The sequence below is a fragment of the Notolabrus celidotus genome, chromosome 15 (assembly GCF_009762535.1).
Source record: "Notolabrus celidotus isolate fNotCel1 chromosome 15, fNotCel1.pri, whole genome shotgun sequence".
Lineage (NCBI taxonomy): Eukaryota > Metazoa > Chordata > Actinopteri > Labriformes > Labridae > Notolabrus > Notolabrus celidotus.
This window is the reverse complement of record NC_048286.1, coordinates 15,271,108-15,399,504: the sequence shown is the minus strand read 5'-3', so window position 1 is coordinate 15,399,504 and position 128,397 is coordinate 15,271,108. Positions and strand designations below refer to the sequence as shown.

Genomic DNA, 128,397 nt, shown 5'->3' with positions numbered 1-128,397 from the left:
TTTATATAGGTTGGCAGATTTTATTTCAGTACGCCATCCAATTGAGATCTTCATTGAAAGCAGGTTCCAGCAATGGGATGGTGCTTTTTAATTAAACTAAATAAATTATGACATAATATATATAATATACATTTTGCTCCAGCAGCACCAGGGTCAAGGTAAAAGCCATACTCCAGGATGATAGCAGTTTATGGACAACTTTAAAGTGAGTGGATCCAGCTAGTTGAGCCAGCACCAAATTCTTTCTATAGAAGCCAATACATAAACCATAGATGGATGATTTCGTCACAAGTGGAAAAATATTGAGAGCAGAGTTTTAGTTGACAGTGACAAAAAAGTTGCCTCTTGCTTATTCTCAGGCCTAAACCTTGATTAAGGAAGTTGTGAGCTTATGAAAGTGATTTAATGTCAAATATAAATAAAAAAAAACACAATCCAGAAGTCCTTTGATGCACTGCATATATTTTTTATTCTGGAATATCTTCTAATCGTATCTTTTAAAAGCTAAAAAAAAAAAAAAATTTCTTTTGTCAACAGCCTTACTTCATTTTATGTGAAATTGTTTTTGGTTTCTGTATAATTGTGGTATTTTGTTTCTTCTTTTGAATTTGGTGTTTGTCTGTTTGTTACCTGTTTTGAAAACAATAAAAAGTGAATTCTAAATAAATTAAAGAAAATAAAAAAGCAGAGTGGCACAGTCCAGCTGAGAATTAAAATTCATCCACCTATCCATCCATTATCTCTACCACTTATCCCTTTTGGGGTCATGGGGGGCTGGAGGCTATCCCAGCTGACATTGGGCAGAGGCAGGTGCATCCTGGACAGGTCGCCAACCTATCACAGGGCAAACATGGAAAGGCAGACAACCATTCACGCACAGACTGTTTGGACTTTGGGAGGAAGCTGGAGTACTTGGAGAGAACCCATGCATGCACAGGGAGAACACGCAAACTCCACACAGAAAGGCACCTGCACGACAGGGGACTCGAACCAGGAACCTTCATGATATGGGGCAACAGCGCACCCCCGTGCAGCCCTGAAATTCATCAGAAATCAATATGAAATCATAAAACTATCTCAGGATGAACGTGGCTCAGGAAGTAGAGGGGTTCGTCAGCTCATCTGAAGATCAGTTGTTTGATCTCCGGCTCCTCCAGTCCACATAATAGAGTATCATTGAGCAACAAAATTAAGCTTCCAAAAGGGTGTATAAGTATGCGTGAATACGTTCAAAAATATATACGCAATTTTGCACTTTGTAAGGAGCCTCCATCTTTATAAAAAAATTAAAGAAAAAAATAATTCTACTGTATTGATCTGCAGTGGCATGCTTGGTGAGGTTGCCAGGGGCAGCATGGGCCCCACTTGAAATCTGATTGGCCACCTAAGGTGCCACTCCAAAATCCTGAATTATGATGAGGTGTTTTTTTTTTGTAAGAGGGCTGTGCTGCAAATAGCTGGTGCTTTAAAGTTTGTCTTCTTCTCTAAATCCTTAAATTATTTAGAGATTCAACTGTTGCCACTCATTTGTGTTGCATTTTGAAGTTAAAAGATATTCACTGTAACATAACATCAGTCTGATACAATCTAAGTAGTTAAAGTAGATATGATTATTGAATATAGACAGAGCAAATTATTGTAATGTGTTCATGTAAGTGTTATGGGTACCAGGAATGGCACCATAATAACAAAGTTAATCCTGTAAAACACAAGTTATGGTTAGGACAATAGACACAGAGCACCTGGTTTGTCATCCAGGCAGCATCTCTTATTAACAATCAATAATTTACAGTGTGTATTGATGTACATCAAATTGCACAGCTACTAACTTTGTAAAAGTACATAGCACGTGCCCACTGGCGATACAGAGATGTAACTTCATGGTTTTACTACACACATTTAGTGCTAACAGCTAATCTATCTTCAAAGCTGTTCTAAATGATGAAAACAGTGATTATGCATGTGACATGTTCCTCAGTTCTCCCTGTCTGCTACAGGCTAGGAATGTCCCCCAACTTCACAGAGAGATAATCAATGGATAATTCTGAAGGAATGACAGCTCTGAAAATGCAATTCATGCAAGGTGTTCAGTTATGGTCCTGCTTTTCTGCTATAACTCAGTTTTCTCTTGGTGCTTTTAATTCATATTTTTTATAGTGTGTCAGGTTTCTTATTTTCTTACTTTAAGCCTACAGAAATGAGTCAGTGAGATGTTTATTAGTATGATGTCATGAAAATCCTCTCAACAAGGATATGGAAGGGACTCTTCCAAATCTGCAAAAATGTCCTACAGCTGAATGAGAAAGTCTCACCTCACAGGGCTGACTGTGACCAAAAATCAATGGTGCAAACAAGTGAAAGCAGGCCAGAGGAGCACTTGTGGAATTACTGTACAATTGATTTAGTCTTAAACAACTAAGTGTGATGCTCAACACACATTTTTCTATTTTAGTTTGTATCATACAAACAGGAAATACATAAATAACCACACATTTAATTTGGAAAACCACAACATGACTGTGAGGTTTGAAAGTAATGTGCCACACATACTGTATGTAGTTCCAGTGGTTCTCTGCAGGTGTCTTTGTTAATCACTCAAAATCTAAGCTGGAAATGTGATGATGGTGAGGGTCATTGTTTCCCAAAGGGGGGGGTAGGACCCCTGGGAGGTCATGAGCCTCTGATGAGGTAACAGGGTGCCTTTCATAATAGAACAAAAAATGTAATTTAATGCTTGTCTTCATAGTGACTCTTTAGAAAGTCCTAGTTATTTTTTCAGATCTGCCCATGGCCCTTGTGTAAGCACATGGCAGAAAATGTGAGAGACGTACTTTATGCAGCAGAAAATTCATTTCATTTACAATTCACCATAAACTGTGACTTGTCACATAAACTGTGACTCTGGGGCAGAGAGCAGAGGTTGAAACAGGCCTGGGCAGGAAGATAACTGTGCAGTAGCCCCACTCAGGGTAAAATGAATAAATGAAGTATGTGAAATATAGCAACAAGCATAATACGTTTTTGTAACTGTTGTGTGTACTCAAGAGGAAAAATATAAGCCTTCCACAATAGTATTCCTATCCTGCTAAGTTACATGTTGGCAAATAAGTAAATGCCCTAACCCTAACCCTAACCCTAAGGATTAATAAACATGTTTACAGCCTGGTTAAAAAAAATGGGTTAGGTCTAAGTAACTAGTTTCTCTATCGGCACACACTGTGGGAGGGGGGGGATTTTTTCCAACGCGACAGTTCAGAAGATATTTAGATTATGAGTTCTTGCCCATTTAATGACATGACTGACGGGGAACACGGGAACACTGTAGCTGTTGGCAAGGAGGCTCAAAGCCCACCTCTTTACCTCACACTCGCTCAACAGAAGTTAGGTTGAGTTCAACATAAACAATATGGCTCCCGCCGACGATTGGCTTCAAAACAGCGCGCAGGGACAGATGGGAGACGTCACGGATATTACGTCTGTGGTTTGGAAGAATATCTTTTCACTTTTAGGCTGATTTAGGTTGGCTGCTTTCAGGCTGTTATGAAAATATATTTTGAATTCCTAAAAAAGTTGTGATTACCAAAAAATAAGTAATAAAATGACTACCTTTCATAAATGTATAAGAAATGAAGAAATGAAAAGATGTTCTGGGGGGCAAACATTGGTATTGATGACTTCAAATTTGTGATAAGTTCCTTGGACAATTTAAAACCCTTTATGAAGCCACTGTATGTATGTTAATACACTTCGGTGAACAATAAGTGCTGTAAAACAGTTCTGATTAGTATTCTAGCTGATCCTCTACAGCTGTGGCTTTCCTTTGTGAGTGAAATTGTGTGCTATATGCTTATTATGTATTCCCATCAGACCACTTTGATGTTCGTGCTGTGTTTTATCTTATCCGGAACATTCATTTCTTTCTTCCCTCAAAGGCCCTAACAATTAATTCCACAACATCACCATTACACCTCAAATTCAGCTTTCATCTCAGGCTTTGACTTAATCTGTTCTACTCTCTATCTGTGCATGGCTGGTGATGAACTCACACACAGAAGAAAGAGAAAGAGCAAGTGACGAGCAAGGCAATATTTTTACTGTGTGTAATTCTTTTGAAGATAATTCAGGCCTGCTTTCCAGGTGTGACAAGCTGAATTGTTTCCTTTTTGCATTTTCTGAGACGGATTCAGAATTAGTTTTCAAGGGCCGCCATATATACCTTTGACTCACTTTTATTGACTTTATATGGTTATGTGAGAGATATTCAACACCAAGCTGTAAAAAATCAATGTTTACAAGGCTGGAAGTGACCCCTTATCCCATAACTCGCCCTGCAGCTGAAACAATGCATTTGCTAATTTTATTTCAACCCCTTGGAAGCTTTGTCTAGTCCATTCTAAGAAAGTCATGTGTGTGAAATGGGATAACAAACAAAAGAAAATAATTTTAAAATTCAGTACTGGAAGGTCTTCAGAGATTAAAGCTTTCAGAGTTTCATGCTGGTTTGGAGAAAAAAAAAGTGCAAAAAATGGAGCCTGAACATTGGAGGAAATATCTGAAGCTATAGGCATGTTGCAATCAGGAAAGGCACCAGGCCCTGATGGACTCAGTGCTGAATTCTTCAAAAGATTTAGACCTTTGTTAGTAAAACCACTCCTGAACATGTTTAATCATTCTTTGAAGACAGGCTATTTTCCAAGAACACTCAAGGAAGCAAACATTTGCCTGATTCTGAAGAATGGTAGACCAGAGGAGGAATGTTCTTCCTATCAACCTATCAACCTGTTAAATGTAGATGTCAAGCTTTTATCTAAAATATTGGTTGGAGAAAATCCTCCCACATATTATTAGCTATGATCAAACAGGATTGATTGCTGGGAGGAATTCCTGTAATAATGTTAGAAGGCTGCTCAACATTATTCACTTGTGTCAGAATAACAATCTTAAGGGTCTAGTGGTTTCATTGGATGCTGAGAAAGCATTTGACCGCAAAGAGTGGAATTGTTTGTTTTTCACACTTAAAGAATTTGCTTAAGGCAAACATTTTATTGACTGGATATAACTGCCACAGTCCATTAGGCTCTGTTACTACGAACAATAAATGCTCTCCGTATTTTTCTCTGGGAAGAGGCACAAGGCAAGGCTGCCCCCTTTCGCCTTTGCTGTTCGCGATTGCGATACAGCCGCTAGCCGAGGCTATCCAGAACCCACCCGGATATTCATGGCATATGTATTAACCACAAACAACAGAAGATCTCATTGTATGCAGACGATATATTGTTATTTTTTACCCAGCCAGAAGTATCTATCACTTCAACCTTGAGTATCATTAAACAATTTAGTGATTTTTCTGGATATAAAATAAATTTCAGTAAGTCAGATGTAATGCCGTTGGGGCAAGTGCATTACACTCTCTCTCCTGGAGTATCCCCGTTCCAAAGGGCAACACAAGGTTTTGTTTATCTTGGTATATTTATCAACCCGATATTTCAAAAAATGTATAAAGCCAATTTTCAACCTCTCCTAAAAGGCATTCATGATGACCTAGAAAGATGGGTATCTCTTCCACTGTCAATGCTGGGTAGGATAGCTCTGATCAAGATGAATATCTTGACCAGGCTGCTCTACCAATTCCAAATGATTCCAATCCTGTTAAACAGTAACACTACTAAGACAATAAATAGTTGGTTTAGGACTTTCATTTGGAACCATAAGAAACCACAACTTAAGTTTACCAAGCTCCAATTGCCAGTAGACCGGGGAGGGATGGCAGTCCCGAACATCAAACTATATCAACTTTCCTCTCAATTTCGCTATCTGGTCGATTGGATACAAAACGATACAGAATCTGTTTGGCTAGATATTGAAGCTTTTAATATGGGAAAACCAGTGACACTAGCCAGTCTCCCATTTGTCCTGAATAAAAAACCATTAGAGGTTATAGACAACAATGTTATTGTTAAATCTACACTTAAAGTGTGGGACTTAATTAGAAAATGGGAAAACAGAGTAGGCATTTTGTCAGCAATAACTCCAATAACGAAGAATATAAACTTTCCACCAGGAATGTCAGACGACGGCTTTTCTTTATGGGAAAATGCAGGAATAAGGATTTATTTGACAGGGACAAAATCACGTCTTTTGATCAATTAAGACTGAAATATGGACCGCCTCAAACACATTTTTTTAGGTTCCTGCAAGTAAGAAGCTTTTTGCACGACCATACTGGGTCTAAATTCAGGCTAGAAATGTCGCCAATTGAGGAATTACTGTTTAAAATGTGCAGCAATAGGTTTATAACAGGACGTTGCTATAAGGCCCTTTATGAATCCAGTAAAGTAAATGATGTAGTTCTGCAAACATGGGCTCAGGATCTTGGGGTTGAAATTGATGAGGCCACTGGGATAGGTATATGGGAGCATGCTAATAATATATGAATATGTAACAGAGCAAAATAATTACAATTCATGCTGCTACATCGCCTTCAGATATCGCCTCAACTTAGAAATAGAATGGACCCTCAGAAGACAGCTATGTGTACTAAGTGAAGCACAGAGATCGGTAGCTTTATACATACTGTGTGGTCGTGTGTGCAGAAACAGGATTTTTAGGGGGAAATTGTTTCAAAGCTGAATGTGGTTTTTAACAAGGATTTGAGAATGGACCCAGTATACCTTCTGTTAGGGATGCCACATCCACGAATCAAGGACACTCATAATCAAAAAACGCTGAATGTGTTAACCTATGCTGCACGGAAAAATGTATTACTTAAGTGGATTTCACAAAAACCACCAACCCTCTCAGACTGGCACAAGGTTATATTTAAACTGCTTCCCATGGAGTATTTGACATATTGGTCCAAAGGGAAAATTTGAATATTTCATCATAGATGGACTCCTGATTATATGGGGCGAAGATTATGTAATGTATTCTGGAGGGTGCTTTCTAGACCAAGGAGTGATAGTTGAAAGATAAGGAGAGGCTCTTATGTCTGTATTGATTTACTCACTGTGTATATCTATGTTTACTGTGTGTTTGATTTGCCATGGTGATAAGTCATCTATAGTAAGTGATTTAAGACTGTGCTGTGCCTTGTATACAAGTCTGTATGAATGTGTTGATGGGGTGGGAGGTTTTTGAAGGATGGATGTGTTCATTTTGTGTGGGGAAATGTAAAATCTATGTAATATGTGATTAAGATGAAGATGTGATGCTTTATTGTTAATAAAAATATTCTTTAAAAAAAAAAATTGGAGCCTGATCTGTGACGGTTACAGGTATTTGACCATTCACATTTGTGTTGTGTGCGTCTTGTGCTCCAGAACAACAAAATATTGACTTAGTTGATGGGTTTAACTTTGTAAGATCTTGTTCAGAGGATGGCAGTGGATGTTATCCCGAGCACAGAAACAATCTATTTTTCTGAAGGTGATGATGGGCTCAAAAAAGCTGTCTGGTGTTGCTCATGTTAGTGAAAGTTTATAACCATTGTCAAGGGGTTGTCAGAGGGTTTTGACCAATCAGAATCAAGTCTCTTACACCCCAGAACATCAGTAAGAAAGCCGGGTAGTAACATACTTTTATAAAACTCAACATGTGGATGTTTCAATTGCAAGTGTCATTCATTGTGAAAGTGGATGCATGTCGCCAGAGCTGGCTGCTAGCAAGGCCCGATTTGTGTTGTTTTTATCGCTGGAGTTAACTGCATCACCCCATGTGCTTTCACTGAAGAGGGTCACTGTGCACGCCTATTCATTCTGCTTCTCAAAACCTCATAACCTGCCATGTTAATGCAACAAGAAGGCAGGAGGGTGCTTTTAATGGGTATTCTATATACTGTAATATTGTCAAACAGGTGAATAACTCCTTAATCTATGGTAATGGTACTTCATGAAAATCTGTGGGAAATAAGGGGGGCATCAACATCATGATATGGCTTTATGGTAATCCTTTACTAGCTACAATTAAAGTGGGAAGAATGTCTTCACAATTACATCTGACATTCTCTTAAAGGTGTAGATTGATTTTCTTATTTTTCTGTTTCCCCTTATTTAAAACACTTTGGATTAGATTTTTACATTAGCTAAGAAATAGGCTAGATGTCATGAGTCGATGTTTAGTTCAGTTTTTCCATGTGTTTCATGCCTTGGTTTCTCCTGTGTTTATTCAGTATCAATTATGCTTTGTGTCCCTTGTGTGTTTTGTGATCCATGTCTCTTTTTGTACTTTCTGTTTCCCCTGTCTCTTGTCAGATCATTGTATGTCTACCCAGCTGCATGTGCCTGTGTCCTTGTGTTTCTGTGTTCAAGCTGTTGTTCTGTTTTTGTTATAAAGTAAGTTTTGTTATTAAATTCTTTATTTTTTAATCTGCATTTTTGGGTCCTCTTCTTCCTACTTTTCTCCACACATGACTAGGTGTACCATCAGCAGCTGCTGGCAAATCATCCACAGTCCACTCTTATAGCATGAATTAATTGAATCTGCATAGTGACCAAATGGTGGCTTCTGATATTTTGGTCTGCAGAAAAAAAAACTTAAGTAGGCTACTTTTATTTTTTTTAAAGAAATACACAACTCCCTTATAGGTTTCATATTCTATGATATGAAACATGATACACTGTATGCTTTGACAAGAGTCATAAAATGTATAATCTACTATTTCTTTGTGTATAATTCAAATAAAACCATGGAAACAATTACTAAAGAAATCGGTTTATATTAGAACCAAGACCATTTTCAATGTGGTGGGGTCGGAAGGGCGTTTGCGCTCATACATATAAATGAATTTTCTAACAATGTGGCGCTTTAAGCAGCACTTACATGCGCACTCCAAAACCAATAATCCCCTCTCTTCATTCAAAAGTGGGAAAAATGTAGATGTGCTGTCAAGCATGAGGACAGGTTAATATTACAGACATTATGCTTGCACCATCACCAGGCTACATCCAATACAATACTTTACGACAAAAACCCAAGTGAATATATGTGAACGTGCGTTTATAAAGACGGGTTTAATTGACGTCATTAAGTGACCAGATGTTCTTCAGCTCATCACAGTGGAGCCTCGTGTTCTCCAGTCCACACAGCTTTGTAGAGCTCCTGTGTCCAGTCTGGCTCTGACAACGGAGTTAACATCTCTGTAACAGTATCCTGTTCAAACACCGTCAGTGCTGGAGAGGTTTCAAAGTCATTCTGGAAGTTTGCCGAGACTCCAATTTTAGGAGAAGACGCGGATTTAAGTAATTCAACACTCATTCTCCGAGGTAAGGCTATTATATTTGTCATTACGAACCATAACATCTGGGAAAACATCTGTAGTGATGTGACAGGTGGTCTGTTTATTTGTCATCCTCATTGTTGTAGTCTATTCTACTTTTGTGACTGTAATTGTTATGTCGTCGGGTGTTATTGTTTTAGTAACTGCACAATGTGTCATTTTTGTTCAAAATATTTTTTTAGAGTAAGAATTTTGGACCCATGATGGCGACTGATACAGAGAGTGATAGAGTAGTAGCAAAGTAGTTTCTACAAAAAAAAAACAATACTCTGAATTAATTTTAAATATCTATGTCACTCTATAATAAAGGGGGCTGGTCCGGAGAGCTGACAGCTAACACGCCCACATCACTTTTTTATTTTGTATATTATATTCAAAATTGTTCCATTCAATTATAGTTGTGCTCATAAGTTTACATACCCTGGCAGAATTTAGGATTTCTTGGCCATTTTTCAGAGAATATGAAAGATAACACGAATACTTTTCTTTCACTCATGGTTAGTGGTTGGGTGAAGCAATTTATTATCAAACAACTGTGTTGTTATTTGCGTAGTAATGGCTTTCATCTGGCGACTCGACCATGCAGCCCATTTTTCTTCAAGTGCCTCCTTACTGTGCATCTTGAAAGTTTTTTTTTTTTTTCTTTGCATCCCGAACAATATTCTTGGCAGTTGTGGCTGAAATTTTTGATGGTCTACCTGACCGTGGTTTGGTTTCAACAGAATCCCTAATTTTCCACTTCTTAATTAGAGTTTGAACACTGCTGATTGGCATCTTTTTATACCCTTTTCCTGTTTTATATAGTTCAATTACCTTTTCCCGCAGATCCTTTGACAACTCTTTTGCTTTCCCAATGACTCAGAATCCAGAAAGTCAGTGCAGCACTGGATGAAAAATGCAAGGGTCCGTCAGGAGCCCAGAAACTCACTGACCTTTTATACACACACACTGATTACAAGCAAACAGATCATAGGTGAGGATGGTTCCCTTTAATAGCCATTCAAACCCGTTTGTGTCAAATTGTGTGCATGTTATCAGGCCAAAATCACCAGGGTACGTAAACTTTTGATCAGGGCCATTTGGGGCAGTTTCTGTTGTCATTATGATTTAAAAAGAGTAAACACAGTTGTTGGACAATAAATTGCTTCACCCAACCACTAACCATGAGTGAAAAAAAAGTTTTTCTCTTAACATTCATATTCTCTGAAAATGGCCAAAAATCACAAATTCTGTCAGGGTATAAACTTATGAGCACAACTGTATTTTCATTTGTTAATATGTAAGCATTCACTAGCAAGGACCACGCCACACAAGGATATAAGTTGAACATTTAATGAATTAGTTGTGCGTGGTGTGCCCAGCAGAAGGAGACTCAGGATGGGGGTTCCGTCTCAGCGTTATCCTGCCGGAGCTGATCTTGACCCAGGTTGTACCTGGAAGTAGACAGGGCATAGAAGGAGCGAGCACGAGTTGAGTAGGAGAGGACAAGGAAATAGGTTAAGTGCAGTAGAGTAAGGTGAGGGAGGGTGGGTTGAAGAATCACGGACAAGCAGTTGGAGTAGGCTGGCTACGTTTAAGAAGGCTTGTCAGGTGATTGAGGGTGTGATTTAGGCGTGGTCCTGCTCCCGAATCTAAGTTAACACCTTAACTTCATTAATTGTAAAAATATCATGATACCATTGTGTGTTCCAGAGTTTCTCCATCACGTCACTGCCTTAAACAGTGTTAGCAGCTGCACTTGTTTTTATTCGGAGGAGAGTGCAGACTGACATTAAAGACAGCAACAGGTGGGAGTCAACAAGTGGAGACAGGAATATGTGTACATCCAAACATTCAATGTATACATTATGATAGAAAGTAGAATAGACAAAAATATTCACATCTTGTTTTTACAGAAACAACTGAGCAATGAGTTCAGCTTGTGATTTGGTTGAATATAGTTAATTGTTACACTAATATAGTCATTTGTTTCAATTCAAATGCTTAGATCAGGCAGCATGAATTAAAGAAGGGTCTGAATTAATTTATTTTTGAGTTGTGAGAATTGATACAAGCTTCAAGAGTAATAAAGTGTTTTATAAACTAAATACAAAAGTCCTTCAATACATAGTTTCTAAACTTCCTGATAAAGAGCTGAATGTAAAGCCGTACATTTAAATATGGACAGCTGATACACTATAAGTGCAGCCTTCTTTGTTACATTTTTTTTTTCAGCTTATTTTATCATTGATCAGGTCAAATCTGTTGCAGTGAGCTTAATTTTAAATACCCATCAACTACAGGTGTCTGAAAATCCAGTAATGCGGCAAACCTGATGAAGAGCACGTTAGGATGTGAAGAGGTGTTTGGCTATAATTAAACTACTTGTTAGCTCACCCTTATGTCATCCATTGATCTATGTCTGTCAGTCAGCAGCTGAAGCAGAAAGGAAACATGGGAATGGAAAATGTGACAGCAGGGATCAGATTGAAAACCCAAAGACATGTTTACGTGTTTGTGTCTGTGTTCACATTCGTATTGAAAATGAATATGACCACGTTTGAGACAAGCATTTAAAGAAGTGAGTCAGATATGTCACAGCTGCAAGGCAGAATTACACAAATTGAATTTTCCTCATATTTTTCATGCTAATTGTTTTGTCTAACATGCTAAAGAAAAACCCTCAGACCATCAACACAGTACCTCAACACTGGTATCGTAAACATCCAGTGACACAAAGAAGCTTTGCGCATATGAGCAAAGTTGAATTATCAGCAACTTAAGATCTCTTCTTATAACTGCATACACAAAACTCAATCCACTTTTTGTTGCTTTGCAGCAAAATATTTTTAGTGTCATGTACTTATGACTGTCTGTCTGCACAATAAAAGGTAAGACATTGTTGAACCAACCTCTAACAATGCTTATGGATGTCTTGATCTCTTTTAAGATGTCGCTGTTAGAAGACGTTGCATTCCGCTCCAACATACCTGTACCTTTTGATATCACAGTGGCAGTGGTCTACTCCATTTTTGGTGAGTTGATTTTCATAAATTCAAACCAGTTCTGTCAATTTTTTCCCTCAACAGATGATAGAGAGTTAACAACACTAATGATGCTGTGAATTATTAGTTTCATACTTATTCTGCTCAGGTTGAAATGAGTAACAGCATGAAGCGAGACGGCACACTTTGAACCCTTTGGAACACGTTTGTATTTCTGACTGTAATACTAAGTAATATCCGAATTCCATCTGTATATTATCTACTGTGCGTTTGTACTGCTTTCATGTCAGCCGATATTTTCTCTTCATGTATAAATCTATACCTGCAGAAGACAATCTTTCATCAGAGATGTGCAAATCAATGTACAGACCCAGCGAGGGTCTAGTGTTGCAGCTGGTCATGCAACAACATAAGGGGCCTATGATCAGAAAGTCTTGAAGGCTGGTCATGCACTGAAAAAAAATATAATACTGGTAGAATAATAGCCAGATTACCTTTCATCTCAATCTTTGATCTTGCCCACATTACATTCACAAATTATATTTTATTCATCTTTAAATTTAAAGAAAAATGGCCGTTATTCAACTTGTTCATGACTTGCAGAGCTGACCCTGTTTCACACTTAAAGCTCCTGTGAGGAGTTTTCAGGTGGTTACAAAACAAACTGAAATGAATGCAGGTGCCTTTTCATTACCCACAAAAGCATAGAAATGTTATCAGTTCAGTGATTGATTATTTCCATGTGATTATTTTAATGCCTGTAACCACCATCACAGAGTAAGTGTTAGATGAGGCTTCTAACGGCACACTTACAATTACTTACAATAATACAATGAATTGTTAGGAGACAGCAAGATGAGATTGTTAGTCAGAAAAAACTACTTACATAGGACAGGAGAAAATAAGAACACTTAAGGTATCTCTTCATCCACAGGGAGCACCAGAAGGAACACAATACAAAAGTTCCTCACAGGAGCTTTAACTTGAACATCTTAAAATGCCCATCCTTTCAGCAGAAGCAAACATGTCTGTAGCCTGGTGCAAAAATGGATTTGGCCTACAAGTTTTGCATAATTAGTGAACTGCCGAAGTTGGGCTTCAAAACGAAGGCTGTTTTTGATACCGCCTGCTACATACTACCTAGAAATGTAGTCTGCAGTATGTACTACATACTGCATTTGAAGGTAGTATGTATGTAGTATGAATGTTCTGTTGGATCAGTTTTTGCAGTATGCTGGGTCAGGCGTCACTGGATTTTCAGTTTCGGAAAGAGGCAGTAAACAACTGCCAAGCTGATAGCGAAAGTGCTTCTTTAGCATCACTTAGGATTTAAAAAGTTAAGAAGTGGTTTATACGGACTTTAATAATTTTCACAGCACCTAAAAACTGAGTTCCCCTGTCAAAAAAGAAGAAAAAATAAAAAGCGTAACGTTAGCGCTTTGCATTGTGGGAAACAGTACGCAAGGGAGACTGGTCTGATGCATACTGAGACACTTTCCTGAATCATTACGACATCCTGGAAGTTTAGGCATACTGCAGATTTTTCTCTTTTTCACATACTACTTACTACATACTGAATTTTGGCCAAATCAGTACGCACTGCTAGTATAGTAGGCGGTTTCAAAAACAGCCTTACATTCAGAATCAAATTGTTGTATTGTCTGTTTGTCTGTGTGAAGCCGAAGGCAATTTCCCACATTGCGGACAAAGTTCTAATCTAATCTAATGTCACTAAGACTACATCCATGTTTTCTACAGTTTATAGTTCAAACATGAACCTGTAAAGGAGTTTTCTATCTTTACTGTCAGTGAAGGATAATGCTACAAGATTGAATACGCTGCCCTAGAAGACTGATACAAATGTAAGACTACAGCTTGTTAGCTCAGCTTATGTTAGCCTAAACCATGGAGAGTGGAAAAAGGTGGTACCTCAATGCAGGTTAGAGGACAAACTTAAACTAAATCTACATAACAATGCCTGATGATCTTTTCAAATCAACATGATAGACCCCATTTCAGTCATTTATAGTAAAACTGACAATTTAGGAAAGCAAGTCTAGCTAGCCTGACTGGCTAATGGTTATACCCTTATGACTACCATACAGATGTTGGAGGACTCTTTTCATCTAATTCTTTGGAGAAAAAAAAAGCAAATCAATGAATTTCACATTTTGGTCTCTTTTTCTTTCAGGTGTGTGTTCGCTGTTTGGAAACAGCACACTACTATATGTCTCCTACAAGAAAAAGCACCTCCTGAAACCTGCAGAGTACTTCATCATCAACCTTGCTGTTAGTGACTTGGGCCTGACTCTGTCCCTGTATCCCATGGCAATAACTTCAAGCTTCTATCACCGGTATTACACTTTGCACTCACTGTAGACAAAGACAAAGTGGTTAAGGGAATGGAAAACTGATGTAAAACAGATATGCTTTTGAGAAGATTGCTTGTAGGTATTGCTTTTAAATCAGACTCCCTTTCATGTTTGATCTAACAACATAGTTGGTTGGCAGGATTGCTTGTGAGTTCACAGATAGTCTAATTCTTATGCAGTTCTCCTCTTTCCCCTGTCTCACCTTCTCACTCATTGATCTTTCCTCTCTGTCTGCTTTGCACTGTCTTCTCTCACTTTCTCACACCCCCTTCTCCTCCTACGCAGGTGGCTGTATGGAAAAACGGTGTGCTCCATTTACGCTTTTTGTGGCATGTTGTTTGGCATCTGCAGTCTGACCACACTAACCTTACTGAGCGTGGTGTGCTTTGTGAAAGTTTGCTATCCGCTCTATGGTAAGTCTTCAAATAAACTATTTATGCCCGATGAAATGACAAAGGATTAACCATCACATCCCTAAGTGGCTGATTGATTTTTTGATTTTTCTGTGGAAGGAAATGCAATGATAATCCCTCCACAAAGTACTGCACATTAGCCCTTCTTTGATGGCTGACAAGTTCAAGGGCCACACTCAATACGCACTACTTGTGAAGTTGGTTAATGCAGTGATAACAAGCCCTTTATTTGAACTCAAGCATCCCGGTTTTCCCAGGCAGTGTCACAGAGGTTTTTGAACAAAGCTCTCTCGATAAATCACAAAATGTATCTGAATTATATTTAAGCCAAATCCTGTTGTTGGAAAATCATAGATTCCAAACTGACCACTGAAAGGATTTGTGAGGCAATTTGTAAAAAAGAAGCTCAATTTTCTGTCTTATACAACTTTTGTTTTCACATTGAGACACCTCTTTTCCATCTGATGAAAAACCTTGAACCTTGCCTAACAAGGGCAAACACTCTGCAGTTGTTGCTGCAGAGAAGTGAGCTGCAAATTCATAAATAATGCAAATTCACTCACTGAAATTGTTCTTTGACAAGGCTAAAAAAAAAAAAAAATACACATTCACATTCAAAAACAGGCACCTTAAAAAGGGACAGCTAAAAACAACAACTGATAAAAACATGTAGAGTCTACTCTGGATTCTAGTGTGGTTATTGCAGAGGGAATGAAGGATTTGGTAGAAAGGCTGTACAAGTTTGACAAAAGAGTGAAAGCCTCACTTTATAGAAGCTAGAATTAGCAGCTGCTGAGACCTAAAATCTGACAACACAGATGATAGAGACATAGTGGGCTCAGAAAAGGAGTGAGAGAGATGTTAGTCAGCAGTTAGTGCCCGCCTCCAAAGGCCTGTGTGTATATGCTGAATATGTGGGTTTATATAGGATATGTGGTTAGATGTGTACTGTATGGATGTCTTTCAGGCACAAGTGCTGTGGGTGTTTACTGTATTTGTGTTTCTTTGTAAGTCAGCCCTGTACAGACTGGCAATTCTGTTTCTTATACAGGAGAACAGAGGATCGATCTATCTATCTATCTATCTATCTATCTATCTATCTATCTATCTATCTATCTATCTATCTATCTATCTATCTATCTATCTATCTATCTATCTATCTATCTATCTATCTATCTATCTATCTATCTATCTATCTATCTATCTATCTAAGAATATAAACGCAACACTTTTGTTTTTGCTCCATTTCTCATGAGCTGAACTCAAAGATCTAAGAGTTTCTCTATGTACACAAAAGGCCTATTCCTCTCAAATATTGTTTGCAAATTTGTCTTAATCTGTGTTAGTGAGCACTTCTCCTTTGCCAAGATAATCCATCCACTTTACAGGTCTGGAATATCAAGATGCTGTTTAGACAGCATGATTGTTGCACAGGTGTGCCTTAGGCTGGCCACAATAAAAGGCCACTCTAAAATGTGCAATTTTACAGTATTTGGGGGGGTCAGAAAACCAGTCAGTATCTGGTGTGACCACCATTTGCCTCACGCAGTGCAACACATCTCCTTGGCATAGAGTTGATCAGGTTGTTGATTGTGGCCTGTGGAATGTTGGTCCACTCCTCTTCAATGGCCCCGATGAGCATGCAGATGAGCTTCCCTGAAACGGTTTCTGACAGTTTGCGCTGAAATTCTTTGGTTATGCAAACCGAGCTGTCTGGGTGGCTGGTCTCAGAAGATCTTGGAGGTGAAGATGCTGGATGTGGAGGTCCGGGGCTGGTGTGGTTACACGAGGTCTGCGGATGTGAGGCTGGTTGGATGATCTGCCAAATTCTCTGAAATGCCTTTGGAGACGGCTTATGGTAGAAAAAAGAACATTCAATTCACAGGCAACAGCTCTGATGGACATTCCTGCAGTCAACATGCCAATTGCACACACCCTCAAAACTTGCGACATCTGTGGCATTGTGCTGTGTGATAAAACTGAACATTTTAGAGTGGCCTTTAATTGTGGCCAGCCTAAGGCACCAATAATCATGCTGCCCAAAAAGCATCTTGATATGCCAGATCTGTGAGGTGGATGGATTATCTCTGCAAAGGAGAACTAACCCAGATTTGGACAAATTTGCAAACAATATTTGAGAGAAATAGGCCTTTCGTGCACATAGAAAAAGTCTTAGATCTTTGAGTTCAGCCCATGAAAAATGGGAGCAAAAACAAGCGTTCATATTTTTGTTCAATGTATATTTATAGGAGGGAGAAGGGAGGAGGAGGTTGGATGATGTGTTTGTCCAGGCCTTGCAATCTCTTCCCCCTATGGCCTCAATATATTTTCTTTCCTATAGCCAAAATCTACTATACAAATTAATCTCTCCATAATAGTTGTTTCACCAAATTTGAATTTAGTGCCCTCTACAGGCCTGCATCACTTTGGGGTGTTGGATCTGAAGACTTCTTCTTTTGCTGAAGTGCTTTTGACTTTGCATTTAATGAGTTTTTAACATGTTTTGCACAAACTTTAATTTAAGATCTCAGGAGCACATATTCTATTCTTCTGCACCTTTTGTGTTTGCGTTTGTTTGAGTCTTGTTTTCGATATGTAAATTTGGGTCATGTGTGTACCGTTTTAAACCACCATAGAGGTCCTATAAAGAGACATCATCTAGTATAAAATGTTCTCTCTTTAAGAACTCAGTGACTAAAAATTGTTCCATTCAACTACCCAAATAATTCAAATGAATGATGATCTGTTTTCACAGGGAACAGGTTTAACTCAGTTCACGGCTGTTTGCTCATTGCCTGTGCTTGGATCTACGCCCTGCTGTTCGCCTGCTCCCCGCTGGCCCACTGGGGGAAATACGGACCAGAGCCCTATGGCACTGCCTGCTGCATTGACTGGCGCCTCTCCAATCAGCACACCACAGCGCGCTCATTCACCGTGGCGCTGTTCGTCTTCTGCTACATCCTCCCATGCTGTGTTATTGTAGCATCCTACACGGGTATTCTGCTCACAGTGCACACGTCCCGTAAGAATATGGAGCAGCATGAGTCGAGGCAAACGCACATGAGCAGCATCCAGGCAATTATTGTTAAGGTAGGAGGGGAGTCTGTAAAACATAAATGATTACCTACACCATGTCAGAGATATTTGGCTTAACTTTAGAATAGCGTGTCATAAAAATAATCCTTTCTAGAACAACTTGAAATGATAATGAAGAAAGAAGTTTGCAAATGGAGAAATAAGTTGCTGGTGGAGAGGGAGGCAGGCTGTTGGAAGCTGTGACTCAGGGGTAAATTATCAAAGCACCTCCTCAGAAAGCCAAGTCCTCTGGAGAGCTCCTCTTTCATCCATTTGTTGCAGAAACTGGCAGTGACCTCAATAGATCCTCCAGTGCTGCAGCTCCTCGTTAGCAAGAATTTGCTCTGGCTGTATTGTGATGGATGAAAAGCTACGGTTGCAATGCTGATAAATGGTCATCATCATACACCGCTCTCCACAGGAATAACTGATGACTCAAGCCAAGGGCTGATAAAAAGGTGTTTTACTGTGTATACCATGTGACTGGTGTTAGTGATGGTCAATTAACTTTTCAGGTTGTGAAGATCCGTTTTTAGACTTTCAAATAATAAGCCTGGTGTGTATCTTTTCTTATCATACCCTAAAAACATCAAAGACTAAATTCAGTACTAAAGAGTTCCTGCTGATTTTATTGTTGAGGTAGAAAATCTTCACCTGGCTTATACTACCCCCATGTGCAGAGACTCCAAAACACAAGATTATTTCGGGTTGACTCCACATTCTGAAACTGTAAATAATCCAGAATATGTGTTAGTATGTATCTTAAAAAATACCTTAAAATGTTCCTTTTTAAACTACACTGCCTTCTGTGTTTTCACTGGGACAACAAAAATATAGAAAAGCCACAGACACAGCTGGTCAGTTTTACAAAAGTGTGTACTCTACTTTCTGTCCTGATATCAGTGACACTCTTTTCTTTCTTTCCTGTCAGCTAAGTGTTGCAGTCTGCATTGGCTTCTTCGCAGCGTGGAGTCCATATGCCGTGGTGTCCATGTGGGCTGCTTTTGGCCGCATTGAGAACATCCCTCCTCTGGCTTTTGCCATGCCAGCCATGTTTGCAAAGTCCTCCACCATCTACAACCCAATCATCTACCTAATGCTGAGGCCAAACTTCCGCAGGGTCATGTGCAGGGACTTGGGCACCCTTTGCCAGAGCTGTGTGAAGGGCTGCCTCTGCAATGAAAGGCCATCAAAGTGCTGCTCCAAGCCAAAGATCAGGGTCAGACTTCACACAATCCACAGACAGACTAACCAATTCCCTTCTTCAAACACCTCTGCTCAACCTCCTATAGTAGCATTAGAGGAGCACAGCTGTGAAAAGTGCAAGGATGCCTTTGAATGCTTTAGACACTACCCTCAAATGTGCGGTGTCACTAACCCTTCAGCCAGCAGACACTCATCTAAGGATCATGACGCTCCAGCTCCCCAAACACAGCAGCAGAAGACACAACATGTGTCCAACAGGAAGTCTCTGCTGGCCAGCATGTGTGCAAAAAGGACTTCAGAAATGGAAAACTTCCATATTAATCTAGAGATGGTCCCAGGGCATGCAAAGATAGCTTGGCCCTGAGAGCTCTCTTCACATCTGTTTACAGCATATATCAGGACTTATTTTGCAGGTTAAGTTCTTAGAGATGAGGTTGAACCATTTACAAAGCGTCTGGGCAGCAGTCAAGTTACTTATTTCTTTCTATGGTCACCCACTGTGCTTTACTTTTGCTACTGAGACAGAAAAGCTTTCATGTCAGCTAATATGAGGGGTGTTTTGTTTGTTACCTACTCTAAATCAGACTCTTAAATGTTTGTAATATATTAATATCCCAGTTTTGAGCTCTGGTTTAATATCAGTAAACTTCTGACAGTAGTATAATCCCAGAAGTGCTACAAAACATCTTGGACTGCATCAAAAATGATGTAGTTATGGTAACAATTATATGCAGTTATCAGCACAGCACAGGAACATTTGAATGAGTGCTACTGTATTAAACTTAGCCAAGTTGAATCAGAGCAGTTTTAAAGCTCCAGTGAGGAGTTTTTGGATTGTCATAAAAAAGACTGAAATTTATGGTGATGTCTCTTAAGGCTGGTTTATACTTCTGCGTTGCCCCTACGCAGCAGGGGGTGACGCAGACATGAACACTACATACTTCTGCGTCGACGTGTCCGTGTCGCGCAGCAATACTCTGCCGAAACGCTTGAGGGCAGTGTGGTCTCTCTGATAGCCGGGTTGTCTGTTTCCAGCCCCGCTACGATCTCTGTTTACTTTTCTACAGCAATTCTGAGCATATTATGTTAATATACAGCTGATTCATGTTGCTGTATATCATACAGACATGATTACAGGGAAGGGTAGAGAGGATATGTCGGTGGAGATTAAATATACGGCCAATGTGCGGGGATTTCGGAAGTGCTGTAAATGCAGGAAATACAATGCCGCCAAGCGGACCAATCACAGGGCTTGCAGTCCGTGTCAATCGGAGGTGTTGTTACATTGTTGAGGAGGTGCGCATCAGCTACGTGCATAGGCCTTTTCGTAGGTGCAGAAGCTACGCAGACAGAGAAGTATAAAGCAGGTTTTAGTGAGCAAAGGGAGCAAACTAGACCATCAGCGACAGGATTCATTAGTATATTGTCATTTTTAATGCCTGTAACTGCTGTCATCGGGTATGTATCAAAGTCGATGTAGCCCACTGCAGAAACACTTCTTCTTTTTTACATTTTCCACAGCAAATATCACGTGTGTGATCCCTCTGACTTGTACAAGAAATTAGGAAAATAGAAGATGTACTGCTTTATCCTCAGGGGGCACCAAAATCATAGACACCAAAAATACCTCACAGGAGCTTTAAGTATTTACAGACATATGATGAATTGAAAACTTTATTTCAAAAGCTTTTTTACATCATGAAATATACAGGATTGTAAAAAGAATAACCTTCAGGAACTTTAAAAAGTTGCTCTGAAAGCTGTTCATTAGGATTCCGTTGGCGGCTTTTAATCAGATTTGATTGGCACGAAACAATCCTGTTTTATATTAGATTAAAAAAAACAGTGTTCAGTTTTTACGATTAGATTTAATCTATCCCCTGACTTTTGTAATTATAAAACAAAGCAAAAAACAAACATCAAGAAAAGAAAAACATGTCCAACATTCCAATAAGTTACTTTTTATGTCAGGTCAATTTCTGACTGCTCATTCCTTTTAATAACCCAGTAATTAAAGAAAACACAATGCCATGGTATGCTGCTTTAGCTGGTGATTGTATGGCTGACTGTACCATGAATTACAGTTTTCAAAGCTCACAGTTTAACACATATTTAATAACACAGAGAGTATCCTTTAGATAATCAATACAGCAACTTATCAGTTTGTCTACATTGAAACTTAAAGCCATAACCCTTTAAGAGCTGTTAACCCTTTCAGTACTATGCCAGCCCAAGTATTGTTTGCACTGGACTGTTACAGGTACATGCATTTTTAATGGTGCTACACAACACTTCTGATGCATATGAACAGTATTGTTATGAAACAGCACTGCACTGTCCGTCTACCTGTATTATGAGAACTTCAATCATTCATTATGTATACAAGAAGAATTGATTATTTTTTATGTGACATGTTTATTCATTATGAAAAGAGGGAGAGAACAAAACAAATCAGACAAAACTATTGAGACCATGCTGCTGTAGATAGATTCATTAATTGTGAGAGGTTCTAAGGTTTGTGTTAAGTGTAATCATTGTTCTGTGGAAATCTCTTTTGTCAAGTAAACAGGACTTAATTGTGGTCCACTGGGCTGAATGTGTCTTTGAAAACTCAAACTGTTACTTCAGCTACACCGAATTGTAATTATATGAACTTATCACATAGGTCTACTGCTGTTTCATCTTTTAACCACATTGTTTTCTTATCTATTGAAATATTTAGGTCTTATTATGAAAGGATACAAGTAATAATAAGATTTTATCCAGCAATGATCAGGGTCTGCAAATAGGAAACAGATTAAATTAATTTTGTTTAGAAACAAGTGAGCCCTTCCACAGTGTTTGCTAGGCTCTAATCATAAATCATTCACAACAAGGAAGGATTAATTGTCTTCTGTTTAGTGGTAGGATTATACAAACTCACAAGGAAAAACAGAAAGAGCATTAGCTGCTTTAATTACACTGTTATCACAACTATAATCCATTAATAGGCAGATTATTGTTTGATTCAAAAGATGTTTTTCAGCGACATTGAAAAGGGGAGTGTGTCTATCCATCTGGTGTATGCAAAAACAACTATCTTGATGTGTTCATTCATATTTATTAGCTTGTGGCAGAAAAAAAGTAAAAGATCTGGATGAAACGCTCAACCAGATATAAAAACAGCTGAAGTTGTGTGATATGATCTATGAAACCTTTGAAAAACACATGACTCCTGGGCTTTTATAAAAGTAACATAGTTTATTCAGAAAGTCAAAATGGCTTGGACTTTGTGATGCTGCATGCTGAGTAAAACTTTGTCATGTCTGCAAGAAATTACATTCAATAAATCAATGAGAGTAAAAAAGAAAAGAAAAAAAACATGAACCCAACACCAAGACATGATCTTAAATTGATGCCTGTCATTAAAAACACTTGATAAAGTGCATCCTAAAGGCTCACTGCATTAAGATACACGAGTCCAACAGAGACTCATAAAACTGATCGTATACTGACCCCTGCTGGACACATAATACGCATGTGATATCCCCATTTCATTTATTTCGCTTTCACCTTTCTGTGTTTAGACTAATTTGTTGTTCACATTGAACCAGAATAAATGTTTACCATTCACTATTTGATTTGTCCTTATTATAAAAACTCAAAGACTCAAAACACAATCAGACAAACATTTCTTAGCAGTGATTGTATTAAAAATATCATTTGTAACAACAGAAGCTTGCAATATCACACATAAAGAAAAGTTACTTTTCAGACCTGGACTTTGTCAGAGTAAATTTAAAAATTAATTTTGAAGATTTTGAAATTTGATGACAAGATTATAACTCCTACTCATCAGGATGAGTTTGGTAGACAAAGTTAATGAAGTCTTTTGAAAATGTAGCCTAACTACAATGAGAGTTGAGACTAAAAGAAAACCAGTCTGTTTAGCACGCTTCCAGGGACATTATAAACATGATAGACAGTGTTCTCTGAGATTAACATGAGTAACCACGATTTTCATTCTGCAAAGATACAGCTCAGTTAAGCTGCTGAGTTTTCAAAAGCTTTCACCAGAGCCAGACTGAAATGAGACTTAAAACAGGTTTTAATTTTAGGGACTAGGACGACTAAAATAACGGACCTTTGCTGTGCTATGACTTTCCACAGGGAATCAGAAGAGTGCTGTCTCTAATAGATATCTGCCATTCCAGTGTGGACAACAATCTGGGTCAAACATTACATAAGTCGTGCTCTAGCTCTGACCAACTCGTACGACATTCTTTGCTTGCTTTAATCCCTTAGCTAACAAAGTCCAAAGCGATTTCTTCTTTTTGGTCAAGGCTGAGTGAAAATGTTTCCATCGCGTACAGAAAGTCATGTAGAGGGAATGACGCAGTTCTGCCGAAGTTTATGAACTTAAGAATGAAGTCCGCAGGTGTCCAATATTTTCTGGATGATATCTACCTTTATGTTGCCCTCCAGAGCTCGACAAAGCTTCCCAATCGTGCAGCCGATGCTTCCCTCCTTCATTTTCCAACGATCCAGCATTTGGTGCACCATCTCTGGCAGGCCGTCGCGGTAACAGTCGTGCTCAATTGTCTCTACTTCTACGGTGGTCAGACCCAGACGCCGTGCACAGCGCTTCCATTTGTTCCCGATGTTTTCCCGCAGCAGATCCAGGTGCTCCTCGGTCACAGCGTGGTCCTCTGAATCACACAAGGGAAACATCAACCATTAAACATCCCCTGTAGGTAATACACGTACTAATGACAAGTACCACATACAACCCTACTTAAAAAACAATACTATCTCTTTCACAAGGGATCATGTCTGTTATGTGATCAAAATGTGGCTGTGTGTTTACCATATATCAGAAGGCCCTCTTTGATTCGAGAGTTAGCTGAGCCAGATTGAGACAGCAAACTGTTGGTGGAGTCGTAACCTCTGATACTCATCGTGTTGTTGCTCCCAATCTGGATCCCGCTGGCATTCTGGATGAAAAGAGGTCCTGGAGCAGGTACAAAGCAGACACATCAAACACAGTTCCTCCAACAGATGATTATTCATTGAAAAAAGACATGCTTGTTTGTACCTTGATCTTGTAGCGAGTTGCCCTTGGATGGTGCCAGAAGACGCCCAGGACTCATGTCAGGTGCGGAGGTGTCAGACACTGGGTAAACTGGCCAGGACTGCTGGCGGTCATAGTGGGAGTTTGGGTGTTGCTGGTTAAACTGTGGTAGACAGGGGGTGCTGACAGAAGTTGGCATGTGTGAAGAATTCATGGAGTCATAGAGACCAGCAGTTGGGGGATACCAGGCCTCTTCCTGGCTTGTGGGTTGAACCGGCTCAGCTTTGGTCCAAGAATGGACCGAGGATGCACAAGAGGCTTTGTCTTGTTCCGGTTGCATTATGGCGTGATCAGTAGAGCTGTGGTTGTTTTGCAGGAAAGGGTTTGAGCTGTTTTGTCGGAGGCAGTTTCCAGCTTCAGGCTGGTTCTCACAGTTATAGCTACCACGCATGTGGTACTGAAGCTCCCGATCCAGTTTCTCTTCCAGAGCTGAAGGGTTGCAGGATGCTTTTGCATCCGCCTGCACAGACACGTCACATGGCTCATAGTGGTGTCCATGCAGGTCCTCAATACTGGCTTCGACTGGCACAGATGCACCTCTGTCTGAACTCACCAAAGGAGCTGGGCTATCTGCAAAATAAAACAAAAAGAGGAGGCAATAAATGTTGTATCTTGCTGGTTTTAACTCTTTATTTAGCTTTGTAAGAGTGTCAAACTTCACGTGTACTGAATACCAAAAGTGCTTACCTGCTGACAAACACTCATAGGTCATCGATAAAGACTTCATCTTCTCGACAAGGTCCTCTGGGCCTTCATATGATTTCTGTATGAATGTAACACAGAAAACGGTGATAGGAAACAGACAGTGCATTTATCTGTAAATATTTACACTTCAAAACTAATGCTAAGTGTCTTCACTGTGCATGCAAGCCTAGATTACTCCATCTAATCTGAAAGCAAACATATTTACCCTTAACTGAAGTAGATCTTCTTCTACGCGTGGTTCAAGCTTTTCCGTGTAGAAAGGTAAGAACAGGTTGTAGGCCTCTGCAAAGGAAAAAAGGGAGAGTGTAAGAGGAAGGTTCACATAACAGATTTCAATGGACAAATTGTGTAATTGTAAATTTAGAGAAGGAAGACCAAATGGTATTTCAACACAGCAACTAAAAAATGACAACTGACAGCAAAAACAAAACCCTGTGATCTGGCAGAAATCCTGCAGCACTCTACTACATATATTCCTTTTTTTTGGAGAACATAAATATATATGTTGTGTCCAATAATATATGACTTTGACGAAATCAAGGCTTTTTTTTATTTGTGTAATAACATTTAACTGTACCTATGTTAACATGGATCACCTATAATGGAATAATTGCTTGATCAGAATCAAAATGTCTTAATGTGAAATCTAATTTTAGAACAGACTGTCCGATCTGGCCTTTTCATAGAGGCATTTCATTCCAGTTGATCCGGGCAGTTTATGCCATTTGATAATTGGATCAAAAGCAATGTAAACACTTGATCTGATCTTTTCTTCCTGGTTGGGGTAAAACTATTCTTGCTACACATGTCTACTCCACTTGACGTGAAGAGTGTCCGCTGGCTTTGATAGAGCAACAATCGGAACAAAGTCAAAAGGATCTGAGACCAACACAATTTTGTTACTGGAGTCTTTAAAACACACTCAGGACTGTAGCCTCTATACGTGGAGCGCTTAGACCACTAGGCCACCAGCGCCCCAGGTATAGAGGCTACAGTCCTCGTCGCAGAGGTCGCCGGTTCAACTCCCGGGCGGTCGACCATTTGCTGCATGTCTTCCCCCACTCTCTACTCCCAACGTTTCCTGTCTTTCTTCAGCTGTCCTATCAATAAAGGCGAAAAAGCCCAAAAAACATAACTTAAAAAAAAACAAAAAAACACTCAGGATGGTTGAATGTCCTGGTAACCAAAAAAAAAACCCACACAATACAGACATTTAATGTCACAGAGTGCAATCTCTGATGCAAGGGTGAGCAAAGGAGCAAAGTAGAGGCATAGTGACAGTGTTTTGTTTTGTTCTGTTAAAGATGAATTTCTAAGACATCATGTACAACGACACAGTGACAGCATTGTTTGTTAAAAACAGGGACAGACTGAATGAACAGCTTCTTATTCTGCTTTTTAGACACATCAGACCAGTGACTCAGCTCTAGGCATGTCAAACTGCTTTATCCAGATTTACTGCTTGATGTGCATGTCTTAGTTGAATCATTTAATGAAGCATCCATGAAAACTGTGGAGTTGCAATCCCTGATAATGTCTAAATTAAGAACTAGAAACAATAAGTGCACCTTGAAATGTTGGGCGTAGCATTGGATTGTGGTCCCAGCACCTCTTCATTAGCTCAATAATCTCTACAGGTGTGTCCTCTGGTAAAAGGTCGTCTGTCGGTCTGTCACCCTTTCGGACACACTGGCTCATTTGGTCTTCACTCCTGGCATCTAGACGGAGAAAAGACGCTTGCTTTGGTTATCTTAATAAGGCTAGCCTAACACAGTCCGGTGTTATGAGCTATGGTGAAACCAGTTAATTAGATGACATACCAGGCAAATATTATTTTAAAACACCACAGCATTAAATGTGTCATGTTATTAGGGCTTCTAGCACTCACTTGCATATGGTTCTTCCCCTGTGAGGATGACCCACACCACAATAGCAAAGCTGTAAACATCAGACTTCTCAGTGGAGGGTGTGTGTATACTCTCCAGGTGCTCAGGGGCCATATAGCTGAGTGTGCCAGCCCCTCTCGCTCCGGCTGACAGACCCATTCGACTCTTCCTTCGAGACTCTTCTCTTGTGAGTTTGCTCCATGTCTGGCAGGTGGCCAGGCCCAGGTCTGCAATCTAAGAAAAACAGAGGAAACTACTGCTGGTGCACGCATTAAAGCTGTCAGAGAAATGTGTTATGAGCAGCAGTGTGCTGTATACCTTGATGTGAAAATCCTTATCCACTAAGATATTTTCCGGCTTGATGTCCTTGTGTACAACGTGTCTCTCTGTGAGGTACACCATCGCTTCCAAGATCTCTAAAATGATCCTGCCCTTTATTGATATTGGTACAGAAACCTGGTGATGGGAAAATGAAGTCCTTCAAATCACAAAAAATAACATAAAATGAATGGTTCAATGCTGCAGATCTTTTGCTGACCATTTCGAGCATGACAAACAAGTTTCCTCTGGGAATGAGCTCCATTACTAGTGAGCAGTCTTTATCCTCCATGATCACACCCAGCAGCTTCACCACCCGCTCATGGTTCAGGCTTGCCATGATATTCCCCTCTTCCAGCAGCGACCTTTTACTCTCCCTGAAAATCACAGTAAAATGGTGAGAATTTTCCAAGAAAGAGACATTACTTGCATCATTTCAGTCTTAAAGCCTGCTAATCGAAGACTGATATGCTAGTTCTTGTTTAACAGGATCAGAAGTCAGCCTATTGTACAGTTAATACAGTGTGTCAGGGAATTCTTAAATACAATTCTGAGATATTACTATCAGTTACAATCATCCACAGCAGCTCTAGTCATGTTAATGAATAAAAGATCCATGCATTTAAGCACAGACTTTGAGTATAGGAAAGAATATTACAGGCACACATAATGGATCAGCAATCAGATTGGTATGTTCAGCATTGAATGTTGGGCTGCAGAAATACATCACACTAAAACCAATAATGTGACAAGATGGTTTCACACCTTTAATACTCTGAAGTCTTTGCTATAAACAGATTTCTGTGGAACCACATGGTCCTTGGGTGGGGTGTTTCTTCTCTTCCTGTTCTTTTTTTATTTTTGTTTACATATGTTTGTAATTTGTGCCATGGCGATCCAGGAGAGAGAGACAATTGAATCTCAGTTTGCTTGTATTTTTTTTATTTTTTTGCTCTCTATTTACTTAATTCTTATCTAACATTGGCAATGGACATGATCCCTCTCTACTGTGCTTCTTCTGTTATTTGTGTATCTTTAATTTTGTCTGTCTTTGTTGTGGATAACAATAATAGGAAGAAATTGATCACAAAAAAGAAAAAACATTGAGTTTAGGTGTGGTGAACCCTTTGACAGGTAGGATGTGGAAGGCTATTCTGAGGCAGCTATAAAAACAGTGGAAAAGGATAAGGGCCGTAAATGTAAATACCCGTGACAGGTAGGGTTGTCAACTGTCCTGTATTAGCCGGGACATCCCGTATATTGGGCTAAATTAGTTAGTTTCATACAGGACCTCAATTGTTCGGTATATTGACTATTGACTCTGGTAAATACAGCAGACTGCACTCTACAGAATCTAGATTAGATAAAACAGCAGTAGCAGATCATGTGCCAATCACACCTGCAAAAAAGAGAGGATTTTCTCTCTGATGGCCATTAAATGGTCAGACTCAAGAAACAGATGCAGCACAGAGCTGATCAAAAATAAACTTCAAATATCTGTAAACTGTGACTTGTCGTGTAAGGACTTCTCTCTGGCTGTGCAAAAGGACAAAAGACTGCTTGAGTCAGTCAACAGCAGCAAAAAGTACCCATGGAAAAAGTACATTTGGTGAGTCATACTCCTCTTTTGCATTTAATTTTTCTTTTGCCTGTTTTTTTTTTATGTCAAGAGTCAAATTGTGTTTTCTTTGAGGTTTATTCATATGAGGTTACATAATGATACAGTAAGGATTAAATGGAATATACACACTTTCTGCATTTCCAGTTGAATCAGAATCAGAATATATGCTGAATTCACACAACATGCACCTGTTCCTTATTTAGTAGTGAGAAAGTTGGCAACCCTAGTGACAGGACAGAGAGGATGTCATTTATGCAGCGGATCTAACAAACGGATGCCACAACAACATCCGCTTTCAAACATCCCTCTCTAGTAATTAAAAGGAAGGAAGTACTAAGAAATCAGAGCACATCTCTATGTTCAATAGCTATCATACTAGTACTTTGTATTAGCTGTCAGGAAAATCCTACACGAAGATCAGTCTGTGTTGTGTGAAGAGACTGTACTGAGTGAGAAGTCCTACTGGGGGCACATGACTCCACTCAGCATTTAGGGGAATACCCAGCATACTCCACACGAGAACAGATACATTAGTAACTCACTCATTGCGAAGGGAACCCGTATACATAGTCTTCAACACCACCTGTCCGAGGGTTACATGGTAACACAAGTAAACTTCTCCAAATCCTCCGTAAGCAAGGGGTTCTTTTTTGATGAGATCAGTCGATCTCATTTGCAGTGAAGTCTGTGGCGCGGTGGCCATCCCTGTGGAGAAGTCACAACAACACAGCAGAACCCTAAAGGTTACACAACTGTTCACAAAAATACACGACAACAGCTGATAAACAACAGGCTACTATCCCGGGGGAATTCACAAACCGAGCATGAGTTTGACAGACGAAGGATGTATGCTAGCTTTCAACCTCAGGTTTCAGAAAGTTTTCACATGACAAATTCAGCCCTCGGAATTTGACCAAGCTCTATGAGAAAAACAACACTGTGAGTAAACATTTACCTTCACTATTAACACAAACAGGAGTGAAACTGTTACCCGAAAGTCTTGTACAATCCACGTAGACCACTTTGTTTGTAGTTCCGGGAAGTCTGCGAGGTTCTTCTTGAGCAAATCGAAACTAGCCACACGACAAGGAACTACAATCAGGATCACTAGTCGATAACAGATCGAGTCAGACTGCAACTTCACTGTTTTTTTTGGGGGGGGGGTGATTGCCCTGCAAAAAATTAAATGAGAAAACACGAAAATCTGGATATATTTCAGTGTATTTTCTACCCTTTATTTATTTTAAATACGTTTTTTTGGGACATAATTCCTTTAGAGCAGGGCCGTCAAACTCAGTTCAGGGGCCACATACAGCCCACTTGATGAAAGTGGGCCGGACTAGTAAAATCATAACATAATAACATATAAATAACTACAACTCTAAATGTTTCCCTTTGTTTTAGTGCAAAAAAGTACATTCTGAAAATGTTCACATTTAATGAACTATGAGCTGTTGTATTTTTTGCCATGATGAGTCTCATAGTGGGGCTGAATATTTTACTATTTAAACACTGAGACCGAACACACCAAACACACAGGTTACCCATTCACCTGACACAGCGTGTAATGTTTACTGCAAAAGAACAGATAGATTATAATAATGAACAAGGTAAAGTGGACTATTTTGGACCCCTCAGCTCCAGCAAGGACAGTTTGCTTGCTGGACAGTGTTGTATGCAGGGGTGTAGTGCTAGTGTTAGTAGTTAGTGGATCATCTTATAGTGCTCTAAAAAGTCTTTATGCATCTCAACCAGATTATGCAAACAGCAAGTCATCTATTTTCTCACTTTGAGAAAAAAAAAGTGCCGTTCAGGTGCGTTCCGTCAGCACTATGATTTTATGCGACCCCCAGAGGACAAATTTGAAATTGTAGTTACTTTTATTAAAAATTTTCCGGTTAATGTTTCCTCTGTAATTTTTTCACTTTGCAAAGTCGTTCCGTGGGCTGCATGTTTGACATTCCTGCTTTAGAGTGAGACAATCACAAGGGCGGATTCAAGAGAGGCTGGCAAGAGGTGGCCGTGCCCTCCTCTGAAATTCCATTGGCCACCCAAAAATTCCTCAAACCCTTGTTGATGCATGGAGTGATGTTTTATTCACTGAAACAACCCCACTGCCCAGTGGAAACAATAAGTGCCTTTCTAAATTAGGTGAGATGGTTGTTTATGCACATGGCACAGTGGCATAACTCCATTAATTAACACTGGACATGCCAATTGCCAATCTACCAAATCAAATCAATAACTATACATTTGTGTAGCACCCCCAAAGTTGGGGTTCAATAACAATAAAACAGAAATGTATCTGGATTATTTGAAGACATTTATTCTACTCACAATAAACATTTCACTCAGGTAAGTAGGCATAGACTTTGGGGTAGTTGCAACAGCTAATAATAAGTTACAATAACTAATGATAAAGTTAATAGAAAGCGTTATTATCTCTGTTAAACTTGTCTCAAACTCATTAACAAAAGCAACATAAGGAGTAATGATGGTAGTACTAATAAAATGAATTATGGGAATTCTGTCAGTAAATGTGAACTTGTAATTATATTCTAACAAAAAAATCAGGTGACAACTTCTGGAGTAGTTTCATTCAAAAGTAAAATGATAATCTCTCTACCCTCTCAGATCATTTCTAATCTGAGTACTAATCTGAGGTCAGATTACCTGAGGTCTTTTCCAGCTGTTATCAAATTACATGTAATAAGAGGACTACCCCTAAAGTAGTAAGATGACATGTAAAGAGCACTTGACCTGAAGTAGTTATTAACATGTAATCAGAAGATCTTCCTAAAGTTAACAGATTACATGTAATCAGAATACTTTCCTAATAATTCTTAATTGAAATCTCCCAGAATGTAAAATATTATCAGGGTACTCTTTTTGAAAGTCAATTTACATATAAACACATACCATCGACCTAAATAAGACAGATATGTAATCGCCTTATCATTGACCAGCGATATTTACCATAATTTTTAAATCTACTTTCTAGCTCATTAGTTTTAAAGCTTTAGCCTAGTTCCACTCATAAAGGCTACAGCGTGGATCCAAACCGGAACTCTCTCACCGTGTGGCAGCTGTGTTAACCAACACACTAAAATGCCACCAGTCAATGCTTACTTTTAAGGTTTTATATATTTTCTAGTTCAACCTGGTACCTTTCCAGTTATTTTGGTATAGTTCAAAATATGTGGTCTACTCTTTAGTGGGAGGAAGCCGGAAAACACAAACTCCTTCAAGGCGCCACTTGATATGAATTCCGAAGGCTTTAGCTGTCAAGCAGCAGCGCTAACCATGACACCAACTAGTTTTTTTTTCATTTACTTGAAAGATCCAACTAGTTTCAAAATGTTCTGCTCCTGGACCACAATAAAAGTTGTATGATATTGTCACCCCCTATTGGTAAAATTAATTGTTGTATACTGAACAACATTGCATTACCCCATAATAGGACTACTCAGATATGCGATTGAGAGACTGTAAAAATAAAATAGTTACTTTGAACTCCACAAAATGTCAGCTCTATCAAAGCAGCATCTGGTAAACCAACAAACTCTTTAAGAATGATGTAGAAATTTGTTATGACCTTGTTATTTTCCAAAGAAAATACAGACCAATTTAATCTCAGTAAGAAACGGTTCATTGATAAAACAAGTGTGTGTGTGTGTGTGTGTGTGTGTGTGTGTGTGTGTGTGTGTGTGTGTGTGTGTGCGTGTTTGCGTGTGTGTGTTTGTGTGTGTGAAACTACTTTGGGAAACCACCTGAACTATAGTCAGCGAAGGCCATGTGTAACATATAGGCCTACATTCTTGGCGGCCAATCTGTCAACACCCACTCTATAAATTCCTCCGTTTGCACACTAAAGCCACATCAAAGCATAGTCAAACATACCTGTCCTATATTGTCTTGCTTTTTGAGTTTGCATTTTCCTTTTTTCTAGAATTCTTCTCTGTTGTCTGTAATTTTCAGGTTATTTGGAAAACTCTGGGTGATAGAAACCCACACATGGGTATGAACACAATTGACACTTTTTCACCTGTGATTATTTTCAGATGAATAACACACTACCAAGATTATACCCATTTTACAAAAGGTATATTATCAGTCAGCTCAGGGATAATTGTTCACAGATATTGTGGAAAATTAAAGTTCTTTCAGTCACTTTAGAAACACTGGTTCACTCAATTTTGTTTACAGTTACAAGAGGCCATTTAATCATGTGAAATGTTATATGTGTATACCTCAAAACTCTGCCAGTAACCTCCCCCTGCTAAAGCTGTACTCTGGTGGTCAAACACCTCCTCGTGTAGAACAACAGATCATCAGAACGTAAAACCAACTGGTGGTTAGTGTGAAGCAGCAGTTCTTCCTGTTGATTTTTTTAATGTGATGAGAACCATGCCTTCACTCAAAGGTGACATCCTTTCTCTGTAACAGCACTTATGTGGCCACTTACTGTTAGTTGTTCCATGCTATCACACTGGTTTTCAGTTCAGCTCCCAGGCTGTTTGGATAGAAAAAATGATAGGTATTGGGTGGATGTATGTGACCTCCCCAGGTGTGACAAGCTTGGTTGATACTCTCCTGTAGTGGTGCTGCAGACTGGTTCCTTTCCCTCAGGTGAGGGTGGTGTCTGGATAACCCTTTCCAAACGGTGTCAAGTCACAAATGAGGCTGTAATGGTGGACAGGGTGACCATCCGAGGTACAGAGTGTGTCAAAGTAACACTCAAACATGTTCATTATCACTTCATAGTTTGGTGTGGAATTTAAGTCTTTCTGAAACAGAGAGTGCACATCTAGTCCAATGTCCCCTTTTCTCCAGATGATGGCAGTGTGCATTCAAGTTGCTGTAGAACAATTAGGTAATGGCATGCCTGACAACACTCTTTCTATGTATCCTGCATAAAGAGAATAATATTCAGGACTCAATTAGTGGTCCAGAAGTAAATAAATCATGTAATTTGCATGACTGACATTTTTAAGGTACAGAATTCTGGTTTTTGAAAGTATTATCTGAATGAACATATAGTTTATATTAACAATAAAATAAGACAGTGGAAAATGGTTCTTCAAAGTTGAAAATTTCGATTGTTAATACTTCTATCAACACTTCTTAAAATACCTTGTAACCAATTTTACCTCATGCTGTCCTACTGTATTACCCTAACTATTACAGGGGTATTACTTTGCTCTGTATGTTTACTGTCTGTTGCACTCTTTAGACTTATTTTAGAGTTTTTTATTTCCTGACTTCGAGAAGATGGTAGTGTTTTACATACATCATCAAAATAAAAGAAGACTACGGTAGGGTTCACGCAGCACCTGCTGTATCCACCAACAATTTCTCAATCGTCGTGAGCTCCACTCGCCTGGAGCAGAAAACTACATTTCCCAACATGCAGCGCGAGGAGCTTTGGGCAGCGGTGCAAGGCTCGCTTGGACGCGAAGCTGCAGCATTTGCGCCCCTACAGCGGGTTTGGGAAGCAGTGGAGCCGCTGGATAAGCGTTTTTGAACAACGAGGGAACACATTGTAGCAATTCTTTTCACTATTATTCCTCATACTGTGTTTCAGCATGGGTAATGGCATCAACAAGGTATGTTTCCCCTCTGTTGCATGCGACAAGTGTTGAGTTCACGTACGAGTGCCTGGTCCAAGGCATTTACAGTGGAATTAAGGAGGTGGTGGTACTTGTCATTATTGATAGAGCTTTTGCTTTGGTTAGTAAACAAAGTTTTGTGTGCATCGTGTATTTAATTATTACTTTGCCTTAATATTAAGGGATCTTGTTCAGGAAAATCAAACACAAGTCTATATAAATTGTGTGGTCTAAATGAGAATATTTAACATAATTGACACGGTTTCTCGAGCTCTTTTGGCACATTGTCCCAACCTAAGCTTGATAAATATCATGACTACTTCATATCTTTAAGCCTTGATCTGTGTCAGGTGTGTTCAGTGAACTTAGCTGTTGTATCATGTCATTATATTAATGATTCTCTGACCCTTTGATGCTCTGTCTTCATCTACATGTTTTCTCTGTGTTTATAGGTCCTGCCTGACTTGTATCTGGGAAATTTCAAAGGTGTGTGTCTAAGTGCATCTGTGAATAACTTGGATTTGTTTCTGTTCTGTTACAGCTCGTACTCACTGTGTTTGGTGATGGTGTTTTCTTTTTAATTTCAGATGCAAGAGACCGAGAACAGTTAGCTAGAAACAACATCACACACATCCTGTCCATTCATGACAGTGCGGCTCCAATTCTCCAGGTGAGAGGCTCTCCTTGTTAAACATGATATCTTATGTCTTGGGTTGCGTGTTAAATTTCTCATTAATTTCAAGCAAACAAGTCTGAACAGATGTGATTTGCCGGGACCCTTTTGATCTGTCAGTACATCAAATACGACTCTGAACAGACTGTAAACCGGTCTGTCAGGTTGTTCAGGATGAGGTTCCATCAAGCTTCCTCCTGAGTGAGCAAACATGGCTCAGTTTCAGTGAGTTACAACAACTAGGGAAGTTTGTCCCTCGTGATAGTTGGAGAGTCATGAAGACCAGTCAACAACAGTTGGTTTGGTCAGTGTCCTGAATTGTGCGCTTGTGTGGGTTTGAGAGTAGGCGGTTGTTCTTGCTCAGTCATTGTGGACTCTGCAGTTTTGCTTCATTATTGTGTTTTCTAGGTTATTGGTATGGATGTAAAGTTTCTGTGCAAATACAATAGCAGCTATTGTACTCAGCTTTGTTATTTGAAACACAAATGTGACTGCAAATCAGCTTAATATTGACTTTTTTCTCAATCTACACTTGCACAGCTTGTAACACACACATGAATCAATCTACCACCTGCTGTGTATTGATTAGTGTTCAGTGCATTAGAGGAAGTGGCTGCTGCTGACAGGTAACTGCTCTTCTTTGTCCTGCAGGAGATGACCTATCTGTGCATTTCAGCAGCTGACCTGCCCACACAAAACCTGTAAGTACAAAAAAATGTGCAGCACAGCAACACACGCAGACACATAGAACAATGAAAGGCTGAGGCAGAAAGACAGAGAGAGTACCTCATCCATTTGAGGCTGCACTGTGTGGGTGTCTGAGGTTTGTTTTCTTCAAGCTAGCATGTAAATGATATGTTTTAACAACAATATACTATGGAATTAACATCTGATTAGATCACAGTCACATTCAGCCCTTTGTGTGTGACATGCATAGACACGTGCAGGTGTATTATGCGGCATGCAAACGGGGGATCCCAAATCTGGTGCATCTATCACCAAGGGATACCCTGATTCAAATGCAGATTCTCTATTTTTATTTATTTAACCTTTATTTAACCAGGTAAAACCCATTGAGATCAGGATCTCTTTCACGAGGGTGACCTGGCCAAGAGGTCAGCAGCACATGTCACAAAACAGTCACACGATTCTAAAAGGTAGCACATTTTTCAAGGCTAAATTCCCATTTCAGACAACTTTTTCCCAGGAAGCAAAGCAGCCCAGTTAAGCAGTTTAAGCACGATGTTAGGTGCTGTACCTCTATTTATACCACCCCCCACCCCCCACCCCCCAATTTACACACACAAATGCACACTTATGCCCCTGACACTCTCTCTGCCCCAGTTGCCTCACACCTCTTATGTCAGAGTCTGAGGTGTTTGAAACCTGTTCTGTGAAAGATGACTCCAAGTCCCTCAAACCAGAGAGGAACACGCCCTCATCCTGATCCATCCAGGATAAGAAATTAAATGGTTTGACAGGTTGGCTGCCAAAAATATACACCCTGTGTCCAAAAACAACTCTGCATGTATGTTAACAGACTGCCGTTAAAATAACAGCGCACAGTCACAGCACTCATAATGGTTTAATGTGGCCGTGGCCTATTATAACAGTCTTCTTTTTATCTCCCACAGGACCCAGCACTTTAAACAAAGTATAATGTTCATGCATGAGTCCCGCCTGAAGGGAGAAGGCTGCCTTGTTCACTGGTGAGAACAGCAAAGCTCATATTTTTATGGAAACAAGCTTCACTCATGGTTTTAAATCAAGATATCCTGCTTTGGTAATTTAACTAGCTATATTTTCTCCATCTATTTTATAATACAATCAAGCCCAGTTCAAAATGTTGAGCTAAAAAAAACGAGATCATGCACCCACAACTCGAGTGAAGCCATGTGTAACTACTGCACTGAGGAGATTAAATGATAAGCCAGAAGCCTATTCTTGAACTTCCCAAAAACAGAGTACAGTAACACTGAAGCGCCAAATTGTGTTTTTGCAGCATGGTAGCTGACCATATGTTCACAGGGGAGAGTTATATTTAGGCCAACAAGAGGGTCTTCTCAGAAATACAGTGGAACAAGGGGCTATTTATAAGAGCTGCATTGCTACAGGGCTCAGTACTTAAGATACAGACCGAATGCTTCAGATGCCATTCTTATATTCTGTGTCCACATAAAAAAAAGTGTCTAATTAGTTTCTACACCTCACTCCCGTTATTTTACAAAATACTGCTTATTCTATTCTCTCTTATCCTGTCACTGTCTGTAGTCTGAGGTCTGAGGTTCAGGGTCTCAAATGTCACCCACAATCTTTTTTCAATTTGGTATCTATTAAAGCCAATATCTCAATATTTTGCACAATATACATTTAGGTTCCTCAGCTTTGAATCTGGTTATACACGTGTTTACATACACTATTGTACGATTGCACAACATGATGAAAATGTATGTTTGGGAATGAATTGTTTCATGTTGTGATTATATAATGTAATAAATATGCAAATATCTAAGGGTGCATATCTGTAACAGTTATGTCTTTCTGCTGTTCTTCATATTTTACACAACACCAGTGTTCACATAATTTCCCTCCCAAGTCCACAAAAAATCTGAATTTTTTTTTCGACTGCTAAATTGGCACCTGTTACTCTGAGTGCTGCTGACAGATAGCTTCAGCTGCAACTGGCTGCATCAAAAACCGTGTGAAAGCATGGCCATTGTACTCAGGCCTCCATCTAAGATACACATGCTGAGTGAGAGAGCATTAAATGCATGCCATAACTTTACTTATTCATTGGAATGAATTCTAACTTTTGCTATGGTTATTATGCAATATTGAATAACAATAGAATAGAGGTTTATTGAGCCCTTGAACCTAGATTAACCAGCAGTTTATATCCTTGTTCCCATTGCTTTAGTATTTCTCCATCATACTGGATTCAGCTAATTCAATTTTCTCTAATGGATAACCTTAGCAAGAATTAAATATATACTTTATGTAAATAATTAAATAATTAAATAATTAATGATGAGCACTGAGTTACTCCAGTTTTTAAAATGGCAGAGAATGATCAGAAATCTGAGTAATGTTTTACATGTAGCAGTATCCAGGGTTCAAACATAGAAAATCTAGCTTGGTATCAAGTTGATTTAAATATATGAGACCAGCATATTACATGTGCAACACATTACTAGAGCACATTAAAAAAACAACCATAACTGAGATTCACATGTGCATGTTTACATGGCTCTGTTCATTGTGCATTTACCTACTCGCAATGGAAAGTACTTTGCACCTGTCGCAAATCTAAAAGTGGTATCATATCTTAAGTTGAATGTACTGCAATCTTTCTTTGTCTATCTCTCTTTCACTGCAGTTTGGCCGGTGTGTCCCGCAGTGTTACCCTGGTGGTAGCTTACATCATGACAGTGACAGGACTTGGATGGCAGGAGGCACTGGCTGCAGTCAGGGTGGCTCGGCCCTGTGCTGGCCCCAACCTGGGCTTTCAGCGGCAGCTCCAGGAGTTTGAGGCTAATCAAGCAGATCAGGTCAGTCTAAGAAACTGAGGGTAGTATCAGAATACTAATACTAATACCAGAATACTTTGATATGGAGAGAGTGCCTTCAGTATTGAGCTTCTGTAAAGTTATTTACATTGCCATAAGAAGTCCAACTGTTTTCTTCTTCTTTAGTTCAGAGAGTGGCTACAGAAAGAATATAAGGATAACCCCTTCAATGATGAGGCTCATATACGGGACTTGCTTTCAAAAGCATCTAAAGTCAATGGTAAAGATGCAGAAAAACAGCTGTCAACCCCAACTGGAGATAAGTGAGGAGAAGTTTTGATCAAACACTTTGCATCTAAGCCTGGATGTCGCCCCTCCATGTGATTCTACAGTATACTGGACCTCTGTGGAAGTCTACTGTGCATTGGAGTGGATTTCTGGCAGGATGTGTATCACTGCTGACATGATCGTCTGCATATCATACACAAGGACACTGGAAGAGACCATTAATGTGTACACTACATGTTACTTTTTTAAAGCATTGATGTTTCTTCTGTTTTGTTTTTCTAAATTATGAATGTTTTTAGCTGTGTTTTTTGTACTTTTGTCTTGAAGATTTCAAATTGTGAAATAAAAGGAAGAAATTTGAATGTGTAGTGAGCCTGTCAGTCAGTGGGCTGTCACATTGGAGGTGATAAGACACATTCAGCGGTGTGTTTATGTCTGTTTCCTGGGTCTCTTCCTGTTTGTCTAATGTGCAAGGGAGGTCATGCATAGTGACTTCAAAACACCAAAATGATTAACTGTTCATATTCTGTCTTCTGAATTGTCGACTTTAAAGCTCTAAAAAATAATAATTTCAACATGGGGAGTTTTATGGGGAGCATTATTTGAAATACTGAAGGTAGCATGTGCGGAGACGACCGCTAGAGGGCGGCAATGCTAGAAATATAGCCTGAAATTAACAGTTTTAATAATTCTGCTTTGCGTCTTCACACGTGTCCTTTGTCTTTCCTTTACCAAAAAGTACGACTTCACAGACATTTTTCGTCAGTGTTATTATGTAAGTGGAAAACTGTTGAATTTACAGGCTACAGAAGAGCGAAAAAACGAGGGGGGATATTTTTAATTGGTAACGTGCACAGGTAATTGTTCCATTCTGTCTCAGCGTCTGCTCGGGATGTCACGAGAGGGATTCCCCACCACAGCGATGTGTGGGCGACCAGTTTCACAGAAAATGTGCCCCATTGCTAAACATCTCCCTTTTGAACTTCTTGAAAGCCCGCCAGGCCCCTCCCCCTTTCAGTCACAAATCAAGATGTGATAAGGTTAAAGAAAAAGACCGAGAGCCTGAAAACAGATTTCAGCCGAGGAGCTCAGGTGATCAGAGGTAAGCTTCAGCAGCTCTACTGTAGGATGAATATCTAAGATGCATCAGATTGACTGACAACTTTGAGTGAATGAAACGGTAGAAACAGCTCTATTCATTCAACTGTGTATCAGAACCAGCTCAAAAATTACATTAACTCTGTTTAATGAGAAGGAAAGTCAATATGTAGGTATCAGAAGGCTTTTAAATTTATATTGTAAATGTTGTACTGTAAAACTATCTTGAAATGTAGTTACAATTACTTGTGTTTAAAAAAATACATACTATAGGGTCATTTATTTTACTTAAAAGTAGTAGAAACGATGATAGATATGATTATCAATAGAATAGAAAACCCTTCATTTGTAAATGAGTAGAACCAACACTGTCAACAAGGGTTCCTACATTGTTCAGCTATACAGAGCTGCAGATGAGAACATAACTTAAGTGGAGCGCTTACTTACCCTGGCACCTCTTTCACAAAAGAAGAGTAATTTAATTCAAATTTTAGGAAGCAGCTGTAAAAATGACAAAATGAGGACTTCTGTTTCAAGCCTATACTTAACTGATTATTTCTTTGATGAGATATTCTTACATAACACCAAGTAAATTGAAGTACAACTACATTACAATCGTAGTGTGCCACATTTTTCTGTCTTATGCTTCATTTAATTGAATTGTGTGCAGATGAACCTGGATGAGGACAGCGGACTGTCAGTCAGCTGTGGCAACGGCAAACTGAGGCAGTGGCTGATTGATCAGATTGACAGCAGAAGATATCCCGGCCTGATTTGGGAGAATGATGTCAAATCCATTTTCAGGATCCCGTGGAAACATGCAGGAAAACAGGATTACAACAGAGAGGAGGATGCTGCGCTATTCAAGGTCTGAGTCTTCACGCTGCACTTGTGACCACTTACAGCTGAATGTGTAACACACAAGTAGTGCTTATGATTAAGCAGAAAATGTAGCCATGTAGTAACTTTATTTTTCACTATACAAAGCTCGTTCTTGCTCTTACTAAATGGATCCCTGCAATGACTGTTTCAGGCATGGGCATTGTTTAAGGGAAAATATAAGGAAGGAGTGGACAAGCCAGACCCCCCCACATGGAAAACTAGACTACGCTGTGCTCTCAATAAAAGTAATGACTTCGATGAGATAGTGGAAAGAAGTCAACTTGACATCACAGATCCCTACAAAGTCTACAGAATCATTCCAGAGGAAGCTAAAAAAGGTAAGTTTGTGCAAATGTTACTCATAATAAATGCACTTCAGTTTACCATAACTACATTTAGTCTCCAGTATATATGTTCTCATGTAAAACTCTAAACTAGTTTTGATCTACTAGGTTCAAATCTTGGCATCACATTGTAAACATTGTGCCTCAGTAATGCCTCATTTGCATACACAGCATACTGCTGCATCTCACATTGTTTATAGCCTCTTGGCATTTTTTTTTTCACACACACATACGCACCACTGCTGCTGATTCTGATGAGGCAGGAAGCACAAAGGAAGCCAAAGCTTGTACCAAAAGGGCCGTAGTGCTTTTTATAGAGGGCTTCGGTTACTAAGCGCAGGGTGCACTCAACTCAGCCATACGAACTCCAGCCTTGCATAACAAAGTATCTGCTGTCATAGAACAACAGCTTTTGTCACTCCACAGCAGTCCTTGTGATCTCAAATTTGCTGTTAAACAGTTGTTAGATTAGTATTTGCCTCTAAGGCGTGTGTTGCACTCTTTTTTGCAAAACCCCCTATCAGCCACATTAAAATAGAAGGACCTAACAAGTTCAAAAATATGTTTGCTGTGTGCATCTGCCAAAGTTCATTAGGTTGCAATAGTTCAAAGAATATTGCATCACAATTTATTGATGATCTGTAAACTTTGTTATAATCCTGCATTATTGCTTTTGTGCATACAGGGATGAAGATGAGCAGCATGGAGGAGACACCGTCACATGTAAACACACATGGTTATATTCCTGCATATACATCTCTACACAACCAGGTTAGCAGATTGTTATTATGGCTGCTGCAGACATTAAACTGAAACATGTAATCAAAAATCCCTGTCCCTAACATGCAATATCAGATACTGTAAAAGATTCAGATCTTTATGATTCTCTCTCAGGGACCTGGGTTTATGCTCTCTCAAGAGAGAAGAGACTGGAGGGATTACTCACCACCGGAGCAACAGCCTGTTCCTCATCCACATCACGCTGGGCCTCATACAGAGGTGCAGTTTGGTCAGAGCCACTACCCGTCTGCATTCAGCAGGGCCTGGCCTGGGTCTCATACAGAGAATGGTAAGAAGTGACCCTACTCACTTCATGGATACAACATTAAGAGCTAGAGAGGGTTTTAAAACTGTAGTTGGATTATTGACTGAATGAAAGTGTGACTGTGGTGCTAATGCGCCAGATTTGATAAATGCTTCTAAAGGTAATATTAAGGTATGATAAAATCATATTAAAGGGACATACAAGTACAAATCCCATCATTGTAAGTGGCTAAGATGTGGCGGTTGATTCAGCAGCTGTAAAATACTGATCAGGGGTCTGTGCTGACAGATTTTTCTACATGGCTGGCTGTTGCGAGGTGCCAGAAGTTTTGTGATATGGAAATTTCACACATCCTTTAGACCTTAGTTCATACAGATATGATTTCAGAGAATGAAACTTCCTGATCTCTGCACAGAAGTAGTGAAATTACCTGTAATATCTAATACTCTTTTCTGACTGGATTACTGATTGATTTTGTGCAGGTTTTCAGCTCTCCTTCCACACCTACTTTTCAGAGTCTCAACCGGCCATGTACACACAGGACCACAACAACGCCATCACAGGTACCACTAATCTCCTCTGGCTGATTAAAGTCAGATACGATCATGCTCGTGCTTTTTTGTTGTTTTTTTTAAAAGATATTTGCATTTATAGATAAGAAAATACAAACACAGACTTACTTCCCTATTCTTAACTTAGAGCAGCAGGCTGTGATGGCGATTTTTTTGAGAATAAGATAATGATAGCTTTAAATAAGAGGGTGACAAAGATGATTGGACAGAAGATAGAGCTGTTTACTGACATTTAAGGCTCAACAGCATAAATCTGATAATTTTGCATCTCTTTCTTCCAGATTTCAGCTTGCATGTGTCCCTTTACTACAGAGAATCTTTAGTGAAGGAGGTTACCACCACCAGCCCAGAGGGTTGTCGAATAACCTCCTCCTCATCCCCGTCCTCATCCTCCCCCTCTTCCTCTTCTTCTCCGCGCTCAGAGGACGAGTTTCACAGCGGGGCGGAGGTCATCCTTTTTCCTTACCCATACCCTGAGTCTCACCGGCAGGGGGCTGAGATGCTGCCAAACATTCTAGAGAAGGGGCTGCTTCTGTGGATGATGCCTGATGGATTGTACGCCAAACGTCTCTGCCAGGGTCGAGTGTACTGGGAAGGACCTCTGGCTCCATTTTCAGATAAACCCAACAAGTTGGAGAAGGAGCAGCCGTGCAAACTGCTTGACACCCAGCAGTTCCTTATTGGTAGGTTTAGTTCAGTTCACACCTGCAGTCATGGAAATAATGACACAAACAACATTGCAATATAATGTTAGTCAATACAGAAGTCAAAACGTATTTAGTGACGTTTCTAATGTTTAAACAGGTTCAACTTGACATCACCATTTGAATGAATAGTACCTGGTCTTATCTTAATGCCACCGTTTTAGCTGTTACTGCTAACTGAATTAATTTGCGTGATTGTAGTGACAAGAATGTACTAATAATCACTCTGTTTGAGCTATTCACCCCATAGCTATGGCTGTGGTTGCATTGATAATAGTTCTGATGATGTTGATGATAATAATGCAGGCCTGGCTACAGATGCTTTAGTTTGGTAAGTCCCTTTTAGCACAAAAAAGCCAGTCACATCAGGGGTCCAACGTGTGTAGAGTCCCCACCCACCTTATGTGGTACTCTCAAGCGTGACAAGATGACGTTTTCTGTGTTTTTCCAATCATCCTCAACAGTTTCCATAAAAGTGGTCATGAGGAGGGAAAGTGGTTTTTTTTTAACTATTCTTTTGTAAATTTTAAGTATGGCATGCTGGAAGGTGAGGTGAGATGAGTAGCACACACCTGGTTTGTTCTTGGTAATATATCTCATTATTATTTCTTACCTTACTTTTCTTCTCACAGAGCTTCAGGAATTTGTTCATACCGGCCGGCACTTACCAAGACATCAGGTGGTGCTGTGCTTTGGAGACGAGTACCCCGATCCACAGCGTCCGAGGAAGATGATCACAGTGCAGGTCAGCATTCTGTATTATCATCTAATTTGGCAATTTATATTCAACAGTGCGATAATAGTGGCTGAATTTTATAATAATTAATCATTTTAAAAATGTATCACAGTGTGGCAAAGGATTTTACAACGTATTTAGATATCAGAGACCTAAGTACTGTCCTGCATGAATTAACATACACCTTTTGCCATATTGGGTTGAAACTAGGGCTATCAAACGTTGGTTGCTTTTAATCAGGATTAATCGCAGAATTTCAGTAGTTAATCACGATTTTTAATCGCAGGTTTAAAACTTAATCTACATTTCAAAACAGTTTTATGGCCATATTCAAATCAATTGTTATCAATGTCTCCATTTAGGAGATTTAATGATTTTAATGAAAGGTGCTTTACGATCTTAACTTGTTGATTTAATATTCAAATAAATGCTGCACTGTTACACCAGTGTGGTCTGACTTACCGGTTGGAGACAGCTTTAAAGTTCTTATTCTGTGAAATACAATGTTTATTCTAAGTTAGTAGCTCAAAGTGGAAGTACTATAGTGTTCATTTAATTCTGTTCAACACAAAACAGAACAAGCAATGGAAGTAGTATTACTCTAGAGAAACTAGTCCATTGACTTTGTACATAGTTTAGGCAGGAGAAGCAGTCACGGTTCAACTATGGTGTCCAGGAGGGAAATAGAATATCACGTGATTAAAAGAAATGAACAGGTTAACTTAGTAAGGCAATTAACGTGTTAATGCTGATAACCCTAGTTAAGACCTAAACTATTTAAACATATCAATCTGTAATTCTACACTCAATCCCCTTTTTAAATCCATAGTTATACAAAACAGAGGTAATACTATACTGCAGTTAATGTAGCTAAATCAAGAGTGCTATACCACACTAGTTAGCAAGATAGCTAACCATGCCTTGGCTTAAATGAAAGCTAAATTAAATCATTGGTTTTCTTTGATGTTCTGCAAAGTAAGTAAAATGTATATATTCATATGAACAGGCATGTTAGTTTTTAGCTTGCTTTTTCCCTTAACAACATGAGGCTTTGGCTTAATGCCATCACTGATGAGCCAAAAGCAGTGTTTTTTCAAACACAGGCAGGGCCTTTCTTCAGGTTCACTGTATTTAATTGTTGTGTTCGTTCTTAATAAGGAGTTATCAGATAACATATGTAAACCTGATTCCCTTTTAGGTGGAGCCAGTGTTTGCAAAAAAGCTGGTGTACTTTTATCAGCAGAACAATGGCCACTACCTGCGGGCTTATGATCACGTCCAGGAACACAACATACCTCCAACCATCGACTATCCCACCCAGAGACCTCTGCAACACATTCAGGAGTAACAACCCCCATACAACCAGATATACACAGACACACACACATGAACACACAGACGCAGAAGGGCATGAATGTGAACATAAACCACTGCCCTTTATCCCACCTTGTGCTTGCCGTGCTGTATACTGTAAATGTTAGAAGAAACTGTAATGGTACAGAGGGGTAGAGATGGGGAAGACCCTGGTGTCTTCAATTGCACACCTTTGCATTGTACTCTTTGTATCTGTGACTGTGGAGTGTTGTGTTTTTCTTCCTCTACAAATAATACTGTGTGAAGGATGCGGTTTGAGGGTGGGGTGTGGGGGGGGATGAGGGGAGCAGAGGGCGACTGAGGCAGGAAGTACTCGCACAGGTGCACAGGAAGAATGGCCCCTAAGACGAACATGCATATGTCAAAGGGACAAGAGTATGAATGAACTTTTATTGCATTTTAACTGGTACTGATTGTCTGTGACATTGTTGCACTCCTAACTCTGAAGGAGCACTCAGAATAATCAGAATCTGCATGTTTGAGCTCAGTTGAAGCAGCTTTGTCTTTGATTTAACTCTTGCTTTTAACCTAAATGGGATAGAGCTACGACTGAATGCGAGAAACATTGATGTTAACACGGGTCATGTTACATATTAGACTAATTCTAATTCTTTATACCTTAGCTACAATATGTATGCAAGAGCGCACTGACAAAAATCAACATTGTATGAAATGGGCTCTTAAAATAGGCTCAAAAACAGAAGGTTGTTGGTAATGAAGATGAATTGCACTTGTAGAAGATGATTAATCAAACCGGCAATGGATTTTTTTTGTTTCAATTCGACAGTACTCTCAAGTTACCATGTTTTTTTCAATGTGTATCTAATGTTTTATTGCATAAGAAATCAAACTTGTGATTGAATGCTTTTCAAACATTTTTGTTGTGGGTTGAGATAAGGGCAAAGCAATCAACTGCCTATTACTGGTTCCTAGCCTGGTGCTCAGGGCACCTTAAGGTAATTTGTTGCAGAAAATTGTGTGAATGAACATTTCTTTCTTTCTTTGCCTTGTAAAATACTGGCTAGTTTCGTCGCTTTTTTTCATGACACAATCTCTGTTGATTTTTAAGTTAAAACTCAGGGTCTGTGAGTAAAACTATCTTCTTTTTTAGCGCCCTCAAAGTGAAAAAAAAAAAGGCTGGGGACCAATACACCTCAGCACGTTAACAGAGAGTAGCCTTGGCTTTAAGTTCCCCTAACTAAATAGAAATAGAAACAGAAGCTGGAATAATCAATTTCATCCTCTAACTTGCAAGGAAACTGTTCCTCTTTATCTGAAAGTAGCGACCCTTGCAAATGGGAAGGAAAACTACCTTTGCGGTCAACATACAAGTTTGGTTAAGGAGGAGCACTCAGTTTCCCATGCCAGACATACCACACAGGTTCTCTTACTGGATGTTCTATCCACAGAAAAGCTTTTGTAAGGTTCTAACAGCTGCAAGGATCCTGTATATACCACAGGACAAAAACCGAATTCCTCATGCTGTTGAAGTCCTAACGGCTGGTGCTGCAGTAGAAGGCATACAGATCTGTTTGTGTTCTGTGGTCCAGAGTTTCAATCTCTGCAAGTACTTCCCTCACACTTGCACCACATCACTTTCACAAAGTCTGACCAAACTAACAGGCAGGAATTGTTGTCTTTACCTCTTTTGTGTCTGTGAGCCACAGAACCCCCCGAAATATCTGGTTAATCCCCCTGATTCTGTGAAATATTTTCCCAATACACGACTTCACTTTTAAATGTTTGATGCCAAAAATCAAACTCTTAAAGTGTTCCCTTGGGTAAGGTATGATGTTAAATTCTGGTGCATATGTGTGTGTGTGGGTTCATGGTGTGTACAAGTTGCACTATGACTGTTATAAGGAATTGACATTTATAAAATCAGGTGAAAACATGCAACTCCCCCACCTACAACAGCAGTGACACAAACACAGACACACACACCTTTTTCACTTCACATTTACAGTAACAGTAAAACATTTGGAGCAGGCTATAAAGAAACCTTTAAAATAAGTGTACATATTGGTATTTTGTGCAGTACATCTGATGACTGATGATTGAAAAGACTGAATTATTAAGATTTTGATTTATGTAACAATGCCTTATGGATAAATGATTTATTTTGATCAATTCGCTCATTGTCACTCTCTTACGTCTCATGTCTTCTGCGCTACTTTGTCATTTTAGTGAAATAAAGACAAAAAAAAGCACATTCACACAATTACCATGGTGTTTCCCCCTTTGCAGGAAGCCACATCATTTTGTCGTCTGGCTTCAGTTGTTCCATCCCTGTATGAGCCGTTACAAGTGACATCGCCTTAGCACTTCAGCGGCTCTGAAAAGGACAGTTTAGTCAACTAGTGCCCAGAACTTCACCCAAAAAAGGTTTAGCAGAGAAATGAAACTAACACAAACATCAGAACTGCATCAGTTTCCCTGAAAGAAAATGATGTTCTTGTGTTTCATCTTGACTTTGGTTGCACATGTCAAATTGTGATTTAGTATCGAGCAAGTCTCAAAAATCACTTTATTTAAGTTGTGTAGATGTCTAACTGACCCTTATGTTTACCATCCTTGACACTTGGATGATCTTATCTTTTAGGGGGCTCACCAAATTTAAATAAATCAACACCAAACAGATCTTTACTTTTATATACAGACGTTCAGATGTTAAATTCATAATGATTCCACTTTAGACTTTCAGCCACATATTCCTAAAAGATGTTGATTTGATTCTCTTTGTATTTGTACGATATCTTACATCAAGGCTCTAAGGAAAGGAAAATGATGGTGACTCACAATGAAATCTGGGATTTGTTTTGCTGACATCTGCTGGTGAAGCTGCCGCCAAGTACACTCACAGAGCTCCTGTCCCCCTCGTGGCATTATTAATAAGTAATGTAGTGCATCTTTGTTTTGACAAGATGATGATCAGTCAGAGGAGAGCAAAATAAATTCCTTGATAGATTCATACTTTCATCTTGTCAGCTAATAGACCCTTTTACCTAAATCAGCCACTGAAAATCATCATATCAAAACTAGAAGGGTATATCCTACTCTTTGCAAATGTGTTATGAGTTTATACAAATTTGCTTACTCTGATATGGTGCAATAATTTAATTCTAAACAGTTTAAAGAAGCCTAAAACAAAAATGCAGCTTCATGGAGCAGTAAACGGGTTAAAATCAGGTGTAAAGTGGCTGTCAAGCCTTCTATACAGCCAAGCTCGAAGTAATGAAATGCTACTGAGTGTTATGGGTTCTCTTACAACAACCTATTATAGTAGATTAAAAATACTAGAAAACTGCAGGGATGAAGATGTGTTTTCCCAATCTGTAGCTGCCTTATAGTTTCAGGTATAAGGGTTAACAATAACATAACACAAAAAAATATTATTTTGTTGCTAGCTACACGGCTTTTTCCTTGAAAGAAAAATCCAGATAATCGACAAGAATAGATTCTTAATAACTGCTCAATTTTCACCCCAATCTTGGTGGACATTATTCAAAGTGTAACAGAGACCGTGTCATAGACAAAGCAAAGAGAACGAGCACAGAAGCAGAGGAAACTACAAGGAATGCCTGTAGCAGCCAGGATAATTACAGAGAAACTAACCAGCTCACTAATTAGCTTGCTATCATTCTTGCTTGTTTGCGAACAACTACAAGACGTTCATATAGAAATGTGAAGTTTAACAGTCTGTTCAACATCAAATCCAAAAGACTGTCACACGTCTTTGACACGACTGCCTTTAGTACAGCGAACATCCTAGAAATATGACCCAGCATATGTAAACCAACAATGTGTTTACAGAACCAAGCACCATTGTAATTGTAATTATATAATAAATTCAGCACTCAGTAATACTGATGAAAGCCTGTCTACATTACCTCTCCATGTGGACATACCTGAGGTAATTCAACACTAGACTCAGGGTCCACGACCTCAGTATGTTTAGGGTCAGACCCTTGCCCAGGATTCGATGACAGCTCTGTTTAACCATTGTCTACTCTGGTTATGCTTGTTGACCCTGCTGTCAGGAAGGCCATGACCTAAGTCTCCTTTTAACAAATTTTGACCCCTTAAGATGACACTGCAAGTCCACCAATCATCGCTGCTGAAGCAGAGAAGCTCACTGTAGTATGTACTGAGGATTATTCCTGGACTATGACATGAAAGCTGACTCATGAAGGCGTCCGAACAGTCCTTATCATCCTCTTGTGATACAGTTCGGTACTTTTTTCATGATATTATCATAATAATAACCTATGATCCCTAACTTGGGAAATGACCTACATTACGGCACAATAATTGCCCTCCATCTTCAGTAAGTGAAGTCTTTATCAGCACAATAAATCAGCTTGAATTGTTTTCAGATGTCTGTGTTTATCAGAGGCTCTATAGATAACAATGTATTTGACCTTGTAGATTTAGATGGCAGGAAAGCAATAACAGTTGTCGGATAAGGAGCAGCGACGAAATGGAAAACAATAAGATGACTTGAGACACAAGTATAAACAGATAGGGCTGATAAGCAGAACAATATATTGGGCTACCTGGCATATACACAGGAGGGGGGGAGAAACTAGTGAAAGTTTTGAAGCTAAAGACAGTTAAATCTCTCAAACAAAAACTAGACTCCAACCAAAGACAAACAGAAATAGGGAAGATTTTGAAGCTATTAACCAACTTATAAAGAACTGCCTGTATATGGATCCACCAGTAGTAAAAGAAGTGACCAGCAGATGGTGATGAATCAACTGTTGGTTGCTGTACTTGAAGAGCTAGAGGGAGTCGAAATATGAAGCCTCGTCATGATCCAAATCCCCCACGATGCTCACACTTTTTTGGGGGTGGGGGCTGCAGTAAGCAGTGCTTTCACAAATCCTTTGATCACTCCTAATGGCACAAGGACGTGACTCCCTGTAACACCCCTGCCTCAATATACAACCATAAAAATCCACACATGCTGCAGTGAAATCCAACATGGACACACACACACACACACACACACACACACACACACACACACACACACACACACACACACACACACACACACACACACACACACACACACACACACACACACACACACACACACACACACCAGATACACAAAATGAACAATTGATATATTCTGTTTTCAGGATAAATTGATGTTATCAAATCATCTCTCTACATTTCCTGTTCACTGTTTTCCATTCAAAGAAAGTGCAGGAATTGAACTGCGCCTTGTCCATCTTTGTGATCACAGATTTTTTGGATTTGTGTGACACCGAGGTGGTAAGAGTGACAGCTCGCAGGTCGCGTTGCGTGAGAGTGACTCGGGCTGTTCTCAGACTCTGTGTGGTCTGGGTGTGTGGTCTCCAGCCGACGGGCAGGGAGGAGGATGGGAGAGCCCTGTATGTGTGTGTGTGTGTGTGTATGTGTATGTGTATGTGTGTGTATATGTGTGTGCGCTCATGTGTTTACTTTATCCAGAGTAAGGTCCAGGCTCTGCGTAGCCATGGCTTCAACTGGAAAGCTCTGCCTTCCGCCACTCAGCAGCCTCGGCCTGAAAGATAAACACACACTGCCACCACTCTGACATGGCTCATCTAAAAGATCATTTTTATCCTTGTATACTTATGGTTCCTGAGAGACCTTAGGGTTAACTTTCAGGCTAGTGTGGACTCTCTGGAGCTATAGCCTTGTATAGAGTAATTGTCTAACTGCTTTCCCTTACATTATTGGATTAGAAAGTGAAACAATTATTTAATCTTACCTACAAAATGTATACAGGGGACATTTGCACTGAACCAGTTAAACTTAGCATGATCTTATAAGCACTCCAAATAGTTTTAACCCACACAGACAACTTGCATACGTGTAATGTAATTTAGACCTTTAAATCCTTGAATTCTTGTCCCTCTCTTACATGTTAGACATGCATGAACATTGGTTCAGTGACTAATGATAGGAACGGTGCATTAAGTGTTTCTTGTTATAAAAAAAAAGAAGCTCAGATTTTCACTATTTCAGTTTCATCTTCATTTTTTATGTCACGTTTTTGGGGGAAATGCATCCTATTATGACAGTCAAATCAAATTTGCAGATATTTCATAATATATTTGATTTTCCTATGAGGAAACATTGATAAATCAGAGGCTTGACTTTAAGATCTTTAAATGCAATTTCACCATGAAGGAAATCAGACCTCATACAACCTCCATCATCTTCCCCACACACGCACATGCACGTACACATTCAACCACTCTACACTCCTCTCCCTCTCCCACAGTGATCTCAGGGGAAGGCTATGTAATGCAGCACTGCTGAGAACGCGCCATGAAAATATAAATACAACCTCGCAGCATTTCAACCATGTAAATAAACAGGGCCACCCAAATTTCCAATTAGAGCTGGTGTGGAAGGCAGGAAATGGAGTAGACAAGAAGAGACCACGCCCCCTTCACTGTCCTCCTCTCCTCAGGTCCAGGTCCAGGTCCAGGTCCAGGTCCAGGTCCAGGTCAGAGGAAACGCAGAAGAGTGGCAGTAGAGAAGGGAATAGAGGATTCAGACCTTCACTTAAGTCTGTTTTTGAACATCCGCAACAAGCCCCACTGTGCTACACTACCTCTCAAGGATTGGACACACATAAGCTTCCCCAATATTCAAATATGGTCATGGAACGAATGCATGGATTTAACGTTAATAACTATGAAATCACCATAATCTTAGTAATACATGAGATTTTTCAGTTTCACATTTCTCCACCTTGATGATACATTTTCATTTTCTTCATTTTGAGGAGCTGGGCTTTACAACAGCTTGCCTCATCATTCCCATCGATGTTATCAGGCAATTCCTATTTAGCTGAAATGAGGCATTCTCGCTGCCTTCCATGTCTTCTTGGAACAGCTAGGCACCGTGATTATGCATCAAAGCCCTGAGACCACCCAGGAGCTGGAGTCCAGTTGTGTTAGGCAGAGGCAGGGTCCTTGTTGTGATAAGAAAGACAAGCCCTCTCCGAGGAGTGATGGTGCTTTGATAGTGCAGAGAAGTTTTCCTGATAGTTGGTGGATCAAAAGTATGAAAGTCACTCACTGAGTTGAGCTCATGTGGCTATTGGTCAGTAGCTGCTTCAGCTGTGGTCAGTTGGCAAACATCACAGGACCTATTAAATAACACACACGTATGACTTAGTGCATTTACCTTAGACATGCAAAGAGCTGTGACATGAAAGTCACTTACACTCCAGATATAGCTGTAAGGCAAACCATCACTTTTCATAATGACTATTATTGACATGGAAAGGGCAGTTAAGAAAAAGTCAGAAGAACTATTCTGAGGTAATAACTTCCCCTCAAGATGAATGTACATATGTGGATGTGTTTTGACATGGTGTCCTGTTTAATTGTCCTTGGATGGCATTAACAAAGGTACCCTAAAACTGCATCTTCAGAGCAGTTATCCTCCCTCTGTGATCCCTGTTTATGTTTGATTGGTCTCTGACTGCAGAGTCTCCTCCCTCATAGGCTCCCATTGAGGAAACAGACAACATAAACACAAGGCTTGGGAGATCCTCTCTTGCTTTGACTCTGCGCTGCAGAACCTTAATATAAACACACAGAGACACTGTTTGCTCATTTTGGGAAAGTTGGTAAAATGCCATCCCAAGCAGTTTTTCTGCTTAAGTAACAGATTCAGAATTTCCAAAAGACAATGGGGTCTCTTTCGGTGTATGATGCATTTACACACTTTCTGATATTGTGGAAGCTTTGATGGCAAAGGGTTTACAGAAATGACAGCAGAACTGTGTGGTTATAGGCTATTTGCAGCTCACTGCTAAAGGCAGCATGCTTACATGTTCACAGTGACAAAGCATGTTAACAATTTGCTGTTTAGTTGTTTGAAACTATTCCATTCAATTTTATAACACGCTAACATTTGCTTGAAGGGCATCAGAGCTCTTATATAAATCAAAGTCCCAAAGAGCCTGGATCACATGAAAATCAGGCAGTTAGTCTCTTATGCGCCTTTGATTTGTGGCAAATAAAAATTGCACAATAAAGATTTCTACTGCCACTAAGGTGAGCTATATGTCATCAGAGGTGTCAAGTAATGAAGTACAAATACTTAAGTAGAAATTTACTTTCTACTCCTTACATTTTAAAAATATCCTTGTTACTCCTATTTCATTTCAGCTTGTTTTCATTCCGGCTTGTCATCGTTCAAAAAAACACACAAAAAAACTAAAACCTAGCTTGATACATCGCGCCATCCTGATAGAGTTCATTTGATTGTAGTTGGATGAGAAGCATAAACATGATACATTAACATATTAATATAACATTATAGTCATTGCTGCCTTTAGATTTTTTTGGGGGGGGGAGGTAGGGTAGTGCACTATAGGCCCCTGTGGCGCAGCCTAAGCTTTTGTCCTTAATGGCATTTTTTCCCCTTAAATTACTTTTACTTTTATACTTTAAGTAGTTTTGAAACCAGTACTTTTACACTTGAGTAAAAAGCTTGAGCTGATACTTCAACTTCTACAGAGTCTTTTTCAACCCTAGTATTTATACATCTACTTCAGTAATGAATGTGAATACTTTTGACACTTCTATATGTCATGCAGGTTACCTGAGAAGTTGCAACGTGCTATCTCCTTCCTAGTTATACCATTTAGAGCCCTTGTAGCCTTGTGCACTCAACCACTTTCCAGGTGACGTCAATTAGGGGTTTAGGGTGTAGAGAGGAAATTAAGATCTAGCCATATTGCGTTCTGTTTTTTTTGGGGTCAACCCCGGAAGTCGCTTGTCATTGGTTGAATGCACCACCCGCCAAACCTGCGAAATGACTCGTACCTGTACCTCCATGTTACTGCGTGACCAACAGTTGTATGCCGCCGGTGTTTTCCTAACATGCTAAAAAGCTCATTTGGACTCTCTAGTTCTGCGTTAATTTGACATCCTCTATCTTCAATCAGGTGTACCCTGTGGTGCCTTTGTGTGATGCATTTGTGCAATTTTTCAGACAATAAACTCCTTCACAGTTATGTGTGCAGGATGTTCGTGCATATTAAAATGTTTGAAAACAGTGAGGAGCTTACAGCTGGACCTGGGGGAGGCCGACTGGACTGTAAAATTTACGCACTGGGAATAAACAACCGGAGAATCTACACCTGGAGCTGATTGAAGAGGACTTCAGGTGCCCAAGATTCTAAGAATGTGCTTCAGACAAGTGAGTACAACAACACACAGACTGTGCTAGTTGTTAGACATTGGACAGAGGAGGCGTTTGGGTGTGTGCACTTAAAATGTGTGCAGAAACCGCAGAAGCTGGAGTGGATAATGTTTACATCTCTGTATAGTCTGCTGGTTGTTTGATGTTTGGTGGCTTGGTGATGATGGTTGGACCCGCCGTTGTGTCGACACACTTTTACTTGTGCATTATACATAATTTGAACTGTACCGGTTTTGTCATCTTCTCTGGTTGTTTTCTGTGACTGCAAATGTAGGCTCGTGTAATGTGAAAAAGCAATTCGTTGTTTGCTTTGATATTAGAGGCCAGGTGGTGTTATCCATGTAACAAGTCTAACATGACTGTGTTTACGTACAGCCTTTTATTTTATTTTATTTATTAGTTTATTTGACAGGGGCCATGCAAAACAAAAACTGTCAAGCCAGAGTTAGTTATAAGCTAATTTTCATCTGTGGTCCCTGGGCAGGAAGATGTAAAGGAATGTACAATAGAAATGATAAAAGCATACTAGCATTTAAAACAATACATACTCAACAACAGTCCATCACTAATAACACATTTAAAATTACATTTCATTGTCTCTAGTTTGATGCATTCAGAGGATTAACTCAGTGATCACGTGATTGTTTTTCCTTAAGCTATAATTTCAGTGTACTTTTAAAAACACTGAGGCTTGTACAGTCTCTAATGTGGGTAGGAATTGAGTTACATTTTTCTGCTGCTCTGACTGAAAATCCAAACTGTCCAAATGCAGTTCTCCTAAGTTTAGCTGAACAGTCACCTCTTGCTGATGCCCTGGTCTCCCTAAGATTGCTCCTGCAGAGTAACACACTATGTTTCTACTCTCTCTTCATCCTCTTTCTTCTTCTAGAAATGTGACACATTAATGTTTTTAATTTAGGGCTGACACACACTTCTGCATCTTTACTTGTTTTAACTTTACTACTTTAGTAAAATCTGTTTAAAGTAAAAACAGCTGTCTACATCTCTCCAGTGCATTATTCTGGTCTTCTTTCAGGCCTCTGTTCAATCTAGTCTAAACCACAAATGTCAACTTCATGTTAACATCAGCGTCCTGCTGATTAAAATATATCTTGGACCAAAGATGAGTAGTAAAGGTTGATCATCTGAAACAACAATTTTCTGTGCAAAATCTGTGTTTAATGCTCCTTTAGCTGAGGAAATAGTTTACAACTTAACAAGAAACACTGACTTTTGGGATGGAAGGGACAGTTGCCAGATCTCTAAATCCATCATATTCATCCTGACATCTTAATATTGCTGTGACCAAAGCATGCAAGAAAACCCTCTTATTAGAAGTGATTATGTGTCATTTGTGGATTTAAAAAAATAACCCACCAGTCTAATCATTTACAAGTCATGGAACAGTCAAACATAGTCCATCAGGCCTCTCACTCGCTCCACTGTGATCCACAATGTCAGGATTTAGGACGGCAGACTACATCAAAATATAGAAAAACACAATAACGCTGCATTAATTCTTCAGTTCACCTCTGCAATTACATTCTCTGAGGTGTAAAAATGAAAAGGACACAGTGTGAACTTCACACTAATATTGACCTTCCATTAAATGAGATTTAAAGCTTTCTGTCTTACTTAAATGTTAAGACCTCGGCAAGCCCTCTGGGGAATGTATTTTTAACAGCAGCGAGGTGGTTTTAACAACCTCGGTTACAACAACATGCTGCAGACTGGTACAGCAGGGAAACACCCCACTGCTGGATTAAATGACCTGCTGAACATCAGGAACAACATCAAGGTGTATTTGCCCTGAGATATTCATTTGCTCTGTGATAATGGGGATTACAGATGAGCTGGTCTGGGAATAGGATATGAATGGAGCTCTTGTTATTGGGCCACAGTTTTAATATTGTTTGTGTTATTATGGTTGTTGTGAATTTGTCTCAAAGTTAGGTTCATAGTGATAAGATGAGAGAAAATATATACAATTTGAAACCCCTTGACTTTTAAAAAATAAATAAAACTGTTAACTGAAACTTAAGTTTTACACATTGTTGTAGAGCCTAAACACATTTGGAAGTCTCTGTTGGCTTAAAAATAAAAATGTATCATTATTCTAGCCTTTAACAAGCCAGTTACTCTTTTCAGTGTTTATTTATCAAGACCATAGATCTTATTTTGGAAATTGGAGAAAAAAAATTACAGGTAACTCCACTTTTTTGAGAAAATATGTATGATGTTCTGTGTTCAAAATGAGCTGACATGGGAAAAAATACCTCAACATTTTATGTTTGATCTATTTATTCACATTTCACTAGAGCATGAATATACATGTTTTGTCTGGTGTAGAATGTCCTTCCTCCTTAGTTGAAATACAGTTATAAACACTACTTTTATGTAGCATTTATTTATTTTATTGAAATGCTTTGAGAATACTAAATTAATTCACACAGACAAAATATAAAACACATTCTTTACCTTGTTTTTTTCAGATTAGTTTTAACAGTATTTCCTTTATACACTCATACCATATCAGATTGTGCATTGACACATTACTAAAACATTAAATATGCAATATAAAAAGTTTATGAATTTGTCATTTTGGAATATTTGACAAAGATTTGAAGACCAATACATTTTATTTTGCTTAATTATAAAGTGTGTTTGCAAAATACCTAAATTTTGCAAGTCACAGGCTCTGTCCAGCTGAAACACATGCAGCAATCCCATGTCTTCTGCCCAGCAGGGGGCGTGGTTGAACTCACCGCTGTGATCCTTCTAATAAAAGTAGATTTGGCACAGTGTATGCTTTAACATAAGGAAAGTGAAATTTGTAAGGCTTCCCCGAAACACAGAATATGTGGGAATTCTGTGCAGACAGTACATACAATGGGTCAGACATACAACAGGGCTGTGCACTGGGAGGCTCATTAATTTGAATTAGCTTCACTATGCACTCTTTTTTTGTGTGTGTGCATGTATGATAGTGTACAAGCAATGTGGCATTTTAGATTGGACAGCACCAGACCTTTGATCCTCCCTCTGTCTGTTGTGCTTTGGCACAAACAAAGCTAATTGACTCACCAGTAAGGCCAAATAACCACTCCTTGTGTCCTTGAGCACAGCTCATTTACCATGGACCAGACACTAGGACATGACCCAGCATACTCATCGGCAAAATGTATGTATTTCCCAAACTTCCATTTACACTAGGTGATTATGTAAACACTTTACAGAGGAGTCAAATCCAGTCAAGTGGATGTTTGTCACATTTTGCTGAGCTACCTCAACACCAAGCAGGTGAAATATGAAGAAAACATTCGGACAAGTGGGAATTCACAGAAAACCAAAATAAAATAAAAAATGAAGCAAATAAAAAAATAAACATACCTTAAATTTCTCTGTACCTATTGATTTAAATAAATCCCCATACATCATGGGGAGGGTATATGGGGGGACTCCTGCTCTTAATGAGTTACTCTTACTCTCCACAGTGTAAACATTGTGTCACAAGGAAGTAATGTTTAAAGCTACTGAGCTGTTCCTAACTTCTGACCAAAATGAAACACTTATGGACTAAACAATTAGCAAAACTCAGATCATAATGTTGACTCCTTCTAACATTATAAGCTGCTGCTGTTTATCATTACCTATATTGAGTCATTATCTGATCCAGTCAGTCATTTAACTAGATATACCGTAATTGATTTCATGCATGTTAAAGTTGCACCCTCTTGGTAAATACATCATTGTGAGTCTATAAATTGTCTTAGTCAACATAGACAATATTATCTATGAATTATGTTGTACAAATACCCACACCCACATTTTAAATAGGAAGATTAATCATGATTCATTCTATGTTAACAATCTGCTACTGATCATCACTGTTTCCATTTCTTATCTCTCCTTTAAGACATTGAGGTGATTAAACCAACTCAATAAGCACCATTTTGTTTGGAAAGTAGATTAGGAATTACAATTACAAAATTCACATAATGTTATTGAGGCAAGTTTTTTTTCATGATGCAAGACCTTGCTCTCTCTCGCTGTCCCCTGTTCGTCCATCTGTCATCATTCCTCACTTTATCTGACTTATAAGGTTCAGCATTTTTGATCAAGTGATAATTTCAGATAGGCAGTAATTTATTATGTAATTATCGCAGCAATGCAAGGATAATTGAGCAACCTTTGAGCAACCTTGGCCAAACCAGGAAATATGAATCATATTGATCATGTTTTCAAAACGTATTAAAGGAAAGGAGGAGTGTTACTTTTGCAGGGAATGCCTCATTATAAAAGCAACATGACCTTTAAGATGCTAGTATGGAAATCAGTAAGTAGTGCTGCCTAGATGTGCCTTGGGTGAAGGTATCATTTCCTAATTGGAGTAAAAAAAGCTAAATTAACACAATGATAGGTTTGATAGTTTTATTGCAGTGAAAGATTTTTATTCTCAAAACTGATAAATGGTGTCAAACATGGTAACATTATTTTAGATGTAGGACTCCTTTTTTGAGTCCTCTTGGTGTTGTAGCTCAAACTCTAGAGGGCCCTGTAGTCAGAGGTGAGAGCACTGCTGTGCCTGTATAGCGTGACTGGGCAGAATACAGCTGTCAAGAGGTGTGGAAAAGCCTCTCTGCTGCTTTCAGCTGTAAAAACAGTTAGCAAGGAGCTCCCCCAACACACACACACACACACACATTGAGAAATTGAGCATTCTACTGCTTTACGACTGTATGAACAAGTCTTGATCATGTCACAGATTACTATATTAACAGTCTTTTAAGTTATTTGACACTGTAAAGAGAAACTAGTTCAGATAAAGGAACAATCAGTCGATTTTATACCCAGATGGAACCAGTGCTACATCATTCTGCTGATGTAAACATCCGAAAAATTACACCAGTAGCTGATCAGAGTCAGAGTCATCATTGTGAAGACGAGACTTTGCCTTAGTACTGAGTCTGCCAGCTGTTTAAACTGTCTGATAATCTTTAGGTCATCTGCTTATCAGAATCAGGTCAGGAGTTTTACTGGCAGCATGATACAGCAGATCACAAGTTAATGGTAGAAGAAATGCAGCTGCAATGCAATGCAAGTTTTAAGATATAATAAGATCAGTGTTAGTTTGTAACAAGTCACAGTGTTACATAATTATATTAGTAAAAATGTTTTATGTTTTATTACATCTGAATACTTTTCGGTATAAATCTTGTATGTATGTATCGCTTATTGAAACCTGTGACAAGTAACACACATCAAGACAGGTATATATAGTCCAAACGCATTTCAGTTACATTATAGAATACTTTACTTTTGAAATCAGAAGAGGGTGGAAGTGGCTCAGTGGAAGAGTGGATCATGTCTCAATTAGAAGTTTTATAGTGTAGTGTAAAAGCACCATGTAAGTGCAATCCATTTACAAATCTTTCCACTCACTGTAAACCTTGCTCCAATACATACACTGTGTTTCTAATCATCAGGCACACATTGTATTTACTGATACCAGGTCATCTCCGTCTGTAAGGGTGAAATTTTACACAATGAAAAAAATCTGTACGGGACATTCCGTCTTGCTACAAAGTGGATACCGTTTCACCATTCATTATTTTCAAAGAGTTAAATGGCTCCTTGATAACTCTGTGATAATGAATACACTTAAAGATTAACCAAGGCACAGCTCATCAATCAAGTTGTTTAAACAGATTAGAGAGACTGCCTGACGTTATCATAAAGAGGGAAGGAAAGGAAGAAGGAGAGGAAAAAAGCAATCATATCACATATCATTTACTTGTTATCTTATCTCTTATTTGTGTGAGCACTGATAAAACAGGTGCAGGGGTGGACTCAGGCTATGTGAGGGGCCTTTGCATGTAGATGGGCCTAAATGGGCAAATTCTGCAGTGCATACTCACGATTAAATTGTTCGAAATGCAAGTTTAGATGAAAAATGCTTTGTCAAGTGACTCAGGTTGAAATCAGACTACTATACCTCTGCTTCAAAAATAAACTATTTAACCATTACACACTTGTTTAGGGCTACTTATTTTCTAGCACATAAGGCAGGCAGCACTACGTCGTGTTTTCTCCTCTAAAGAGGAACATAGACTGAGTAAAACATTGACTTGTCTCAGTGGCATCACTTATCTGTTTCAGAAGAGGCATTATGAAGCCCAAAGATTGTGGTAGCCATATTGGAAATGCAGACTTCAACTAATCTAGTAACAGGCAAAGAGGTGGAGCTGGGGTGGGCAGAATAAAACTTGGTTGCAGACTACGATGCACTCATCTGTCAGTCAAATCAGCCATACCTCAATTTATACTCTGAGCCCAGCTCTGCACCAGCAAACATTTATATATCTGTTGTAAAAATGGGCATTTTTGCACAGGACCCGATGGGATTTAGTTGGCTTTTGGAGCCAGCCCCAAGTGGATACTTGAGAGACTGCAGTTTTATGCACTTTCACATTAGATTTGTTTCCATCTCTGGACATTGCTGCTTGGAGGGGAACCAAAGAGTGTATTTTATTTACAACTCATTTTATTATGAATCCAGTAGAGCTATTCTTATATCATTGACAAGATTAAACTATCTGGATTTGAGTATCAGCCAATACCAAGAACCCCTCTGACACCATTCCAAAGTAGAAAATATAGATAATATATGACACAAGCTGTCACAAAACTGTATTTTGTACCATTTGATGTTTTGGGTGGCTAATTGGTTTATGATTGCATTGATGCATTGACTGGTATACCAGTTTCTGAGTCCTGGCAGTATCAGGGGCCTGAATAGATACTCGTAGTAATTTTTATCAAACTTTCTACAGGTCTTCATAACAACTCCTCTGTTTGTATAAAAGCTAACACATTTCACTTCTGAGGTTTTATGTATTTGGGCTGTCTAATGGAACAAGGCCAATGAATGGGGTCTAAAATGGATCATACACTGGACCACCCTCTACCTGGACCTAAAGCTCATTCCTGTTAGAGGAAATTTGCACATGTAAGCCTGTGTGAAGCCAGACACGGGTTTGTTTATGCCCTTAAGCCCACATCGCGTGCCAGACAGGAGTCACCGATGTCAACACCGATCCCAAAGCACAGAATTCCCTTTCATAGAGACATTAGTCATGACTGTTTACTTTTGGCACTGTCATTACTTTGTGTCTTACTCATCAGTCAGCTTATTAAGTAAGCTCTAAAATCTCTAGAAGAATAACACCATGGAATCTCAGGGCTGTTTGTAAATGTGCGCAACTCTGCTTCGTCTCACATTATTTAGATGCGAGCCTCACCCCAACTGACAGCTTTCATTGAACTAATGCTGCTTTTATTGTAGAACTCTTTGGCTGTCACCACTGAAGGCATGTCTGTGTTCAGGTGATAAAAAGGTTTTATCTACTTAACTGACATGCAAACTTCATGCCGGGTTCTAAGAATTCTCCAAAATGTGCACACCTATAATTTAACAGGATATTTATTCTTATGTTGTTCATAAAGATAAAACAAGTAACAACTGACGGATGAAGCACATCTCTGCATGCAAAAAAGGTGTGTTTAGAGCTGTCACGGTTTGCCAAAATCATAATGAGAAGGTGTTACTACATTTAACTTTTATCTCTGGTTGCCTAGCAGCATCAAACTGTGTATGTATACAAACTTGGTCAAAACTAGTAATAAAACAGCTCATCGCGCTCGCACGACAATGATTTAAATTTCCAAAGAGCAGTTAGACCATTAGGCAGTGTGACTGTACAATTATAGGCAGCATATTTACAGTAGGAAAATTAAACAACCTGCTTTGGACTGCAGACATTTTGCATTCATTCAAAGTGTAATGTACTGTAACATGCATCACTTACATATGGTTGGTATATAGTCCACCATTACATACAGAGAAGAAGGAGTGCAGCGTGCTCCAACAAGCTGGCAAGAGAGTAAACATGGCGTCACCAGTATGTTTTTCACTGTTTCAGAGGAGGATAACACCATTTCAATTTGCAAAACATGTACTTGAAGGATTCAGAGAGGAGGAAAAAGTACTCAAGTTTTCATACAACTGATCTTATAAATCAGTAGTGAAGTCTTCATAGCAGCAAAGATGTATTCAATGAATAATAATAATAATGATAATAATAATAACACATTTTATTTAAAACCGCCTTTCTTAACACTCAAGGCTACTTTACAGAGGGATTAAAACACAATAAATAAAATAACATGATAAAATAAATAAAAACAAGCAAAGTAACACCAATTAAAAATGAAGCAGTGGAAATCAAACAGAGAATGCAGATTGGAACAGATGGGATTTGAGTTTTGATTTGAAGAGGGGTAGAGAGTCAATATTTCTGATGTCTGGTGGGAGTGAGTTCCAGAGTTGGGGAGCAGAGCGACTGAAAACTCTGCTCCCCATGGTGCTGAGACAGGCAGAGGGCACAGAGAGGTGAAGGGAGGAGGAAGACCTGAGGGAGCGAGAGGGGGTGGCAATGTGGAGGAGATCGGACAGATACAGGGGGGCAAGGTTGTGGATGGCCATAAATGTATACAGGAGGATTTTGAAGGAGATTCTGAGTTTGACCGGGAGCCAGTGAATACAAAGCAGCAGTGCGCTACAAGTGGAGGACCACTGTGTGTTGCATCTAAGAATAGTGCCAGAACACAGTGGCTTTCTGATGGCAAAGTTAGGCTCTGAAAAATTCTAAATATAATATACACTTACAATGACATCAGTTTTTTGGGTCAGACTCTCTCAAAATTATCTAAATTAGTTGATAGCCTAGCTTCCGTGTCAGTTCTTCGGACGGTTTCTCACCATAGAGGTCGAGCTGACACTTACACTTTTGACAAGCACCTCATACAACCCCATTTAAAAAAACCATAGAACTATCCCTTTAAGGTGGGCATTATTAAAGAAGATGAGATTATTGTTGTGAAAAAAAATGTAATACTTGTGTTACTGAAGAAACTTGCACCACTTGCACTTGTGTACACAGTTATGGTTTAGATGCTACAACAGAGGTAACAATGCACTGACAGACTGACTACATGTTGTTATACGATAGCAGATATATATACACCTCATAACTCTTATTATCCTGCACTCACTGTTCTGTTCTTCCCTTTTAGCAAAATAACACCCTCCTCCATTATAACTGAATGGCTTGCTTACAGAGGAAAGCCACTGAGGATTTAAACAAGTGTTTTTCTAAGGTTGACCTTATGTGTCATGATGAGTCATACTGTATTTATGTCCTTCTGAATGGATATGACAACCTCCTACTCTCTCAGGGAGTGCTTGCTAGTTTTTCCTATTGTAATCATTCTACTGTAGAAAATCTCTTCTCCTTTATGTGAGACTTGTGTTCACAGTATTCAGCTCTGGGTCATATTGTTGACTTTCATCAAAAGGGATATGAATCAACAAACAAACCTGACATACCTAGAATTCTGCTCACAATAACTGTTGCATATTTTGCAGGATGATGTAAAGTAAATCAGGTTTTTCTTTTCCTAAACTTTAGTTTGCACCTGTGCTGTGAGGAATTTCAGCTATTCTAGTCGTCAAAATCTTAAGTGCTCTTGACACTTAATACAGTGATCATTGTTGGCTGCGTTAAGTGTTTCAGAGTACTGCATTTCTGTACTGTGAGCACATTTTCTATGTTTTATAGCTATTTCTTGTCAAAATCAAATACTGTCAATCATAACTCCCCATGCTCATTCTGTGTCAAACATTTTATGCTAACCTAACCTGTGTTGATGAATCCTCAAGGATGTATTAACTCAAAGGTTTGTCCAACCAAGAGAGCATACAAGATGCCAGTCTCCCATGTCTCTAGAGTTACAATGGTATTGTGTCATGACCCTGTCGCCTTGCTATTTTAGTGCCCTTTTACCTCACCATTGCTTGTTGTTTTCTTGTGGTAGTGGTTGTTTGATGCTGAATGTGGATCAGATTACAAAGGCTTTGTTTTGGTCTTGCTCCGCAACATGGCAGGCTTGGTATGACATGAGGTCAATGGACGGGAAATGCTTTCATGGTGCCTGACTCTTTGACTCTGGTCCTCCATTGTGTTTATGGGCCAAGTTCACACTTCTTGAAGGAGTTCCCAGATCATTATCATGGGGTACAAAGTACTTTGTCATTTTAAAAGACATCATTAAGTGACATCTTAAGACTACTTGTTGCTAAAAGTGTGGTGAAGAAATAAAAGAGCAGTAATAATGCTATAATATGAACAGACATGGCTATGGAAAGTTCAGTTGTCTCCCACTGTCCCTCCTCTACTCTTGTTGACTTGAGAACACTACAGAGCTGTCAATCCTGACATTACATCAAATAACTAATGAAAACTCAACTTCACAGAAAAATGAACACTTGCACATAAACTAGCATGTTAAGAACTAAGCATCATGACGGAAAGGGACAGAGTGTTTTAGTTTTCTAGTTTGACCCAATGTTCCATCTGTTATAATGGAGGGGGTGGCCTTTAAGACCTATACTGCAGCCAGTCATCAGGGGGAGCTCTAAAAAATCTGGCTTCACTTTTGGGGGAGCTGTTGTACTGTCCATGTTTTGATACGGCATATAGTTTATAAATCAATACTTACAGACATGTCTTAGTTAACTAAACAATTTTAATTCGATCTCGCAAAGTAATTTAACTCTGGTCTCTTTGGTGGAAGTCCTGTGTTTCACCCAGCCAACCTTCCAAACAGAAGCACCTCCAGTCATAGTTTGAATCCCAGGGCCACTGAACAAACCGCTGTTTTCGAGGAATTGGGAGTGATAATGAGCCGTACAAAGATATTACGATGGAACTGCGTCACAAATGTGGGATATCCTCTCTTCTCCCATGGCCTGTTGAGATGTTCTTCTTTTCCCATGTCACAGTCTGGGTCAAAGTTAACAGACAGACCACAGGACCCCTAAAGGATGGATGTTCTCATCCTTCAAAGGGCCTGAAATACAAATTATAATTCCCCCAAGTCTCCTTCGACCTCATCATAACCCACGTTTCCTCCTAAGACCAGACAAAGTCCGGTAACAGTTAAGAAAAAAACAACTTCCGTCTTCGAGTTGCACTGCTGCCAGCTTCCTGAGAAAGATAAACCTAGACTCTTTCTGTGTCTCAGAACCTGAATTTCCCTGTTTGGTAACAACTGGTGATTCATTGCAGTGGGCTGTGGCATTGTCACAGAAGACGGCACACAAAGGATAAGTTTGGTCTACAAAAGGCTGTTTACCAAACATTAGCTTAGAGTTTCAGATTTTGTCATAGCTTTAGGTTTTTTCAAGCACTTTTTATAGTCAAGAAATCACTATAATGAGAATGTTATTCTTTTGGTCAGACGCTACATGTAAACACTTTTTTAGGTTGACATCTTTAGGTTTTAGAAACTTGGTAATGCACTGCTATTATGCAGGACTAGTTGGCTCGCCTCTGTAGCGTGCAGGCTACCTACAAACAAGCAAGCTAGACACAAGCGTGTGAATTTCAGTCACAAAAGCTACTTCAAATAGCTAACTTAACTGCCAATGTTTGTGTTGGACCTTTTTCTTCCTCTATTGTAATGTAGTGGATGACTTGCCATTAGATCACTGTGTTTCTTGAAATGTGTTTTATAAATCAGGCATGATCACTTTCAAGAAGCCAAAACAGGTTTTGGTAGGCTAACTGCAGAGCAACAGCCACGCAAGCTAGCTAGCCACAAGCTTGTGCCAGTAATCGGTCACATTAGCTATCCAAACAAGCTAGCTAACCCTCTGAATTACTGTCCCACAGCCGTCACTCTGTTATTCTTTTGTTTAGCGCTTTGTGTTTCACACTGAGGATAAGGTTAGTCTATGAAATAAAGTTTACCAAACAATAGCCCAGTGTTTCTCAGGTTTTTAAAGTTTTGTCTAAAGCTATTAGACCCTCTTGTTAAGCAGAGGAACGGTTTGGTCTACCATGAGATCACAGTGTATGTTTTAGAGTATTTGTTTCAGTTCAGTCGTATGTAAGGACTTTCAAGAAGAAAATTCAGGTTAAAAAAACTATCTGTCATGCTGTTTAATATTGTGGGAGTAAACGGTGAGCTTCTGTGTCTGGCAGACTATTTGTAAACAAGTTAGCGTAGCACAAGCTATTTACCCACATGAACTATCTGGATAAGCTAGCTTGCCTGCCTAATTGGTGTGAACAACCTGCAAACTATGATGCTAGTTAAGTTCAAGCCAGTGATAGTCAGTCACAACCATAGACTGTATAAAATATGGACGTAGTATCCGTGACATCACCCATCTGTTTCTGAAGCGCTGTTTTGTGACCAATTGTCGGCGGCAGCCATATTGGTGCTGTTGAGGAACAACTACAGTGTTCCCGCCTGTTAATCAAGGTAGCTGTGCCTCTCATTGGAAGACTCATAATCTCAATATCTTTGAAATTACCGTGTTATGAAAAAATTCACGCCCAGTGCAGTGTGTGCCGATAGAGAAAGATTGGCTTTTTTGAATTGGTGTGTATGCGGATCCTTGATTAACTGCTGTTTTTAGCACTCCCTGGTCATATTGGACTCATATTTTTAGACCGGAGGTTGCCGCTTGGTCACAACAGATCTTCAAGCTAACTAGCTTAGCTGCCTAATAAATATCTGACAGCCATTCCTCCTTTTGAAACACCTTTTTTTTCTATCGAAAAAAGAGGATGTGAATTTTGAACTTGATTATTGAATTCACAAATTAGAGTGATCCTCTGAAATTAACATCAGGCTCAATGTCACCATCCAAATGCCTTACCAGGTCTTAAAAAGGGTGCTGTTTGACTTGTGTTTATTGTCACATATAAAGTAAATCTGTCATAATATTTATACTGTTTAAAAGCACACACCTAGTAGAGGACTGATCAAGCTTGATTGTTGTGTTTTTACAACATCAGAAGGGACACGTGTATTTACTCTGGTTGTACTCTGCTTGCCAGATTCTTGGTGCGTCATGCATGCATCATGCTAGGAACTGACTTGTTTTTAATAACTCATGTTCACCAGTCATAATCAGGAATGTTTATATAGACAACTGATCTTCATTTCATTATCTGCTGTTACTGGATAAGGACTGATTCATGAACTGGGGTGGAGCATAACTGGCATGGGCAGGTTGGATGATTGTGTAATTTTTTCCTTTGCAAGATAATTCTGAGGCCACACTGTCCAGACAGCCCAATAACTTCTCCTAATGTAGCCCCTTGGATGCAACTGAAACAAGAGAAAAAAATCAGTTATAATTTGAAAAAATATATGTAAATTATCATTTGTTCTAACTGTATGGAGAAATGGGTTTACAGGGAACAACCACTGCAGGTGGCTTTGAACACCCTGCATGTGCCTTCAATCTCTCTCTAAACCTGGGAAGATTACAAGAGAAGAGATCGCCTTTCAAGTACAGTTTACATTCTCTTCATTGTAGACATACCACACACCACGATGCATGCGCACCATGCTGAAGAGTGCAAACATCTACAGCTCTGAAAGAATTCATCTCTTTGAAAGCAGAGGCACGTGGGTCTCAGGTGATTCTGTGTTCATTCAAAGATGTTCATTTTATGGTTTATTCCTCAGTCCTGTAGCTCTTTTTATTCTGATGATTGTTTTTAAATGTCAGATTTAGATTCTGCAGAGGACTAGCTTTGTTGTGTGTTGTTTTCAACCCTACAATTTCAGATGGAGAGTGGTTATATTCCTGCCCTGATGAACACTCTGTTCTTCAGAAGAGAGTATCCTACAACAATATAATGTGAGCGCTCTGTCAGATCTAATTAGGCAAATTTATGCCTTAAATAGGTGAAACATCTGGACCAGTTACATTCTTTGAAATGACATTTACAGTTACAACTCATCAGCCATCTGAAAGTCAAACAACACAAGTTATGTGAAGATAAATCAGGCGTTGGAGGAAGAGGCTTTTCCAGACCAACAACGCTGGCAAATAATGTAATGGATCCCCAATGCTAGAACGTCTGCTCAGACTGAGCTTACATAAAACGTGCTCAATTCCTTATTTCCTGCTTCATTTCTCTGTCCTTTCCCCGTCATACACAACTTAATTTGTGCTACGTGACTGTCCCTTTAAGAAAAATATATGGGGCGCTGGTGGCCTAGTGGTCTAAGTGCCCCACATACAGAGGCCATAGCCCTTGCCACAGAGGTCGCCAGCTCGATTCCAGCCTCTACCATTTACTGCATCTCCTCCCCCTCTCTCCACTCCCCACGTTTCCTGTCTCTCTTCAGCTGTCATATCCATAACGTCAAAAATGCCCAAAAATAAAACTTAAAAAAATTTAAAAAAGTAAAAAGCAAAAATATTGCTAATATAAACATTTTGTTGTCAATGTTTTTTAGGTTTCTTCCTCCGTTTTCAGAGGAATGTTTGTACATTTCTCAAATAAATGTAGGCATGCTGAGACTCAAAGTGTTGCACTATGGGTCGTTTAAAGAACCCTACTCTACATGTTGAATTAGCAAGCGAATTCAAGTGAACAAAATTATAACTGGCTGAATTATATTTAAGCAATGCTGTCACTGCTGTGGCATTTTTATTATAGAGGATACCATCTACCTCAGCTTCATCTGCAATAACAAGTCTGAGATTGTGATACTGTGCTGTTTACTAGGTGTTTACTTCCGAAGGCAGATTGCTACTAAAACAATAATTCTGTTGTCAATCATTGTGCATCGTGAGAATAACAGCTATGCCTTTTCCTATTCGTGGCAGTTAAACAACTTCTAGTGTGCCATTTAAGTTCTGCAGACGATCAGTAAAGTTTCAATCAGGTGGCACACCATGCACAAACCACTGGGATGAATGTTTTTGAAAAGTAAAACAATGACAGTTTGTGGTGTCATAAAATACACTGCATCGCATCATGTGTCTGTGATATGGCAACTTATGTAATTCTTGCTTCCAACGTTTTATTGTATTTGAGCACTGCCAACGTCTTGAAAACCAAAAATCAACCTCATAAAACTATAAAACTCCCTTTATATTATCACATCACTGCTAAATAGCTTTAACACGCCTAGAAGTTTATTGTTTTATGTGCAATGACGCAAACTATGATAGCCTATGATCCACTGACAATAACTTCAGTGTCTATATTTAAACTTTGATTATAAGAAAGGATCATAAAATGCTAATAAAAGATGACAAGAAAATGGTACTGCTGAAAAGTGGGTCATCTTTTTATCATAGTTTCCACTGATAATAATTTTCCTAGAAGGATTTTTTTAGTAAGATGCTTGTACATGTACTTTGAAAATTTAAAGTGGTGTAATGTTGGCAGTTCTGATACCTTTGTGCAATAGCTTTGAGATCACAATATGATTTAGGCACATCATCTTCGACCCGGAATACTTTTTTTTTTTTTTAAGTTATATTTTCTGGCATTTTCGCCTTTAATGGATAGTACAGCTAAAGAGAGCCAGGAAATGTGGGGAGTAGAGAGTGGGGGAGGACATGCAGTAAATGGTTGAGACTGGAATCGAACTTGCGACCTTTGCGATGAGGGCTATGGCCTCTGTATATGGGACGAACACTTAGACAGCTAGGCCGATGGTGCCCCAGGGACCTGGAATACTTGCCTTATTTTATTTATTATATTATATTATATTTTTACTGTAGCCTCTGTATCTGGGGCGCTTAGACCACTAGGCCAACAGCATCCAGAAGAGTGGTTTTTGACCAAGACTTCATTTTCTGTGTGTTGCCATTGATTTTAGTCCAGCAGCTTTAGAAGCAAGAAGGAGTTGGTGTTGAGCAACAACAGATTGTTGGCTACATTCTGTGCAGTTGTCTCTTTAGACATTGTATGTCTGTTTAACATGCATACAGCCAATACATGCCGAAATACCAGTGGACCATTTAACTTGTTTGGGATGGAAATCACAGGGTGACACATATGATATGATACAAACAATACAATACAGTATGAACAGGATATATGGCCCACGATAACAATAACATGTTACAGTGATAACATGAAAATTGGTATTGCAAGATACATCACAATATCTGATTAACTCAAGTGTAAAAAATACACGTCTTAAAATATGAATACATATTTTCGTATTTGACAGGCATTACCAACTTGTGTATATAAACCTGTTAATTTAGTATTTATTGCTGTTCCCAAGAATGGTGGCTGGAGTTATTTGTCGTTTCATTCATTCAGTGAGACTTGGCCTTGTCTTAAGCTAGCTCTAAACAGAGTGCTGGTGCAGCTCTGTGGTGGGGCTTTAGGATCAGAGATATGTGGACTGAAGCTCAGGTTCTTAACCTTCTTGGGATGGCAGGAGCAGGCTAGTTTGTGTGTATCCAAACCGTCATAAAAGATCCATTATATCTGTCAGCATGTGTGCAATCACACTTTTTGAAAGATGGTACGAGGAGCTGGAACAAACACCCATGGCAATGTGCGCCCACACGCTGCTTCATACACAGACTCATCAAAACCCGCTGTAAACATTCGCCATCTAAAGACAGTACGAATAAACTCACAGCAGGCTTGAGGCATTGTGCTGAGCCAAGGTCCAGCTGGTCCACGGATCCAGAACAGGACTGGAAGCGTGTGGTTTGGAAATAAATATCATTAAACTTAGCTGTCAGATTGCATTTGAGTCTGCTGAGCACACTGCCATCCAGAAAAGCTTGGCTGTCCTCCACACGAGTGCTGGTTTTCTCTCTTTTTAGTCTCTCGTGAACACACACACACACACGCACGCACGCACGCACGCACGCACGCACGCACGCACGCACGCACGCACACACACACACACACACACACACACACACACACAAGCTTAAACCAGTACTCTCAAAGAAAAAGATACACATGCACATGCAGACACACTTAGACCACCTGGGAGATGTGTTTATAGAATCCAAGAAACAGACAGTACTTTTATTTCACTTTAAGCAAAAAGATCCAAACATGCTCATTTATTTACATCCAAGACGTAGTTCTGTGGGATTATAAAGGATTATATGTTTATAATGAGATCACAGACAAAACTCTGCTTTTACATTCAAGCATTAATACATAATGGAGTGGGGTTACTGGTCTGTAGCTTAATGCACAAAAATAAATTTGACATCTACTTTGCCTCGTGGTTTTTCACAGGGATGGGTTCAGTTAAATTAGGAAAGACATCCCTAGTAACAAAAGCAACAAATATAGAAGAAGGCAACCAAACCCTAAAAATAAATTAGAAGATAAGGATTATAATTATCCTGGATCCAGAGTCCATTAAATCTTCCTGACAGGATGGCATTTGCCCTCTGATTGACTCCTATCTGAGGAGGTGTAAATAAGGTGTGTGCCGCTAAAGCTGTGTTGGTTTCGTGCAAAGCTAGCCTTTTACAAGCACTCACCTTAAGGGAGTTCCTCCTCCCATTTGCACGAAGGGCCTTTTGTTGTCTACGATCAGAGCCCTTTTTACCCCCCCGACATCTTTTCTCTCATTTGAAAATAACCCAAACAGGTCCTGTAGATGTAGTAACAGAGATATTATCTCAGCATACTTCACCTGAAGGGGATCCCATCACGCAGACTTTTTTTTTTTTTTCCTGCCTGCACGAATGAGGCCTGCAGGCTTGAAGGCAGCAAAACAAGTTGTGCATAGTTGGGGCAGGCTAAGCCCTGGTAACAGCTTTTTTTGAACAGGTTGCTGTAAATAGTAAATTTTCCTGCAACACATGCAAAGTGTAAGAGCTTTTAAGTCTGTGCATGTTAGACAAATGAATGAAAAGCATGTTATTTTACAGGGCATCTTAGTTTTCAGACAATTCAACCCTGTGTTGATTGAACTATGTACATTTTGGATCATTATAGTTTTTTTTTTCTGCAACAAAATGACTGTAGTTTGAGTTCAAAGTATCAAAAACTTTCAATACATTATGATTAAAAGTGTGGATTGCATCAGGACTTCCGTCAAGATACCATGTGCTGATTAAGGATAGCAGCCGTATATGTTCCAGCACAGGGCAGCAAAGCATGACCACACGCAACTGCTGTCCTCGCAGATACAAACTGATGATTTTCTTTTCGGAAGAGTGCGCAAACACACTAACTTGTAACAAGGAGAACAATCCTCCCTCACTATTTCAATCAATCAATCAATCAATCAATCAATCAGACTTTACTTGTAAAGCGCTTTTCATACAATGACATTGTAAAACAAAGTGCTTTACATAAAAACAATTTAAAATAGAATAAATTAAAAATATGAAAAGAATAAAAAGAACCCCCCCCAGACTCTAAACCAAACCCAACCCTAAACCAACCCCACAATCCTAAGGTTAGGAACATGATATATGCAATAATAATAATGATAAGAATAAAAATAAATGAAAATGAAGAAATGAAATGAAAAATAAAGAAGAAGTTACTGAACAAACTGAGGAAACGCTGTCATGACATATTAATGAGGAAACACTGGTGGTAAAATAAGATGTTAAAACTCAACATAGGAAATGAAGCTCATGAAAATAAGATAGATTAAAAAGATAAAACACTAAAAGATTAAACCGGTAAAAGAAGCTAAGATGCTATACTTAATAAATGACTGAAATTTGAACTAGATAATAAATAAAGGAAGTTGAAATAAAACTATTATAATAATAAAATTCAGTTAAAAGCGAGACTGAATAGGTAGGTCTTGAGTTTGCTTTTAAAAATGTTTTTTTAACAGCTGTAAATCTACTGTGAAAGATTTAGTGAGCATTTAAGCCCTGAGATGTCTTAACTGCCATTAACTGCCATCAAAGATAACCAACAAGTGCAAATTATATGCACTTGAGCCAATGTTGAATGAATTGTAGCAGTTACCACTTGGATACAAAGTTTTTCCATCCAAGTTGGCAGTGACATACATGCAAATTAAAGTTTGAGTGTGCAGGATCTTTTGCCGTATATTACTTTTGGAGGATTTTCAAAAAAGTTCCTCGTATTGCCAGCGAGCATGTGGAGTCCTGTAGACAGCCGGTTTGGGTGACAGATGCCCATTGCAGTACAAAACAGTGTAATTGAAGACAGATTATGTTAAATTTTAAATATTGGAGTAAGGAGGTCGCAGATTAAATAAATAAAACTCCACAGGTCATTTAGTTTCCAGCCATTATGCAGAATGTCATAATGTTTACACTCCCTGCCTCACATGTTTTCCTCTGGGTAGCTCGAGAGTCAGTTTGAATATCACCAGCTTTGTATTAGTTGTCCTGATCAGAGGAGGGGATACGGGAAATTTGTCCAAGCTCTCACAGAAGTTTCACAATAGTTTAACTTAACTTTAGCTGCTGGTTCAGAGTATCTACTGATATGACAGCACAGACATCTGAGCAGTAACTCTCTAATCAGGATGGTAAAGAGATGAAAAGAAGAGCCATTCATGTGTTAAACAATACAAGGTTTGGAGCAGATTGATCACAAAGACGTGCAGTTTAATTTGGATAACGATATTCTTAATGTAGAACACCCTCTTTCAGTTTATACAAGGTGCTGACTCAGTGTAAAGACGAACCCAGTTACCTTTGTGTTAGAATTCCTGACCTGAGCTTTGCTGTGATAATACGGATTCTCTGCTGCACAGCGGAGGCGGATGAGCATGTGCAGCACTTAATGCTTCTCTAAGGGGACAGTAATGGTATGGTATCATATCATGTCAATTTAGCTTTCTTTTTGAACCCTTGCATTAAATGGTCAAGGGTAACACGTTTTATATTTTATTTTTTATTTTTTAAGAGACACGTAACAGGAGAGCAAAACCCTGAACATCTGTAATGATTAACCCGCGCCGTAATCAAGTCATCACACACATTTCATTTTATGTTTCTCTCTGGAACACCGTGTGCCTAAACTGTGAGATTGGGACAGATGATAAATGTTCAGCAGTCGTTGAATAAACCCTGTGTCTAACATTTAGAATACATGTGGTTTGTATTTCATCTGTGTTAAAATAAATGAATAGTTTTGACTCTGCAAAGAAGGTCAGGGTGGTTGAAGTTACAAGGTGAGATAAAGTTGTATTTTGCTCAGTTAAAGTGGGGAGTCATTAATGTGAAACTTATGAATTTATTGTGATTTGTGTACAGAATTTAAGGAGAGAACTACAAGTTGAGCCACCTACAAAGTTATTATAATGCCTGCCAGACATAGACAGATCTGAGTATTTATACATCCTTTTCTCTACTATTGTGTGATGTTGTTAACAATTTTGTAGCCCTGCTGCTTGTCAGTAACAGCTTATAAGACTCTGTCCGGCCTCCACGTGCAGAGCATAATGCCTTTGAAGGAATAAAGATAGAATCAACACATTTTTTAAACACTTCACCATCAAAATGCACACCATAATTACGTTAAAGCCCCATTGAGAGTGAAACCGTTACCCTGTTTGCTAGCTGAACTGCAGAACATTTCTATGTCAACCCCACCCTCAGAGCTGCAGCCATGGCAGTGTTTACCCCATTCTCCCTTTTTGTCTAAACACTAGAGAAGAGTTAGGTGGAGGGCTAACACAGATGGTCTGCATGAAGTACACATCTGTACTTTTACACCAAACCCAGTTTTTACAAAAAGGGTGCGTGGCAGCATGAACTGGGAACAGTGGTGCAGATTTGACTATAAAAAAAGAGACTAAATAGTTTGTGAAGGTATTCATCTTCACAAATCTCTTTTATGCCTCACTTGTTTTTTTTTAGCATAGCAAACAGTTTGGTTTGCTTTTGATTGTCACCATTTTTTAAATTCCTTTTCTCTTTGTTTTCCTCATTTTCTGTTGTAAAGCACTTTGGATCAACTGTGTTGTGTAAAGTGCTATATAAATAAAGTTGATTTGATATGATCTGATCAGTTTGTCTATGCTAATGTCATTAAGACACAACTGTTAAAGATGGAGATGCTGGTGAGAAAGAAGCCTCATGGAAAAGTGGGCTGTATGTTAAATATTTTCATTAACATACATCAAATATAATATAAGACAGTGTTTTTTTCTCAATGAAATACATCTGAAAAAAAAGTAGGATCATCATATTCGGGTTTAGAAATTAAATGCCAATATTTGCTCACAACAGTCTACACCAGGTGTTGTTAATGTGAGTATACCCCTCATGACTGAAGCCAGCCATCACCCACAAGTAAAGCACCAGGGGGACGAAAGATGGACAGACACAGTGATTGTCAGGAATGGAGTGGCTCAAAAGTGGACCAGGTTATCCATCAACTGAGGGGAAGTTATGATGCTGATAGTAAGATAATGGTTATAAGTGCAGCAGAGACATTAAACAACTATCAAGCTGCCAAGAAATATGGTGTAACAGAGTGTAATGTCTAAAGATGGCAAGCCCAAAAAAAAACGTGTGTGACTATTGTACTAAAAAGACATGACCATTACCAAACCCCTCATCCATCTGAAGCCTACTGGCTTTGTATTTAAGCTGATAACGTAAGTGCTTCATTAATACAAGTGATCACATATTGCTCCATTGTTCCATAAATGTCACAATTTTAGTTTTGATAGATAGTGAAAAAAGGATTTTAGCCAAGATTCGGTTATTAAGAAAGTCTTTTTTTTTTATTAAGTTGTGTTGGAAAGAGTCATATAATCAGGGTCTTCATATATCCAGGCCCTATACAGTATTTAGTCTTTGGTCTTAGACAGTGTAATTCTTGATCCAGAATGTGACCCACATACTTAGAAACATAACTGCAAAAAAAAAAGAAAAAAAAGTGTCTATCCTTCTCAACCTGTGGATAACCTCTCTTCCATGAGCATTTTATTGCTTTTTAAATGCAGTTCCCTTCCCTTGTTTTTTGGCAGCTTATTTGCCTCACCTCTGAAGTGAGAAGACCAAAATAGAAACGTTCCAAACCAGCAACATGCAAGGGCCTGCTCTCAACCGTGTGTTCATTGCTACCTTCTAACAAGAGACGTAACTGTCTTCTGTCATCTGTGGTCAAATCTGATACTCATAGATAACCTATATATGAGCATTGTAAATGAAACAGAAGATGTTTAAACTTGCAAAAAAAATCACATACAAAGAATCAGGACAGAAACTTTGAGGTCGCATGAAAAGTTTGAACTAGAAGGGCGGGACCAGATATACATGAAGAAACACGCAGAGCCAAATATACATGATGATATCTCAGAACACACACATGTTTGTGCAGAACTCTAATGCTCCAGTTAAATGCTGAGAGACATGTCACACTGTTTCAAAACAGAGCTGTCAAAATACTATAATTAGTGGCTGCTGAACTATTTTGCGGTGGGATGTATTGTACAACTATAATAAACACACGGCTGCCATAAATAGCACCATGTCATGATCAACATCAAATGCTGTTGCTATTTTGAACCTGGAAACATCTTCAGCCCCTGCAGCCACTCACTGATTGTTGGGCCCTCAACAACACGATCTGCAAAACATCAGAACATCTCAAATGATCTGCTGCCTCGCACGCAAACGCTTTTTGTTTGCATAAAGAGAGAGAGAGAGAGAGAGAGAGGGAGAGAGGGAGAGAGGGAGAGAGAGGGAGAGAGAGAGAGGGAGAGAGGGAGAGAGAGACAGAGAGAGACAGAGAGAGACAGAGAGAGACAGAGAGAGAGAGAGAGAGAGAGAGAGAGAGAGAGAGAGAGAGAGAGAGAGACGCCGTGAGCGGGAATGGTGCAAACTTAATCCTCCTCAGGTTGACATCTTCACAGGGTTATTTTTAGAGCTCTTGTGGAATTTGCTGCAGCAGTTTACATTACTGAAATACTCAGCGGGGTTTAAATACTTTTCTCAGATATTCAAAATGTTGTGTCATAATCTGTCCCCCGCATTAGGGCAGGATCTATAGACAAACATTATTGAAAGAGATATGTATTTATTAAAAGATGAGAAGCAAAATAACGTACTTATGTTTGTGGAAAAATAACAAGCGTCTCTTACAAGATATTTACAAGTTACGGCTAGGGATGCCCACAGTTCAATGCCTCAGTTTTTTGGTCATGGTTTTCATTGTGGTTTGGTTCTAAAGGCACAGGTCGTCAGAGTAGGTTTTTTTTGTATTCTTAGACATTTTTGATGAATTGAACAGGGACAGCAAAGGGTTAAGGAGAAAAAAGCCAGCTTTTTAATTCCAACACTTTATTTTTTTAAGCAAAAAATGACTAAATGATAACTTTTGAACACATTTCTGGCGAATTTGATATAGAATGCTATCTTTATGCATACATAGGCTCTGTGATATGTGGTACTGTAGCTGCGTGGCTTCTTTCCGTGACTTTGCCCACATAAAATTACGTTTCCAAATGTTTCTATATATATAATATTTTTGAAATGACTGTGCTTTTCAGTCTATCCAGAGCTGAAACTTGGGACAGTATCTGGTCCCGACAAGGTTAGCTTTACTAAGTGAGTTAGCATGATGAGCCTTGTTAAAAGAGAGCAAGTTTTGTGAAAACCCCTGGCTTTCACATCAGCAAAAACGATTTTCCTTTTGAATTTTGCTTTGTAGTACACTCCTCAGCCTTTAATTTAGAATTGATAAAACATTCAATGTTCAATATTAAATTGAAAATTGTGGTATCCCTAATGATAACACAAGTCATGCTTAAAGACCTACAGTATGTTTGTATCTTTTTTGGGGGAAATATCCACATAAATAGAACCCAGTGGGGACCAGAACTATATCACTTTGTTATTTTATAGATTAATTGATTCACTGTAGTAGACTTATATTCAAAGTACAGAAAAATATGTTCTGTTGCATGGGACAGAAAAAACAATTCGAACTAAATATGTTTAATGTGATTTTCCTCTTTGTTTCATTTCTTACTTCTATAAGTAGTGTTTTAATATTTCAACATAAGTGTTTAACTTAGAAAACAGCACAGAATAAGTTAAATAACGATGAGACTCAGTTAAAAAAATCACAAATATTTAACATGAGGATGAAAAACTTGTGTATTTCTAAGTGATCTGTTAATCTACATTTGTCTTTTTCAAACATGAAACAGTGACTCCCTCTGCCCTCCAACAAATGACTTGTGGACTATTATTTTCTGCACAGACAACTATGTAGAAAGGGATCGTTTTAGAATTTAACTTCTGATGTGACTGTGTCTCTTTCATGAGTTATTGTAATGCTTCTGTTTTAATTGTAGCTTCATTGGCAGCAGCAGGAGAGCTCCAGTATTTTGAGCTGTACTCTGAACTAGTTGAGGTCTAACACAATGACATTGAGTTGGCATCGCTGCACTATATGAGCAACTATAAAGGTGTCAGTCCCTCCAGTCTGACAACATACCTCAGTGACTCTCATTCTAACAATGACAAGTGTCACCTCAAAGTATAGTAAGTGGCATCATTGGTATTAGAATAGATATTGGCATTGAAATTTCCCCACGTCCGTGTGAAAAGAAATCTGGCGCTTTTATGAATAACTGTACATAAAGATTTCTGTCTCCGCTCCTGTGACAAAACTCATTATACTTTACTGGTTTTCCATTTTCATGGCTTGCAGGTGTGTGCTTTTAAGTGTAATTAATGAAAACTGAAAGCTCTTATCAGATCTATTGTCTACAGAAAGCCACCAAAGCGCTCTGTAATCTAATGTGCTCATAAATCTCACGACACTAATGTTGACGCAGAGTCGGAGAACGGCTGAGACAATAATAGTTTAAATGATTTACAGCGGTGTGTCACTGGCTGAGGTAAAGCTCACCCTATGGACACATAAGCACAGAGAGAAATTATTAAATCTATTATTAGAGTGCCTGCCAAGCCTTTGAGCTTTTACTTATGTGCCACTACTGTAAGTCTTAAGACTGTGTTTCTATAGTTGTATCAGTAAGTCAAGTAAATTTAGTGCACAAAAAACTAAATACAACACATTTCTGAAGCTGTAATCAATGACTTCATAATGACTATTATTACAGAGCTTTTATCAGCGATAATAATGATAATTCTGATTGAACATAACTCCACAACAGTGATCAATTATACACAGCAAAAGCAACCCCAGGGACAACCTGGTCACACATCATATCAAATAAATCTGCAGAAAGCAGTCCGGCCCACCTCAACGTGCCTGTAGACACTCTGGCAAAACATTTTCTGTTAGCATTCTAAATTGGTACACATTACAACACGTAGGTTTCCATCTCAGCTTTGCATCAGGGTCCTGCTCACGCTGCTTGAGTTCTGTCCCCCATCAACCTATGATCCCTTACATCAATGATTTACTAATGTGCTATAGACCAGGGGTTCTCAAACTTTTTGGAGCCAGGGACCCCTTACAGGTGAGAAAATTGTCCAAGGACCCCCACATCATTGTAACACAGATTAAGCACATTAGTGATGTGTCATGATCAAAAGCTGCGGCTCTGAGAGCCGATGCTTTATAGTGAATCAGAAGAGCCGACTCGCATCGAGAGAGAGCCGGCTCCCAGTTTTTTCCTTTCCCTGCTTAGCTCTCACAGTGCTCAGCACCAGGTCTGCTCACAGAAGAACTTTGTTTTGATTGGTCAGCATGGCAGCCATGCGGCCAATCACATGTGAGGATATAGGATACATGTGATGGAGGGGAGGCTCTGTATTGTGGCTTCATCTGTTCCTTCTGAGAGGGTTAGGGTTAGGGTTCTTCTCAAAGACAGGGAAAATTCTCCCTGAGAGGAGAAATTGGATCAGCCCATCCAAGCTGAGGCATCTGATTTTTCTCAATGCCAACCTGAACTGAGGACATTTATAATGTTTGCTTGAGTTTGGTTCTGGTTCTGTTTGCTTGAGTTTGGTTCTGGTTGTGTTTGCTTGAGTTTGGTTCTGGTGTTGGTTCTGTTTGCTTGAGTTTGGCTCTGTTTCTGTTTGCTTGACTTGGTTCTGGTTGTGTTTGCTTGAGTTTGGTTCTGGTTCTGGTTCTGTTTGCTTGAGTTTGGCTCTGTTTCTGTTTGCTTGACTTGGTTCTGGTTGTGTTTGCTTGAGTTTGGTTCTGGTTCTGGTTCTGTTTGCTTGAGTTTGGCTCTGGTTCTGTTTGCTTGACTTGGTTCTGGTTCTGTTTGCTTGAGTTTGGTTCTGGTTCTGTTTGCTTGAGTTTGGTTCTGGTTCTGGAACTGTTAACTTGAGTTCGGTTCTGGTTCGGTTCTGGTTCTGTTTGCTTGAGATTAATTCTGGTTCGGTTCTTGTTCAGTTCTGGTTCTGTTTGGTTGAGTTTGGTTCTGATTCTGTTTGGTTGAGTTTGGTTCTGGTTCTGTTTGGTTGAGTTTGGTTCTGGTTCTGTTTGCATGTGTTTGGTATTGGTTCTGTATGCTTTTGTTTGGTTCTGGCTCTGTTTGGTTGAGTTTGGTTCTGGTTCTGTTTGTTTGAGTTTGGTTCTGGTTCTGTTTGCATGAGATTGGTACTAGTTCTGTTTGCATTAGTTTGGTTCTGGGTCTGTTTGGTTGAGTTTGGTTCTGGTTCTGTTTGCTTAAGTTTAGTTCTGGTTTTATCCCAAACCTTAATCATAACCCTAATCCTGATCCTAACCCAAACCCGAACCCAAACCTAGACCCAAACCCAAACCCTAATTATAACCCTAATCCTAACCCTAACCCTAATCACAGCCCTAACCCTAATCCTAACCCTAACCCTAACCCTAACCCTAATCCTAACCCTAACCCTAACCCTAACCATAACCCTAACCCTAATCAAAACCCTAACCATAACCCTAACCCTAATCACAACCCTATCCCTAATCATAACCTTAACACTAACCCTAATCACAACCCTAACCCTAATCACAACACTAACCCTAATCACAACACTAACCCTAATCACCACCCTTACCCTAACCCCTATTAGTTTTTGCCAAGTTAAGGTAAAATATACGGCTACAAAAGATCCTAAATGAAGAGCAGGTGGGAGTCGAAAGAGCCGGCTCTTGTGGACCCAAGTTGAAAGAGCCGGCTCTCCGAAAAGAGCCGAACTTCCCATCACTCAAGCACATGCTTACTACCATTTGCACTCTTAGTTGCCCTTGGAACTATTTGTATTGTAAAACGTATCAATGTAAATACTTCAGACCTGTACCATAGTGATAAACAGATACATTTCAATTTGAATCAAGTAAATACCACTTGTATACTTTATACAGAGGGTCATTTCATTCCTTGTGAACTCAACATGACAGCATTTATACTTTTCAAGTTATTGGTCTTAAACGCTTTCAGAAAATAAACAGTAGCAAGACTCACATATCCCTCCCACCAAATGGTATCATAACAATGGTGTATGCTGTTTTGTAATGACCCAGCACAATTTTATAATTTATTAGGAATTTATTCAAATTATTTCACGGACCCCCACGCGGTCCCAGGACCCCACTTTGAGAACAACTGCCATAGACCGTGTTATAAGGGGTCACTCAAAGCACATTTTGGGGTGCCAGGTGCGGGTCCAGGGGGTGAACAGGGACTGGCCATGGCCCTCCTTTTAAATGGGATTGACCACCACAAAAATCCTAAACTATTATTGGCTATTTGGCAAAAAGCAAATGGGAAAAGGACAGTCCATGACGCCATCAGCTGGTCTGATGATTAGCCTGAGAAGTTCATAGAGAAGTTGCTTGATGATTATGGTCTTTGTTGGTCTGAGGCTTGTCTGTCCAGGTCTTCCTGGTCATACCAGCATGCTAGTATTCGGGCTAACAAAAAAAAAAAAAATCATACTACAGACCTACTGTGGCCAACAGCTGCTTCAGCATCTGCTCAATTATTGGCACAACAACTCTTAATGTTCAGTCTTGCAATTTGCTCAAGTGCATCAAGAAAGTGAGAGGAGGAGAAAGGATTGCTCGATCTCTGTTAGCTTGTAATCCCTGTCACTATTTAGGTAGGAGATAGAGAAGGTTAATATGCAAGTCATCCCTGTGTGTGTGCTGATATACTTCATGCTGCCCTGCAAAAGTCAGTGACCATATTGTGCTCCAGTAAAAAACAAGGAAGCCTGGACACGCCCCTGGTGTCAGGATTTGTGAAACCTTATTTGCTGTTACATGTCGAAAGTTATGTTCTGTAGTTTAATGATTAATTGATAAACCTCATGTTTTACTCACACTTTAATAGTAATAAATATTAACTTATCCTCAAGTGTAACTGCAGATAATAGGTGAATAAGTTAACTATGGAGGGGCACTGGTTTGGATGAGAGATTAAATCATGCACCACATATGCAGAGACTGTAGTTCTCAAAGAAGGTGGCCCTTTCAGCCATGTCATTCTCCACTCTCTTCCCAGTGTCCTACTGTATCCACAGTCCTACCCTCTGAATAAAGGCTTGAAAAGCCCAAAAATTAAAGTAAAAAAGTAATAAATAAAGGGTTTCAAACTCAAAAGTCTGCACCCGTAGTCATGTGTAACCATTTATTTTCAATTTTTCTCAGATTTGGCAATACATGAGCCACAAACACTCCTTCTTTGTTCCACCTGCAAGACACTACCAGATATTTTTCAAGAAGCTCCTGATGCACATTAAATTGCACGCACATGCACACACAAAACCCAGACAAGTATACAAGATGGCCTCACAAGCTGCTACACTCACTGACCAGAAAGAATACATAGCCACTTGAGCTCCTGTCATTGTGTGGTGAGCTTACAAAAATCCATCCCTTACATGCCACCTTTCGAAATAGTGACTTCACCCTGGATTGGGTGTCACAGACTACACAAACAGATCATTACCTGCAGATCAAAACATTCACACTGCAGCACAAACATGTGTAACCTACACGCATGAGCGGCCTGAGAGGTACAGTTTGCATAAACAGAAGTTAAACCACTCGTCACAGTAACAACATATCAGCAGCTATGGTGTGATGTCATCGGCAGATTCCATGCAGTGAACAAGGATGTTTTTTTTCCCATTTGTCTGTGGTGACGATGACACTGTCATCCAGTGAAAGCAGTGATTTGGTTTGATAACAGGAAGTAAGAGCAGCAATTATACAAAGATGGGTTGTTGAGTTCAACATGACTGCCAGGTGAACTTACGTGGGAGAAGAATGTGGAGCTGCGCTAAATGAACATGAAGTGCATGACATTAAAAGGCATCTGTCTGTTACCTGCAGTCTTTCTATAGTGCTTGCATTGCTTCTGTAGTGTCACATCTGCCCCTTTTCCAAAGTTTCCAAACATTGAAGTCTGTTCATATGAGAGGAAAACGATCCAAAGTAAGTGATTTGTTTTAGGTGAATTCACTCTGCTGGCCTTGAGCAACAGGAAGCACCAGGCTCTCTATTTGTTTTAAAGAGAAACACCATAACAAAGGTTTCTATGTGGGCTTCAAAGTTGGCACAGGCAGCATCTTTCCTTTATCTGTTTTTAGTATAACAACCAGCCAGGAAAGCTAGGGTGTTTTTTTTTATATATAATTGAGATGCTGATATTTTCTATAGGAAGGGAAAGTTCATGCTGTGACAAATAATACTGTCTCATACCTGCAGGCACCACACCTTTAAATACAAAGGAAACATGCGCCACCTGCTTGTCTCAGGTAAAATAGTTCCAAGGTGTATGCCAGATCACATTACACAGGTGAGACAGGTAATAAAACTGCACTTAATGTTTTCAGTGCACACCATCACCCAATTTGCTAGATAGTATATTACAGTGTCAATATGAATGTTTTATGGTCATAGGTTTATTTAATATAATGACTTTTGCGCACGCAAACTGAAGATGATTCTCCAAATGTTTTCAAATCATGTGACTCCGCCCCCTTGGGTTGGTCCTGAGGTGAGCCGTCTATAAACAGCAGCTCACACACATGTGTAGGTGAGACGGGCTGCAGCACACTGACAGGTATGATGGAGCAAAAGGACCTCTTTGGATTCAAGTTGTCTTGACGCACGAAAGATCCGGACTTTACTCACATTTCATCACAATCACAAAAGGACAAATAATCTGAAAGCATGAAGTTGGAGGTGTTGTGTGGCGGCCACTACGACACGAAACATCTGGAGATGTTCAGTTACGCAGAGGGGAGTGTGCGCTCTCCCCTGTCCGCGGAAGAGGAGCTGGGATCGGATGGGGACTGCGTGGTCCACAGCCCTCCTCCACCTGTAACTCCATGTGCTGTCGCCAAGTCCAAGCCGTACACACGGAGACCTAAACCCCCTTTCTCCTACATTGCTCTCATCGCCATGGCTATCCGGGACTCGTCCACTGGACGTCTCACTCTGGCGGAAATTAACGACTATCTGATGAAAAAGTTCCCGTTCTTCAGAGGCAGCTACACCGGCTGGAGGAACTCTGTGCGGCACAACTTGTCTCTTAACGACTGTTTCCTAAAAGTGCTCCGGGACCCGTCCAGACCGTGGGGTAAGGACAATTATTGGATGCTCAATCCTCAGAGCGAGTACACCTTCGCCGATGGGGTGTTCCGGCGCAGGAGAAAGCGCATAGATAAGAAGGAGCAGAGGGCAGAGGAGCCGCAGAGCGTTCAGCAGCCTGAGCCCGCCTCAAAGACTGGTTCATGTATCAAGTTTACGAGTTCGTTTGCTATAGACAGCATCCTCAGCAGGCCGTTTGAGAGGGACTCAAACAGAGATCGTTTACTTATGCACACTGCCTACACCTGGCCGAGCTACACTGGACTAATGACGCCTTATTCAAATACACCTGCTGCCTCATTTTCATACATCAAGTCACCCTGTACTGTGGACTCCTATGACGTTGCGCTGCTCTCGCAAACACGTGTGCGATATTAAAATGAAATCTGAACTTCATTTGGTGGTTAAAAATCATCAATGTGCACTGATGGTGGACAGAGGTGGCACGGTGTTACACTCTTTTAGACTATACCTCTGTTCATTTCCCACCGGAGTTTTCATTTTGTGCATGTTTGTTTTTCTTCAGTGACATTGAACTGTCCATGAGTGTTGTTGACTCTATAACAAACATGTTGAAAACACGCACATTGGCTGTTATTTTCTCTGTCTTTAAAAAAAGTTTTTTGCAACGAAATAAAACAATGACTCATAAATGTCTGCTGTTTCGTTATTCCTAAATAATTTTGTATTATTATTAATAAAGGAGCCATGTTTTTCATGGAGCTGCGTCTGACACCTGTTGGACACATCTGCACCTGTCAGGTGCAATAATGATTGACGGGGCCTGTATAACAAGCTATTTCAACCTTCAACAGCTTGATGGTAGTTTTTATAGAGATATTTCATTCAACTCTGCTTGTAAAATTAGTATTTCAGATGTCCACAATGTCATTCTTCCTGTCCACCGTTGTCATTTCAGATATCCACTACTGCATTCTTATAAGCAGAAATGACGTCAGAATTCGATTGCAGATATTAAAAATGTTCATTCCGATAAAAAGAATGACGTTGTGCATAGGCTATCTGAAATTGAAAGCTCATGAATGGAAAAGGTTACATAATTTGGAAGAATGACGTTTTAATGTCTAAAATTAAATTTGTGGATAGCAAGAATGTCGTTGTGGATATCTTTAAAAAACAAGTTTGATGTTGAGACTATGGAGACTCGTTTTTGGATTTTTAGATATCCAGAACGGCATTATAACTTGTGCAGATGACGTCACTTTTGCCATTCCTGTGTCATTCTATCTGGAATGAAAATTCTCCATATCTGCAATTAGGGTTCTAAATAAAGTCTTCTTCCAGAAATCTCCAATCCAGTTGTTCTTACTCATAAAGTATTTTGGATATTCAAAATTACATAATAGATATTTTGAACGTTTTTACATTTCACATGGAAGAATTATGGCAGATATCCAAAATATTAATTCTGGATTAGGAAGGAAGACAATGAGTATAGCTGAAATTGAATGCTCCAAAAAACATGGATATGATATGTGATGTTATTTGTATATTGAGAATGACACGCACATATGAAGGATGACGTTTGGGGTATCTCTAATTAGATTCTTCTTGGTGTGACTACATTTTTAAAGAGGAAAATCACCATGGATATTATTAATTACTGGTAGATGTGTGTTTGCTTTAAATGTTAAAATCGCTTGACATATAGGCTTGAGTTCATGAGACTCAACCTCACAGAATGCATTGAAAGCTCTGCCAGGGATGGGCTGCATTTGGTTATTTTCATATATGTAAAAAAGTTAATGCTAACTTTTGCAACCTTTGTTTTATCCATTTCTTAAAATTGTATTTCCTTTACTACTACTAAAAGAAATTAACGTCCGAAGCATGCCATGGCCTGCACTACTACTACTACTACTACTACTACTACTACTACTACTACTACTACTAATAATAATAATACACAGTCGCCTGCAAAAACGACATCTTCTTCTGAGTATTTATTTTCCAGTTTCCATGATTGTCGTTGCTGCCGGATCGGGGTATCCAGTATTTATGTTTTCTGTCTGCACTACAAATAACTCTCGCCCCAGTCACCGCACATGCGCAGGAAAGGGTTTGCACAAACGGTGCATCCTGAGTGAACTCAACCCAAATCCACAATAGGAAGAAATGTCTTCCAAGTTGGCCTATTCTTCTGAAGCAAGAAAGTAAATTTCCTTTAAACCAGCTGTGCATCCTGCGCGCAGCGGGGTTACGGGTTTGATGTGGCTGATAGTCTTGGTAGGTTGTGTTTTAACTCTGCTGGTGCATGGGAAATAATTTCAGTGCGTGTGCTTCTAGTAGTGACTTACTTTGTAATGACAATGGGTGTGCGTAAAACTCGGTGCGTAACGCACATAAATGATATTTACTGCAGGAAACTTTGCAAAAAAGTTTAAATATTTAACCATATGGATCCTTTGTGGATTTATTTAGAGTTTCTAATCAAGTCTTTTTTCTCAGGGGATAAAATCCAGACTCCCAGAGGTAAACTGATACTTGTGCGCTGTGTGTGGTACGTTGGCACGCTCTGATGGAAAAAGCATGCTTCCGCTCATGTCAGAGTTCTAATCCTGAACAGATCCCAACAAATGAGCATTACAGGACTCCCTGTACACCTTCATGAATAACTATTAAACACCAAGAGGACCAAATATTTTTAATTCATGCGCATTTTGTCGCTTTACTCGTCATGGTTTAGTAAGCTGGCCCCATCATATAACTGTGACAAATGCATTCCGAGGTGTTTTGGAAAGTCGGTCGTGGGAGGAGATTTGTCTTCCTCCGCTGCGCCGTGTCCGGCTTCTAGTCTGGCTCGTGGCCAGATGGGGAGGGAGTAGTTCCTGGCGATTTCTTGGAGGGATTTGGGGGGATAGCGGGGCAGGGAGAGATTTAACAATTGATAGGTGGTCGGGTTGTACTTGGCCGAGTGGATATGCGCAAGGAAAGTCGAGGAGCTTTGTTTCTCTCAGTTATGGAGTTATTGGCAGCGATGGACAGAGGGAGGACGGAGGAACAGCGGTTGGTGCTTCTTGATTTTCACGTTTGTAAGGCGCAGAGCAACACAGAGGGACACTGACCTTTTAATTATTGCACAGATAAACCACTAATTAGATATGAATTAAGGGAACAGTTAGTTAATCAGATAGAGAAGGTCCCAACAGAGGCGCAACCATGACGACGGAGTGCTCCAAGCAACATTTGGATTCATCTGATCCTCTGAGCGCACAGCCGGTGATGGAGAGCGCGCAGGCTGCATCCACCAAATGGAAAAAGGGAAACTCCGGCTTGAGGCGCCCTGAAAAGCCCCCTTACTCATACATCGCCCTTATTGTCATGGCAATCCAAAGTTCACCGAGCAAAAGGCTAACTCTGAGTGAGATTTATCAGTTCCTGCAGGCCCGCTTCCCTTTCTTTAGGGGTTCATATCAGGGCTGGAAGAACTCCGTCAGGCACAATCTCTCCCTGAACGAGTGTTTCATAAAGCTGCCAAAAGGACTCGGTAGACCTGGGAAAGGGCACTACTGGACCATAGATCCGGGCAGTGAGTTTATGTTTGAGGAGGGCTCCTTTCGCCGTAGACCTCGCGGTTTTAGGAGGAAATGTCAGGCTCTGAAACCCATGTACAGGATGATGAACGGTATCGGATTTGGTGCGTCCATGCTCCCACAGAACTTTGATTTCCAGTCTCCTCCAGGCTCGTTAGCATGTCACAACAGCTACAACTTAGATCTGATGGGTAGTACAGTGCAAGGGGGCTTTGACGGACTCGGGGGAGGGCATCACGTCCCACACATGTCGTCAGGCTCCGGGTCATCGTACATGTCCGCGTGTCAGGGGGGCTCTAACACGGACTACTGCCCGGACAGCAGCAGCAGCCCCCTGCAGAACCCATCAGCCATGATGGGCTCTTTGGACTGTCAGTCTGCGTATGCAAATGCAGCCTCACCCTGGAGCTCACCTGGCATGTCCTCTTACATCAAACAGCAGACTCTGACATCCGGCACTAACACTTCTTCATCTTCTCTGCACACGGGGATGCCCTCTTACTCTCTGGAGCAGGGCTACCTGCATCACAACGCACGAGACTCCTCTGACATTTCAGGTATAATCTCATTCATTTTATCATTAATTTCTATGAATTCCTGTATATAATTCGTGTTAACACCACCCATACAAAATAATTTCATAGTAAATATTAAACTGATAGAGATGAGTTAGTAAGCCAAAACACAAGTCTGTGCTCTTTGCGTAAAGCCAAATTGTATACGAAATTCAGCCATCAGTTCAATTAAATGCTATAAACACTTATTAAACTGGAATATTTAGCGCGATTTTATACTTTATGGCCAAGTTGCATTTTATGAGCAGTAAATAAATCAGAGAGAAAGAACTAGGTAGTAAAATGCACCTGTAACAAGCTCACACTTCAATATAAATTGCTGAGATTGACTGTTGTTTCACAGTTTAATTTTTTTATGATGTAACTGAATTTTGTGTAAAGGGTGCTTAATTAAGTGACACATATTACTATTTTTTTCAAACAGATTTTTTTATGATTCAACATTTTCACCAAGCTTTCTTTATAGTCCAGTATTTGTTGTAGAATGTTAAGAAAAGATGTTCAAATACACAAAGACACGAAAATGTCATCAATCAGGCAGTCAGAATTTTGAGAGAACTATAAATTTTTTTAGTGCATCTTGGGGGCCTCTAAAATTAAATATAATAATCCTTAAATTAGTTGAGGTTTAATTGTTTTATTGCTTATAATGTTTCAATTCTTCTAAATTTGACATATTTGTAATTCCACTTCTAATGATTACTTTATTTAATCCTTAATATAATGTGTGGTTATCAATCTATCATATGCTACGATAATTACCAAATAATTAGGCTGTTTTCACCAAGTGACAAAGTATGTATTCTTTAGATTTTTCCCCCAGGAAAATTTGCAGCACGAGGAACAAAAATAAACTTAAACCACCAAGTGTTTGCATTTATTTTAGCATTTACAGCTAAAGACTTGATTGGTTATTGTTTAAAAACGTATATATTAATATTGTCTATTAGCATTTGTACCAACAGACATGATGGTTAATATCGATGATAATCCATTTATTCTTTACCAAAATTCATTCATATTACTCGGAGAAGATGAACAACAATTTCTAGATAAGTGAAATCTTAGATATCCCTAATTGATAACGTTGATTAAGCTGATGAGACAGAAGGCCGCATGGAGAAGAAAAAATAGGACATGTCGATGGTCCCATGACTTGAACGGGCCCTTAGATATGTAGTGAAGTGGTGGGACCCAATGTGGTATATTTTCATGGGGCCAAATATTCCTCTCGGCACCCCTATTGATACATGAAACCTTTTTAAGTGTTCATAAATTGATTAGAGTTAAATACACAGTATAATATGTGAAGTGGTGCAAACAAATGTAATTGAGGCCTACTGTTCGCGTTAACAAAATTGGACACAAGCTTATTTTTCTTTTGTATTAAAGGTAATTAACATGAGCAAATCCAGATGCCGGATTACTGACGTGTTGGTCTGACCTGCTGTGTCCTGTTTATTTGCAGTGGGACTGTCTCGGTACTCCGGACACTCCGCTCCTGTGTGTGACAGGAAGGACTTCGTGTTGAACCTAAACGGAATCTCTTCTTTTCATCACTCCAGCAGCGGAGGATCGTATTATCATCAGCTCCACCATCATCACCAGAGCGTCTACCAGGACGTAAAGCCGTGCGTCATGTGACCAAACCAGACCACCATAGCTGAGTGAAAGTGAATGTGCCACTTTCAACCAACAAGTGGCAGTTCATTTTCAGCGAAAACTTAAGTGTTTTATTGTTCATTGAAAAGTGTGGAGGCTGTAAAAATTCTCCACAGTGAGATTAGACTTATTAAAAGTTAGTTTTTTAAAGATTGGTATAACGTGAGGAACAATTTTCTTGTCACTCCATGCTCTGTATACGCGAATGACCGAACTCACAATGAATTAAGCAATATTGACATCGTTAATGAATGAAATAGCAAACGTTCACGTCAATCCATCTGTATTCATGCACTTACATTTATTTTCCTGAGGTTGTTGCAGAATTCCTGCAGCAAGCCATTAATTATTTTATTTTGGAGAAAAGGAGAAAAATCGAGTTTTGAATGTCCTAAGCAATAAATGTTTCTTTTCATATCAGCGGTTTTTGCTCTCTTCATTATTATTATTATTATTATTATTATTATTATTATTATTATTAACAACCTAGAATTACACAATACCGTATAAAGTTCTGAGGTCATCTTAAGAAGTGCAGCTTGTTTAATATTTTACGGAATTCAATTATTTTCCCGTAATTGCTGACCCTTTAGAGTTTTTTTCTAAATGTTTTGTTTATCTGAAATGTATTTACTTTTTAGTTTGTATATAGGCCTACTTTTTTTTATTCAAGGTAAAAAAGACTCGCTCCTTTGAATTCTACAAGGCACATTAAGAGACTGCGTCATCGTATTTAGCTGTGATCGTCCAGTCGGTGCTTTCTGAGAATAAACATTTTAGTTTTTTTTTCTCGACAACACTGACATGCATTAGGTTAGGGATGTGGTGTAGTTTTGTATTCATAGGCGTTAGGAATGGGTACCGAATTCGGTACTTTTATAGGTACCGACCGAATTACGTCGGTACAACCGAGATTCACGTAAAATCAAACGGTACAATGTTTCGGTACCTGAATGCATCCTTGTGACTGTGAGGGAGTGGAAGAATAGGCGATTTTCCATATTTTCGCCCTGTAACAAAGTTTGAGACTGATCCGGTGGACGTCTCTGCTCTCTGCATCTGCGCGGGAGCGCGCCAAACGGAGCCTGCAGCTGACGGGCGCGCGCACTCACCGCGAGGCAGAACCGCAGGTGGATTAAAGTTTAGTTTTTATTTACAGTCTATGGTTGAGGCTGACCCCCTCGCTCCGAGTACTTGCCCTGTTTATCACCGTTCCTGTGTGCATGAATGCCCAACAAGTAAGTTGTGTGTCCTGTGCTTTTAAAGAGACGGAGAACTGACTTGTTCCTGTCCGCAGGTATTCATGTGTGTTCATTGATAAACTCCCGAAAGAGCAATTAGACGCCACGAGCACTTGTCAGCTAATATATATAATCACCTATATAATTCTTTTTCTGTTTATTTTATTTTAAATGAAATAAATATGTTAAATAAAAAAAAAAAGAGATTTTATTATTAAACAAATAAACATTTATTACCACATAAACACACACAAAATTACCGAAAATTGGTACCGTTTAGTACCGGTACTGATTCCCAGGTACCGGGTATCGGTATCGTATCGGTTCAAATGTGAAAGGTACTCATCCCTAATAGGCGTGCATTTTTACTTCTGAAGACACCCTAAAAATGAGTCAAAGTTGTGTGCATGAGGCTTGGGATCAGTTCAGTGCACTTCTTTTTTGTTCAGACGCCTGTTTATATTATTAAACTTAAGTGACTACAGGTAGTTGATATGCTCTAGAGTAAGCCAGAGGTCAGAACTACGTTCAGTGACCATCCATAGGATGACTAACCTGCCTGTACAACCCTGATTGTTTGCACGTGACAACACTGCCACCTCGTGGTCATTGAAAGTACAAGCTATTTTGTTTGAATTGATGCCTCTTGCGTCATCGAAAAAAAAAGTGCGGGATCTTATGAAATGTTATGCAAAACAGAGAGTCTGCATAATATGTAGTAATATTTGAATACAGATTCTTCACAGTGGATGCATTCAAGTCCACAACCACTCACCCATCATCCCATTCCCAGGTCTATCAAGCTATCCTGAATAAAATCTAGACAAATTTAATGCCACTTTTTTTTTTAACTCTAGGATCAGATATATTATGCATCCCACCAAAATAAAAGTTTGTTTTCTTAAAAACCTAAAGAATGAAGATGATCAGCTGCTTGTTACTCCAGCACACATGGCATTTAAAAAAACAAACAAACATTTAGATGATACTGAAATCTCATGTGAGGCATCAAACATCAGATAAACATCAGTTATCTTATTTTGAACACAAACTCATATTTGATGTCTCATATTGAGTCCAGGTCCGGAAGAGATTTGCAATGTTGTTGAGTTGCATATCTATTACTATAAAACTCTACAATATTGAACATAGATTTAGTCAGTCAGCATCATCATCCTTAGTTTTAACTATGGCAGTAGGCTAGTTTAAAGAATGAATAAAACATATGACTCTATATTAGGTTCTCATTGGGCTCGGGTCAGACCAGTAATATCATGGTCAGCAAACCATTTGAGTTTTGGCGCTGTAGGCAGGTCCTGAAAAAGGAAATCAGCATCTCCATAAAGCTTGTCAGCAGATGGAAGTATGAAGTGCTCTGAAATCTTTTGTTAGATGGCTGCCTTAACTTTAGACTTGATAAGACACAGTGGACCAACACCATAGATAACATGTCACACCAAATCATCACTGACTGAGGAAACTTCAAACTGGACTTCAAACACCTTTGATTCTGTCTCTCCACTCTTCCTCCAGACTCTAGGACCTATAGTTTCAAATGAAATGCAAAATGTACTTTCATCTGAAAAGAGGACTTTGCACAACTGAGCAACAGTTAAGTTAATGTATTCTGTGTGTGTTTGCTCTTGATGCACTGACGCCAGCCTCAGTCCACTCCTTGTGAAGCTCTCCAAAGATCTTAAATTGACCTTTCTTAACAATCCTCTCGTGGCTGCAGTCATCCCTTTGCATGTGCATCTTTTCCTGCCAGAACCTTTATTTCCAGTCGAGCTTCCATTAACATGCTTTGACACAGCACTCTGTAGCAGCCAGTATTTTCAGCAATAACCTTCTTTGTTTTACTATCCATGTTGAGGGTGTTGATGATTGTCTTTTGGACAACTGTCAAGTCAGTGGTTTCTCTCATGATCATGGTTGCATGATCTGAACTAGATCAAGATATACACCGTATTTATTCTGTTTGAATAGTGATTAACTGAAACTAAAAATGATTTTTAGAAAATATATTCAGATCTGTAATTTTACATTTTTTTTAATCTATAGGACTTAATCATCAAAATTCAAATTGAAAAAAATAATCCAGACTTTAAACTTTTTCATGTAATGAGTAGAATATATTACATTTTCACTTTCTTAAATGACTGATGGAAACATATTTAACTTTTTCATGGTATTCTAATCATCACCTGTACATAAAATAAAAGCATATGAAAATTAGAAAAAAAAAATTAATAGAATCAGGATAATACAGTGATAATGCAGCATCATTGGTTTTCAATCATTACTATGTGGAATTTGCATAACAAACCGAATATTTCGCTTGCTATATTTTCCCTGATAATTCTGACGGAAGAAGTTAATCTAAGAGAGCAAAGCTTAAAACTACAACAGTGCAGTAGTGCCACTGTATAGAAAAACTTGTGATTTTGAGATTAAAGTTGTAAATTCATAGGAATAAACTAAAAGTTTTGGTCTAAACTTAACCTGTATGTTATTTTGAATGGATAGATCAATCGAGCAGCCTGCAGCCACCTGAACTAAAACAGGGAAGCATCTTGTGGAATTATATCCAAGTATAAGTTTAACAAGTAACTCAATATCCAATCTTTTATCAGCACCACAGTGTCAGGACTCTGTACCCATTGTGCAGGTAACTGTCTGTTTTGGAGTAGGGCAGGCTAATAGGCAGCCTGTACATGCTTCTCCAAACACTGCTCATCCTCAGCTGTTGAGTGTAACTTAATGGCCCATGTTCTTCATTTTGATGCAGGCAGCTTGATTATCTTATGATATCAACCTACATGTTGTTTTAGCCTTCAGATAGATTAACCATAACCTTTAATAGAACTTCTGTCTCATAAAAGTACAACTTTATTTTCCTAAGATTACGACTTGATTCTCATACATTTTCAACATTATAGCCTTGAAAATCTATGATTCTTTTCATCAGTTATCATCAAGAAAAAAAAAAATCTATAATGCCTGTAACCGCTGCTAGGGGGTAGGTGTCAGACAAGATGTTAAACAGCACTGTGATGGAAAACTTTTTTTACCTTTTTAACAGTGAATGTTCACAGTGAGTGATACATTTCACTGTCAAATGAAAACAGGACTAAATGATTTTGTCAGAAAACACAAGCTTTAATAAAATATGCAAAATAAAAAGTAAAATATTGACAATTAGTAAGACATTAGTTAAAAAAACAGATCAATCTCAATTTATCAATCTTTATTTAAATAAAGCCAAATCACAACAAATGTTATCCCAAGATGCTTTACAAACAGAGCAGGTCTAGACCGTACTCTGTTAAATTAATAACAAAGACCCAACATCAAGACAGGATAAGATCCAGTCCCATCTTACAGATAGGACTCTGTATTATGTGATTATAATCCACCATGAACAGAGCACTTTGCAGCACTTATCAAGTTACAGCGGCAAGGAAAATCTTCCTTTTCACAGGCAGAAACCTTGAGCAGAACCAGACTCATGTTAGACAGCCATCTGCCTCGACCGAATGAGATCCTTATACTTTAAATGTGAGCAAATAATCAGAGAAGTGCTTACAAAATCCTGTTTTCATCACTGTTTTGTAAAGAGATAATTCCTCCTCATTACCATAATTTGTTTCCCCTCTGACTAAGACAAGGAAGCAGAGGATGTTGGTTAAAAAAAATGCAGTTGTAGACGAGTAAGTAATGACCTGTTTGACAAAATGGTAAGTTTTGTTTAACTGGAAGAATGATGAGAAGACCCTGAGACAAACATAGCACAAAAAGTAAGGACATTTGTGTTTGGTAGATTATTTCTTTGTTGTAACAATGTTTCTTGGCAATAAATCTTAGACCATTTGAAAGCCAGTTTAGATGAATATCTGAAAGTATAACCAACAAAGTCATGATATATTCGATAAATCACAGGGCTAGGGCAGACTCACATATAACAAACAAAACAGTAATCTTCACACATTATGCATTAGCAATTATAAATTATGAAATAACCAAGAATTTTGAAACATCATCACAGTAAAATGTTGGAAACAAGTGCTTGATTTAGACCAGGGGTTCCCAAATTTTTCAGTCTGTGACTCCAAAATATAGGTGCCAAAGACTAGCGACCCCCACTGTACCTCAAAGTGATTTAATGTGGCTTCATTTATCTGTTCTGCAGAAAATTTGCCTACCTATATGAGCATGTGGCTGTGTTTCCTGTGCCGTTATGAATTAACCTACTGCTACTGATGCTTTTGATAATTAACTGTTCACTAACCCTAAACTTAGGAGTCATCTGACAAAAAGAAAGGCAGAAAACTCATTACATTTTCTATTTTCAAGGTTTTATTTCAATGTTAGCTACTATTTTTGTTGATATATTTTACCATAATGGGTAAAATGTTCTATTTTTTAGATATCTTAAAAAAAAAAAAATACTGGAAGACATCTCATCCATTTGTGTCTCATGACCCCCCAGGGATTCCCGACCCATACTTTGGGAACCCCTGATTTAGACTACTTCACCAGTACAATGCTTTATACATTACATAGACCCACATATACTTTCTCTGCCAAATATGGCAGAATGTAAGAAAGACAATGGGATAGTTTGTCTTTAAAATTAAATATAGTACATCACATGTTTATGACACTTGTGTACCAAGTTAAAAGGTAAAAACATATTTAAATTGTCAGTTAACTGCAGCTCTCTGAGTATATGTCTTCTTGTATTATTACACTTGATTTTTCTACTAGTTATGTTATTGGTAATGCATTTTAAATTCCAAAGTCATGGTTATCCTTCTCTGTTAACTGGTATGTCTTGTCACATTACTAGTTGTGCCATGACAGACTGGGTATGAGTGAGAGTTTGTTGTTCTTTTGTATTTATAGCTGATGTTATTGTTATTATTTTTATTTTATTTTTATTTGTATGTCTTATTCTTATGCCTTGTACAAAGAGAGCACAGTTTACCTAAGTCAAATTCCTTGTGTGTTCAAGCATACCTGGCCAATAAAGCTGATTCTGATTCTGAGTGGTGCTGGCGTCAGACTGTAATACTGGAATTGACCGGTAGGTGGCTGTAGTGTCATACTAATGTCCTGCCACCTCTTTGCCTGCTGGAGTCAACTTCGACAGACACAAGTATATGAATATCAATCTTTTTATTTACAGTCTATGATATCAATAGTGTGTACAATGTTACTTATAGCTTCAAGTCAGCAAAAGTAGAAAATAAGCGCGCGCCCTATGCACTGAGGGTAGAGTCCTTAGCGGTCGCTGGTTCGAGTCCTGCACGACCCTCTGCTGTATGTCATTCCACAGTCTCTGATATCCACATTTCCCGTCTTTCCTCGGCTGTTCTATTTAAATAAGAAAAAATAAAAACATACATATACATAAATAGGCCTACGTTAAAACAAAGCACAGTTAATCTTAGATGTAGCATCTTGATAGAAAGGTAAGTTTGAAGATTGTGTCATAACGATAATAATAATAAATTATACACTCATATTAAGCTACAATTTATTATCTCTGTATAATGAATAGTGACAGAGAAGTGATATCTTGCAGAATGTTTGCCTACGTGAACACTAGAGGGAGCCAAAATCATAGATATCATTATATTCATCCATCTCTCCACCCTTTAAACCAAAGTCTGATTTTTGTTTTCACATGTCTTTTTTAAGTGAATATCATTCTTCTAGTCAGATTCCGTTATTACCTTGGCTACAGTTATTTTAACCGGCCCATGTACCTACTATAAAGTCAATATATTTATATGCATTTTTCCCCTTGGTTGATGCCTGTTGTTTTAAGAAAAAGAAAAGAAAACCAAATAGGGGAAAATTAAATGTTGCAGATGCCATTATTCACATTACATTTTACCATTTTAATACTATCACAACACATGCCGACATCACCAAAACATGCAAATCAACAATAATGTGGGTCTTAATTGCAGTGATTAAAAGGTCAATTGTTTGTTTCTGTTGTTTCGTTTATTATCTCCACATCCATTCATGTGTGTCGCTGTGGTTCCACTCGTGGAAACCTTAAATAATGAAGATTTAAGGAGGGCTGGGTGGGCAGGCTGCGGTATTAAGTCAAAAGTCTGTCGTGAGTTGAGTAAACAGCCCGGGGCGGTGGAAAAAGTTCATGCCCGGGTCCATGTAAGGAGAAACCGGCCGAGCAGCAGGCCACTGCACGGACCTTTAATTAAGACGACCTGCGGAGGATTACCGCGATATTGGGACTGTAACTTTGCCTCACAGTGACCATTCACAATTTCATGCACTGTCGCCTTGGACAGCAGGGAGAAAGGCCCACAGAGGCCTCATGGTTCTGCTTAATTAGACGTTTCACTATCTTTAGTCAAAATCTGCTTCTATTTCACATCAACCTTAAAATTAAGTACACTGAGTTGTCTGTCACGAAACACCTCTCAAAACTCCCACGAACTTCTTTTCTAACATTAACGATGAGGTTTTTAACTTATTCATGCATCCTGTTTGCGTGACAATAAAAACTCCCCCTTTAACACCACATCACATATTCAAACATTTTGCTGAAAAGCGCTTATGTAAGGTGTCATGGTCACCCCATTTGGTGCCCCGTCTTTGAATCCTTTTTACTTTGAATAAACTCTCACACCTCGCAGCCCAAACTGTCTTTTAATTCCCGATGTATAGAGATCTCACTTAACCGCCCACTGTCAAAGATGTAAGGCTTTGATCTCAGAGTGACCTGCTGCTGCAGTCAAGTCTTTTAGCTAATAAAAATGCGCTTTTACATGCGTTAAAGCTGTGCGTAAATGAGGCCATTTGTTTCACTATTGGCCGATATAAAAATAGATCTAAAAGTGGAGAGATGGTGTAATCACTCAGGTTAATAATAGAAGCGAAAGCCAGATTAATTCACTGTATTGTTTTGCGTAATTTTCCCATTTTGGAGAAATTGCAGATTCATATTTTAGGTCACAATATCCATATCTCTGTTATCATATTTTACTTTTTAATTTGACACATAACTCGTCAGTTTGTATTGTATTAAGAAATCAATAGGCCTACTAGAGGATGGTTTTCTGTAACAAAGTGTGAGGGAATTTGCTCTCCACGCTCTGATTGCGCACATGTGTGAGCTGCTCTGTCACGTCTGAAGTCCTGGCTGGAGTGGGCTGGGAGTTGCCGACACCTCCTCTCTCTCGTTTGACTTAAAAAAAAGCCATGAGTGTGGCCAGGAGCTCTCTGCTCCCTCTGCACTGCCTGACTCCTCATTGGACAGCTCGCGCACTTTATGGGAGGAGCTCCAGACGCAGCAAAAAGGAGGAAAGAATTTAACTGCGCAAAGTCCCGTGGTGACGGATATCCAAAGTTTCAGAACCTTTTCAATGTGTGTTTCACAGAGACGCAGACATGGGGACGGCTTAAACCACAGCTGAGATCCGGCACGTTGCACTGTTGTTGAGACTTTTCCTCTTTTTCCTTCTAAGTGCGCAGTGGAGGAGCTGTGATTTGTGCGCCTTCAGAAGTCCGAGGAGGGAAAAGTGGAGCTCTTCGTGTGCGTAATTTGGAGCTGTTCTTGCCGAAAACATGCAGGCTCGCTACTCCGTCTCCAGTCCGAACTCTCTGGGCGTCGTGCCGTACATCAGCAGCGACCCGAGCTACTACAGGGCCGCAGCTGGTGGAGGATACTCCGGGATGCCAGCACCTATGAACATGTATTCTCACGCGGCCCATGATCAATACCCTGCCAGCATGGCGCGCGCGTACGGCCCGTACACCCCTCAACCTCAGCCTAAGGATATGGTGAAACCCCCTTATAGCTACATCGCGCTCATCACCATGGCTATCCAAAACTCGCCTGACAAGAAGGTGACCCTGAATGGGATTTACCAGTTCATCATGGAGAGGTTTCCATTCTACCGAGACAACAAGCAAGGCTGGCAGAACAGCATTAGACACAACCTGTCCCTCAATGAGTGTTTTGTCAAAGTGCCCCGCGATGATAAAAAACCTGGTAAAGGCAGCTACTGGACCCTCGACCCGGACTCTTACAACATGTTCGAAAACTGGAGCTTCCTGAGGAGGAGGCGGCGGTTCAAGAAGAAGGACGTGCTGAAGGAGAAAGAGGAGCGGCTGCAGAAGGATGTCACGCCGCAGAGGCAGCAGGGAGGCCGGGATCAGGAGCAGCCGGTGCAGGGCTCCAAGCCTGTGAGGATCCAGGATATTAAGACTGAGAACGGGACAGTCACGCCTCCGCAGGCCGACTCGCCCTCTCTGAGCACTGTGCCCAAAATCGAGAGCCCGGACAGCAGCAGCAGCATGTCCAGCGGTAGTCCTCACAGTATCCCCTCCAATAGATCCATTGGTTTGGACAGCTCCGAACACCACCAGCACCACGGCCAGGCCTCAACGCAGGGCTTCAGCGTGGACAACATCATGACCAGCCTCCGGGGTCTCCACAAGGGGCCACAGAGCTCTCATCCGGCCTCAGTGCCCCCACCAGGACAGGTATTACTCCGTCTTTGTCCTTGAACTATTCTCCAAGTCAGACATCTGTGTATAGTTCCCCCTGCACCCAAAACTCCATCTCCACTACCTCCAACGCCACCTATCATTGTAACATGCAAGCCATGAGTTTGTACGCCGGGGACAGGTCGGGCCACCTGGCTCCGAGCACCACCGTGGACGAAACGTTGCCAGATTACTCAGTCACCACCACCTCGTCCTCCCTGAGCCACGCGAACCTGAACTCCGCGCAGGAGGGCCACCATGCCCACCAAGGGAGGCTGACCTCATGGTACCTCAACCAGGCCGGGGACCTGGGCCATCTTGGTGCGACGTACCCCACGGCGCAGCAGCAGAACTTCCACTCAGTCCGAGAGATGTTCGAGTCCCAGAGAATTGGCTTGAATAACTCGCCGGTGAATGGGAATAACAGCTGTCAGATGTCATTCCCACCGAGCCAATCCATCTATCGCACTTCAGGAGCTTTCGTATACGACTGCAGCAAGTTCTGACCAACAAACAACAACAAAAACAGGCTCAGTATTTCCCTCAAGGTGTTTGAACTCTTTCAGTAAAATCCAACATTTCCCCCCATGGACTTATAATGAGACAGAAAACAAACACAGAAAAGACTTGATGTTTTTTTCTAAAGAACAGTGTTACTGCAATAACACGTAAGTCTCTCTTCGCTTTTGTGCCTTTTATTATATGATATGTTAAAGATATGACAGTTTTCATGGACGTGTAAATTGCATATAGTAATTTATTTCTAAAAATGTAGCCGGATATTATGGACCAAACACCTAAAAAAGTGTTTCTAAAAATTGAATTGCCTTAAGTGTCCTAAAAAATCTGTTCCATTATAAAAGTAAGGAAAAAAGGAACGTGTATATCGCCGTACTATTTCAAAGATTCTTCCTTTGTTGAAAAGTATTTTGAAGGATTTGTTTGTTTGTTTAATAAATTGTCATGTTATGTGAGTTTAAACTTACGCCTCGTTTCTTGCAGATGTGAAATTCAGGCTACATATTTTAAATCGAAGTTTTTTAATTTCCCTCTGGGTATTTATTTTTGGTTTTTATGGTATGCGTAAAAGTAAGAGTTATTAATAATATGCTGCACAAATTTTAATCTGAACATTTTAACTCTTACAGTAGGAACAACAATATATATTTACTCAGAAATTCCCTAAAACTACTCCCCCTTCTCTCATCTTCAAAGGAGGAAATGCTTTTTAGGAAATGTGAAAGACATATTGAGGCAAAAAGTTTTTTTTTCTTTATCCAGCTGCGTGCGTACATCCAAGCAGAAAACTTCTATGGGGAAGCATTTATTGAAAAGCTTTTTTATGTTGATATCTAAATTTCTGCGTGTATTTTTACAGTCATATAAGAAATATTGGGGCATTTATACGAGCTGATGTTGACCTGAGGCCTGCAGACCTGGAGCCAGCCTGCACACAGCAGCACTACTTTGTTTTGGAGCGCGTTGTGTGTTTACTGGCGCATACCTCTGCTTACTTAATATCATACCACACATGCCAAAGATAGTGTTGTTGTCACTTTATGTCTGATGTTTGAATTCTCACCAGTCTGACACGACGCTGACGTGAACGGAGACAACTACGATCGTCACGTTTTATTATTTTACGTAACTCACGTTAGTTTGTGAGTATTTATTTGCCGCAATGAGTGGATATTAAATCAGCTTCGCGTGCTCGAAATGTCGGAATGATGATTGATTATAATCCTAGTTTGAAGTTTTTCCTTTAAAGGCCGTTTGGTTTATTTTCCTTCAGTGACATCAATGAATGAGAGACATTCTTTTCAGTCACGTTCAGTAGACACTCAAAAGTTATTTCAAACTAGCAATTATTTTTCATGATGACGCAAAAAAGTGAAATTCTCGAGAATCAAACGGCACGTCTGTTGTGCTGATGATCAAAGTTGAATCCAGCTGTGTATTGTTTTCTATTGAATTGTATTATTTATTTGTAGAATTCCAATTAAAAATAAAATCACATACAGATGTTTTATTAACATTGAAATTAATATTTCCAATTAGGAAAATGTTAAATTAGTATTTCTTTGGACAGATTACCGTGTGCGTATAGATTACGCATGGCAGCTGTGCGTAAAAAGAAAACAACAAAACAATAATAATAATAATAATAATAATAATAATAATAATAATAATAATAATAATAACAATTATGATATCAATAATAATAATTATAATTTATTTTTTATGGAGTAGATTTTTACTCATCTTCAAGAGAGACAGATTTGTTACATGTTTTTGAATAAAGCTGTAAAACTTAAAGAAACCGATCAATAAATGAAATATTACTTATAAAAATTACAACTTATTACTAAAACGTTCACGTTTGTATTTTGAGTTGAGCTGTTTTTTGTTTCAAAGTCTTTAACCTCTTTGGGTACAACGTTTTTTCTAATAGAGGAAGAGTGGAGGCCAGCATGTCCCACAGACTTTGCCAGACTGAAGTCAGAACATACTGCTGAACAACTCTCATAAGTCTTTTGGAAAACTACAATACGTGCAAAAGTGGGATTTTTGCAGAATCAAGTGACTTTGGATGGTTTTATATCTGATATTTTTATTAGCATTATCATAAATGTAGATAATGAACGACAGCGGTAATACTAAGACCATACAAAACACGAATGAGTCGCTGCAAGCTGCGTGTATACATGTTTTATACTTGTGAACAAAGAACAAACAGCAAAAAAACAAAACAGAAAATGTTCCAATTGTTCAGTCTAACCACAGTGAAATGCTGCGTCTCCAAACTTCCCCGATTGCGCCGAATGCTAAAAGTCATGAGATACTTTCCCAAGTTGGGGCCTAATAAACAAACGTCGTGTTAGTCCAAAGATTGATGGCGCCCTCACAGAAACGAGCAGGTCAGGAAGGAATAAAATTCAATCAGAGACGTGGAATCGTTTTTCATGAGACGGAAAATGCAGAGAGGGAGAAGGAGGTCAATGAGGAGGATGTCGACCGCCAGAGCACCCTCAACAATGTAACAGGACGTAGCACACACACAGGCGCGCGCTCATACACAGACAGACAACTAGAGCAGAGCTTAGCATGGTGTTTGATTTGAGAGCATAACAATGATTTAAAAAAGAATATTATCTGAATCCATATAGAGATGCAGTAAACAGTTGAAATTGAATATTATGACTTAGATTGTTTGGCACTGAGAATGAACTGATACTGTCATACTGTCATTAACAATAAGCCTGTAGTTTCCTATGTGGGGCCCAGGGGCCGTCATCCTGTCCCGAGGGGTCCCACAGCCGAATAAGTACAAATTTAATTTCACTTTCATTTCCCTTTGAAAGAGTGAGTAGAAAAAAACAAGGGTACACATGTTCCTGCTTCATCCCAACCATGAGCACAGACGGCTGTTGTGGATATTCCCAACACAGAAAAACTCTGATCAGATGTTACTCATTGTCAGATCTTCTTCAACAGGGGCCCCCCTGTCTATTTGTGGCTCCTCGTCACGTTCAGTTTTGGGGACCCCTGTTACTGCCTGTGTGGAACGTTCCGCCACATTCCTGCAAACGCACAACTTCCCTCATTGCTACGGGTGAAATAGCAAAGACAAAAGCGTCTTGTGGACTCAGCATTTTATATTTAACATAAAACTTGCAACTCTGTGATAATTCCATGCAGTATACATATATAATCTGTTATCTATGTGCCTATGTCGCCTGTTTGTTTCTAAAATGGTTTGAAAATTGGAAAGTTTAGGTTACAGGCGTTTCATTATTCAAAAATATTACCTTAAACAAATATTTAGCCTGTCATGCATCATGGTGATGATTTGACAAACCTTGAGTGCCAGTAGGCGAGATGTTTGCTTTTGTGTTTAGAGGTCAGGCCAAAGTTAAAAAAAAATGCACATCCAAATATACAACTAGGTTCTACCTAACTCAATTATTATTCTACGATAGTATGAATAAAACTTCTATAAAAAATCTTACTAATTCTTCTAATTAATAAAAGCAGATTAAAAAAGCACACCTGATATTTATTGGGACTACTTTATGATGATACGCAAACACAAATCAGATGTAAAACTTCATTTTACAACCTTCAGATCTGGCAATATTATCACGTAGACACGTTGATTGTACAGGTAATAATTCACTAATGCATTAGTCTTTCCAGTGCAAGCTGTTGTAGCCTATATGTATTTGATTGAAGACTGACAGGCCTATATGTTTTAATCCCCAGACACTTTGGAAAAGACAGGATGAGATATTTTATTTTTTGATTTCCCGCAGTTTGTTTTTAATCTGGTCGCAGGGTTTCTTAAAGAGCACAGAGTTTGACATATTTATAATTTTGGAGATCTACAAAGCGATGCTTATTACTTTCTTGCTGGTTGTTACCGGCGCCAGCTCTGTAAAAACACAATCCAATTGTGCCACAACTTTCCCCCAGGAGATACCTCCTCCTGAGGTCTCGGTGTCAGCCTCGTGCAGACTGTGTGCACCTGTGTGTGTCTGCAGTATCCAGCTCAGCTCAGTGTGGAAAATGTTTCAGCTCTCTTTTAGTGTACAATACCCGAGCTGCGCGCGCCATCTGTTTCTAATTGGAGTCCATAGACGCAAATGCTGTCTGCTCTGCGGCCAAACGAGTGGGAGGTTGGAGGTCCAACACTTGTCTCCCAGAAGGAGAAATCAGCGCCGCGCGCAGCCTTTTAATCCTGCGTGTCTCACTGCAACGACAAACGATATTTTTTAAATAAATTATTCACCCTCTCTTGTCAAAACAGACAGAGCGATGAGGTGTAAACAAGGCGTCTGGATTCAATGACGGGCTTGAAATCATCTTTAAAGTGAGTAGTAGTGAGCTCGTGCAGACCTGGTAAACTTGAATAATGGAGCTCTGTGGATTCAGAGCGACCTGCGAATAACCCTGCCGCCTTGGCGAGTTACATCAAGAGCGAACAGAGTTTCCTTCAAGTTATACAAAAGCTGCTTCTCTGCTGCACGAGCCTGCGGTTTCTAATTATAGCACCTTTTTACGCGCCTGAAAGTCCCAATTATTCCGCGTGACTTACTGTATTTATCGTCCCCTGTGATTTAATTTCATGTATACATTTTTATTTATTTATTTTTTAAAGCCAATACTTTATTGCGGACTATTTTGACAGGGCAGAACAAAGCTTCATTCTGTCGCAGGTGTGGGTAATAAAATTATATTTTTAATTTTAATGACTTAATTACCAATGAATTACTCAGACATTTTCAACCACAGCAACACAGACTTGTAAGGGAAATAACGCAGTGTTATATGCGTGAATAAACAATATTTTAATCGAACAAAAACGCAGTAATGAATAGATGTTGTGGCTTTTTAATTTCCATTTTTGTTTATTTTTGCAAAATACATATTATTTTGAGTTATATATAAAGTTATCCTTTTAATAAAACTGATAATAAAAACCAAAAGAATAACCTAGACAGTTGTAGACTGTGTGCATTGATTTTTCGTGATTTAGATTAAAACAAACGCGTCCTGCTTCATAAAATAAAGACCTGAATTGCAGCTTCTCTCATAGACAGATTGCAAAACACAACTTAAACACATGAACGCAGACAAACATGATAATCAGCACATGTCACGTATGGATTTATAGTCTAACAAGTGTTTTTATGATGACAGAAAATCCGTCAAACTTGAACTCTGTAGCTGGTGACATGAGAGGAACACTTCAAAGCTGTCCATCTGCTGCTATCTGAGCCACAGTAGCAGTTGTCTGTGTCTTTCGAGGCTCTCATCTCATTTTATGGCGCGAGCAAGGCGGCCACTGGCCTATGAAAACATCCAGACAGCAGACACACACACACACACACACACACACACACACACACACCACACACACACACACACACACACACACACACACACACACACACACACACACACACACACACACACACACACACACACACACACACACACACGCTGCTGTTACACTGAGACAAGAGACTGTCCCTGCTTTATTGTGAAGGGAGGCTAACAAAATTACATTCTAGTGTTTAGCTGGTTAGAAATGTAAGACGTGAGTGAACAACTGTTTGAATTTCTTAAAATATAAATGTTTTGATGAGAGGTTTTCAATTTTTCTTTAGTTGTAGGCTGAAATGAAGCAATATTTTTGTTTTATATTAAAAAACTACATAGTAAAAATAGGGTTTACTTATAAAACGTTAAAAATAAAAGCATCATAAATTAACAAACAAAAATATAAAGAGCACATTATGTAACTTCTTTTGGCACAGCATTCCTCTTTATTCTTACTGTATTATGCAACAATGAAAAGATGAGAGGCATTAAAATGCAGTTAACCTTTTTTATTTAAAATTGAATAGATGTAATAATGTATTAAGTGTAATATGCCTTCTGCTTCAAAAGGAATCTCTGCATAGGATTACATACATATGGTGGCAGTTCTCTCCAGACTCTCCTCTGATCCTCACATATTTTTAAGTCGGGGAGGTGTGTGTAATCTGCCCCAAATAGAGGAGAAGACAGTCAGTGGAAGGACCCATCTCACTTCTGGGTCCCTGAGTCCCCTCCAACAAGGAAAGAGAGAGTGTCAGTCCAAGAAAAGGGACCTGCAGTGATTATTGAGCTGCAGAGGTAATTACATCTTTCCATAAAATAAAAGAGGGGAAAGAATTCATAGAGGAGGTGGATCACTGAAGAAAATAAACTTGAAGTTTATATAAAAAAAGGGAGATGGGTTGTAATATGTGTATGTATGTGAAGTAGAGCTTTTAATGCTAGCTAAATCCACCCTATACTCAAGGGGATTGGTGAGTGTGAATCAAAAAATAAGAGCAATCTAAATCTTATTGGCTGACATAATTTCTCTAAAAATAAAACATTGAAGTAACTCATCACATCATCCCTCCTTGCTCCTGCTTTTATTTTGAAGGTCAGATTGCAGCAGTGATAGTGTCATCACAAAAAGACAATATTGACAACTCCTGTGCTCCTGGGAAAATGAGTCTGGCTAAAATCAGTCAACTTAAGGTTATTATTAGATACAAGGTTGCACGCAATTTATTTTTAAAAGAGGTTAAAAACATGATTATGATTATTCTAACAATCATACAAATAATTTGATAGATTTAGTATTGATTATAAAGCTGACAATTCTGAGCCAAATCAATAGCTCTTTCAACATTAGAGTGGAAGCATGTCATTCTTCCCTCTAAATCTACAGTCTGTCTGCCCACTCTGATGCTGTTGAAGATTTGTTATGTGATGCTTGTATTGATAAGGCTTGAATAGTAAATCCAATTCAGCCCTGCAAATATTATTGATTTGTTACTTTACATATGCAATAACCCAAGGACACAAACATCCACTGTGCTTTAAAACTAGGGCTTTTTCATTATTATTATCATTTGAAATAGTTGCCTTTGATTTTAAATTATTCTTGAAATATTCTAAAAAATACCCTCCAAATTAATTTACCTTAAATTCTTGCAGAGCATGTATCATTATTTCAAGTATTTAGATGACATTTGCAGCCATGATTAAATATGACTTTGAAACATGATCAAGCAATAAATGTAATGTCAGCAATAAATCATGAATATCCTTGTGGTTTAATAACATGTGTCTGATTCAATTTGGTACGGTTGCCATTTTATTCACAACAACCATGCTTCTGACGGCGGACTGAGAGTCGCTGTGAGGCAAGTATAGCAATAATAGTGTGTTTGTGTGTGTAGTGGATGTGTCTCTGCACCTTAAACTTCATGACTTTGAAGTCATTCAATTAAATTGGATCGCAAGTATCCAAAGGCATAACTGTTAAAGTGAGTGTTTTGAACTTGTGCCTTCTCCATGTCTCACATACATCATGCTCATGTCATGAGGCCAGAATAGCAGGTAGCAGAGACCTGCTTCAAAACCTGTTCCACTCCTCAACACGCTGGTAATAAAAGATACACTGTACAAAACAGGTAAAAAAAAACATAATGGAGAGTTCCTATGTAGAATGGGGTGTGAGGTGAAACACAGGCAAGGAAAACAACTGATTAAAGAAAACCTGACCTAGAAGTCACAGCTATTAAAATTATTCACAGCTTAAGAAGCAAAGATGATTTCACTCAGACATAAGCACAAGCTGTCACCCATTTCCTTTGACCTGTAACAACATGATCATGCAGTTTGAGGTTACCAAAGATGTAAAACATACAACATGGAACAAAAAGAAATTCTACATAATGTAGTTATCCATTCCTGCAAATTATATTATAGCTATGCATAATCCAATCAATCCTGCGAATTATAAGCCCAACATAGCTCTTTTCCTGTGATCTAACCTGGATCTCAGATGTCGGCTGTCTGAGCTGGTGTCAATAGACAATCTACCCTTTGACCTCTGACAGGAAAACCATTCCTCCCAGCGGTCTTTTTCTGCCTGCCATTGTTTACTCTTCAGCCAGTTAACTCATTTTCTGTGAGTCGTCCTTTCTCTGTTTGCATGCCTGGTTGCATTATGAATAACAGACAAACGTAGAGGAAGAGAAGCTTGAGGAGAGTCTAGAGAACACAAGAAGAGAAAAAGAGAACTCGGAAATTGATGTGCAAGGACCAAGAAGTAGTACAAGAAAAATGTAGAGTGAGATTTATGCTTGCTTCTTGTTCAGTGTTTTTTTGAAAATTGTAAATTATGTTCTCAGCTTCACAGTATACCTTTGCGTCATGACATGTTGATCTGTAGTCTGAGAAAGTATTGGATTATGGTTGACTTTTTTTATGGATTTAAAATTGTTAAAGATAAAGAATGAATGTAAGAGCTCCAACCAGATTTCAGTGTTGAAATTTGATTGAACTCTGGTTGAAATTGAGATTTGAAAATCCAAGACCCTGTTTTGATCAGTTTCCAACCGTTTGACATGAAAAAACATCAAAGAGTCAGAAACAAGTTTTATTTACGAATTATGAGAACTGTCTTAAGGAGTTAAGAAAAAAGGTAATGATGATTGATTGTGATTGTATTTCTTTGGCGTAATTTCACGGTAGTAATAGAAATGTGTTCTAGCACAGATGTAATTACTTTTTTAAAATATATGTATATTATATGGTTTTTTCTGTCTTTATTTGATTGGACAGCTGAGAAAGAGACAGGGAATGTGGGGAGAGAGTGGGGGATGAAATGCATCAAATTCTTATGGAATCAGGAGTCTATCCTGCCATCAGCAGCCTTTGTACATGGGGTGCCTGCTTTACCAACTCAGCCAAACTGGTATCCGACAAAATCGTGATTTCAGTTACTACATTTTACATACATGAACATATCTACAGGCCACTATGGGCTTTGTGATTTAAGTATGTTTGAAGACACAGCAAAGGGAGCAGTTTTAAATATTCCCTAGAAGAAGTAAAAAGAAGAAAGTCCATGCCCAGGCGCTTTAGCTGTGCAGATGTGACAACAACAGCAGAACCACCCCTGGATGCTGACCTGGTTGATTCATAACTGCTGGATGTAAACCGTAGACTGTATAAAACATGAATGTAGTCTCAGTGTCATCACCCATTGTCTGAAGTGGAGTTTTGACACCCAACAATAGCAGTCACCATATTGGAAATGCTGACTGTACTTAACTTTAGGTCAAAAAGGCAGAGGCAGCTTCACTGTAGCTAACTGCAACTGTGTGCCTGCCTGTCAGTCAAGTCTGCCAAACCCCCAATTATTCAAAACTCATAACCTTCATGTCTTCCAAACTGATAAGTTATAAATAATCATCCCCTTGTACAGTGTGTGATGGAGAGATAAGTTATTCAGACCAAAATCCTTTTTTGAACGAGGCTTTAAACTAATTTATTATTGCTGTAAAGATGGTCTTTTCGAATGGATGTGGCTTCCGGGACTTTTGGAAACCAGCCTCAAGTGGACACTTGAGGAACTGCAGTTTTTCACACTTCTGCATCAGCTTCCAGATGAGCGACTGTGGGGGCTGGTCCCAGATGTGAGCTGGTCTTTACTGTAGCTGACCTGGGTCTAAAATGTAACCTCACACATGTAAGTATTTAGTAGTGACTGTGATGCAGCTGCTATATAAATGCAATGTGACTTGAAGATCACTGTTGATATGTGTGTGCATGTGTGATGCATCTTGAGAAAGTGAGTGATTTCTCAATGAATATGGCTTAAACATAGACATTGAGTCCACTTCTATCTTATTTTAACCAGTTTTGAATGTTTTGAACTGGTTTTAAAACATAAGAATAATGTATTTTTTTAGAATGCGGCTAATGTAGCAAAGCTACAAAAAAATGCAAATATTTAAATTTATTTTTTATTGTGTTTTACAAACAAGCGCAGTCAGGACAAGTCTTGTTCACATGATATCCGTGGCTACTCGTGCATTGCTGTGTGGAGTGCAGGTGTGAGGTCTTCTCCGTCTGCTGAGAGGCAGCCAGATGGTGTTTGTGTGTGATGGCGAGCAGCAGCGATACAGCGGTGGTTCCTTTCACAGATCAGCACTCATATCTCTGTTCCATCTCCAGGCTCTCTGCTCATATAAACATCCCCCAGTCCACGGCCCTCTGATGTTCTCTCCATTGTGTTTACAGTGAGAAGTCAGGCAAATACGTGAACTTTAAGACAAAGAGAACAAGGAGGAACAATGGACAAAGTGGCTGAGCGGGTGAATAAGTTGTAGCGAAAGGATTATAATTGTTCAAAGATGCAAAAAGTAGATTTTCTTGATAGATTGTATGAAACAATTTAGTGAGTGGAGTGTCATTTTGTTCCCCATTGAATCAAACATAAAGAAAAAATAACTTTTAATAGGATTAAACCCTTGATCTGAACCTATACTCCACATGCAGCACAGCAAACAAGTTCAATTTCCCTGAGACTGCATGTAGAAGGGTGGACCCAAATCCAGAACAAAAAGAAGTCACGTTTCAGCACTGAGGGCCTGGGGCGACCTAAATGAAGAGTTCAGGCAAAGTGGAATGCAACACACACATGCACACCCACGTAAGTGCTTACTCACAACTCTTACTCACTCTGCCAAAAGGTTAAATTGTCTTTACGATGAAGCAAATGAGATGTAGCTTTCCCTTTTGACTAAAAAACAGTCATGCACAAACCCAAACTCCATGCAGCACTACAACTCCAACATCAAAGCGTGCTCAAAGCGATTGTCTCCCCCCCTGCTCCTTTTAAACTGCCTGTTTTTCAGCAGTAGAAAAGAAGAAAAATCCCCCAAACATCAAAGAGCGAGACAGAGAAAGTAATTTAGCCTTATCTTAATTGAGCTGCAATTTTAATAATGATCTTACACATTGGGACCGAGGAGAAGGTGCTGCAGGGTGCAGGACGAGAGGCCGGCTTCGCTCTGCGCTCCACTGCTCCACTCATGTTGTCTAATCTCAGCTCCAGACATGCCATGGCCCGTGATTTATGATGACCTAATGTTTTGTTACTTCATGCTCATAACAGGCGGGCCGCGATTGCATAGGGCATGCCGTATGGGGAAACATGAAAGCACCGCGGCTGCTTGCAGGGCTGCAGTCCCCGGCAGTTCACAGAATAAACAACCCTGTGCTGCAGCACCTGGCATATCAGCCCCCTTTAAATTGATGTTTACAAAAATTCCAGACTGTGTGTTTCACCGGCTGACGTGAGGCAGCCATCAATCTGTAATGTGGAGGGTAACACACTTGATTTAACCTCTGCAGAAACACATTGACCCCTCTGTTCATGCACTCTCTCAATAATGACTGGCCTTTGCCAACTGAGAGGGTCAAACACACTGGGCTCTGACAACTGCTTGACAGTGAGGTAAGGGTCCAGTAAGTCAGTTCTCTATTAAGAGTCCCAGATTCAGCTTCTGTTTGAGATTGTATCCCACAAAGCAAAGCAACTGAGAAGGACTGAACCATCTTTTGATTCTGCAAAGAAAAACATTTGACATAACAGCAGCTTTGTGTGAGTGATCTTAGTGTGATAAGCAAGAGTTATTTGATCTGAGCAGGCAGTAGCAGGATGTAGAAATATATTTCTCTGAGAGTAAAAGAGATATTTGTGGCGTGTAGCATGTTAGAGGACAGTAAGGGAACAGGGGCCACTTTGGCCCTTATCTCCCCCGGCTGTAGGGGTGCATCCAGGTTTCACCTTTCTTGATGCGGGCGGTATAAATGTGACTGCTTTGTGTGATTTCTTCCATCCATTTGTTTTAGCTCACCGTGAGATCTTTGAACACAAGCTTTTAGTAACTTTTTTAAGCTCATGTGAAGAGTTGGTTTTGAAACAAACTGAAGTTAATACTGTCTACTATTTATGAGCTACAAAAGTAAATCAGACCATAATTCATGGTATACATTATTTCCACAAATCAGTTAGGAGATGAGAAGTATCACTTTGTACACATAGGGCGCCAAAGTTGACACAAATTAAAAAGTTCCACACAGGAGCTTTAAGTTAAATAACAACACTTGTTTTGTTTGCTGACTCTACAGGCACGTTCAAATCAAACATTAAATTTTTCTTAAGCAATACTGTAACCAATTCTTTGGCTCCAGGTCCTTTAATCTCGATGACATAGTTTTCTTGGAAAAAGGTTTATGACCCTTAAGCCCATTGACCAACTCATCTCCTCATCTCATCCCCTGCACAGATGCGCTTAGTCATTCTTTCCTCTGCTGACTAATAACACTGTCATGCTGGGAGCTGGCCTAACATGGGCCTGAGGTCAAATGTTTCATTACCACTCTTCGTCCCTATTCATAAACATTACTTATTAAAAGGAAGGTGGAATTTATTGGTTACATATTTAAGGAGTTGAAACAGTGGACTGAGTGCACAGATGAATTGGGTTTAGCTGAATGCAGGTTAGTCCATGCCAAATATGTCAAGATGGGTGGTTAAAATGTACATATTTAAGGTAAATCTGAAAGTAGATGTTTGTCTCAAGGTACAATTCTCCCTTCTCATATTACCTTTAGTTATTCACACATTATTCTTTATTCAGAAGATTCTGAAAAAGGCACACGACAGAAGAGGAAGAGACAATGTTAATAGCAAAACATACGCCCCCCCCCCCTTTTTAATTGTCACCCTAAGTTGTAGACCCCAACTGTTAATGTGTCTTTCTGTTGTTTATTACAATGCCCAGAGGCCGTGCCTATAACTCCCAGAGATGGAGATGTCAATCGTTGTAAATATTTTTCTCCTACCCTGTCTGGCCATTCAAAATCCAATTTGAAAATCCCATCAGATAGGCATTTTCCTCCTTCTGCACCAGCAACCAGAGCAGGCGACTGCTACATTCTATCTTATCGGCAGCAGCAATCTTTCATCCCGTCGTGCCCAAACAGGGAGAAACAGAATCATAAGTGGTGATTAAGCTCCCACCTTCGCCGCAAACTAACGCACATATATACAAATACCAAGCATCTTATGTTCATGATTGAGATTGATTCTGGCTTTGTGTCAAGCGAAAGAGCATGAAGGGGAAAAAAAGCCCCCCCTCTTGCTCTTAATACACCCTCAGCCTTCCCTTCTTTTCTCTTCTCTCCTGGCACGGTGACATGCACGATAAGAGCAGAGAAGCAAACTGTGAGCTCTGTCTGTCTGCACAGGAAGCACAAGGGAATCAGTGGCATTGTCAATCAGCGAAAGCTCTGCTGTCGTTCAGAGGCATAGAACAATAGATACAGAGTAACCGTGGTATTGGGAAAACATAGTCAGCCTGCAATGTTACCAACATTGAGAGAGGAGATGAAGTTCAGTGGGAAATAGAAGAAAGTAATCCAAGTGGTTTGTGTACATCCATTTATCTTGTTCACTTTAGAGTCCAGAGAAACTCCTCTCTCTTATGTCATGATGTTGCATTGCGAACACTTCATGAAAGCTTTAAGGAAGAAACTTGTTTAGAAAGAGTATTTCATTCAATTGTCATGGGGAACATTATTATTGATATTATAATTAGTATTGTAATATAACTGTAATATTGTAATGGGCCTGACGTTCCAAATGTCCTTTCTTTGCCATTATGCCTGAAAATTTCCTGCACTGTGTTCCCACTTGCTAGCTTGCTTTGTTGTTCGGCTTCGTGGCTTCAAATCTGTGACAATAAAACTGATTTTGGATTCATATTCCCTAAGACAGTTTTCTCAAGACATAAGCACCTGCATGCAAGCAAATGGCATACCATGTAATAACCACAGAGATCATTAAAAGGCAGCTGTTATAAGAGCCAAAATTAGGTTACTGTTTGCGGGTTAAGCCTGTCCTTTTTAGTCAATGTTGCTTGTAGGGATGTTGAGGTAGGTGACTCTTTCCTAGTTGTTTAAACGGAAATTAAATTCTGACTTACTGACCAAAAGTAAGAAAACTGCCGAAACAGCAAATATTGAGCACTCACTAAACTTGGTGAAACACAGATTCACTGAGTCTGTGGGTAAACAATGTCAAACTGGGTTTGCCAATGTGGTTTATATTAGCAAAGCTAATACCACACGCCTTGAGGCAGGTTAACAGTCCTCAGTCCTGTGATGGTCACATACTAAGTGTTTATATGACATTTCAACCAAATATATAGCTGAATTACTATTTTATCTTTTTTTTTGGTTAAAATACTGCCTTACATCTCCATGTGGATGCTAGCTTAGACAACAGAAGTTTATTTCCGCCTTTCTCACTGTGGGTGGATGCCACCAAGCCAAGGTGCTGTCATCCCAAGGCTGTTATTATCTAACCCATAGTCCAAATGTCAATATTGAGGATACTGATGTGTTCATTTCCTATGGAAGGTAACTACTTGTGCTGCAGATTGGAGGCTATGCTAGTAAGTCACACATGCTAAAATTTGTAGCTATTGTGTGAGTGGAAAAAACTCACAGCTCAATACCATTCATCACATTTTGCAGCTCATGATTTGGATTTTGAAAGGAGGCAAAAAATAAAGCAAGCTCCAAACTCTCCAATTACTGCTCCATGCACACTACTTCAGTGAGTCAAGAAATCTCAATTTTGACAGAGCTGCTGTGCATGATTGAGGCTGCAAAGCTGTGGCCAATCTACAGTCAGCCATTGTTTTTGAGAAAAGATCTGTCACCACATTGGAAATTCAAAAATATATGCTATTATTGGAGAAGTGTTTTCAGTGTCTAATGCACATTTTGGTATGAGAGCAGCAACATTCCCTACCATGGCTCTCTTACGCAGCAGGAAATCCCAGTACCAATCACCCGATTGCAAAGTAAAAGCTCAATACACTATAAAACAAACAAAGCACAGACTTGTTAATTTAACGCTGGGGCATAATTATTGCACAGGAAAGTTTTTTCGCTGCCAACACAATACATTCCACCTTCGTGTTGCACATGCTGTGGATAAAATATAATCAATAATACAGTAAGTAGTGTAAATTACAGCCCTAACAGCAGCTGCGGTGTAATGATGATAGATCTAATTGCTTCTGTGCACAAATGCATTCAGGCTTCTGATGCTAAAAAAATAGGGAACAGATGGCTTAACCCCCATAAGACTTTTTACATTGATGGAAAGTATGGAACATACATCTACTAGCACTTTGACACATACACACACCACACACAAACCATCTGTGCAAGACAGGACGCGGCGAGTGCATCCTTCAGCTGACACTTACTGGAGGGGAAGTCGGGCCTTGAGGCTGTTGTATGACATCAGCACAGCAAAAGCGACACCATTTATCACCGAGCAGTGAACATGGAGACATTCATAACATCCTGACAGGAAAATCTTGTGGAAAATAATCACTTGAGCTTTGATAACAACTTGGCTCCTTCTTTTGCTCCTCATTTGGAGGGTGTCCTGTTCTCTTTTGTTTTTCTTTATCTCTGACCTCTTTTCATTTATCATGTATTGAACCTGCCATATATAAGCAGAGATATTCTGATGCAATTTTTTCCTTCTTGATTAGGATTCAGATTTCAAGACTTGTCTACTGATTGATTTCAAGCATCCCTTCAATACCAGCAGGCATGAAATAATACACATTATAGATGGGAAAACAGTGGTTCCTGACTTTTAACTAGCTCTGACCAAGAACAAAAACATTAAATTATCTTCTATCACTGTTATGATTTGTTTTGTTTGATCTAAGTAGCATTTAAGTTTGATCTAAACAATAAGACAGAAGCTAACTGTGCTTTACAGTTAGTGTTGATCATACATCATCTCCCATGGAAAGACAGTTATCAGTGTGGTATCCATAATATGGCAAACTCACAAAAGAAGAAAGGGCAGATGACCAAACCTTTCCAGAACACACCTCACACGGGTCCAAAGGTAGTCAGGCCTTTCCCGTTTGAGCAAAGCACAGAGCGTCTCGCAGCTCTTGTAAATGACCTGCTCTCACTTTTAGTTTTCCCCCTTTGTGCCATGGAGAGAGCAGAGCTTTTGTCATGTGTCAGAGGAGCATGGACAGCAGCCAAGCCTGTCTGTGGGTCTTCCTATTTTGACACCCCAAAGCACCTGCCCTCACTGAAGCATGGCAGGGAACGTCACAGGGAGAACAATAGAGAAAGGGCCTCTTTCCAGCCACTCCTCGCCGGCTGATCCATCACCGACTGCCTGCCACTCAAATCCATTAAAGGTCAGTGTAGCTTGCTTGCCTCTAAATCTCAGGAGGACACGCCCAAATGGACCCTGCCAGTTTTACACTCACTTTTTCCTCTCCGCCATCTCTCCTTTCCCCCCTCAGAGGTCAGACAAGGGGGATATCCCAGAAGGAAATGCCTGAGCACTGAAGGAGGTGCCTGCGCTCTCTATCTTTTTCTCCATTACTTTAAGCACAGTCTTTGGTGTTATCTCTCTTATGTAATTGAGTGCTGGGTGCTGATAACAGCATGTCAGAAGAAATTACATTCCTCCTGAAGTACATTACTCTTATTTGGATTTTTCTTTTCTTGGCAAAAATACAGCGCTTAAATTCTGTTGGTGACAGACGGACATTTGGGAATTTATCAAGTTCTGTTTAGATTTTTGACAGCTACAAATGGAGCTCAACATAGGAGATGGAATGATAAAAATGAAAAGGCATAATCGCTATAAATATACCTTAACATTGAGCTTTACCAGTAAGAACAGCCATATATTGGCTTCTATTGTTATTAGCTTTTTACACGTGTTGCTTCATGTTGTAGTTTTGTAAAGGTACAATTGTCAAACAAGAAAGTATTTCCTCTTTGTACTTTTCTGTTTTGAATTTGTTTACAGGTGTCGCCATGGGTGTGTCTATAGACTTAACTTCAAGCGCACACCCTGTATTTCAACTGAGATAATAATTCATTATAAGATAAATTAAAGGTGATGATGGGTAAATTAATGGTGGCAAATGACAGTTCGGCAGTAACCTTTTGCCCGTGCAATAACTCACTTGCTTCAGGACTTACTAATTAGTGTCCAAAGAGGGAGATTTATGGAAAGTCTTTAATCAAAGTGCGATTCATAAAAGGTGCCTGAAATAACCCGGAATACATTTAATGTTGCCAACAATGTCACAAAAAAATGCTACCCAGAGTATTTCCAGAGGTCAGGTGGCTTATGATCATAAATTGTGCAGTAAATGAATGGTGTTCTTCCCTCACTTACCTGATTCATCGCTCACATCCGTTAGACCACACTGAAGAGACAAGTCGAACAGCAAGCGAGACAAACTGTGTGTACGCAGAGGCACGCACACAAGCAGGCCTGCACACTCAAGCACAAGTGTGTTCAGCCATATCAAGCCTGGCATTCCAACCCCTAGCTCTGCTGTAAGAAATGATTTAGGCCTCTTCCTCTTGATAAACGCATACCTTCACTGTAGTTAAATGAGGGGGTGCTGGATAGGAAATATGAGGCACCTGAAGCTGAAAGGAGACAGGTCGTATCGTGGCGGTACTTCATGCCGCACCTCGTTCGTCTCTGGCATTGCGAAGACAGATAAATCTCTTTTTTTATGGCAAGTCCATCATCAAGTACAGGAGATAGAGAGTGTGTTGCCATAGTGATGACGACTCACCCCTATCAGTGCAGCACACAGGCCTGAAGTATTGGGAGTTATGCTTCACCGAACGCCCTCCATATGCATCAAGAGAAAATATGAAAGGAATATATGTGATAAAGAATATTGCCTTTTTGGCTGAAAATGGATGTTAACCTCTGAGCTATTGATGAAAAATGTTAAACACATTCAACAAATATTTTCTAAATCTGGTGAGAGAGAATGGATAAAAGTCTTACGCACTTCATGAGCCCTAGTTTATCTTAGTCCTGAAGTACCATGCCCTAAAAGGGATCAAAATAAAAAAAACTGATTTTACTGACCAATTTAAAATGTATGTAAGAGGCAGGTAAATGTACTCCACTCTGGGGTCCAAAACAAATATCCCTATTTATATTGTAATAATAATATTAATAATTAATAGGATTTATATAGTGCTTTTCTTAATACTCAAAGTTGCTTTACATAAAATAAAAGTAAAAATAAAACAGAACAAGGACAGAGGTGGGGCGGGGGTAGAGGTCATGTGTTGTATGCTTTTTTTAACAGGTAGGTCTTGAGGGGGTTTTGAATGATTGAAGTGAGTCAGAGTTGCGGATGTGTGGAGGGAGAGGGTTCCAGAGAGCCGGGGCAGCGATGGCAAAGACTCTGTCCCTCAAGGTGAGGGGCTTGGACTTGGTGATAGGGGACAGGAGATTGGCATCTGATGCGGCGAGATTGGGAGTGACGTTTGAGGAGGTCGGTCAGGTATGAGGAGGCAAGGTTATTTAGGGCTTTGTAGGTGATGAGCAGGATCTTGAAGTGGATTCGGTGGTGTATGGGGAGCCAATGGAGGTAATGAAGGATGGGTGTGATGTGGGCTCTGGAGCAGGAGTGGGTGAGAAACCGGGCAGCTGAATTCTGGACATATTGAAGTGTGTTATTATTGTGTGTATACAAACAAACTAAACAAAGTGTAGTGTGTTCTACTGCAGGGGTTCTCATACTGATGAATTTCAGATGTCCAGGTAGTGTTCAATGTTGGAGGCTCTAATGTAGCTGAGTATTGTATCCATCATATTGTTTCGTATTGTAATGTAAGTCACATATGATTCCATCATTCCAGTGACATGATTAAGATGGATTTGAATTTACTTCAACTCGATTAATCAATCAATCTCTAGTTTTTACATTTGTCTTATATTATATAATTCATTATTGTAATGCACTGTATCATATTGTATCACAAAGTATTGCACAATATCTTATATCAAGTTTTTAACACAACTTTTAAATCCCTGGAATAGAAAATTACTGTCCAGCATGAGTCAGGTTCTCTTGGAGTTTTACATAACCTGGCAGCATTTGTGATTTTTTTGGCAATTTTTCAGAGAATATGAATGATAAGAGAAATACTTTTCTTTCATTCATGGTTTGTGGTTGGGTGAAGCAATTTATTGTCAAACAACTGTGTTTTTACTCTTTTTTTTATCATAAAGACAACAGAAACTACCCAAGAAATCATAAATTCTGCCAGGGTATGTAAACTTATGAGCACAACTGTACAGTGGGTACGGAAAGTATTGGGAGCCATTCACTTTTTCTACATTTTGTTATGTTACAGCCTTATTCCAAAATTGATGAAGTTATTTTTCCCCTTAACATTCTACACACAATATCCCATAATGACAAAGTGAAAAATATTTTGTAGACATTTTTGCAAATTAATTAAAAATAAAACACTCAAATATTGCATGTACATGAGTATTCAGACCCTTTGCTTTGAAACTCAAAATCGAGCTCAGATGCATCCTGTTGCCTCTGACCATCCTTGAAATGTTTCTACAACTTGATTGGAGTCCACCTGTGGTAAATTCAATTGATAGGACATGATTTTGAAAGGCGCACACCTGTCTTTATAAGATTCTACAGTTGACAGTGCATGTCAGAGCACAAAACAAGCCATGAAGTCAAATGAATTGTCTGTAGACCTCAGAGACAGGATTGTATGGAGGAACAGATCTGGGGAACGGTACAGACAAAATTCTGCTGCATTGAAGGTCCCAAAGAGCACAGTGGTGTCCATCATATATAATAAAAGAAGTTGAAATCCCCAGGACTCTCCCTAGAGCTGGCCGGCCAGCCAAAATGAACGATTGTGGGAGAATGGCCTTGTTCAGGGAGGTGACCAAGAACCCAACGGTCACTCTGACAGAGCTCCAGCGTTCCTCTGTGGAGATGGGAGAACTTTCCAGAAGGACAACCATCTCTGGAGCACTCCACAGATCAGGTCTTTATGGTAGAGTGGCCAGAAGGAAGCCACTCCTCGTTACAAAGCACATGAAAGCCCGTTTGGACTCTCAGACCATGAGAAACAACATTCTCTGGTCTGATAAAACCAAAATTGAACTCTTTGGCCTGAATGCCAAGCGTCACGTCTGGAGGAAACCAGGCACCACTCATCATCTGGACAATACCGTCCCTACAGTGAAGCGTGGTGGTGGCAGCATCATGCTGTAGGGATGTTTTTCAGGAACAGGAACTGGAAGACTTGTCAGGATCAAGGGAAAGATGAACGCAGCAAAGTAAAGAGAGATTCTTGATGAAAACCTGTTCCAGAGCGCTCTGGACCTCAAACTGCAGTGGAGGTTCACCTTTCAACAGGACAACGATCCTAAGCACACAGCCAAGATAACAAAGGAGTGACTTCAGGACAAGTCTCTGAAAATTGAAATATTTTAGGGGGAAGAATAAAAAATAAGTAACTAAAATAATGTGGTTGCATAAGTGTACACACCCTTTAACCAATATTTTTTTGAAGCACCCTTTGATTTTATTTAAGCACTCTTTTTTTGTGTAGGAGTCAATCAGCATGGCACATCTTAAAGTGGCAATATTTGCCCATTCTTTACAAAAAAGCTCCAAATCCATCAGATAGTGACGGCATCTCCTGTGCACAGCCCTCTTCAGACCACCCCACAGATATTCAATTGGATTCTGGTCTGGACTCTGGCTGGGCCATTCCAAAACTTAAATCTTCTTCTGGTGAAGTCATGCCTTTGTTGATTTAGATGTATGCTTTGGTTTGTTGTCATGTTGAAAGGTGAAATTCCTCTTCATCTTTCTAATGGAAGTCTGGAGGTTTTGTGCCAAAACTGACTGTTTTTTGTAACTTAATACTTCCCGCCACCTTCACTAAGCCCCTGGTTCCAGCTGAAGAAAAACAGCCCCAAAGCATGGTTCTGCCCCCACCATGCTTCTCTGTGGTTATGGTTTTCTTTATTAAACAGTGTTGTATTTATGACAAACATACCTTTTGGAATTATGGCCTAAAAGTTCAACCTTGGTTTCATCAGACCATGGGACATTTGCGTACCCTTCTCCTGACTGATACCTTTTAATAATGAGATCCCTCTGCTGCTTTGGAAGCTCTCTGTGGACCATGGCTTTTGCTGTAAGATGAAACTGAGGAAATGTCTGGAAAACCCTCCTAGAACACCTGATCTTTATTGGGATTAATCAAAGTCACTTTAAAGGTGTATACTGAGTACTATTTGTCATGCGCTTGAATATGATTGGTTCATTCTGAACACAGCCACATCCCCAGTTATAAGAGGGTGTGTACACTTATGCAACCACATTATTTTAGTTTCTTATTTTTTATTCTTCCCTGTCAGTATCTCCCTTTCTTTTCTTACCAAGGACAGTAAAGGACGTGAAGGGAAAAGTATCTCCTTCAATGATCTACTAATAGCCCCGAGCAAGCTTCAACCACAAGGCTGTCCATCATCAAGCTGCAGTTCCTGCCTCTGGGTTAATAGTGAACGTGCAGATAATGTCAGTCAATTTAAACTTCTGCAGTGACAGCTGTAACCAGCAATGTTTGCTCTAATTTTTGCTGGCAGCTTCTCAGACAACAGTAGGTCTTTGTCTGGCCTTTGTTTTTAAGAGGTGTAATGTGAAAAATGAAGAAAAAAGAAAAGGAGTCATGGTAAAATTATACTTTTTCTTGCACTGTAATTTCAGTTGCTTCAAAATGGAATTGTGGGTAAGTAGTTGTGTTTTTTATCACTCAATCTCTGCAATGTAAAAATTCTAGTCAGCACAGATGTTTGCACTTCTTATTTTTTTTTCTTGTTCTTCAGGATCAAGTTCCTTTTGAATTTTCTAGTGTACAAGAAAAGGCAGCCAAAGAGTAAGCCGGATTAAAAATTGTGCAGTGTTAAAGTAATATGAAACAGTTTGAAAACACAAGTGTTCATAAAACCAAGATTGATTCAAGATTAAGTATTTTGAGCAGGTAAAACAATAAATGTGCCAGTAAATGTGCTTATAATCATGTAACATTTCAAAACAAGTTCCATCAGTGCATGTGAGGATACTGAAGACAGTTCATACAGCATGTAACTATTTCATCTTCTCTCTAGTTCATAAATGGAAGATGTCAGTTACCTTTTTTTGGTTGTAAACACAAAACATCCCACAAAAATATTATGACACCAGGCTGAGAAAAACACGAAAGAGTACATTAGGGGGGGGAAAAAACAGAAAGTAGCTGCTTCAGAGCTCATCTGTAATTTTTTAAGCAGAATCGTAAACCATGTGAGCAAAAGAGATGATAGCAGGTCGCCTGCCTCGTCCATGGCAGCTGTCAGCCTTGGCTCGTGGTTCCCTTCTCTGGGTCAGAGGTCATCCAGCTGTGGCCCCCCTCCCTTCTCCCCCCTCCCTCCTCCTTCTCCCCCTGACACAGCAGATGTGGTCGGACCACCATGGCGAGGGCCTGACCACATCTGGCTCTGATTACAGCCAGACAATCCAGCTTTATCAGCTCCATCCACTTCGCTGAGCTCTGCTACACTGGTTCTCCCAGAGGTGATGTGTGACACATTCTCAACTCACCAATACTGCCTTTATGGGGTGATTTATACTGTAATTAAGTCACCAAGGCTAGGTTGAGTCCCCAAAGCTAGGTTGAAATTCTGTTTATGTTCGAACACAATAGCTGGCCTCTGTTCTTTTCTTATCTACCTGCATTGTTATTTTTTGTATTTTGTCTGAGGACCTTATGTTCTCTGATATTCCTCAAAAGCAAAAGTGACAAATCCCTGCTCATCAATTTGATGACTTGATGACAAGACTTCCATCAGTGTTTTGCCTGAGCTTCAACTTGTTCATTAAATCATCAAATCATGATGGTATCTACTTTTACAAATCATTTTTCACGTTGCTCATTGAACTCGGCATCTACACCACCTCTGCTCTGACGGGCAGTCATGTGATCAGGATGAGAAATATGTCACACTTGCAGATAGAAATCCCAACATCCATAAACAGAGGAGTTTGAGAGAGGATTATGTTGCATACAGGGATCACTGGCTACAGTTTATTTTCCCAGGGTGCCTTTCCCGTTATCCCCACCCCAGTGCCAATGAAATCTCCACAGCCCTTAGTTCCCGTGGTTACATTGGGATATCTCAAATCACTTCAAACAAACAGTCGAAGGATGAGATGGAATTCCTCATTTATGAAAATATGAACCTGAAATTGAGTCTGCCATGAAAAATCTATGAAAACTATGTAAAGGGGAGAAGCTTAATGCTTGTTTTGACCTTTATGATACAATTCCAAAGCAGTGCCAGTAGCACCTGACTTCTCCTCCATCTGACAAGCTTAATGTTAAACACATTTCATGCCATTTCACATTGATGCCGTGCCTCCTGTGGCCTGCTGTCCTCATCACATCCGAGGCTGATGGAAGCTGATGGTGGTTATCACAATGCTTCAAATGTCTCTAACCCTTCCATCCTTCCAACCATCATCACCCACTTTAACCCCACTCAACCCCAACAGCAGCCTAGTGCCGAGCTGCTCTCTGCAGGCTTCCGCATGTCAGGGGTCCCCGTGCAGTCCACTCGCAGGGACGCAGGCATGTGCACTAAAGCTGTCACCGCCTGCTACTGCTGCCAGTGCTGGAGGTTATCTTCCCCACACAAGTCCCAACTGCACCACTGAGGCTGTTTGATCTTTAATACTTCTCAGTGACTTTTTTCCACACTTTCCTTCTGTCTTTGAATTCTGATTTAAAAAGCATGGCAAGATATTTGGGCAAAGGTCAGAGTATGATGCCCTAAGCGACAGTGGCACACTGGCAGGCTGAATCACAACAATACTTTTCAAGAGCTTGGCTTTAGTGTAAATGTATTTCTTGCCTTTATCAGGCCACACTGCTGATGAGATGGGTCAGGGATGCTATCAGCAAAAGGAGGAAATGGGTGAGGTTTGTTGCTCTTGAACTGTGAGAACAAATAAACAGAATGCTAATTAGAGAAGTTCAGCTGTTAATGACCCCCCACTGACAGTGAAAACTGACAATCAGGGAGGGGGGTGCATGGCCTTTACATTACTGAAAGGATGATAACAGCCCAAAAGGTCCTTTTAATTAAATGTTGCACATGTAAAATTTGTCAATTTCCAGCACTGTAGCTTAGCTAAAATGAGTGAAATGATATGAGTTGAAGCAACAGCAATTGCATGAGTGGGTACAAAGTTCTTGAGATTTACTCTGTGAAGCTTCATACGCCTTTATCAGTCCGTTATTTAAAAATGAATATATTGCCAGGAGGTCACCTAGCTTGTTCCACTGAATTTTTATTTTATTTTAATGAAGTATCTTATTTTTTTTCTTTTGAATTTACAAACTAAAAATACAGATTTTTCAGTGGTAAGCAGGTGGGCAGATTTTGTGAACATTGTAAAGTGCAAGGATAGTTGTTACCTCCAGCTTCCAGGGCTTGTGCTTAGCTAATTTCAGTCTTTGCTGTATTCATCTGTACTTATTTTCAGTTACCCATGGTGGAAATGCTGACATACAAAGTTATATTGAAAAACACCAATGGTGGGTACAGGCAGTGTTACACTTATGAAAATGCCAGTCATACCATGAGCTCATACATGTGGATTTTTGGTCAAATGTAAGTGTCCTTATTTAGAAGTTTAAAAATATGGTCACCCTGGCCAGTCTAGCTTTAACTTCTTGATTCCAACCTAATGCTAAGCTAGGCTAATTACTAGCTGTAGCAAAAATGTTAGAAAGAGCCAGGCTAGCTGTTACCTCCTTTCTCCAGTCTATTACACTAAGCTAATTTCTAGCTGTAGCTTCATATGCACCCAACCGATCTTTTCCTCTTACTCTTCATCAGACAAACACAACAGCTAAGCAAGGCTATGTTCTGGTTGTAGCTTAATTTATCTCCTTAATATGTTAGATTTGGGGAAGTTTTCAAATCTAATTCTGCCCCAGAAAGAGATTAAGAACAACTGAAGCAATTAGCTTGGAGATAAGCTAAAGACAGCCGCCCCTGGCTTTCACACATATCATTAAGTGTTGTCATTCTCCCATATTATGTGCCCTTAATCCTTTTCTAACTTCAACATCACTCCCTGATAATTTGCATATGACACCTATTGCACCTAAGCTTTGTGGATGACACGAGGGATCTTTAAATCATCCATCATAAGGGTCAGCTACAGTGTGAAAGCTAACTTGCACCAAATTGATGATCAGGGTTTACTGACACTGAACTTTTTCTCTCTTAAGTGTAAAATCATTGAATTCAGACATGCTGCCAACTGGCTCAGGAGTTTGCTACATTTTAGGTGTCATCAAAGTGACCCAGTTGGTTGAACCTCCAACATGTGTGAGAGTGTTTTCTTTTGGGGGAGGAGGGGAGGGGAGGTCTCAGAGACTGCAGGGAGCTAATTAGAAGCTATTCTCTAACTCAGGGCCAAATGGAGCAATTATCTGGCCGAGTGAGTAGATAATTCCCTCCCATTCATCTCCCACTGTCAGGGTCCCACTACCACCAACCTGTACTGAGGATTGGATGCTGGGGCCTGTTGACACCTAACCTCTCTCTCCTGTGCCCTGTGTCACCTTCTTGTAGGTAACTCCCTGCTGTCTCTTAGCAATAAGCAACAAACTGGATCACCCGGTTGATAATTTCTCCCATGGTTGTCACATACCAGTGCCTACCCCCTACAGGATTTATGACTACCACATCTCATGTTCACCCAATGAGTCTTTTGGTGAGAGAGCTAGCTTAAATGGATGATTAATGCACTGCCTGATAGGTCGGATGCTGGAAACTGCAAAAAAAAAGAAGCAAAATATGGTCTTGTTGATTGTATTAGAATTAAATATGGAGTTGGCAAAGATACAAGAAGAAATGTATTTTAAATACCTAGGAAAACAACAGATTAGCTGCATTGCTATATTCTATGATACAGGCACTCTATTGTTCTACACATGACTTACAACAGGTGACGGGTCTGTTTTCATTCAAGTTCACTATTTTGGAACGCGTTGTGAGAATTGTTGGCTAACATTTTCAGCACATCAGGAGTCTGAGACCTCAGTCCAAAGTTTAACTTTTCACTGCACATCCAAGGTTAGAAAGAAGGTTCACCCTACTGACAGGAGTTGCCATTTATTACAGAGAGAATATCACTTAGAACCAATACAAAGAAGGCATCTTTTCAACACCTTTCCTGCAGTGAAAAGAATTGTTGAGAAAACAGGTCCAAAAGACTTCACTCATGCAGAACTGAAGCAGGTGAGTCACAGGCAACATGTACACACGCAGCCGTTTGAGTGCAGAGTGAAGAAGAGTGATAGGAGGGAAAATAAGTAAGCAGAGGGTAAACATTAATTGTCTTCCTGGCTTTTATTTTTTGACTCATTGTAGTTTTTTGGACTTAATTCAGGTAATAGCCTGCACATCTACAGTATACACCAGGGGGTTATGTTTTTTAAGGGGGCACATGAGCTTTAATAAAAAAATTGCATGATGTGAGTCTGCAGTTTGGAAGAGGATTTATGAGTCAACACTGATGCATTTTATTATTTAAGTTAATTAAAAAAACAGGTTGACATAAATAGGTGAAGGTAGTCTGTAAAAATCAAGTGGAAGAGAAAAAAACTGAATAGACTTTCCTTGTGATTTTTGAGATCTCTGTAAGTCTGGGCTCTGCTACAAGCAAAGCAGCATGCTCTGCGCGTACACCGACTATACATATGAGGCTAGTTCCCTAGATAACAATGCACTCAGACTGTTAGATGGGCAAAAAGAATACATAATACATACATAATACAAGAATACATAAAATTAGCTAAAGGAAACAAAGCATAAATGGAATTGCTCCAGTATGAACACAAAATATATTTTAAAATCCGGTGTTTAAGTCACTGGTATGTTTTTTGGGGGCTCCAAGAGAGAAAACCATTTGAAGGGTCTTCCTGTATGAAGACTTCCATTGCGTTCAGCAATGTGAAGTTTCTAAGCAGTTGTGTAGCGCTTTATTGCAGATACCATCTGTTTTCGCCCGCCTGCTCA

At 39.5% G+C, this 128,397-nt stretch overlaps 7 protein-coding genes and 1 long non-coding RNA gene across 11 annotated transcripts; 6 read left to right on the top strand and 2 right to left on the bottom strand.

The window, feature by feature from the left end:
• Positions 1 to 9,062: 9,062 nt before the first annotated feature.
• opn7a (opsin 7, group member a) lies at positions 9,063 to 20,183 on the top strand. The gene is made up of 6 exons (XM_034703052.1): positions 9,063 to 9,260; positions 12,204 to 12,288; positions 14,450 to 14,612; positions 14,916 to 15,043; positions 17,799 to 18,133; positions 19,050 to 20,183. The coding sequence occupies exons 2-6, from the start codon at positions 12,204 to 12,206 to the stop codon at positions 19,686 to 19,688; spliced, it is 1,350 nt and encodes a 449-aa protein (XP_034558943.1). The 5' UTR covers positions 9,063 to 9,260; the 3' UTR covers positions 19,689 to 20,183.
• Positions 20,184 to 22,544: 2,361 nt separating this feature from the next.
• On the bottom strand, positions 22,545 to 30,067 carry ripk1l (receptor (TNFRSF)-interacting serine-threonine kinase 1, like). Of its 2 annotated transcripts, none has more exons than XM_034702763.1 (11): positions 29,956 to 30,067; positions 29,507 to 29,669; positions 27,564 to 27,720; positions 27,344 to 27,481; positions 27,028 to 27,259; positions 26,708 to 26,857; positions 25,345 to 25,421; positions 25,122 to 25,197; positions 24,399 to 25,004; positions 24,171 to 24,314; positions 22,545 to 24,012 (listed from the first exon to the last, which is right to left on the bottom strand). In XM_034702763.1, exons 2-11 carry the CDS (start codon positions 29,665 to 29,667, stop codon positions 23,723 to 23,725), a joined length of 2,031 nt encoding a protein of 676 aa, XP_034558654.1. In that variant the 5' UTR covers positions 29,668 to 29,669; positions 29,956 to 30,067; the 3' UTR covers positions 22,545 to 23,722. The 2 variants fall into 2 exon arrangements, with proteins under 2 accessions (XP_034558654.1, XP_034558655.1); XM_034702764.1 differs by having other exon boundaries at positions 29,920 to 30,049.
• A 4,304-nt stretch (positions 30,068 to 34,371) lies between these two features.
• Positions 34,372 to 39,402, top strand: dusp22b (dual specificity phosphatase 22b). The gene is made up of 7 exons (XM_034702769.1): positions 34,372 to 34,570; positions 35,026 to 35,059; positions 35,161 to 35,243; positions 35,898 to 35,947; positions 36,881 to 36,955; positions 38,623 to 38,794; positions 38,939 to 39,402. The coding sequence occupies exons 1-7, from the start codon at positions 34,550 to 34,552 to the stop codon at positions 39,077 to 39,079; spliced, it is 576 nt and encodes a 191-aa protein (XP_034558660.1). The 5' UTR covers positions 34,372 to 34,549; the 3' UTR covers positions 39,080 to 39,402.
• A 124-nt stretch (positions 39,403 to 39,526) lies between these two features.
• Positions 39,527 to 48,005, top strand: irf4a (interferon regulatory factor 4a). 3 transcript variants are annotated; one of them, XM_034702765.1, is made up of 10 exons: positions 39,527 to 39,815; positions 39,921 to 40,142; positions 40,809 to 41,006; positions 41,172 to 41,358; positions 42,050 to 42,135; positions 42,259 to 42,433; positions 42,892 to 42,972; positions 43,263 to 43,664; positions 44,318 to 44,430; positions 45,620 to 48,005. In XM_034702765.1, the coding sequence occupies exons 3-10, from the start codon at positions 40,809 to 40,811 to the stop codon at positions 45,767 to 45,769; spliced, it is 1,392 nt and encodes a 463-aa protein (XP_034558656.1). In that variant the 5' UTR covers positions 39,527 to 39,815; positions 39,921 to 40,142; the 3' UTR covers positions 45,770 to 48,005. The 3 variants fall into 3 exon arrangements, with proteins under 3 accessions (XP_034558656.1, XP_034558657.1, XP_034558658.1); XM_034702766.1 differs by having other exon boundaries at positions 39,527 to 39,897; positions 40,034 to 40,142; XM_034702767.1 differs by having other exon boundaries at positions 39,527 to 40,142; positions 42,925 to 42,972.
• A 3,808-nt stretch (positions 48,006 to 51,813) lies between these two features.
• LOC117827029 lies at positions 51,814 to 54,536 on the bottom strand. Its single transcript, XR_004634132.1, has 2 exons — positions 54,421 to 54,536; positions 51,814 to 52,954 (listed from the first exon to the last, which is right to left on the bottom strand). It is a non-coding gene; the product is annotated as an uncharacterized LOC117827029 (long non-coding RNA).
• Positions 54,537 to 54,649: 113 nt separating this feature from the next.
• On the top strand, positions 54,650 to 101,932 carry foxc1a (forkhead box C1a). Its single transcript, XM_034703993.1, is given in 3 exon segments — positions 54,650 to 55,020; positions 99,953 to 100,917; positions 100,920 to 101,932. Coding segments are annotated over 2 exon segments (1,428 nt in total). The 5' UTR covers positions 54,650 to 55,020; positions 99,953 to 100,052; the 3' UTR covers positions 101,483 to 101,932.
• Positions 82,774 to 86,068, top strand: foxq1a (forkhead box Q1a). Its single transcript, XM_034703995.1, has one exon. The coding sequence runs from the start codon at positions 84,996 to 84,998 to the stop codon at positions 85,791 to 85,793; it is 798 nt and encodes a 265-aa protein (XP_034559886.1). The 5' UTR covers positions 82,774 to 84,995; the 3' UTR covers positions 85,794 to 86,068.
• Positions 87,702 to 91,597, top strand: foxf2a (forkhead box F2a). The gene is made up of 2 exons (XM_034703994.1): positions 87,702 to 89,526; positions 91,013 to 91,597. The coding sequence occupies exons 1-2, from the start codon at positions 88,596 to 88,598 to the stop codon at positions 91,186 to 91,188; spliced, it is 1,107 nt and encodes a 368-aa protein (XP_034559885.1). The 5' UTR covers positions 87,702 to 88,595; the 3' UTR covers positions 91,189 to 91,597.
• Positions 101,933 to 128,397: the final 26,465 nt, after the last annotated feature.

What these genes read in the sequence shown, in the direction of transcription:
- opn7a (XM_034703052.1), top strand. Translation starts at nt 12,204, where the DNA reads ATGTCGCTGTTAGAAGACGTTGCATTCCGCTCCAACATACCTGTACCT. An exon ending in ACTTCAAGCTTCTATCACCG is followed by an intron (nt 14,613 to 14,915) that starts GTATTACACTTT and finishes CCTCCTACGCAG; the next exon opens with GTGGCTGTATGGAAAAACGG. An exon ending in TCCAGGCAATTATTGTTAAG is followed by an intron (nt 18,134 to 19,049) that starts GTAGGAGGGGAG and finishes CTTTCCTGTCAG; the next exon opens with CTAAGTGTTGCAGTCTGCAT.
- foxf2a (XM_034703994.1), top strand. Translation starts at nt 88,596, where the DNA reads ATGACGACGGAGTGCTCCAAGCAACATTTGGATTCATCTGATCCTCTG. An exon ending in AGACTCCTCTGACATTTCAG is followed by an intron (nt 89,527 to 91,012) that starts GTATAATCTCAT and finishes GTTTATTTGCAG; the next exon opens with TGGGACTGTCTCGGTACTCC.
- irf4a (XM_034702765.1), top strand. Translation starts at nt 40,809, where the DNA reads ATGAACCTGGATGAGGACAGCGGACTGTCAGTCAGCTGTGGCAACGGC. An exon ending in CCACAACAACGCCATCACAG is followed by an intron (nt 42,973 to 43,262) that starts GTACCACTAATC and finishes TCTTTCTTCCAG; the next exon opens with ATTTCAGCTTGCATGTGTCC. An exon ending in GGAAGATGATCACAGTGCAG is followed by an intron (nt 44,431 to 45,619) that starts GTCAGCATTCTG and finishes ATTCCCTTTTAG; the next exon opens with GTGGAGCCAGTGTTTGCAAA.
- foxq1a (XM_034703995.1), top strand. Translation starts at nt 84,996, where the DNA reads ATGAAGTTGGAGGTGTTGTGTGGCGGCCACTACGACACGAAACATCTG.
- ripk1l (XM_034702763.1), bottom strand. Translation starts at nt 29,667, where the DNA reads ATGGCCACCGCGCCACAGACTTCACTGCAAATGAGATCGACTGATCTC. An exon ending in TGTTTGTCATGCTCGAAATG is followed by an intron (nt 27,482 to 27,563) that starts GTCAGCAAAAGA and finishes TCCCATCACCAG; the next exon opens with GTTTCTGTACCAATATCAAT. An exon ending in AAGATCTACTTCAGTTAAGG is followed by an intron (nt 25,198 to 25,344) that starts GTAAATATGTTT and finishes ACATTCATACAG; the next exon opens with AAATCATATGAAGGCCCAGA.
- dusp22b (XM_034702769.1), top strand. Translation starts at nt 34,550, where the DNA reads ATGGGTAATGGCATCAACAAG. An exon ending in GTATCTGGGAAATTTCAAAG is followed by an intron (nt 35,060 to 35,160) that starts GTGTGTGTCTAA and finishes TTTTAATTTCAG; the next exon opens with ATGCAAGAGACCGAGAACAG. An exon ending in GACCTGCCCACACAAAACCT is followed by an intron (nt 35,948 to 36,880) that starts GTAAGTACAAAA and finishes TATCTCCCACAG; the next exon opens with GACCCAGCACTTTAAACAAA.